Consider the following 142,866-nt stretch of genomic DNA (forward strand, 5'->3'; position numbering starts at 1 on the left):
AAAAAGTGGTACATGAATGTAATAGCTATTATTAAAAGAAAATATTGAGATGAGATTTGGAGGAAAGGAGGTACAAAAAATGGAAATGTTGGCAGAGTGCCTTAAGTGCTGGTGGATTTGTTCAATTTCCCCACACATGCACACCTTTACTAGAAGTTAGGGAGTGGGATTATAGTCAGAAATGATTGTGATATAAAAACAAAAGGGATCAGCACAATTTTTTAAAAGCACCTACAGTGTTCTTGGATTCTCCTCTTCTATTAATAAAATATACTCTAAGATGTGACAGTCAGCACACCTCTGACTGGGCCTAATGCCCTCTTGAGAATTGTTCTCTAGGTTCTGGGTCAGCTAGTTTTACTCTTGGTCAGGGATGCTGCTCAGGGACTTTCCTCATACACTTCCTGTCCATTTAGCCCACAAGGTGGCCTCTATCTCACACTAGCTGTTGCACCTAGGACTAATTCTCTCTTTCATCCCAGGGAGGCCTGAAATTTGCTGAAACCATGGATCTTAAGGGAGCCAGGAAAGAGGTAGGACAGTGGCCACAAAATGAGTCACAAGTCAAACTCCACCAGTTTATTTCTTCAGTGTCTTATGGAAAGCTGGGGAGGGGGCTGACATGTATCTTCCCTCTCCCCCACTTTTACAGTTAGAACCTGGTTGTGACCTCACCTATGGCCAGCCCATTTCATATTTCATAAGAATGGGAGTCCCAAGTTGCCCAGTCCCACAGGTCACCATGGCCCAGTCAGGGCTTGAACTTACATCTATGGTTTCCCTCTGAAAACTCCCCACCCTGTTGCCAAGGTCCTTCATGATTCAGGTCGGTCTTCATTCCAAATGCTTGCCTGCTGCCCATCACAGCATTCCTGTGCATAAGCTCCCGAACTGTCAAGGGGCCCTCATGGCTGGGTTGTAGCGTCCTGACACCTCGGGCAGGGCAGAGACATCGAGAAGCCAGACTGGGTCATCGGCGCTTGTACAGACATGGCCTCAAAGTCAGGCCTCGAAGGGGACCCTGAGCCTTGGGAGGCCCTATCTTGTGGAAGTTTAACAGGTAGAAGTAGCTGTTGCTCAGATCCTGGAAGGAGAGGAGCCACAGTTAGGGAACTAGGCATTAACTTCTTTGAGCTTCTATCCCCCTCTGCTGGGATGAGATGGAGGGGGACAGGATGGGAAAGGATCGCTATCGATCACTGCCATGAGGGACTGTCTTCCTTAGCTGCCAAATCTTCGGAGGCCAACATCTCATCTAATTTCTACAAAGGGGTTGGGCAACTGAGTCAGTGAATAATACTATCCTCTCACACACTTTCCTCATCAACAATTCTGTCTATCCCATGGGACAAGGGTTCAGGATGGACACGGACAAAACCCATCCCCAGTGCGTTTGCATAAGTTTGTGGGGGGCAAGAGGGAAGGGCTGAGATAAAGTGGGCACCCTTCTTACCTTGGAGACAAGCTTGAAGCCCAACTGAGCTAAAGCTCCCAAGAAACCCCTCATATCCACAAACCGGCTGGCTACCTCAGCCACTTTCAACAGACCTCTGTCGGGAAAAAGAAGAGAGGAGAGAGTCAAGACAGAGCTGGAAAGGGCAGATAAGGGAATATTCAAATGAACTAAATAGATGAGAGTCTGTGTGAATTATCCCTCTATACCCTCATGAAACCAAATCAAGAAATTGCATCAGAGAAGCATGTTGGAAAGCACCTGCATGAAGAATAACAAAGGAAGAAACAGAAACAATACTGTCATCAGAGCACTCGGGCAAAGAGTTTATGGGGCTGGCACGAGATATAATATAGCAATAGTATGGGATTTCAACTATCTGATTGATGATCTGCTGGAGCTTTTTCTCCACCAAAAAATCAAGCTAAAACACTACTGATTTATGTTAAGTATCACAGATTTAGAGCTGGATGAGAAGTACTTTCATCTTTTAAATGGAGACAACGAAGGCATCTACCACTCAGGATCCAATTCTCACCCATAAGAACTGGTTGCTTACGTAGGAAATAATCTCTCTTCAGACAACGCTGCCTTCATTTGGTCTTCTTGGCTTCTCCACCACAGCCCCATGCTATGTACCATCTCCCCTTCCTACCCCTCAGCTTTTCATGTTCCTTTGTGTGTTGTCTTTCCATGTTAGACTGTAAACTCCCTGAGGGCAAGGCCTGTTTTTTTTTGTATATGTGTCCCTAGTGCTGAGCATAATGCCTGGCACATAGCAGACACTTAAATGTTTATCGACTATTGATTATTATCGATGGGAACCCTGGAGAGAAGTGACCTGTTAATCTAAAGACACTAGAAGTTAAAGAACAGATTTCCAAACTGCATCTGGGCCTAAATGCTTATTTGAGGCTGCTAGGTGGCTTAATGGCTTAAGAGCCAGAATTGGAGATAGGAGGTCCTGGGTTCAAAGTTGAACACAAGACACTTCCTAGCTGTGTGACCTTGGGCAAATCATTTAACACCCAACTGTCTAGCCTATACACCTCTTCTGCCTTGGATCGATACTCAATATAAATTCTTTTTTTTTTTAACCAAATCCTTACTTCTGCCATAGAACCAATTGGTTCTAAGGCAGACGAGGGTAAGGTCTAGGCAACTGAGGTTAAGTGGCTTGCCCAGGGTCACACAGCTGGGAAGTGTCTGAGGCCAGATTTTAACCTAGGACCTCCCATCTCTAGGCCTGGCTCTCAATCCACTGAGTCACCCAGGCCCCCTTCATATTAATTCTAAGACAGAAGGTAAGGGTTTAATTAAATAAACTAAACCAAATAAATAAATAAATGCTTGTTGAATTGAACTGAAGGATAGTTGGGGTCCTATGACCTAGAGATTCTACAAGGAAAGTTGACAGGAAAGCATCAGGAGATACTAAAGAACAGAATTCTGATAACAAACACAAATGATTGCCCTGAAGAAGAAAAATAGGAAATAGTCTACCAAGACCAATGTGGATGCATAAGGAGTTAGTTCATCAGTCAATGTAGGTTTTAACAGTACAAGCAAAGATACAAGTTGGAAACCAGGGTAGATTCCTCTGAGATATTTCACACTTCTATTTTTTCATTCTCTTGACTTTTTTATTGTTTCTTGATATCTTGTGTAATCATCAGTTTCAACTTGGCCAATTCTAATTTTTAAGGAGTTATTTTCTGTAGTATTTTTTGTGCCTTTAACAAACTATTCTCTTTTCACAATTTTCTTGCATTACTCTCATTTCTTTTACCAATTTTTCCTCTCCTGCTTTTATATAATTTTTAAATTCAGCTTTTCACTTTTTAAAAATAATCTTTCTTTAACTCTTCTAAAAAATATTGTTGGGCTTGTGTCCACTGTTCATTTTCTTCAACACTTTGAAAATCATTTTCTTCTGAGTTTGTCTTAAACTTCTCTGCCATCATAGTGTAAAATGGAGATTTGAACCCTCGACTTCAATCCCCAGAAGTCCTTGGTACTTCCCAGAATTCCCTATAATCTCACCTGAGTCTCCACCTGGGCGAGATGACAAGGAGTATTTAACTGGCAGCAAAGCCTACTTTGCTCTCTTCCACTGAAATGATGTAGTGGATAAGCTAAGGGCAGGGGTTTTGAATGGGCTAATCGGCATGTGGTTTATTATTTTGTATCCTTGATTTCTAATAATCCTTAATAAACCTCATAAAATATGCTTTTATTTCTAGAGACTAATTTAATTTTTACAATAGCAACTCTTAAGAGGAATTCTTTTTTTGTTGTTTGCTCATTTTTCCAGCCTACTTTTTGACTTTAGATTCTGTGTTAGAGCTAAGCTTTGCTCACCTGTGGAGGGTATGACTGGCTTCAGGCTTTTATGCTTTTTTGCTGTAAGGCCCTTGCTCTCTCATGATTGTTGTAAAATGGAGATTTGAACCCCAGACTTCAATCCCCAGAAGTCCTTGGTAGTTCCCAGAATTCCCTATAATCTCACCCGAATCCCCACCTGGGCCGAGAACAAAATTTATATTTTAACTGACTGTACTGCCAACTTAGGCTCTCTGCTTCCGCTTCTAAGCACATGTGTCTCTCAAGATATAGAGTAAGTGGTTGTGAATGGGCTATTCAGCCCTAGACACGTGCTTCTCTTATTTTGTATTTTCTTATTTCCTTGATTTCTAATAATCTTTAATAAACCTCTAAAAATATAATACCTTTAGTAGAGAAACTAATTTTAACTGTTACATTGTGACTATTCCTTTTCACTCTAAAACTGTGACCTTAAACTGGGTAAGGGGCAGAACTGCCATATGGCACCCATTCTCCTAGGGCTAATATAGAGCCCCCTTGGACCTTTTTCTGACCAGGTGTTCAGTTTCCCTACTGTATATGTGTACCACTGCTATCCCATAGCCCTCAGCAGTTGTCACTTCTACCATGCCACAGTCTCACACATTTCCTATCCCAAGAACTGCAGGCCTCCCTTTTTGTCTTCCTAAGATGCCCTGGGGTGGAAAAAATGACTCACTGTGACTATTTCTTCAGGCTTTCCTGCTCAGAATTCTGTCTGATATTTTCTATGGTCATTTTGAGAAGTTTTGGGGGATGTTTGGCAGTTATGATTTTTCCCTCTGCCATCTTGACTCTGTCCTCCTTAAGCAAGGCAGATTCCTGAGTAGCATGATCCCATAAGAAAAAAATTAAGAAGTGCTAACGTCCAGTATAAGTTGAGGCTAATTATGAATGCTAGGGATGACAAAGTGCTTTTTAAACTATACTGGGAGCAAGAAGATCAAGGAATAGAATGCTTTTTAATAGTAACTGGGATGATGAAAATAGATGAGAGACTACATAGTGTAATGAAAAGAATGACTTTGAAGTCAGAGACTAGGGGATCTAATCCCAGTTCTTTCTGTATGATTTTAGACAGGTTACTTCTCCCGCTGAAACTGTTTCCCCAACTGTAAAATGAGGGAATTGGACTATTTGATAATTAACATCTTTCCCAAATCATGCCAGACTAACCACATTTTCTTTTTGAGAAGGTTGCTATACTGAAGAAAGCTATAGTTTTAGGATTTTAGAGTTGAAAGGTCCTTTAAAGATCACAAAGCCTAATGCCAGTCATTTTGTGGATGGAGAGATTGCGGCTCAGAAGTTATTTGACTTACCAAGGTCAAAATCCAAATCTAAATCCTAAATCAATCTTGATGCATCTGCCTCTCCCAATTTCACATGATTTTTAGCAATTTCTTTCATGATATTCTTATGGATAAATGGAAATCTTTAAGTTTGGTGATAGTGCCTAATTTGATGGATTCTAAATTGCTTAAACATCCCAAAATGTCCCTGTGAACTAAGGAAATTCTTATGTGGAATGCTTAAAGACCTGCCCTTTGGCCCTGTGCTAGTCACTGTTGTTTGTCAGTTTAGATAAAGGCATAGGCAGCACATTGATATGACATGAAAAAAGTAAAGATAGCCAACACACTAAATTACTAAATTAGAATCCCAAAAGACCTCAATCAAATAAAAGATGTTCTGAAACAAATAAGATTAGATTTAAAGAGAGAAATGTAGAGTAATGCATTCAAGAGTTCAAAAAAACCCACCATATAAATAGAGGAACAGCAAAATGTAGGTAAGAAAAAAGACTGGCATTTTAGTGATTTTTCTAGCTCAACATGAGTCAACACTAACATGGAGGGCAAGAAAGCTAATGTGATGGTAAGCTCCATTAAGAAAGTCATGGTAATTCCCTTCTCTATAAAAAAAGGAAAGGTTGAATTTGATCATCTCTACAATCCTTCTTGATTCTAAATCTGTTACTATGATAATGTCCAAATGGGCCCTAATCAGATCACAGCTTTAATAATGTGTTCATTTCTGGGTGACACAATATAGAAAGGACATTGATATGCTCACTGACATATGTCCAGAGGAGGGGGATCAGGATAATGAAGGAACTAGAAATAACATCATATATGGATCAGCGGAAAGAATCAGAAATGTTTAACTTGGAGAACAACATTATCCTTATTTTCAAATGTCTGAAGGATTATCAGGGAGAAGAGGGATCAGATTTGCTCTGTTTAGCCCCAAGTATGGCCTAGAAGCAATAAGTAGAAGCTAAAGCACCAGAGATTAGACTTCTTTCAGGGAATAAAGCATTTTCTAGAAACTAGCACTTTCTAAACATGTAAAGGACAGCCTCAAGGATGCATTTAAGAGGAAGCTGAATGATGGAGGAAATAGTAAAGAGGAGAATTCTGCTCAGGTACAGGGAGAACTAGATGCCAGGATGGTGTATGATGGAGGGAGCTGTGTCAGAGTCTGAAAGGCTAGGTGGGATGTAGTGGGAGCAGTAGACGGAGCAAAAGAGAGGTATTCTGCGTGCAGAACCACAGCTCCTAGTCAACCTCATACCCTGGTTTTAGCACTCGATTTGCCTCCTTCAGGAAGTCACTCAGGTTTGTTCCCATCAACGAAAGGCAGAAAACAGCAATGTCCACAGACTCATCTTTGAGGGGAACCTGGAGGGGAGAGATTGCAAGACTTAGGCCTTATTACCTCAAGCAGAAACATGAATCCCTCAAAAAAAAGAAATCTGGGCTCCCAAGAGATGAGATCATATATATGGAAGGGTTTCCAGGGAAACAAGAACAACTAAGGAAGGAACTGGTGCTTTCCAGAGATGGGTAAAGACTTCATGGGTGATATGAGAGTTTATGTAGGAAAGTCAAGAATTCCTGGGTTAAAATAAAGCCTTACATGACTCTCTGATGAGGTGAGGGTTTATAGGATGCAGTGAGGTATGACATGGGAAAGTAACACCTAATATGAAGCTGAAAATATTTATAGGAAAGTGAAGGTTTCTAAAGACAATTGAGGGCTTTTGGGGGGAGATGATCCCTTCTAGTAGAAGGTGAGCATATGGATGAGTAAAGATTCACAGCACTGGGATCTCACCTGGGCCATGTCACAGACTATGACACGGGGGTCAAGTGCAGCCAGGTCAAAGCAGTGAACAGTGTTCTTGACACTGGAGGCAAGGCGACAGTCCCCACAGCCAAAATCTGCCACAACTAGGGATGCTGGCCTGCAGAGAGGCAATATCCACAAGCCTAGCTGAGTATCAGTCCTAGCTACCTAGAGCTTGACCTGTTCCTGGACCACATCCCCTATCTAATATTAACCATGTGACAGGCCTGCTCTTTCCTCCCATTAACACCTCAGTTTCTTGCCATCATCTGCCACACCCTGTCTGTTCAGACCCCCTCCCGATCACAAGCCCCCGGCCATCTCTCTCCAACATTCCTTCCCCATCTGTGTCACCCTCCTTTGCCTCTTATTCGGGTCCCTCCCTTGCTCACCGCTGTTTCAAGTCCTTCACGATTCGGTCCACGGGCTTCAAGGGCCATCGCTTTAGCTGGTTCTGAAAGCCACGATGATAGAGCTCAAAGGCTTCTGGGTCTTCCTGAAAGATGTGGCTTGCCATGCTGCTTGTCACAGAGTATAGCCGCTCATTGAGAAAGCGGAAACGAGCTCCCTCAAGCCGCTGCTTCATCTTTGCTCGCAATACCCCACCGCGGTCCAAAGATGCCCCTGGCTCCCCTACTCCCAACTCTGGCTCACACTCCCCTGTCTGGGCAGGGGGGGTCTCTTCCTCCTCAGCAGCTGGAGAACTCTGTGGCTTTGAGGGCAGAAATTTATTCTTCTGCCTCCGTTTGTTTTTCTGACGGTTTCTCCATTGTTTTCGGCTTAGCCTTGGACCTGTGTCATTCCCATCTTCCACTGGGCTGAGGGTGGGTCTGTCAAGGCCTGAGTCCTTCTGGGGAAGTATAGGGGTCAGGTCACCACTCTTTGGGACTCCAGAGCCTGCAGGGGGTAAAATTTTGGAGGACTTTTTTGTTGGTAGAGGGCCAGGGAAATATCTCTGAGTCAAATTCTCCAGTTCAGAGACAGATTCTTTCCAGCAATGAGAAGTCAAAGTCCAGCCTGACAAGGGTAAGGTTGGCAGAAAAACGGAACAAGGTCCCACAGAAAGTATAACAGAGAGAAAAATATCAGTGAAGAGGCTGAGGAATTCCTAGGAAGTGGAGAGACATACACACTAATATCAGGAGTAGAGCTTTTTTAACAAGGAAAACCAAAGCTTGTAACTCGGGAAGGGAAAAAGCACCTCAAAACTATCCCTGGGACTTGCTGGGATGTCACTGATGCTTATATTGCTGCAAAGGAAGGAGTCCAAAAGGGCAAGAATGAGATGGAAAACATCTAGAAGATATTCACTTGTGCAGAATTCCCCCCAAAAGCAGAAAATGCGCTGTGGAATATTTGTGAGAACTGAAGGATGGAAAGAGACGGTGAGGGAGTGAATACCACAGACTGAACAGCCAGAAGGAGGAAACAGATGACAAATTTGAGAAGAGACCACAAGCCCAGCAAAGAAGTATGACAGAGGATGTGATGAGGCATAGCAGAGAGGAATAATATAGCAGTGAGGAGAAATTTTAATTCTCTGGACATGTACTGAAACTCTTTTTTGCCAAAAGCAGAGCACTCGCTGACAAAAAGAATATAAGATTCTTGAGGGCAGGCACTCATGGTGGCAGAAAGGAGGGCATTGTATTTTCTCCTTCTTGACATCAGCAATTCTATTTTAGAATACGGTTCCATCTTTTATTTTAAAAAATTATGACAAAGATCTGGATATCCTTGATGAAAACATGAAAAGAGATCATTGTCTAAAGGGGGAAGGCCATAGTTCAACTCCCTGACTTGTCTTTGGTCACAGAGGCAGTAAATAGTAAGGCTGGAAATAGAGCTCAGATCACCTAGTTCAATAGTCTTCACACCCTACCTCACTTCTCTACAGAAGAATACACAAAGTCACATAAATGACTGAAAAGAGTAGAAAATGTAGAAATATAAGATCTAACTCTTTATTGATTATACAAAAGCATTTTATTTAGTAGAGCAAAAAAGCAACCATAAAGGTTCTTATAAAACAGAGTACCTTTAGTACATGTTAAAATCACACACAATTCCAAGAGTCATTCCCCAACTGACAAATTTCCAAAGGTGATGACAGCAGTTTTCAGAGGAAAAAAATCCAAGTCATCAACAGCCTTATTACAAAATGCCCTAAATAATATTTAGAGAAATGCAAATTTTAAGATCTCCAAGGTTCTACCTCACACCTACTAAATTGGCATGGCAAAAAAAAAAAAGGAAAACTGGCAAAAGCTGGAGGGGCTATGGGAAAACAGGTACATTAATGCACTATTAGTGGGACTTCTGACCAGTTTGTTCATTCTGGAAAGTAATCTAGAACCATGGCCAAAAAGTTATTAAACTGTGCATACCCTCTGACTCAGCAATACTACTGAAACTAACGAGTTTTATTAAAAAAAGAGAAATTCAGAAATATTTATAGCAGCTCTTTTTATGGTGACAAAGAAATGGGGAATGACTAATAAATTACAGTACAGGAATGGGACTGTGATCTAAGAACTGATGATGAGAGAGTTTCACTGAAATTTGAGAGGACCAACATGAAGTGATGTAGAGTAAGGCGAAAAGGCGAACAGAACTAGGAGAATAATTTCTTCAGTAACAGTAATATTGTAAAGACAAATAACTTTGAAAGACTTGGGAACTCTTATTATTAACACAGTGACTAAATACAATTCTACAAGACTCATGATGAAACATGCTGCCTGCCTCCTGACAGAGAGGGTGAACTCAGAAATGTTTTTTGACCCGACCAATGAATCTGTTTTGCTTGATTATATATGTTTGTAACAGAGGTTATGGTTTTCTTGGAATCTCTATTATAGAGTAGGAGGGGGTGGAGAAAGGGAAATAGGCAGGAGAGAGGATCTGTTAGAAAATAAAATTTTATTTAAATTTTTCTTTAATTTTATTTAAAAAAAAAAAGATCATATCCAGTTCCTCAAGAGATACAACCAAGGAGATCAATATTAAATGTGGCATAAAATAAGATTTGTGCTCACCAAAGTCATTGGACATTGTCACAGCAGATATTTAATATGAAGACCAACTTGGAAGGGAATTTCCAATAGATGCTAGGATTTTCCAGATGATATTGTTTCCAAAGCTTGTTGCATGGAGGCTCAGAATACTACAGAACTTCCTTGATGCTAATGACACCCATACAGATGGGAGGTCCTAGGTTCAAATGTGGCCTCAGACACTTGCTGTGTGACCCTGGACAAGTCACTTAACCCCCATTGCCTAGCTCTTACTGCTCTTCTGCTTTGGCACCAATATACACTACTGATTCTAAGACAGAAGGTAAAAGTTAAAAAAAGAGAAAAAGAAAAAGAAAAAGGTCAGTCTAACAATCTATAAAGGAAGAACCAAGAGGATGAAAAATGTCTATTATCTACATCAGAGCCAAACTCGAATAGAAATGGATCCCTGTTGGTCACAAAATGACTTAGAAAACCAAAAATTAACATAATCTATGCTGTATTGTATATTTATTTTGTTAAGCATTTCCCAATTACATTTTAATCTGGTTCATAGGAGGGAGTTTTGCTTTTTGAACTGGATACCTGTGGTCTAGACTATGGCATGCAGCGGGTGGGCAGATCATTAAGTATTCCATCATCATTATGTATGTGTATAACAAAATCCACACTAGATACTGCAAATGCACAATAAGGTAGTCCTAGAATTTTAGGCTGAATTTCAAATTGTAAATCATGTATGTGATGATTCCTTACAGCTCTAGGAATCCAAATTCTATCTTTTTAACACCAATATTTTCTTAGAGAGGCTTTAAGGCTGTTATGGATTTAGAACACTATAACCTCTGAAGAAATTCTGACTGCCCCTAAGAGCAAAATGGGGAGAAGCACCATAAGCCTAAGTAGCTTATTATTACTATTACCAATGATGACATGTACAAGACATAGCATAAAATATATTCAGCAAATATTATATCAGACAATCTGAGTGCATTGGCACTCTGCCATTGGCACCCATGGAATGTTGAGACCTAGGGAATTATAAAATTTAAAGTAAGAAGGGGCTTCAGTCCTTTCATCTAATCCAGGGGTTCTTAATCTTTCTTTGGCATGAACTCTTTTGGCAGTCTGGTACATCCTTTGGAACCTTTCTTAGAATAATATTTTTAAATAATTAAAGGAAATTCTAAATTGTTAGAAGTTAAAAATAAAATAATTAAATAATTTATTTTTTCCCAATCCAAATTCATAGACACCCCAGAAATTGATACACACATTTTGTTAGTTTACGAGCCTCATTAAAAAATCCTGATCTAGAGTACAGCTAAAAGTGATTCAATGGATTGAAAGCCAGGCCAGAGATGTGAGGCCTTTGATTCAAATATAGACTCACTTCCTAGCTATGTGACCCCAAAAAGGTCACGTAACACCCTGCCCTTATCGCTTTTTTACCTTGGAAACAATTCCATTAAGATGGAAGAGATGGGATTAAATTAAAAAGAAAAGAAAAAGAAATCCTGATGTAATCCAACCCCATGTGAAAGGAATTCTCTTTATAATATACTTGAAATAAGTCATCTTGCCTTGGTGAGAAGATCGCCAGTGAGGCAGAACCCATTTGCTCTGGAAAAGGGAAAAGTCTATTCTATGTACAGCTCTAAGAATTAGGAAATTTTTCCTTCCTAATATCAAACCTAAATTTGTTTCTCAGCTTCTACCAAACCACTCCTGATTCTACCCGATGGGGTCAAGTGACAAATCTAACCACTCAGAAGACTACCAGGGTACCCTTCTTGGTTTTATCTTCTTCAGGATAAATATCTCCATTTCTTTCAAATGTATCCTCATCTGGCATGGTCTTAAAGCACTCCACTCTCCTGGTTGCTAGCTTTTTTCTGCCTTATGACTGCCCTTTTTACATTATGGTACCCAGACCTGATAATAATACTCTAAATGAAGTCTTATCAGGGCAGAGGCCAAAGACAGGATGACTTATTGTTTGATGCTATACCCCACTTAATGCCACTAGGATGAACTTTTGGAGAAAGGCCTCCAATGCACTGAGTAGATCCTCTCTGTAAGACTGATGAAAAGGCATACATGTGCATCATAAAGGATGAGAAGATATGAATGGATTGCAACCTGGAGAAAGTACTCATATTGATAAGGCCCCAAATCCATTATAGTACCATTGTATACATTGTATATAGTACTCTTGGAATGAAAAGGAAAGAATGAATATGATTAATTGGGAAATGCCCCCTTACCTTTGCTTTCTTCTTTCTTGGATTTTATTCCTTGGACTATTAACTTTGAGTTTTCCTCCATAAGTGGAGCCTGTTTGGGAGTCTTCTTCCTCTTTTTTCTCTTCTTCTCCCCAGAATCAGATTCTGAGTCAGAGCCATTGTCCCCTTGGTTAAGGAGCTGATATGAAAATGCCTCAGCCTGTAGTGACTGTAGTGTAGCTTGAAGACGCTGACGGTGAAGGCCCTGGGGGAAAGGCAAAGACTTCACTGACAGAAGGAAATCAGTTTCCCATTGTGTAATGGGGAGTCTCTATCCCCTGTGCCCATGTCTATCTCAGCTCCCATTGAGAAAAGCAGGAGCCCATGAAACTGGGGACCATACTTGTTGATTCAGGTTGACAAGAATTTAGCAAACACCTTCTATATACAGGGCCCTGCAGTCATCAAAAGAGATACAAAGACAAAAAAGAAATGATCACCTGCCATCAAGAAGGTTATATCCTTTTAGAGAGGGGAATGGGACAAGGATACAACATACAAGGAAAGTAAGTATGTACAAAGCAAATACAAAGTTATCTTTTTCGTGGAAGCACTAACAACTGGGAAGGGGGGAGGCTAGATCTAGAAAAGCGTTAGGTAGGAGCTGGCACTTAAGAGGAGTCTCTAAAAATGGAGGGGGGGGGGGACATCTGAGGCACTCAAGCAGGCAGACTGTGCCAAGGCTGAGGTAGGAGGTAGGAGGTAGGAAATGGAATGCTAGGCATAAGTAATAGAAAGCAGGTCAGTTTGGCCAGAATATACAATGTGTGAGGGGAAATCATATGAAACTTGTCTGGGGAGATATGCTCAGAATCAATGAAACATTAAAAACACTGAATATATAACATTAAAAAGAACTATACTTAAGTTTGTAGTTTCATATACATTTCTCATTGTTTATTAAAATGGTTCTTTTTGTTAGATGACAAATGCTTAATAAAGTTATTTAAAAAGCCCTTAATTAAAAAAAAAAGTAAGTGGGCTAGAGTTGATGACATTGTCCATACATGAGTATAGTTCTGAGATATGAAGGGATGAGTCCTTCCTCTTCCCTAACTCAGGCACAGAATCACGGTTCAAAAGCTACAGTCCTTGGAGATGACCTAATCATAGGATGGTAAATTTGGAGTTGAAAAGGATCTCAGGCCATCTAGTCCTCTGACTTTAAAGATAGGGAAACTAAGACTTAAAGAAGTTTAGTGACTTGCCTGAGGTCATAAACTTAAGAGACAAGCAGTATTTGAACTAAGGTTCTATGCCCACTGTCCTTATTTTACAGAAGAGAAACTGTGGCTCACTGAGAGGATGCATCCTGGCCCACATTACATAATGGCAAGAAATTCCAAAGCTGAGATTCAAACTCAGATGCTTTGGCTTCAAACTCACTGTTCACACTCCACCAGGTTGCCTTCCTTTTGAGTTTGTTTCCTTATCTATAAAATGAGGAAAGGCTTGCTTGTAAGGGAATGAAATGCCTGTTTGTCATAACCATTCTTTTTTTTAAAATATATTTTATTTGATCATTTCCAAGCATTATTCGTTAAAGACATAGATCATTTTCTTTTCCTCCCCCCCACCCCCCACCCCCCATAGCCGACGCGTAAGTCCACTGGGCATTAGACGTTTTCTTGATTTGAACCCATTGCTTTGTTGATAGTATTTGCATTAGAGTGTTCATTTAGAGTCTCTCCTCTGTCATGTCCCCTCAACCGCTGTATTCAGGCAGTTGCTTTTCCTCGGTGTCTCCACTCCCATAGTTTATCCTTTGCTTATGAATGGTGTTTTTTTCTCCTGGATCCCTGCAAGTTGTTCAGGGACATTACACCACCATTTATGGAGAAGTCCATTACGTTCGATTATACCACAGTGTATTAGTCTCTGTGTACAATGTTTTCCTGGTTCTGCTCCTCTCGCTCTGCATCACTTCCTGGAGGTTGTTCCAGTCTCCATGGAATTCCTCCACTTTATTATTCCTTTTAGCACAATAGTATTCCACCACCAACATATACCACAGTTTGTTCAGCATTCCCCAATTGATGGGCATCCCCTCGTTTTCCAGTTTTTGGCCACCACAAAGAGCGCAGCTATAAATATTTTTGTACAAGTCTTTTTGTCTATTATCTCTTTGGGGTACAGACCCAGCAGTGCTATGTCATAACCATTCTTCCCAGGAAACTGTTACCTGCTGGTATCCTAGTCATTCTTCAAAGCCAAGTTCAAGTACCTGCATCCTCTTCCAGGAAGCTTTTCCCCATCTTTCCAAGCTGTCCTTCCCCCTATAGCCCCACTGCAGATCTTTTAGTACTAATTTGCCCCTTTCCTTGGGCCTGATGTAATCTTGCCAGTCTTGGAGTTTTGCATCTTCATATGAGATCTCCTAATCTACTTTTGCACAATCTCCAGAACTTCTATCCCTCTGGTTTTTTGTTTGTTTTTGTTTTTCTGGACCATTCCTACTTTTATTGGCCTCATTTCCCTTCCTTCATAATCATGACTCTAGAGCCCAAGTCCATTCTAGGAATCATGGTCTTCTACTTTTGGACCCCGTCTTTCTACTATTCCTGCAAATTTGAGAAATCTCTACAACCCACCCTCTGCCCTTCTATTCCTGAGCTGTTAAAATGATGGTGGAGATCTCACCTCTAATGGGCATGGCAATGTTTTACTGTGAGAGACAGCAGGCAGAATGAATAGAGAGCAAGCCTGGAAGCCAAGGGAGACCTAGGTTCAATTCCTACCTCTGAGACATAGTGGTTTGGTGATCCTGGGCAAATTCTAACCTTTCAATACTCTAGGAAACTTTCTAAAATTGCAGCAAGGAAGGTACAATATGCATCGGTGGAAGGAGTTTCTTTCCCTTGGAGTTCCCCATTCTAATGATATTGCCAGGCTAGTTTCTATTCCTTTCCCCAATTGACTTTTTTGTCATGCCATCCACAGTGGCCATTCCAAACCTTTCCAGGCTCCTAATTTCCACCCCTTCAGGACACGACCTTGATGACTACTTTACTATTACTGAATCTATAACTCATGTGCTTCTTCAGCTTCTTTTCTCCAAAGCCAACCCCTTTACCTAAGCCTGGGAAATTCTTTAATTTCCCCAGCCCTCTTTCTCCTGGAGCCTTGCCCTTAATCAGCAACTTTATTCCAGTCTCCTTCCATCTTTAAAATAAAACCTTGATTTAAAATGAATGCCTTCTCTATATCTCTTCAATGTCACTATATTGGATAGTATTCATTAATTTCCTTCTGGCTAGTATTCATTAATTTCCTCTTACTAATCAGTCCTCCTGAGACCCCCAAGATCCTGGTCCTGCCCCCTAACCATGAGTGCCCCCAAAATCGTTCTTTCTACACTTTCTCCCTAGACAACCTCGTCAGTCCCATGGTTATAATTGTCCCCTTTAGTCCTAGTTCCACTTCTCTTTTCTCTTTATTCTGTCATAGTGAAGAACTTTCAAATAGGCCAAATACTCCATACACCATGATGTCATTTGATTTAAAAATGAATCCGCATTTCTTGAAATGAAAAGTAACAGTTTTCAAACTCAAAAATAGAAAAAGGATGTTGACACTCTAGGTGATTTCATCATATTCCACGACTATTAACTGTCATGTCTGCTCTGAGGACCACTACGTAATTCAGGTTCTCATCACGGCTCCCTTGGACTACTGTAAAACCTCACAAATATGCCTTCAAGTCTCTCTTTTCTCCTTCATTTTTCACGCAGCTGGCAAAATATTTCCTGTCTCTCACTTTGGGCAAAAATTTCGGTTCTCTATTGCCTCTAGAATAAAATTCAAACATCTCAGCATGGCATCTGAAGTCACCACTAATCGGACTCCAATCTATCTTAACAGCCTTATTTCACCCCACATCACACACCCTGCATTTCGGCCAAATTGGCGTTCTGGTTAAATCTGTCGTCTGTTTCCTGCTTCAGTAAATTAACACATAGCATAAGCTCTACCCCAGAGTAAGAATGTACTCCTTCCTCCCACTGAACTCTAGGGAATCTTCCTTCTCTTACCTTAAGGCTTAGCTCACATAATACGTCCTTTAGGATGCTAGGCTCGTTTCACCCCTCCCCCTTCCAGTAAAATGTAAATTTCGGGCAGGAGCAGTCACTTTAACTCCCCACATATCCAACGACCCTTCCTGGCTAAGGCTTCGGGGAACCTCGGCCAATGCTTAACCTCTAGGTTAGAGATGTATGGCAAAGCCCAAACCCAGATTGAAGAGATCCTATCCTCCTCCATCTATCTCGGGCCGAGAACCCCAGGACAGGCCCCGGCAGCCAGGGGACACGGAATAGACGTAGGCGGAGATGAACTAGATAGAGCAGCCCCCAGGGAACGCGTTCCATACTCTGGTCTAACACCTGAGTCTCCGATAAAGTGAGGCAGGTCATTCGGACTCACGTACACGAGAGTCCTGTGAACTCTGGGGCCCACGACAGCCAGGTGGGGTGTCAAGCCAACACAGGGCGCAAGTCACATGCACATGGGGTCCTGCGAACCCCGGGGCACAGAGAGGGGAGGGTGTCACGCTATAGCTTCACGCAAACGCTCACCTTGGCGCGTGGCGCTGGCCCATTCCGGGCGCGCGGGATAGGGGGTGGGCGGGTGGCTAGGGACTGGGGCTCCTCGGCCCACTCCGGCTCCTCGAACATTGGGGCTCCTGGACCACGTGCGTCGTAACAGCAACTTCTGCGGACCAGGGACCAGCGAGAGGACGTTTTGTGCGCCCAGAGCGGCTGCTCCGCCCCTCTCGGGACCAGCGAGAGGAGGCTATGTATGCCCAGAGCGGCGGCGCGGCAAAGCGAAAGGCGGGGCTAGGCCGAGGCCGGGCTCCGAGGCGGGTGTGGCTGGGCTGGCGGTGGAGGCAGCTGCTTCCCGGAGCCGGCGGCGACAGAGACTGTACCTGGCGCCTGGAGCACCGGTAAGGAGTTCTGCTGACCTGGACTCTTCGTTGGGGGTGGGCGGGGCCATAAGCCCATTTTATGGAGTTGGAAACTGAGACCAGAAGGTGGAAGAGAGCCGCCCAAATCTGTTCTTGCTCCCCGGGCCTGAAGAGAGGGCGGAGCCCTGGGTCTAGTCCCCGTGCTGCCGCCCGGGAGTTTTGTGATCCCGGGCGGGTCTCGACCCTCCCTGGGCTCCGGACCCCTCTACTGTCCACCGAGACCCCGGGCAGTCTGCAGCCGATGGTTTCCCCGCTCCTCCCCGCCCCGCCTGCCTGGGAGGAGGGGATTGGGGTGGGAGAAGAGGTATATCCACTCCCGGGCCTGGCCCTGCTGTTTTTTGGCTTCTGTTTTTGCTGCTGGTGGGCTTCCTCCTCCCCCGAATATGGATGAAGTAGTGGTTTTTCCTGTGTGGGTACTGCCCACGCAGAGAGCTTAGCTTCTTAGTTAACTGTTGGGTGAGTTGCTGTGGCAGAAGAGAATTTATCCCCTGGGGGCAAACTTCTTGTGTGGAACCTCCTTGCCTTAACCCGGCGGACCTCCATCGACCGACACTCCGAGTCTTGCTCCGCTGGCGGAGCCCGGGAGGACTTGGAGGAGAGTTTTAGGGTTTAGCTTTGCACGGGTGGTGGGGGGGGGGGGGGGTAGGGGGAGACATATAAAAGTGTTCCCTCTGGAGCTCACAAGCTTTCTTTACCTCGAATCCAGGTTCTTATAGTTGGAAGGGGGGCTGGCAGAAAAGGGGGAATGTCTGTGTGGAGGATGAGGAGGGGGAAGGAGAATTATCAACCAGTATGCAATATCCAAGAGAAGGGTGACTAACCAGTTCGTGGTTCTCTGTAACATTCACTCTCTCCATCTGCTGCTGGGGGAGGGGGGGGGTGAACAAGGAAGATGATCCACAGCATAGAGTAGAGGACTTAGGTGAGGGGGATAACCAACCTGGACAGAATGTGGGAGGAAAGATTAGGAGGATAACTAGCCCTTCTCTTTTGGGGTGAACCCTGATAACTTTTGCCCATGTTGATTAGTGTCTTTCTCCTTGTGTTCTTGATGTGTAGGGCCCCAAGGAGCTGCCGTCATGGATGATATTTTCACCCAGTGTCGAGAGGGCAATGCTGTGGCTGTGCGTTTGTGGCTGGACAACACAGAAAATGACTTGAATCAAGGGTGAGGTGATTTGAGGAGAAAGCAGGAGAGGTGTAGGTGGGCAGGGCAAGGCTCAAGGAAACCTTGTCATAATAATGGGTATCTAGTCCTCAGCCCTTTTGTCTCTTTGCCTGTGTGTAGGTTCTAGCTTCTGTGACCATACCATCTCCTAAGTCTGGGGCATAAGGAGGGGACTGATGATGTTAGATGGAGTTTTTTGTTCTGCAGAAAAAAGAGATAGGACAGCCACAAGTGGGCTATAGAGTACAGACACTGGAGGTAGAGTATGTTTGGTAAGAACATTGGGATAGAGTTTTGGAACCTGGGTTCCTAATACAGCTAAATAAGCTAAGGGTCCTAATTTTGCTGGGTGGGTAAGGGAGATGAGCCCCCTGTATGTAGGACTTTGAAAAGCAGAATATGAATGTGCTAGGGAATTCAGAAGAGATCATATACATATCAGTGGACTAGGTGTTCATGTCTAAGATCTTATAGCTATGATTCGATATATCCCTTTTGGCCAGAATTACTATAGTGCTAAATTAGTACAAATGGATTTCAGTATAGCTCATGACAATTTCTCTTGCTGTCTATAAGATACCAAATTGTGAATGAGAGGCTGGGAGAAATGTCGTTGTCAGCTTGGAGGCAAGCCTCCAGTAGAATGACCTAGCATGTCTTTGACTTATGCTGCTTGACATTTTCATCACTGATTTGAGTAGATGCCCAGGTAGCATGTCTATCCTATTTGCAGATGACAACTGCAAACTAGAAGTGGTAGCTAGAACCCTAGACAACAGAGTCAGGATCCAAAATCATCCTTTGCGGCTCTGTTTGGCCAAATCTAATATGATGAAATTTCATAGGAATCATCAAGCATCTAGTCTTGATTTTTGACTAAAAATTGCACAAGTATGGGATTGTGAATGGGCAACTAAACAATCCCTTTGGACAAAATCTGTAGGTTTTATTGGATTACCTGTCAAATGTGTGTTAATGTGACAATGAAGCCAAAAATGCTAATGGCTTCCCAGGTTTCCTTCAGAGACATTCATTCAACATACATTGTATTAAGTAGTTTACCCTGTGCCAAGCAGTGACTGTACAGTGATAAAAATCAAACAATCCCTCCTTTCAAGGAGCTTATGTTCTGGGGGGAAGAGAGGGGGAGGAACTACAACATATATACATGCTAATCCAAAGTAAATATAAAAGTTACTGACACCAATAACTAGAGAGTAATCAAGAAAAGCTTCTTTTACCCAGTAGCACTTGAGCTAAGCCTGAAAAGAAGCCAGGAGTTCTAGGAGGCCTAGGTGAGGAGGAAGTTCATCTCAGTACTGAGAAGACAAACCTATGTGCAAAGTCAGGAGATCATATGCCAAATTTAGAGAATAAAAAACAGTATAGTTTGCCTGAAAATAAAGTACTCAAGGGAGAGTAATAGGAAATCAGACTGGATAGACTGGAACATCATTGACAAGGATTTTAATAACCAATTAAAGAGTTTTATATAGTAGAGATGACAGAATCACTAAGGCTTCTTGAGCAAAGGAGTGATAGAATCACACCACAGTTTTAGAAATAAGGTTTGGCAGCTGTGGAATGAAAGAGGACCTAAAGGAGGAGGATGGTTGTGTGAATGGAAAGAAGGGGTCAATTGTGAGAGATTTTGTGGATGTAGAATCTATTGTAGATGAGGGAGAGAGAAGAATCAAGAACAATTCCAGAATGTTTGAACTAAATGACTAAGAGTATGGTAGATCCTGAACAGAAATAAGTCAGAGTAAATGAGTTTGGGGGGAGAGAGAGTTCCATTTTGGACATGTTTAGGTTGAGATTCCTATGGAACATCTTAGAAGTATCTAATAAATGGTTGGTGATGTAGGATTGAATTTAACTCAGGAGAGAGTTTAAGCCTGGATATAATGATCTTGGAATCATCTGCATAAAGATGATAATTGAACATGTGAGACATGATGATGCCACCAAGAAAGGATCTAGAGAAAGAAAAGAGGGTCAAAGCCAAAGCCATGGGGAATAAGTTGAGGTTAGGCAGCCAAACCTGGGTGATGATTCAGCAAAGGAGACTGAGAAATAATGGCACTACATACTGGCACAGAACCAAGAGAGAAATGTCAAGAAACTAGAGAGGAGAAAATATAAAGGAGGAAGGAGGTGGTCAGCAGCATCATTTTTTGAGTGATCAAAGATGATGACTGCAGAAGGACCACTGAATTGAGTAAGAGATTTCTAGTAACTTTGGAGAGAACATTTTCAGTCTAGTTGTGGGATCAGAAGCCAATTTGGAATGAGTTGAAGAAAGAAATTAGAGGAAATGAGTATAGATGGCTTTTTAATTTAGTGTTTTATGATGAAAAGGAGGAAAAAGAAATGATTGCTCAAGCCAGTGCCATAGCTGAATGTTTATTTAGGTAAGGAGAGTTTTTGTAGATACTTGGAAAGAATGAACCAGATAGGAAGAGATTAAAGAGTAGAGATAGGGTAATGGGGGGGGGGGGGGTTGGAGGATAGAGAAAGAACAAACTAGAAGGTTAACCTAGAACAAAAGGATGAATAGGGGATGGTGTTAAGGGGTTTCCAAGTTGTAGAACAAGGGGAAATGATGGAACTCACACAAATGACCTCATTTTCTCAGAGACTAGGTCACCAGCTGGGGAAATAGAGGACTTAAGGAAAATAAATTTGGAGCAGAGCAAAAAGAAGTTAAGTAGAGTCAGTTAGACCCAATTGGGATAATATAAAAAATTAATATTAAGCAGCCGTTACAGGACTTCTTCCTTAACCATTCAGCAGCACAATGATTAGAAGTTCACTTTGATAAATTAAAGGCACAGAGAATATAGGATAGGGTGAGATAGAGGAATTTCAGTGTTCTGAATTATAGAAGTGAATTTTATTGGGTGATGATGAGATCAAGGGTATGACCTTGCAGATTGATGAATAGGGAAGCTGAGCCTGGTCCTCTGCCTTAGTCTAGTTGGACCATATCTTGAATACTTGTAGGGTTTGTCTGGGTAGGTGAGAGGTTTGGAAAAGTGGTCTTGTGAAAAAGAGATTAAGTTTAATGTAAGGAAAAGCAATTAGAGTTGCTTAGAATATGCAACAGGAAGTGGTAAGTTCTTTATCTTTGACATTGTGAAGCCCAAGCTAAAAAGCTGGTTGTTTAGGCTCTTTTAAAGATATGGATAGGCTGCCACTCTTAGAACCTCCAGGTTCATTAACTTGTATTTGTAGTTGCAAGAAGCTGGGGGGGGGGGGGGGGGGGCTGGACTTCCTGAGAAACTTACTAACCCCAGCCTTTGCTTCCCCCCCACCCCCCCAAAAGACCGAAACCCATTAGTCCCAACCACACCTCTCCTCTACATACTGGCCAGTCCCCAGGCCTTCCAGAGCCCTTGCTCCACCCCAGGCCTGCCTCCTCACTCTGTTTGGGTAGCCTTCCTAAGCCCAGACCTTGTGGGAATTTCCTTTTATGGCCATTTGACCAGAGGCCCACTGCTGGAGGCAGGCCCCACCCCCATCAGCTTCAGACTTCCCCTCAGTCCCTAGAGTTTTGTCAGAACTGGCAGGATTCTCCAGTTCTAGTGACAATGGCCCTTTTTCTAGCCAACAGATCCCGATATCCGATTTCTGCTAGTTTTCTGTTCTGTCACTAAACTTCATCCCCATTTAAAGAAACCCTCATATTTATGCAGAATTTTAGTTTCACAAAGTGTTTTTCTGTGTGCAAATCATTATCTTCCCCATATTATACATTTTATACAGTAAACAGGCTCGGGTTAGATGACTTGTCCAGGGTTATATATTCCAGTGTCAGCAAGAAATGGACATTTTATCACTCTAGGCCAATTTTCCATTGTCACACCATAATTATCCCATCCCTCAACCCCTGACTCTGCTGTGACCTTAAATCAATGAACTTCTGTGCCCTTTCATCTGGAGCAAGGGAATGATTCAACTTCTACAATCCACTTCACAGGGTAGGAGCTCAAAGGACTTCAGAAAGCTGAAGAGCTCAAAGCACTTCAGAAAGCTGAAGACTATAGAAATCTGAGTTTATGATCTTTTTTTCACCTTCTAGGGATGACCATGGTTTCTCTCCTTTACACTGGGCCTGCCGTGAAGGCCGAACAGCAGTGGTTGAAATGCTGATCATGAGAGGGGCCCGAATCAATGTAATGAACAGGGGTGATGATACCCCCCTCCACCTAGCAGCCAGCCATGGGCACCGGGACATTGTGCAGAAAGTAAGCAGTCTTTCTCCTCTCTTTCCTTTTATCATCTAGATGACATGTATTTTTTTTAAACCCTTACCTTCCGTCTTGGAGTCAATACTGTATATTGGTTCTAAGGCAGAAGAGTGGTAAGGGGTAGGTAATAGGGGTTAAGTGACTTACAGGTTCACACAGCTGGGACATGTCTGAGTCCACATTTGAACCCAGGACCTCCCATCTCTGGGCCTGGCTCTCAATCCACTGAGCCACCCAGCTGCCCCCTAGACATGTATTGTTAGCAGTTCTCAACCTCTCAATTTGTAGCAATGAGAATACATAATGCATATGAGGTATTTACATTCCGAATCATAACTGTAGCAAAATTACAGTTTTGAAGTAGCCACCAAAATAATTTTTTGGTTTGGGGTCACCAAAACATGAGGAACTGTATTTCGGGGGTCACGGCATTAGAAAGGTTGAGAATCACTGGTTTAGAGGGATGGGAGAAAAGGAAAGAGTAGGAATACTGGGTTTGGCGTTGGCACAGCTACCTGCCAGTACATAAAAATTAAGAACTCCCTCTCATTATTCAGATGACAGATGTCCCTTTTCTTTATTCCCAGTTGCTTCAATATAAGGCTGACATAAATGCGGTGAACGAGCATGGGAATGTTCCCCTTCATTATGCCTGCTTCTGGGGTCAGGATCAAGTGGCAGAGGTGAGTGCTCCTCCAGTCCTTTTTCTGGGAACCAGATATCTAATCTCCAAATGGAGTTATAGGAGAAAGCAAACTCTTAGATTGCCATTTATAGAGGCAGGAATGGCCCACTATGGTCACTCCTTCCTTCCCTTCCCCAGGACCTTGTAGCTGGTGGAGCACTTGTCAGCATTTGTAACAAGTATGGGGAGATGCCAGTGGACAAGGCCAAAGCCCCACTTCGAGAGAGCCTGCGAGGTGAGCCTCAAGTCCTCTAACCCCCAAGAGCTTCCTCTCTATGATATTCTATATTGGGGGAGGGAGATTCAGGTTCAGTTTTCCTAATCACCATGGGACTGTGCCATTCATTACTTTTCTCAGAACGGGCAGAGAAACTGGGCCAGCCAATGGGCCGTATCCCATACAAAGACACATTCTGGAAAGGGACGACACGCACACGGCCCCGTGAGTTTGCAATAGCTAATTCTTTTATACCCAACTCTTACTTACATGCCTCCCATAACATTTTACTTCTTGGTGGACAACCCTGAAAACACTTCCACTGTCAAAAGCCTTCTCCATACCTCCCTCAAATCCATTATCCTCTAAGGGGTTGCCCCTGGACACCTCCCCCCACTCCTATTTCCCTTCAGGGAACAGACCCTCCATACATCCCCGTCTAACGCCCCACTCCTCTCAGGGAACGGCACCCTGAATAAACACTCAGGCATCGACTTCAAGCAGCTCAACCTGGTGGTGAAACTCAACGAGAACCAGTCAGGAGAGGTGACCTGTAGATCCTTAAGAACCCCCTAGTTCCAAGCCCAGATCCCCTAACTGCCTTTGCCTTGGCCTCCTAACCCTGTCCTGCCTACCCTAAACCTCCCAGCCATGCCAGTAATCCTTAGTGTATCACTCTCGCCCCTCTAATCATTCCTCTACTTAGCTCACTATATAGTGGGGGGGGGGGGGGGGGAGCACTGATTTTGAAGAGAACCTGGGTTTGAGTCCAGCTTTGCTACTTATTATTTGCTGTATGAGTAAGTTTCTTGATCTCTCTAGGTCTTAGTTTTATCCGTAAAGTCAAAGGGGTTAGATTAGGTGATATGAGGTCCCGTCCAGCTCCAAATTCTGTTGTTTTATCCTACCTGGACCCAATCCCTAATCTGATCCTGCCTGTCCCAACCCAGCTGTGGAAGGGTCGATGGCAGGGGAATGATATCGTCATCAAGATGTTGAAGATCCGTGACTGGAGTACAAGGAAGAGCAGAGACTTTAATGAGGAGTATCCCAAGCTAAGGTGGGGAACTTGGGTACATGGGGAGGTTGAGGATCTTAAAAGGACAGAGCAGCATGCAAGTTCTGTCTTATCTTTACAGGATCTTCTCCCACCCTAATGTGCTGCCTGTGTTGGGAGCCTGCCAAGCACCCCCTGCCCCTCACCCTGTTCTCATCACCCACTGGATGCCTTATGGCTCCCTCTACAATGTACTTCATGAAGGGACCAGTGAGTTGTGTCTTCATGCCCAGAAAAGGCTGGGACTAGTTTTTGGACATCAGAGGGTGGGGGAAGGAATAGAAGCCTTAAAACAACTCTGGCCTAAGGCAGAAGGGCTCCTGGGATTACACATAGGATAACTCCTTCCCCCTTCTCTGCACTTTCTTTCCCCTAGATTTTGTTGTTGATCAGACCCAAGCTGTCAAGTTTGCTCTGGACATGGCACGGGGCATGGCTTTCCTGCATACACTAGAGCCCCTCATACCTCGGCATGCCCTCAACAGCCGAAGTGTCATGGTGAGGCTCGAGTCTGGAATGCACCCAAGGTGGCTAATCCAACTGTCACTTGAACAGATCCCCGCTACAACCAGCCTTCTTTCCCCCACAGATTGATGAGGATATGACTGCCCGTATCAGCATGGCTGATGTGAAATTCTCCTTCCAGTGTCCAGGGCGCATGTATGCCCCTGCCTGGGTGGCTCCTGAGGGTAGGGAATGATGAAGGCAGAAAAGAGATTTGTTTGGGGGGGAGGGGGAGGGCAGAGAAACAATCAGTTTTCATCTCAATCCTCTCCCCTGACCCAGCCCTGCAGAAGAAGCCAGAGGAAATTAATCGTCGTTCTGCAGACATGTGGAGTTTTGCAGTACTGTTGTGGGAACTAGTGACAAGAGAAGTACCATTTGCCGACCTCTCCAACATGGAAATTGGCATGAAGGTCTGAAGGATACAGGGGACATATGGGGGTTGGGGGAAGGGTGGAGTCAGCTTTAAGGGTTGAAGAGGGGTCCTGAACCTGGGGATTCTTGCTTGTAGGTTGCCCTGGAAGGCCTTCGGCCCACTATTCCTCCAGGTATCTCCCCACATGTGTGTAAACTCATGAAGATCTGCATGAATGAAGACCCAGCCAAGAGGCCCAAGTTTGATATGATTGTGCCCATCCTGGAAAAGATGCAGGACAAATAGAGCCTTATGGGGATGATGAAAGGGGAACCTATACCCCTTCCCATCAGCAGCAGAACCCAGGGCCTTTCCCTCCCCTGGCAACGGTACAGCCAATTCAGCCCCACCCAGCTTCAGGGGCTACTCCCTCCTCCCCCAGCCCATCTGTCAACCTTGGAGGTGGGGTGGGAGTAGGCTCAGCTTTGTCTCACACCATGCCAAGCCCCACCACTGTCTCCCCAATGTGGGAGGAGCAGCCGCCTGCCTCAGTCACAATAAAGGTTTATTATGAAAACAGGCTGGTGTGGGGGTGGGTGGAGAGGCAAGAAATGGGACAAATTTGTACAAACCCACACATCCCGGCCAGCCGGGGAAGAGGTGGGCTTAGGTGAAATAATGTGGCTTCTTGACATTAATGCCATACTCGCTGAGTGCAGGGGTCAGGTCTTCCATGGTCAGGGTATACTTGCGGTCCTAGGAAAGAAAATTGAAAAAGCCAGTGTGAGCCAGGGAGCTAGTCTTGGTTTTTGCACTAACATTAACATATCCTGGGGCAAGTCACTTAACCAATTTGGACTGAGTTTCTGTGTATATAAAATGGGGCTCATAATCCCTGCAGCTTTCACATGACTAAGGAGGCTCTATCAGTTAGTTTTTTTAAGTTCGTTTATCACACCACCAGCCTAGGACTAATATACTCACTTTGCTCTTGCTCCTGGAACTGCCTGAGGCTGTGCCCTTCATCTTGCAGTGCTGTAGGGCATCATTGGCAATGTCAGAGATAAACTTCTGGGCTGCCAGGGAGATGAGCCGGACACTGGGAAGGTAGAAGGAGTTGGCATGTGGAGATAAAACTAGCCCTCCCTCTAAAAGAAGATTGTACTTGATATAAAAGAAGGAGCCAGAGATGCCCACTAGATGTTGGGCACTGGTTTTCCTATCCCAAATCACTTACATTCTGGGATCAGAAGCTTCAAAACCAGCACGATTCAGGTAGTAGCCAGTAACAGCATCTGGAATCTGAGAATGCAACAAATCTTTAATCATCAAACATACTATTATCAGGCATTATGCTAGGCACTTGGGATATGCAGACAAAAACAAAATTACTCCCCACTTGAAAGAGTTTATGATCTAAGGGAGGGATGTATGCACAGATACACATATCTACAGATTTTTTTAAAAAAGACATTTTTGGGAGCAGTGGGATAATAATCAGGAAAAGTTTCATGTAGAAGGTATTGCGTGTAAAATGAACCTTAAAGGAAACTATCGATTCTGGGAGAACCTGGCTTTGCTATATATAGGTAATGGCCCATTTGAAATGTAGAGGAAGACAATTTTTGCTCTGGTCATCAAATACGGTATAGGCAGAAATGCTATTCTAGCTAAATAAAAATTAACTGGCAAGTGGCAGAATGATAATACATACGGTAGGTGTGTAGTCTTCCAACTGCATGAGAAAGTCCACCAGGGGTGTACTAGACACAACAGGCTTGACCTCTCCATTGGCAGCACCAGGTAGCACATAAACTCCATTAGACATGGCACCTTCGGGAGGGGCCGTACCCCCAGCTGCAGATACTGGGACTAGCCAAGGACAGAGAACAGGAATTTCAAATGTAGATTGGGGGTTGGAGGGATTTGGAAAGGCCGGCATGGAGTCCAAATGTAGGCCCTGCTACCACCTAACGATGTGGTCTGGGTAGATGCCCAAGCCCTTAAAGCTCGGTCCTCTCCAGCTCCTCACCCTCTATTCCCTTGTTCCCACTGCCCCACCCACCCCGCCTCTGGAAGATCTTTCAGAGACTCAAGGGCTCCAAGACACCTCGGTCGCTATCCACTCAGTCCCCTCTGAGCAAGCATCTCTTCTACGACGGCTCGTGGTCATCCAGCTTCCCTTTGTGGACCCCCAGGGAGGGGAATCCCTCCATCCTAGGGCAGTTTTGCTTCTGTCTGGACGATTTTTCAAGATGCCGATGCCTCAAGCTGTGCCTCCCACGTGAGAGCCCCAGTTCCCTCCAGAGCTCCTCATCCCGTACGGGCCCTGGTTCGCTCCCCCCGCGCTCCCTGCTCACCCGAGGCCCGGCGGTCGGATGTGTCCCCCCGGCCAGGGCCGGCGCCTCCTGCGGGACTGGCCTTGCTTTCGGCTGGGGTGGGAGCGGGAGCCGGTGCTGGGGTCGGGGCTGGAGCAGGGGTTGGGGTGGGAGCCGGGGCCGGGCCCGGCGGGGCAGGGGCAGGGGCCGGGACCGCCTCGGGGTCCGCGCCGCTGCCACTCATGGCGCCGGGCAGGAGGCGGGGAACGGGGAAGGGACCCGGGGCTGAGAACTAGGAGGACAGAGCCGCTTCCGCTTCCGCTCACGGTTTTTCCGCTCCCTTCAAGAGATTTCCGCCTACTTCCGGCTCAAGCCACACCCTCCCATCCCACCCGCGCAATATCGACGCTGTAACCACTGGCCTGTTCTAGTTTCCCACTAGCTCTTACTAGGCGCGTCTCTCTTTTCGCTCCGCCCACCCAGAGCATAGAGAGGCCTGAGGCTAGAGGGTTCATTAAAAAAAAAAAAAGTCTGGATTGCTATGGAAACCATACAGTTTGCATTCAGTTGACGGAACTTTTCTAGGTGCTTCAATTCCTCTGAGGATTGAGAGCCCGGCTTGAGCCTTCCCCTCATATCCCTTTGGGATACCAGACCACCGCAAGGCCCCAAGGGTGCTGTTTCGAGTCCGAGTTCGTACTTACTGGGTAGAGGACTGTGTAATTAACCTCAGCGGGCCTTGGTTTGGGCTAGATGACCTCCTCTTAGGCCTCTTGCTGCAGTAAGCCAATGACTGAACTCTGGGAGAAGGGAGGTCCGTCAGCATTTCCCTCCTCCTTTCACAGCCGAAGACGCTTAGAAGTTCATAGCCTTTGGAGTCTGAAAGGACTATAGATGAATTGGGGATCCCTAGCCCTAGGAATTCCCCTTCCAAATATAATGTTCAATCTCGTGCCCTTAACTGGTATGTGCTCTGCCAGTCTGTGTGTTAAAAAAATTTTTAAATGACAAATGGCTGCTAAATTCATTTTAAATTTATTGATCATCTACATTTTTACAAAACGGTAACACGTGTATGTTAGACATTCGTTCAGTAGGCAGAAATTTCCAATTCCCTCTACTTTAGTCATCTCTCCAAGAACCTTTTACCTTCTTTAAACTCACTGGCTTGCCCACCCAATTATTACACCTCTATCTGGGCAATGTGCCCCCTCCATCTTTGCTTTTTCTTTCATGGATTTCTCAGTAGATCTCTTTTTAAGTGGCCAAACTTCCTATCTTCTAGAGGTGGCTTTCTACCTCTGAAGTTAGAGGCATTTTTTTCTCCCTCATTTATGCCTGGGTGTGACATTTTCCCTGAGAATATCTTCTCCTCAGACCTAGTCCTTATTTCCCCTCACACACTGACTGAAGCAGCTTCCTTCAGTAGTTGTGAGTACCTCTTCCCTGGAGGTCTTCCAGTGAAAACTGGAAGCAGTGGAAAAGTGGACTTGCAATCAGGAGAAATGGCTCTAATCCCAGTTCCAACATTAACTAGCTATTTGACCTAGAAAAACCAAGTTCTGTTTAAGTCTATTTGTAAAATACTACTACCTACCTTACAGTGTTATTGTAAAGTGCTGTAAAATTGTGAATTATTTAAGATGGATGACTTGTCACAGATGATGTAGAGACTTAAAGATTCTAATGCTCTTGTCACATAAGTGGATATTATAATTAGCTATATTTGTCTAATTCCATTATTATCCCTATACAGCTAGGGATCATCTCTCATTTAAACTTGTATATTGTTCTTGCTAGTATACTTCCCTCCAGTGCTCTAGGGTTCTGCACAGATAATAAAAATTCCAAATTATATACTATTCACAGGGAGAAAGATGATTGCATTGGTGACACTCATTCCATTTCCTTGCAACCAAGCCTAGCTCCAGGTTGCCCTAGTCAAAAGTTTTCTAAAAGCAAGATAAAAGATTCACAGCATCTAATGCCTTCCCCATTTATGCTCTTTTCTTTCCTGAGGTTACAAGCAATAAAAATTTATTTGATGGTCTCAAGGACTCATTCTGACCCAGCAAATGGCAAGGAAGTAAGGATCAGCAACCACTGATCTACCCTGTAATGTCATCATGGGAATGAGTTAAATGAAAGGGAGGTTCTAGAGTGAATGGATCTTAACTCACATCCCTGAGAGTTTGATGGGACATAGGGTCTTATCTGACAGAGTGCCTTTATGATAGCATGTTTTGGTAAGTATATGCTAGAGTACATATATGACTTTGAGAAGGACTTGGGCAAATCCTTTCCCCTTTTTAAGTCTCAATTTTCTTCTCTGAAATAAGACAACTGAGTCTTTCAGATATTTAACTAATTAACCCTTAGGGTATTAGGTCCATGGGTCAGGGCCCATAGCCTTGGTCTCTGAAAACTAGAGAAACCATGTCCCCCTCTGGCTCTCAAGCAACTCAGAAGGTGGGAGGGAACAAGAACATGGGCTTTATTTTTGTACAAATAGACAGTGGTTAGCAGAGTGTAAGTGTAAATGAGGGAAAGGGAACACTCAATGGATGAGGATATCTATTCTGCCTCTGATTAAAGCAGATTTGGCTTCAACAGTTTTGCAGGGGATATTGAAGAAATAGGAACTATTAGGGGGGAGAATTAAGTCCTGAAAATACTGGGTGAGGAAGTTATAGGATTATTGTTGCAGAAGGCAATCACTGGTGTCAATAGTAAGGATGAGAGATTGGAAAATGACAACTGTGTCTGGGGGCAAGGTTAAAAAAATACAACAGCAGGGTAGGGTCAGGGGGTCATACAGGGTGTCATCTTTCCAGAACAAGGTAAGGTCAAGTTTCAAGGGTCTAGCAGTGCTTTCAACAGGGCAGGGTAGTTGGGAGTTCCCCAACCTGTGACTGGATCCCAGCCAGTCTTGGAACAAAAGCCTCGACCCCCTACTACATCATCTAAGCAAGCCAGATGGCAGCCTTGAGTCACCTGTGGGTAAAAGGGAAGGGGTCAGATCTTAGGATCCATCCAAAACTCCTAAATGCCTAACAACCGTCCCATATTCCCTACAAACATTAGCTTTTCTGCCTCACCCATTTCCAACTTCACTTTTATCCTTCTTTCCTCCTCTAAAAAAAAAAATACTCACATCAAATAGGCCACTGCCCTGCATTGAATAGAGTCGAGGATTGAGAAAGCCAAGAGGGGGGCGACCATTCAGAAGTCGATGCTCATTCACTAGGGACAGGAGCCCCCCAAATACAGGGGTTGATGCCTGTGGAAGGGGAAAGGATACATGTGACCTAGAGAATAAGGAGCAGGGGGAAAGTAATATGCCTTTCTACTTGGCAGGATGAATAGTAGGGAAAGTGTGTGACCTAAAGAAAAAAAGCATGTCATAGGATTAGCAATCAGGGGACAGAGAAGGCCATGGGATCTCAGTGAGGTACCGGACACTTACAGGGTAAGAATTGGGATAGGGGAAGGTTTGGAGAAAGACAGAGACTAAGGGTCTCACCGAAGTGCCAGACACCCAGGGGATGGGCATGTGGTTGCTAACCACCCAGTAGCCATCAGATAGTGCAGCCACATCAGGATAGGCCCGGCCACTTGCATTGTAGTATTGGGATGGAGGCAGGTGGGTGGAAGAGCCCAAAAAGTGGGACACAGCTTCATCCTGAAGAGGAAGAAGGAAGAGTTGTGTGAACCCTAGAGGCCAGCCTCTCTCTCCCAGGCCCAGATCAAATTATCTCTCCGACCAGGAATACCAGGAAGGGACATGTCCTTCCTCAGGGTTTAGGAATGTGCTCTCCTGGGGCCTAGGAGGGGCTACTTCACTCTCCCACCTGGTACTGAGGCCTTGGGAAGATGTTACTGAAGCCACCACCACTGATGTAGTCCACGATCTCCTCTGTAACCTTGAAGGGATTCTGGAAGGAGGTCCCACCCACTGTTGTAACGTAGGGGCTATAGACAGAGGGCACAGGATTAGCATTTGGGGACTGGGTCAGCAGAAGCACTCAGGGCCCCAAGGTTAGCCAGTCCCACCAGTCCCAAGCCATAGGTTAGTCATAGGGGTCTCAAAAGTCACCATTAAGAATGTGTTACAGGGGGCAGCTGGCTAGCTCAGTGGATTGAGAGCCAGACCTAGGTTAAAATCTGGCCTCAGACACTTCCCAGCTGTGTGACCCTGGGCAAGTCACTTGACCCCCATTGCCTAGCCCTTACCACTCTTCTGCCTTGGAGCCAATACACAGTATTGACTCCAAGATGGAAGGTAAGGGTTTAAAAAAAAAAAAGGAGAATGTGTTACAGTTTGAAGCTTTAGGCTTGGGAGAGAAGTAGCTAAATGAAGAGGGAAGGAAAGTCACTGTTACCTGGAAGCTGGGAAGCTGGGACGGAATGTGTGGCCCTTTGGGCCTGAGAAACACCCGGCACCACTGTCCCCTGATAGAAGGAACAGGAATAGGTCAGGGATCGGTCTCTGAAGTCAGGAGTTTTGAGAAGGGAGGAAAAATGAGGGATTCCCTAAAGAAGAGACTTGAAGACAGGGAGCTTAGGGAAAAGGACTGAAAGGTCATGTATGGGGTTGGTATTGGATGGGAAATCCTGGCTTGGGGTAGGAAGCTCCTACAGGAAGAGATCAGGGTTAGGAATCCATTGTCCTGGATCATAGTTAATGGGTCTGGGGTGCAGGGGGAAGGGTCTTCTCTCAGGAAGAGAGGTCTTGAGAATAGTACCAGAAGCGAAGAGCAGAGTGAGGCCTCGAGCAGCAGCCTTCATGAGCTCAGCGTTGACACGGTTGAGGTAGGCGGCACTGAGTGAGTCCTCGTCATCCCCATAGCTCACGGTATGTACCAAAGGTAATGAAGACTCGTTGCTGAGCAGGAGAAGCCACTGCAAGAAAGGCTCCTGGGCCTCATGCCTGCCTGGAGGTCAGGGATACTCTGGTCACCTTCCCCTCTACGCCACGTCGGGAAGCCAGATATAGAGGGTCACCTTTTTCTCCCCTAACCCCACCCTGGGGGGCCAACCACACGGGTTACCTTTCATGCCCCAAAGAAGGAAGGTTTCCTTAGGGTTGGAGGGGTTTCTGGAAGAAATCTCTTTAATCTTTTTTGGAGGGTTCTTAGGACTCTCAGGTTTTGGATCTCCAGGAGAGGGAGGAATTTGAGAATGCTCGGGTTTGGGGGGTTCTTGGGAGGAGGGGCATACCAGGGCTGCTGTACACCCAGGTGGAGATGTTGGCTCCAGCACTCATGAGGTACTGCACATCCAGACTGGCTTCCAGGCCAGCTCGGCCATGCCCCTGCTGCCCAACGACTCGGCTGACAGAAACTTTGTGAGGGAAGCTTTTCCCAAAGAGCTTCATGAACTCTTCCAGGTCAGCGTCATGGAAGTATTGCTCCAGGAACTAGAGGGAAAAGGGGGACCGAACAATAGGGGGGAAAGGTCAGGCTCAGCCTGATGACATAAGGAGAAAGAGGTCAGTTTCTCTTCTCAATGGAGTGGGTATTCTATGTCATAGAGGAGGAAGGGCTTCACCTGGGCACAGGCCTGGCTGTTGTTGGAAGACCCAGAGCCCACATCTTGTGCGGTTAGATTGTATCTCTCACGAATCACAGATGGAGTGACCCCCAGGTGCAGGCCCAGGGAGTCCTCTACATCCAGCTTTGGCCCCGGCCGTTGCTGTAGGGAAGAAGCTTGAGGGAACCGGTGAAGACCACCCACTATGTAATGGAAGAAAAAGGAATGAGTTTCTAGGCAGGACCTTATTTCCCTCCCTTCCCAATTTGCAGTCTCCCTCAAACCATTTACCAAAATCCACATGGGCAGCCAGGGCCCCAGGGAGGCTGTATGGACGTGGGGACCTCACAACACGGCCTCCCCCCAGTCTCCCAACAAAGCGATGGAACTCTGCCCCAGGAAGGAGCTGCTCTGCTTGCCTGGGGGCCAGAAGTCATAGAGCCGAGAGTCAGAGATTATTAGAAGCAGGAGTGCGAGGGAGAATCTTTTTAGCCCCTTATCCCTCCTTCATCCCAGGCTCCCACTCACTGGACAGTCATCTGGCAGGTAAGGAAGTCCTCTGTGATCACTGTTTGGCAATCTTGGGCTCCAGCTGCTAGAAGCCATTTATGTACAGTGCTAAGAGTGAGTGCGGATGGTCGGACCAGTGCAGCAACATCTTCCAGAGTCAGGTACTTCCCTGGTGGGAAGAGGGGCAGAGTGGGTTGAAAGAACCCATTGTCATTTTTCAGTAAATCTCTTTGGAGGCTAGCTCTAGCTTTCAAGTGAGAACACTGAGGTTTGAAAGTGTCCAGGCTCCTGGAGGAAGCAAGCTTATCACAGACCTCCTTGTTGGGCCGATAATTTTGACGATTTCCATTCATTAAGCTTTGCCAACACAATTTTTAAAAAAAAATCCCTTCTGGGAGCAGCTGGGTAGCTCAGTGGATTGAGAGCCAGGCCTAGAGATGGGAGGTCCTGGGTTCAAATCTGCCTCAGACACTTCCCAGCTGTGGGACCCTGGGCAAGTCATTTATCTCCCATTGCCTAGCCCTTACCACTCTTCTGCCTTGGAACCAATACACAGTATTGATTCCAAGATGGAAGGTAAGGATTAAAAAAAAAATCCCTTCTGTCTTATAATCAAGCAAAGCTCTCTTTTTAAAAATTCTTTACCTTCTGTCTTAGAATTGATATTAAATATAGGTTCACACAGGGTCACACAGCTAGGAAGTCTCTGAATTCAGGACTTCCCTACTCCACACTTGGCACTGTACTCCCTGAGCCACCTAGCTGCCCCATCAAGGCAATTCTTTTTTAGGCCCCCTACAGATATTTGGGCACCAAATCCAGTGTACTTTCCATGATACCACAGTCTCATCCAGCCAAGCCCAACGATGGGATCATGCACATTTTTGTGCCTTTGCTCACGATGTGCTTTTTTCTGGGATTTGTAACTATCCTTTCTCATACCCTCAAATTGCTAGCTGTCAAAATCCTACCCATTCTTTATCTCAAATACCACCTCCTTCACAAAGTTTTCACTCCACCAGAGTATGAAAATGTGGGACTGGTCCTCGCAGAGGCTGGATGCATAAGCTTGGAAATCAGCTGCATATAGGGAGAACACATCATTTAAGAGGCTGGTCAGAGGGTTTAAAATAAAGGAAGGAGTGGTCCAGAGAGACAGGTAAAGAACCAAGGGCCAAGTTTCACTAAAACCAAAGGAGCAGGGGATTATCCAGGAGAAAAGTCTGTTTACCAGATTCAAAGACTTCATCAGTCAACAAAGACTCAAAGGAAAGACTGAAATAAGCCCATAGGTTTAGTAATTAAGTCTTCAGAAGCGTGGTGTAAGGTGTGTGGGAGGGTGGGTGAGGGAGTAGCTGAGAACCCGAAAGAAGGGTTAATTAATACAGAGCCTGCACTACCGGCGGGGCCCTTCTTCCACTCCATATAATCACCCCCAGGGCACTGGAGAGCTTTCCTGCGCCCGCCAATGGCACTTCGCATCGTCCCCACCTCCCCCAACACCCACCGTAACGGGGAGAGCCAGGGTCCGATACATCCTGCACCAGTTGTTGCAGTTGTTGCAGGTTCTGCTGTTTCAGGGCGAAAGTCAGGCTCAGCAATTCATTCGGACCCACACGGCCAAGGGACACCCAGCCCGGCGGCGGCCTGGGGGAGGGGGAAGGGCGAGTGAAAGTGTGGCTCCCCTTCGGATTTAGAGGTTGGCTTTAGACTGGATTTAGACACCGGGGCTGGCGTGATGTGAGAAAGGAACCTACGGTTGTTGGGGTTCGGGGCTCCAAAAGACCTGGCAGTCAGGGATTCGAACCAAGGACTATGGGGGAAGGGGAGGAGGGAGAAGGCAGTGGAAGAGCTCTAGAAGGGCTGATGGGGGCAATTCTAGGGGTGAATGAAGGGTTGGAGCTTGGGAAAAAGCTATTGCTGGCTGGGAGAAGAAGGGGTCAGGCACTCGCGGTAATAACAATTAATTATCCCTAAAGCACTTTCCTCAAACCAGCCACTAGAAAGAAAGAAGCTGGTCGTCTAAGAGCTGGTCTCGGGGGACCAGGGGGAGTAGGGAGGCTGGACGAAGCTAGGGGTGGGCACTCACAGGAAAAGCTGATCGGGTTCCGGGCCGAGGCCTCGGGCACAGGCACACAAGGCGACGAGCAGCAGGAGGAAGGGCCCGGGCACGCTGCGGAACAGGGGAGTTGGTGGAGTGAGTGGGGTTGGGGGTATGGAGAGGGGCGATCCTCCCTACCCCCTGACCCAGCCCGGTCCCTGGCCCCATTCTCACCAAACCTCCAGCCCCATGACCGGCACCTGAGAACTGGATGAACCTCCCACCTTCTCAGCCCCGCCTGGAGTAGACACCTCCCCAGAAGGGGGGCGGGACTAGGGGGACCCCGCCCCTCCCTACAAACACCCGCCAACCCCGTGCCTCGGCTGGTCTCCACAAATAGCAACAAATAGCACCCACCCCCACCCTCCGTGCGTACACTATCCTCCCCTCCCCCCAGCTCTGCACGCGCACCGACAGGCACAACACCCCCCAAACAAAGGGAGGCAGCTCCAGGTACAAACGTCTCTTTATTAAGGCTCCGGAGTGAGAGTATTTGGCACTTTGGGTCTGGGTCCGAGGGCAGCTGGCGCTCCCCCCACCCAATAAATAAGGGTCCGGGGCCTTGGGAGGGGGAATTCTGGGAGCTGCTGGGCCCCCAGGGCAGAGATCTCACAGTCTTACCCCGGCAGAGTCTTCCCCTCTCTGAGCCCCCAGGACAGAACTCCTTCTCTGAGCCCCTTTCAGGTCGGAATGAACCTTCAGCCCCCGACCAAGGCGAGGGCAGCGCTCCTACTCTCGATGACCCTTCCAGGAAAGGGTCCCCTCGTAGTACCTCTTCCCTGGAGAGGCCGCCCCATCCCGCCCGCACTTCTGAGCCCTCCTTTTCACCTGCCCCAGAACTTCGGACCCCGGGAGACCCAGCCTGCCCTGCGCTTTCCTCTCTGGGGTCCGGGAGACCACAGAGCTCCAAGAAGCAGGACGGGGAGTGGAAGGACAGTGGGGATGCTGGCAGGACCCGGGGCCAAGGGAAGAGGGCCATCAGGGGCAGATGGTCGGAAGTCTATTGCCCTGCTCAGTTCTGGGGTGTGGAGTATGGTAGGATGGGAAAAGCAGCCCAGAGCTGGTTGTGGCGGATGTCAGCCAGGCAGAGGAAGGGAAGGGAAGGGCCTTTGGAGATCCCTAGGTGAAGCCCAGTGCCGCCCCTGGGCCAGTTCTGAGAGGGGAGAGGATGGTGGCCCGGTTTTGGGAAGGATTTTGAAGGCTTTCTGGTAGGAAGAGACTCCAGGCCAGTGGGAGGGAGGGGTGTCTGACCATTTGGGAAGAGGTTAGTGACCAGGTGAAGGCTGGGCAGATTCCTGGCCGAGGATGCCTGGTGCCAGATCTCAGGGAGTTGGAGGACAGATCTGGGGACTGCGTGTCTGTGTCGGGCTTCAGAGTGAGCAGGAGAGGTCTAAGAGAAGGGGGTGGTCACGAAGGTTACATACTGGCATAAACTTTGGGCTCTGGGGGGTATATAGGATAGGCCCAGGTCTGGAGAAGAAAGGTGGCCCCGGGGGGACCTGGGATGTGCATATACTGATTCCTGGACACCTGGGGATGGAGGCTGGGCCTCTGTATATGCTGGGCCTCGAGAGCTGTATACACTAGGGCCGATGGGCAGGGTGGATATAGGCTGGGCCCTGGGCCCCAAGGGATATATATGCCGAGCCCTGGGGGGATCTAGGCTGGGCCTGGTAGGGCCCCTCTGTCAGGGTTGTGACTGCATTGTTGTCTAGGATGGGGTACCTCTGGGGAGCCAGGCATTGTCCCCGCCAGGGGGAAATCAGTGGACCCTGGAGTAGTTCTTTGCCCCAACCTAGGGATGGGATGAGATGGAAGAGGCCTCTAGGAGGCCTGTGTCCTTTTGCCTCTGCAGGGGCCCTGGGAGCTTTCCAGTCTAGATATGGAGCTCTGCTTCATCAGGAGCCTCCAGGCCAGGTTCTGCACTCAGGGCTGAGGCAGAGGGTCCTTGTGCCACCCCAAAGGGGGAGACAACAGGGGAGCGGGCGGCCAGCGGTGACAGCGAAGGGGAAAAACTGGGGGACATGGCAGCGGAGGAGAGCGATCCCTCGTGGCTAATGGGGGAGCGGTGGGTGGGCAGGAAGGGACCCCGGACTCCTGGGCCTGAAGAGGAGCTAGCTGGCTTAGGGGGTACAGACTTGGCCCCGGGATGGGCCACAGCGGTAATGAGGGGGGGTGGGTCAATGCGGGGTGCAGGCGGGCAAGGCCGTGCCTCGTCCTTGAGCCGGGCAATCTCAGTGAAGACGCTGGCCAGTGGCTGGAATTGGGGACACCAGCTCAGCAGGTAGTCCCAGTTGTAGCTGCCCCGGAGCTCCTCTTCACCAGCCACGATAGCTGTTAGTGCCCCTGCTACACAGGGTTTGCCATCCGCAGGGAAGCCATAGTCTCCAGGGGGGGCAGGACTCAGACCACAGCCCCCGAGGAAGGCCCCAGCAGTGCTGGCGGCTGGTGGACCCTCCTCACGATAGAGCCCCGGACCAGGGCCCGGAAGCAGCAGCCCAGCCTTCCGGCCCTTGTACCAGGTATCGGGCGGAGGAGGCTCGCAGGACGTGTCGCTCAGACCGTCGGCATCGGCGTCCTGTTGGATGCCAGAGTCGGGGCCTCGGGCAGCCAACGAAGAAGCAACGCTGGCCACTCTGGGGAACTCATTGATCATCCGGATCTCGTCATCTTCGGCCGCCTCTGCGGAACCACGCCCGCTGGAGTGGGAAGGGTCCAGGGAGCCACCACGGGGGTAGGGGCCCCCCGTGCTGGGCCCCCCATATCCAGGCAGCGTCTGGTGGTAAAGGTGTTCGGAGTGCGGCGGGCTGGGGGCATCCCGGGCCGGTTTTTGCAAGGAGCTGGTGCTCAGGGGGGTCGGTGGAAGAGTGGGCATGGGGGCTGCCTCCCCCTTGTGAGCACGGGCCCGCACCAGCCCCAACACCAAGGCTGCTAGTGCCAGCACCACCACCACACCCAGGGAGGCTGCCACAGCTCCCACTAGCAATAGGTTGAGGTCCGGGGCCAAGCCTAACGCCGTGTGGGTTATGTCCACAGTCACAGGTACTGCAGCACTCCGGGCTCCAGGCAAGGGCCCCCGGGCCACCACCTCCAGCTGTAATTCACGGGGTGCCTCCCGCCGCGCTCGGCCTCCTCCGCCAGCTTCGCTGGACCCCGCGCCCGGTGCCTGGCTGTCTACCCGAAGGTACAGAGCGCCTGTAGTCTGGTTGATCCCAAAATATGGGGAGGGAGCAGAAAGAGAGTACAAGATCACGCCATCGGCGCCTCCATCCTCATCTGTGGCCCGGACGTGGCCCAGACTGTGGCCCCGACGGGCACCCTCGGGCACCTGGAAGTGGAACGAAGGCGCCAGGAAGACGGGATCGTACTCGTCCTCACCAGTTACCAGGACAGACAGGGTGACGGAGGCTGAGAGGTTCCCCGCGTCTGCTGCACCCACAAGCAAGCGGAAGCTACGCGTGTGCTCATAGTCAAAAGGCACCCGTGCCCGCAGCTCCCCTGAGGAGCCATTCAACGCAAACATGTCCCAGTGTTTGGCTCCCAGGCCTGGCCCTAATCCCGGCTCCAGCAGCGAGTAGTGGAGCCGCCCAAAGGCTCCAGTGTCTTTGTCAAGGGCATGCAGGGTGGTGACCAGGGTTCCTGGAGGCTGGTTCTCGGGCAGGCTGGCGCTCAGGGTAAGCAGGGGAAAGGCAGGCCCGTGCTCATTGACGTCTTGTACTTCCACGGTAACCGGCACCAGGGCAAAGTGGGCTCCGGGGGGGTCGGCCGCCTTGACCACCAGTTGATGCTGCGCCTGGGCCTCTCGGTCCAGCTGCCGGGCCAACCGGAGGACGCCTGAACCTTCATCTAGCTCAAAGAGGCGGGCAGGGTCCCCGGAGCTGATGGTGAAGCGCACCAGCCCGTGGGGGCCAGGATCAGGATCAGAGGCTACGACACGCACCAGCTCCGTGCCCACAGGGGTGTCCTCCGGCACAGCCACACGGTAATGGGGCTGGGCAAACACGGGGGGATTGTCGTTGACGTCTTGTACAGTGATGACAACAAGGACAGTGGTGCTTCGTGGAGGCGTCCCCCTGTCCGCTGCACATACCGTTAGGTTATACTCAGTGACGCTCTCAAAGTCCAGTGGCTCAAGCAACACGAGATAGCCCAGGGCCTGTGGGCCAGAGCCACCTTCTGCCAAGTGCCTTTCCAGCTGGAAGGCATGTCCGCGGTTGCCACTGATGATGGTATAGTCCAATGAGGCGTGGAGTCGGCTTTGGTCAGCATCTGTAGCTTCTAGGACTAAAACTGTGGAGCCTGGGGGCAAGTCCTCGGCAACGACGATGTGGTAGTGGGGCTGGACAAAGCTTGGAGTGTAGTCATTCTCATCCAGAAGCTGAATATGCACTATGGCCTGCGCTGTCCTTCCTGGGATGCCATGATCTCGGGCTTCCAGCACCATGTCCATTGTGCCCAAGCCTCCTGGACTCAGGGAGGCTGCCTCCATCATGAACAGGGTCCCTGAAGTGGAGGAAATGGGGATTAGTGGGAGGAAGGGGAAATAGGTGGGGGCAACCTAGATCAGGAACGGAGGGCGGCCAGTGGAAGTATTAGTGGGAGGTAGGGGAAAACAGGTGTTAAAACCCCAGATTGGGGGTGAAGGGAGGCCAGTGATCAGGACACAGCTAGGGGGAAGGACATGGGTGAGGGAGAAACAGATTGAAAAGATGAGGGTGAGGGGTGAAGGCTGGAAGCCAACAAGGGCACAAACAATGTTGTCGTTATTAATGTTATATTCCCAGTAGACTGAGTTCCACAAGGGTGGGAATCGACTTTGTATCATCCCTAATATACACAATAGTTGCTTAGTGCTTTATGAATGAATGCATGCATGAATGAATGAATGAATGAATGAATGAATGAATGAAAAAAATGGGGCACGGGTGGGGGCAGCTAAGTGGCTCAGTGAATTGAGAGCCAGGTCTAGAGACAGGAGGTCCTGGGTTCAAATCTGGATTCAGACACTCCTAGCTCTGTGACTCTAGGCAAATCACTTAATCCTCATCACCTAGCCTTTACTGTTCATCTGTCTTGGAACTAATACACTGTATTGATTCGAAGACAGAAAGTAAGGGTTTAAAAAAAAATGTGGCAACTGGAGAAGAGATAGGAGTCCATTGAGAAGAGGGAGGGGACAAGAGGGAACTAGGAAAGGTGGGAGGAAGGAGAGTGGCACCATTGCTGGGGTCGATGTCAAAGCCCTCTGCAGTAGACACCAGGTGGTAGGAGATACGGCCGTTGTCCCCAGAATCAAGGTCAGTGGCAGAGATGGTGAGGATGGCACTGCCTGGGGTTGTGTGCTCTGGCAAAGTCACCTGGGGGGAAAGGATGGGTATGAGCTTGCTTGGGACTCTTTCAGGCCCTGGGCTACTCCCTAGGTTCCCACCTGTCCTAGGCTGGAAGCCATGACTAAAGCTCCCTCAGTGGAGTAAGACAGGACTAGAGCAAGCCACCTGCTTGTTAGCGGAGTGACAGGGGCCGCTGTAAGGTTTGACAAATGCATTATTTAAGAAGGTGACCACCACATCTTTGGGACAGTTGCTGCTAATATTCCAAGGGGCCACAGGATTTTGCCCAGGACACTAGCACCTTCTTCCCAATCCTTGCATCTCCTAGTCTTGTGTGGGACTTTGTGCTCAAAAAAAGGCACCAAAAGGGTCCTGCTCTCTTCTGGACCCTAGCTTTCACCCTAGTCCTTTCCTGATTATTTGCCTTCTCAGGCTTCCTGGTACAGCTGTCACCATGAGGGTTCTCTTCCTAAGGATGAGTCAGTGTTCTTGTGCTGAGCCCAACCAGGCTCAGGCTTGGTACAAAGTGGTATGGCATACCCACAGACATGCACGTGACTCTTATGGTTCTAGAGACACAATGGATGCCACCACATTTCCCCAAGTAGATGAACAGTATGCAAAATACACATCGGAGTGCCGTTGCCGAGACGGAGTCCCAAGGAGGAGACTCAATCTTGATGAACTCTAGAGTATCCTCTTCTGTACGAACTGGAGAAGCAGAGAGGGAATTCCACTGATACAATGCAATTTGGAGGACAAAGTTAACAAGGAATTTGTGCAAAGGTGGAATAGTAAGCAAGAACATTCTACTTGTGAAAGAAGACTGAGAGAACAAAGGTCACAATAGTTGGTTGCAAGTGCACCCCCAGCACAGTAAAAAAGCACAGGAATGGACAAAATAGAAGTTCTGATTTTTATGTTTTAACTGTAACTTGGGTGAATCACATGAGTGATTAATGTACCCAAAAAGAGGAAGGCGGGGTTGGTTTGTGAGAGAGGCCAAATGCCAAAGAATCAGCATCAGGAAATGAAGTCAGGCACCAAAGATGGAGGTTGTCACAGAACCTAGTAAAATTAAAAATGACCTCATCCTCAGTTAGCTGACAACAATCTGATAAACAAGTATCAGTATCGAGATACAATCACACAGTGTTGGGGAGAGTGAGAAAATTCAGAATGGACAAAACGACTGAATTTTAAAAAGATCTAACCCAAGAGGCAAAATTGCCTTCTGTTATACATGTGGATTAGATGGCCACAAATATGTCAAACAACGAGAGAGGGGAATTTCCATTTGGTTCAGAGCAATGCACCCAAACCAACATCAAGCAACAAATGGTAGCATAAAGCCTGCATGTTCTTATCAACAACTGAAGCAAGATGATAAGGTTAAGTGGAAAAACTCAGGCATCAGAGACCATTGGAGAAACTTAATGCTAACTAGTATTTTACAGCACTTTAAAGTTTCCAAAGTGCTTTACCTATGTTATCTCATGTGATCCTCACAATAATCCTGGGAAGCAGGGTTTATAACATTTATATTTTATATAAATTATATAATATGTAATACATAAATTCTGAAATTTAGAAAATTCCCATTTAATAAAAAAGGAAACCAGAAAACAGCTAGAAAAGCTTCAATGTGTGCTATTGAGGCTGAACAAGAAATGAGAGCATGAGATAAAGCAAAGGCTCAAATTTCTAAGAATTTTATATAGTCATGCTTCAGATAAAAAGAGATATTTAAGTCCTCAAGAGATTAGCATGAAGCCATCTATTAAAAAGTGTTAGAAGAAAACAGCTCCTCAAAAATGTTGAAACCAAACTTGTTTCTCCATCAGCTCAGAAAGCTCATGAAAAAAGGCACAATTTAATTAACATAAGTGCACAGAGGAACCAAGTGATTCTGCCCAAAATTAAAGAGAACTCTGGTTCAGACAAGGGGGTGGGCTGAAGCAAGGTAGTACCTTTACTAGCTTAGAACCTTAGCTATAGAATCTCACCTAGGGTAAAAAAGATAAATCAAAGAGCTTAGAAGTAAAGGTAGTGAGCCCCTAACATCAACTGAACTAAGTTGTAGACTCTCCGCTTTAGAAGACTTGAGAGACAACTGAGTCTAACCCTCTCCTTTTAAAGATGAGGAAACTGAGAAAGGGTAGAAGGAACGTGCTCAAAGTCATACACTGAATCAGGGAAAGAGTTGGGAGTTGGTGGCAATGAGACCATCAGGGATCCTTACTCCCAGATGTTTCTGTTTGGGGGATTCTGGGGCAGAGGAGAGGCTTTAAAGAAGCAGAAGGCGTGAAGGGAAGACCCTCAGCATCCTTGTAGAAGCTATGGAGGAGAGGTGAATGAAAACATACCTGATAGAGACTTTGAGAGAAGGTGGGCGCATTGTCGTTGACATCTTCTACCTGTACGGTGAGGTTGGCACTACCCTCGTGCTGCCCATCACGGGCTAGCAGGTGGAGCTGATAACAGTCCATGTGCTCAAAGTCAAGGGGCTCCGTGAGTGAGATGCGGCCTCCATAGCGCCCCACACTGAAAGGGCCCTGGATCCCAGGCGGGTTCAGCACGTACCACAGGGCAGGTCCCGAGTCCACATCGTTCCCCGTCACCCGAGCAATCTCTGAGCCCAACAGTGCATCTACAGCATTCATGAGACAGAGGACATAGATGTGGACACCCACATGGATGCTAACACGGACAAAAGACACAGGCCACAGGTAGAGATACTCACCCTCCGGATAAGGACACTATCCCCAGAATGTAGGCCATACTTACCCTCTGACACTCGAACCTCCCAGGGCTGGGGGATGGTTGGCCGGTTGTCATTGGCATCAATGACCAGCACAGTCAACGTGGCTGAGCCCACTAGGGGTGGGGAGCCTCTGTCTGTGGCCATCACCACCAGGCTGGAGGCATAGAAGCAGAGAGCAACAGGTCAAGAATCACAAGACTTTGGAAATAGAAAAGGTGAGAGCACTTAGGGGAACTGGAACTTAAGGAAACCGGAGGATCCTAGAAAGGCATTGGGATGGGGAGACATTCAGGAAGGATACCAGGGGGGATACTAAGGGACGTGTAATTACACAATAATATCAGAGGGCACAGTGGTGGGATGGTGGTTGGGGGCAAGTGATTGGGTAAGGTAGAAGGGGTATAGAGAGTCTGTGGATTGGGAAAGAGAACTGAGTCCTCACCGAGTCTCTGCCCAGATCTCTCGGTCCAAGATGGCGGTGGTAGTAATAGTACCCATAGCTGGGTCTATATGGAACAGCCCACGAGTGGGCTGGGATGGAGCAAGGCTATAGGTGACTTGTCCTCCTGGGCCCTGGTCCAAGTCATCTGCCTCTACCTGGGGATGGAAGGAGAACAGAATAGGGCCTTGGTCTCATCTCAGGCCCTGTCCCTAACCTGTGAGTCTGAAGTGAAAACTGTGGAAAACAAAGGAAACTCTTGACTACCCCCATCTGTGATCTGTGGAGGACAGTGATGAAGGGCCCTCCTCTTTCTTTTCCTCCATTTTTCTCCACCTCAAGCCCTTCCCTCCTCCCCAGCCCTGCCTCCCACCTTCAGGAGAGGCCCAGACAGAGGTCGAGACTCAGGTACAAAGGCCGCATAGTGTGGTTTCAGGAATCGTGGAGCATTGTCATTAGCATCCTGTAGGCTTAGTGTCAGCACTGTGAAGCCAAAGGAACCACCACTCTCTGCTTGCAGAACTAGCCGAAGTCTTGGGCTTGTCTCAAAGTCCAGTCCACCTGCTGCCTTCACCGAGAGTGCCCCTGATGGATCAGGAGAACTTTAGATGTTAGGGAGGCCTCCCAACGTTCATTCTCCTAATGATAGCCCTTGTGATCTAAGAGGAACCCCCCCTCCACCCACTACACACTCCCACAGACCTCAAAGGGACACGTAGAGTTTAAGGAGACACCCCATACAACCACCTACCCAGTCTCAGAGACCCCTTACCACTTCCCAGATCTTGGACCCCTCCTGACCTCAGGGAATTACTTGCTGATTTCAGAATAATCCCTCCGATCTCAGACACAACCCTTTAGGTACCTCCCCCAAACCCAACCAGCCTGTACTCTACCTGTGCTGGGTTCAATGGAGAAAAGATCATGTTCATTGCCACTGAGGATACTGTAAGTGATGGCGCCTGTGGAGCCCCCAGCATGGGTGGCCTGGGGGGACACAATGAGGGTCCCTAGGAAGAGGGGGGTAAGGGCTCGTGGGTGGAGCTCAGGGGTCAGGGTCAGCTCCCAGGGAAGACGTTTTGAGGGATCAGAGAGTGAAGCAGCATAAGCTAGATTCAGGCAAGGAACTGAGTGGTTGGGGAGTGCATGGGGGAATGAAATATCTCCTGTGCCCCTCTTACCCCAAAAACGTGCATGCATGCCCTGGGGGTGTTTAATGGTCCCTGTTCCCACCTCCATTCCACAGCCCCTCTCCGCACCTGGTGGAGCATCCTCAGGCAGAGCAGCCTCACTGCTGGGCCGGGGAAATCGAGGGCCTCGTTCAGTTTCCCCTTGTAACCCCACAACCACCACACCAGTGGCAGAGCGAGCTGGGCGGCCCAGGTCAGTGGCCACGATGAAGAGTACACGGTCACGGGGGCCCAAGGCAGCAGGGGGATGTGCCAAGCGGATCTCACCGGTGTAGGAGTCCACAGAGGCACCAGGAGGGGCAGGCCCCGCTAGCCGGTACAAGATCGAGGCATTGGCACCAGCATCACGGTCCTCCGCTCTCAGGATGGCTAAAGCATGAGGACCAGAGGAACCCTGCCCCAGGGCCGTGCGGGCAGAGCGTAGTCGGAGTCTGAGGGGGCTGGCTGGAAAGGCAGGCGCGTGGTCGTTGACATCACGCACAGTAACGGTGACAGACACGCTGGCACTGAGTGGCCCAGCCGCAGCTCCATCTACAGCATGGACCACAAAGCCATAGCGTGCCTCCCGCTCACGGTCCAATGGCACGGCTGTGCGCAGTTCCCCTGAGCCAGGCTCCAGCAAGAAGGCACCAGCTGCACCTTCCCCCAAATAGTAGGCCACACGTCCATTGGCCCCATCGTCAGGATCACGAGCTTCCAGCTGCAGCAACAGGGTCCCTATGGGTGCGTCCTCGGGCACCTCTACTGCATAGGATGGTGCTGTGAAGGTGGGCGCGTGATCGTTGGCATCTAGTACCGTCACGGTCACCAGCACTGTGGCACTCCGCACAGGCTGGCCTCCATCCCTGGCTACCACCAGTAGCTGGAATGACGGTTCTGTCTCCCGGTCTAATGATCGTGCTGTGCCCAGGGTCCCCGATACTGCATCCAGGATAAAGGCTCCTGAGGGGTCGCCATCTGCTAGGCCAATCCACATAGAGAGAGAGACCGGAAAGGAGCGAGTTCAAGACAACAACAGCCAGAGAAATGAAGATCGAGGGCCGTAGAGAGACAACAAATACAAGGAGAGACAAAGACAGAAAAACAGACATGGAAAAGAGAGGCAGAGATAGGAGAAGAGAAGATAGAGGGGAAGCTGGGGGTGGAAGAGCTAAGAAGAGTGGAATGTAGTTTGCTTTGTGTGAGGGGAACTGTAGGGATGGGGAGGGAGTAAAGGACTCTAATGGAGGGAGAAGGTCTATGGCAATGGGGATATGGCAGGGAGTGAGCAAGAGGAAAACAGTCGGAAGGTCCCAAGGATGCCCTGTTGTGGGGAGGGCTGAAGGCTCCAAGTTTTGATGTGACTTACTCAGAATTTGATAGTTAATCTGCCCATTGGGGCCAGCGTCGGGGTCTGAAGCCCGAAGCACGGTCAGCGTCTGGGGGTCCTGGCCCTCGGGAACCTCCAGGGAGAGGTGGGAGCTCCCAAAGGCCGGCGCGTGGTCATTTTCATCCTCCACGGTCACATGCACTGACACATGGCTCAGCAGGGGTGGTGAGCCCCCATCTTGGGCATACACTGCAGATATATACTGTACTCAGCACAGATCCTGTTTAAACTAGAGCAGGATTCCCCAGGTATAGACATGCGCACAAAGCAAGTGCCCCGCTACACAACATACAGGCAGATGCAGCCAAGTGCTCGTCCCATACAGGTGTAGGCTCTACTCATACAGATCTTAATCTGGGAACTAGAATTGGTACTAGGACATCCCTGGGTTAAGCACGCACCTGAACACATGTACATGCATAGACAGACGCCTGGAAGAGAAGAGTGGGTGAATCCCCATCACAAGAGTATATTCAGTAACTACACTTCCGTACATGTAAGAATGTACCTCCCTTGGATGCATGTATAATGAGAAAATTTTGTGCCCCTGAACTACATCTCCCAGCATCCCTTTCCTCTTTATCCCCTTTATCTGCGTTTGTTACGTGTGTATAGAGTTCTGTCACTCCTCCCTAGCTCGCTCTCTTTTCCTGCGTGCAAGGCTGGGTGACCTCTCTCTTTTTCTCTAGCTTCAAGTTTTTACTAATAAATTTTATTAAATATAATACTTGGAGTATTTTTGATATTAATGCTTAATCAATTTTACATGCACAAAAGTGCCCAGGCATGCACCTGGATATGTGTATATACCATGCTTAGTAACATTCCATCCTCACCAGGCTTGAAAAACCCTCCACCCCCAAATCACTAATATGGACACACATAAACATGCAAGTGTGTCTAGCCATTCACACACACGTATGTGTGGCTATAACATGCTCAACATCAATTATAAATTATACTGCTGTTCCTTGAGTTGTGATACAGTTCCACACCGAGCCCATAATACGTACACACATACAGAAAACCACACAATCTCAAGCCTAATAGCTAGGTGGCACATTTGACCTGCTGTCAGTTATGAGCTTGAGTCTGACCCCAGACACTTACTAGATACGTGACCCAGATCAAGTCACATTTTAACCCTTGTCTGCTTCAGTTTCCTCATCTAAAAAATGGGGATAATAATGGACCAGTGTGGTTGTGAGGATAAAATAAGATCCTATTTCCAGTACTTAGCATAATGCCTGGCAAATATCGAGTGTTTAATAAATGCTCATTGTGGGGCTGGATGGATAGTATATCTTTAAGAGAAGGAATAAGCTTTCTAGGAGTCAGAGGAGCTAAAATCTGTTACTGACTCCATCAATGAATTGTGTGACTTTAGGCAAAATCATTGCTCTCTCTGGTCATCATTCTGCATATTCAAAATGGGAATGATCATTTTTGTCCTCGTCTTCCTTACAAGATGCTTTTGTGGATCAAATGAGACCATGAGACAAGTTATCTAACAAAATTTGTTTCATTTCTTAAATGAAACAGACTTAACTATCAAAAGGGGTAAGGGGGATGCTTTGGTAAGAAGGAAGTTCCTTTCGCATTACTGCCAGCCTTTAAACAGGCTCACTGTCAACTTGTCAAGGAGACAAGAGGGGGATTTTCTATTTAGGTACAGGCTGAACTTGATGACTGCTAAAGTCCCTTTTAACTCTAAGATTCTGTGATTTTAATGAATGTATTAGACTCTGGGAATGCCCAACTTGAAAGGCAAACAACACTGAAACACAAACGGGATATGCAGCTACCTGTAGCTAGTAATTACCTCCTTGAAGCTATAATGGAATTTGAACATATCTAGTTAATAATCAATGGAAAGAAATATCATTAGAAAATAGCTGTGGGAAAAAAAGTTCAGAGAATGAAGTATGGATGGAGGATTATTTTGTCTTGGGGTGCTAAGGTGGAGAGTGATTAATGACATGCCTTGGAAGCTTGAAAGTTTTGAGTCAGCATGTATGTTTGTGGGTACCTATGTGTAAATCCCCAATAGTTCATTGGTTTATGGATTGGAAGCATATCTCTGGCAATTTGTGGGTGATATGGGTGTAGACTTCTACAAAGTCTCACTCAGATGTCTCACTATTGTGTGGAGGTAGCCCTGGGCTCCGGAAGGCTATGCCAGCATAATGCAAACTCTGACAAGTTCTACCATGCAAGACAATCCCAGCACTAGACTATATTGACTTTCCAAGGATCAACCATTTTCCAAGGAAAAACTCATCCCCAACAGAAGGACCACTTGGCGATTAACTTTTTGGTCATGAAATAAAAAAAAATTAGAAATTCTGTAATGAAATTGAAATAGTAGCAGAAAAAGAAGGCTGAAGGTTTAAATAATCACAGTTTTTGAACCCTCTGTTAACATAAACTTAGCTGATGACACTCTGAATATGATATTCCTGGCCAGTAACTGACAAGAAAATATAATGCTAGAGCAAGTGAATTATATCGATTTGGGTATTCTCCCTAAGAAAGCAACTAGAAGATCAAAGGATGTTGCAGATAAGAGAAGAGTGCCCTACTAGTGAGACAAATAAAGGAGTTGATTGAGTTGGTTTTATTGTGTGTTCAAGAGCAACAAAAGCAGAATTTTATGGAATGTTTATTATCTCTACTATCTGAAAGAAAACCCTTTCTGATTTGATAGGAAGAAACATTGGGTGAAATAGAAGCTTTGTGTCTGCTTTACTGTGAGCAAAGATGAAACTCTGCTGAAAAGTATTGGAGCAAAGGAAAATACCCTCCTATTTGTAGAGCTGTCAGAGAAAAGGCCACAAAGGCCTGCTGCTTTCTGTAGCTAAAGGGAGAGGAAGAAATTGTTCAGAGGCCCAGAGCAGATCTAAAAGAGTTTAATAGTTCTCTGGCTTAAGGGAACTGCTGGTTACTGAAAAAGCATAACACTTTTTAGTAACCTGTCAAGGATGGGCTTTGTCTTAAAAAAAAGAAAAAACCCTTTAAAGCTTAAAAAAAAAACTTACTTCAATGGCTCAAGAATAACAGAGAAGCAGCTTCACTTTTCCTCACTCGTGTGTCTCCCTGCTGGGTTTCTATATGTGTACATATTTTCATTCTATCCCCCCAGACACTGTGTACACTGCTGGAAGAATGTGACCCTGGTTTATGGGTGGATGGCTATATTTTGATTATTCCTGTTTTTACTTTCTATAAATATTTTGATCATTCTTGCTTTTGCCTTATTGTTTTATGTTTCAAGTTTAAGAATCAATGGTGTCATTGTAACTAAAATGATTTTTTATAAATGGAAAACATGCCAGCGAGGGTCCAGGAACTATAGTGGTGATTTATAGTGGTTTATCACTTTCTTCATCATGGATTTCCCTAAGACCTTGAGAGAAAATTTGAATTGTAACCATGTGGCCACTCTTTTGGAGATACCATGTGACCTGTCAAAAATTGATGCAAGGGGATAAGTAAGTCAGTCCCAGGTCAGGGAGAGATAGAGCCTGGATAAAAATTTGGGGTGTCACATTTAGGCCACACAAAATCTAGAGTTCTGTGCTAGAGGCAATAAAATTTTAAAGGCATGGGAAGAAACATTCTCAAGGTATCTGAAAGTGGATAAGATACCAAAGTCTTCGAAAAAATCTTAGACTTTCTTGTTGTTTTAAAAAGTGACCAAGGGGGCACCTGGGTAGCTCAGTGGATTGAGAACCCAGCCTAGAGATGGGAGGTCCTAGGTTCAAATCTGGCCTCAGACACTTCCCAGTTGTGTGACCCTGGGCAAGTCACTTAATCCCCATTGCCTAGCCCTTACCACTCTTCTGCCTTGGAGCCAATACACAGTATTGACTCCAAGACGGAAGGTAAGGGTTTAAAAAAAAAAGTGACCAAAAGAGAATTAATAACTATCGCCCCATATTCCTAATTTAACATCTCTCTAAATTTATTTTGAGAATAACCTGAAATTGCATTTAGTGTTTCCTTGATAAAAAATGTGAAAAGGGAATAGGTGGGCTTCTGCAAATAACTTTTTCACAGCAGATCATATCTTAACAGTCACATCTGACTAAAATGTATAAAGAAAAAAAAAGGAGTCCACTATACTTTTTGGTAGACTATTTTTAAAAAGCACTCGATTTTGTTTAAAAAATACTGCCATAAGGGAACCTTACCAAAAAGGGTCTCATAGATGATTGAAAATCTTACAAGACTCCTTCAAAGATGTAATAGCAAAGATAATCTTGTTTGACATTACAAATATTGATCAAGGCATCAAACAGGAACATAGGTCTTTGATGAAAGTTTTTGCATTGTCACAGAGGATGTTCCAGCATGACTTCTTAGTTATGTTACACTGTATACTCCTTTTGGGGGTATGGGTTAAGGTAGATGGCTGCTAAGGTCTCTTCTGACTCTGATTTTGAGTATGACTTAGAAAAGGGCCCATAATCAGAGCTTTGGGTTGTGCCAGCAGAGCATGCCTTGTGGAGGTGGGGGCAGGAGTAAAGTGCGAACCAGAAGCACATGTGTGTCTCAGTATGCTAGTTTAGGAGGCAGTAATTAATTAATGGGTGTTTGGAAGGTGGAAGTAGGGATAATATTTCAGGGAAATTTCACTGTTTTTTTCAGACTGGCCCCATAATTCAGAGTGGGAAGTTACAAGGGGCTGTGATCGGGAATCCTCAAAAGAGTCTTTTCTTCCCATGTATTTTCTCCAAAACTGTGCTAAATTTCTGACCAGACCAAGAAACTTAGACCTGCCTTCCACTTGACATCCCAAATTGGTTCCAAACGAGTCAAAAACTTTTAAAACTAGAAGGGGCCTTAGAGATGGTTCAACCACCTCATTTGACAAAGGGTCAAGCTGAGAACCAGAGCAGGAGATAACGGCATACCCAAGGCTTGAACCTTGGTTTTTTGGCCAGGGCTATTTTCTATATAGCCTCAGGCCTCTTGCCATTATAAGAAATCTCTCCTTAATGCCCCTTTCAGATCAGAGTCCTGGCCCAACAGGGACAAGTGCTACACACTCTGTGAAGTCCTTACAGGAGAAAACCAGACACAGTGTGAGTCTTGTCTCACGTGAAGGAAGTGATACTCACTATCCCAAAGGGTCATTGTCAAGCCCAGCCTCAGTGCCACACAACTGCACCTCGTGCTCATCATGCAAGCCTCCAGCATCCCTCTCAATTTTCATACCAGTCAGGTTGATCTCCTGCTGCTCTTCTCGGTCCAGGACCTGCCGAGTAGTGAGGACTCCTGAGTTGGGGTCCAGGGAGAAGGTGTCACCAGAGACACCGCCGTAAGTCACTTGTCCATTAACACCTTGGTAGGGAGGAAATCAATCAGTGTATGTTTGGGGAGGGAAATGAGAGGATGTTTCTCATCTCCAGCTTTCAAAACAGAGGTCCAAAACCCGGGGGTCCAATTTCCTCCATCTCCGCCTTATCATCGCCCCCCAGTTCTCCATCCTCTGCTCTTGCATCCCCTCCATTTCTCACTGCTCCCTGGCTGGCATCCTCCACCCCCCCCCCCCGATTCTGACTGCCCCCGTGTGCCGTACCCAAGTCGGGGTCGGTGGCTCGCAAAGTGAGCACGGTGGTGCCTGGCGGGCGGTTCTCAGACACACGGACATGGTACGCTGCCTGCGGGAAGGTGGGAGCCTCATCGTTGATGTCAACCACGCTGACCGTCAGCAATTGAGTGGCGGATCGAGGAGGGGAGCCGTGGTCAGAGGCCACCACAGTCAGGGTGTGTTCTGCCCGCTGCTCGCGGTCCAGGGGCCGGGTGACAGACAGGGCACCTGAGAGGGAGAGCAGGTTTTCAGGGCGAGGGCCTCGTGCCCGTCCCCAGCCTCCCGTTCCCACCTCACCCACACTCACCGCTGCTCGGGTGCAAGTGAAAGTGGCCGTCGCCGCTGCCCCCTGCCAGCTGGTAAGAGAGGCGGGCAGCTTCCCCCAGGTCTGGATCACGGGCCACCACGTAGAGGGCCACAGAGCCCGCCGGGTGGTCCTCAGGAAGCAGGGCGGTCGGGGGTGAGACAAAGATCGGCGTGTTGTCGTTCTCGTCCGTCACGAAAACCCTCGCCGAGACCCTGGTACTGCGGCGCAGGCTGCTATTGCGGGCCTGATCCGTGGCCTCCACCAGCAAGAGCAGGGCAGGGGTGGTCTCGCGGTCTAGGCCTCTGGGGGCACTGAGCGCTCCCGTGCGGGGATCCAGGTGCAGGGCAGGGGCTGGGGGGGACTGTCGCAGCAGGCGATAGCGCACGTCGCTGTTGGGGCCAGGCCCGTCTGCATCCGTAGCTTGGAATGTGTAGATCGCAGCCCCCGGGGGTGGGTTCTCAGGGAGCGCTAGGGTTAACGGGTCACGGGAAAAGGCGGGTGCGTGCTCGTTCTCATCCTCTACACGCAGCTCCACACGCAGCAGCCGAGGCCCGGCAGGGTAAGCTGGAGCGCCCCCCTCCGCCTCCTCAGCCCTCACAGTCAGGGCCCTCCACGCTGGCCCTGCTTCAAAGTCCAGGGGTCTGGCCAGGTACAGCTGACCCGTGGCTGCATCCAATGCGAATGTGCCCTCAGGGTCACCTCCGCCCACCAAGGTGTAGGTAAGCACCCCTTGGGGGGCCCCTGGCAGTGCCACCGATCCCAGCAGGGAGCCTGGCTGAAGCCCCTCTCCTGCTGTTAGTGTCAGCACGGCTGGGGCTGCGGAGGCATCGGGGGCTACGGGGGATCTGGTCCGGGGCAGCACCTGCCAAGAGAAGTTATTTTGGGCTGAGTGTTTGGGGATGGAGGGATACAAGGCTGGGGAGAGAGATGGTGATTTAAGTGTAGATGGGCCCGAGGGGTCTCAAGATAGAGGGACACAAAAGTGTGGGACGCTGAGTTTGGAGTGGTTTGGGAAGATCTGGAGTTGAGATAAGGTAGGTACGAGGTTAAGAATGACAGATTTGGAGGGCACAGTTGGGTGGCTCAGTGGATGGAGAGCCAGGCCTAGAGACGGGAGGTCCTAGGTTCAAATCTGGCCTCAGACACTTCCTAGCTGTGTGACCCTGGGCAAGTCACTTAACCCCCATTGCCTAGCCCTGACCACTCTTCTGCCTTGGAACCGATACCCAGTATTGACTCCAAGATGGAAGGTGAGGGCTTAAAAAAAAAAAGAATGACAGGTTTGGGAAGTTAAGAGGAACTAGAAATGATGAAATTAAATTGGGGAACAGAAGACTGGAGGTTGGCAAAGGGGATTTGGAATTGGGAAAATGGAAGCTTTGAGGTCTGAGGAACTCTAGTGGCTCAGGTACCTGCAGGAGCAGCTGGAGACTGGTGCTTCTGGGAGGGCTGCCCTGGTCCTGAGCATTCACTGTCAGCACATAGTGGGGCCTCTCCAAACGGCTCAGGGGTCCGGCGGTGCTCAGTTCTCCAGAGTGAGGGTGTAGCAAGAAGAGCTCTGAGCCAGGGCCTGGGAGAAAAGGGAGAAGGAGAGACCTAGGCCTAAGCCCCAGAGTCAGGCAAGTGGCCCGAGTCAGAACTTTACCCCACAGAGCTCACGTCCCAAATCAGTCAGCATATGCTCAGTCATTATGTGTTAAATCAGCCTTCACACTTTGGTTAATACAAGGCTAGGACAGCATTTTTACATTGGTCTGTTCTCATGGGTTCTTCTAGAACTCTAAAATCTGGAGTGTCACAAAGATAATGAAGTACTGGAAATCCCCACGGGGCTCTACCATAAATGTCTGATTCAGACTCAGTGCCTTGGACTTTCTCAGACTCAAAGAGGTTTCCTGTCCACATATCAGGAGACCCGAAGGAAGCTAACCTCACCGGAAGCACAAGAGATCTCTGGACCCAGCCAGCTGCATTAATGGACAACTAGATTCATCTGGCAGGCAGTTAGAAGTCAGTCAATTATCACCACTGGCCATGCACTCTAAGTCATTCTCCCTGGTATAAACAATACTGTCCACATGGGACCTAAATTGTCCAATGTGTGCTGCTAGGATGGCCCTTAAAGACCAGTATATATGTATATACATATATACATGTATATATATGTAAAAATATATGTACACACATGGATAATATATGTGTATATACATGTATGTATATACTCATATGTGTGTGTGTGTGTATATATATACATACATATATATTCAATTATCTTACAATTCATTCTCCAACAGAAAAGGAGAATGAGCTCTTGAGAAAACTGGATATTTTATGGTACTGCTGGAGACTGTCTCACTTTTGCATTTGTACCCTTACCACTTAGTGAGTGCTTCACAAATTTCTGTTACTTGTTTCATGATGGAGACATCAGGGAAGTATTTCCCTTGTATCAGGGAGAAAGGTTTTGGTTTTTTTAGCATCCTCTGGCATGCCTAGGAACAACACTGGTGCCGCCTTCTCAGAGTGAGAGGGACCAGAAGAGAAACCAAGGCGGAAGGGCTGTCTGCCTGGTACTCAGCTAATGTAATGTAATACTACTTTCCTGTAAGAAATGACAAAAGGGATGTTTCAGAGAAATCTAGGAAGACTTCAATGAACTGATATAGAACCAAAGAATGTCTGATACAGAAACAACACTGTAAAGAAACACACTTTTGAAGGGCGTAAGAACCCTGAGCAATGAAACGACCAACCACATAATCCAGAAAACTCATGATGAAGACTATGACAGAGAGGTGATGGGACCAAACTGCAGGCACATACATTTTTGTACAATGGAAATGTCCAAGTTTTGCTTGACCATGCATATTTGCTATATGGAAAAGAAAATTAATATACTGACACCATATCTTTCTGTAAGCTTAGTTGGCTCAAGAGCAGGATGCTTTTTTACCACAATGTCTCAAGTATCACATGGGTCACATTCCAAGTGTTATTTGAAGCCTACACTTACATTATATTTCATCCCTTTGTTTGTTCACTAAAATAGGATGATAACAATTTGGAATTATGCCCCCAAAGTCACTAAATTGTGTACTTTCTTTGTCTTAATGCTACCATTATTAAGCCTGTACTAAAGAGTTCAAAAAGGAAAAGATTCACATTTACTTTCCAAGAGCTACTTTTCTCCTTCCTGTTTTTCTTAAGCTGGAAAAGTACTTTCTATTCAACAAGAAATGCTAGGGGGAAAAAATTGGATAGATGTCTGACAGGAAAATGGATTTAGCAGAACAGTCTATACTATATACCATAGAAATTCCCATTGGGTGAATGAAATAAATATTAAAAAGACACAAAATGAAAAAATCAGGGCACATCTCTCACAACTCTGGATAGCAAATTTACTCACCAGTTGTGACATGAAAAAATACTATGAGATAAAATAGACTACTTACATCCTACAAGTACAAAATTTTTGCACAAATAAGTAAGTGCAGCCACAAGAAAGATGTTACTTGAGAGAAAAAACTGAATAAGCATTTCTAATAAAACATCTGACACCCAAAATACACTGGAAGTGAAAGCAATGACTAAGACTGAAGTTATCTTCAATAAATGTCATCAAAAGATGTGAAGAAAGTTCTCCAAAGAAGAAATATGAATTAATGTTCATCTCCTATATTAGGCTTTTTTTTCTGATGCAGGCAATTGTGAAGTCTCATCTTAAATAAAACTTTATTGTGTAACATTGTGAATTGAATGTCTCAATATATTGGGTAACAGTAGCACGTACACATTATGACAGGTTTCCAAGACTGGGTTTAAATACCAAGGGAGAAAGAAAAGCTTCCAATACTTTTATGTCACAAAAATCTTAAAAGGCTGTCAGGACCATCAGGAACCACCTGGTTGGGGGTCCTGAAAGGTAAGAATGGCATGGACTCAGGAGGGCTGATGGCAAGCAAGTAACAAGTTTATTGATTTCAGTTAGATACTTATAGAGGTTATATACAGTTATATATATACAGTTATATACTTATAGAGGGTTGAATCAGGCAGAAGGATTAGATCACTCACAATGGAAGTCAATGATTAACAGGATGGAAACAACAGATTTAAATTATCTAGGTGGCTCTGAACAGAGTTTTCTATTGGTGATGATTCAACTTGTCAATGTGTGACCCAGCTTCTCACAGAAGTATGTTCTCACAGAATTTGTACATCAGTAGTTTCTTCAAAGGATATGTAGTTTCTACAAAGTACAGCAGGGAGGGGTGGAAAGGAGGGCTTTGGGGGGAGCCTCACATGAGGAGTGAGCTATCTGTTTGGCTTTATCTAGACTATGACTTTGATTTTACTGGGTTCCACTCTCACTACTAGGGGCTATAAGAGGTAAGGGCTAGGAGGCCACGAGACTGGCACCAGAACATTGAGCCATGTAAGACATTGGAAGCTGGTACATTCTTCCAAAGGATCATTCCCCTTTGGATTTGGCAATTATATTCCTGGGGGTTGTCTTTTGAGGATTTAGTGCAGAGTGTTGCAATGTCTATTTTGCTTCCTTGTTCAAGAACATCAGGGCAGTTTTCTTGGATAATTTCTTATAGTATGATGTCAAGATTTCTATTTATTTCTGGGTTTTCAGGTAGATCAAGGATTCTCAAATTGTCTCTTCAAGACTGGTTTTGCTGATCTGTCATCTTGTCAGTGAGATATTTTATGTTTTCTTCTATCTTGTCAGTCTTTTGACTTTGCTTTATTAATTCTTGCTGTTTTGCAAGATCATTGGCTTCCAATTGCCTAATTCTGGTATTTAAGGACTGGTTTTCCACTCTAATCTTTTGATTTTCCTTTTCGGTTTGGTCTATCCTGCTTTTCATGGCTTCCAGCTGTTTCTCCAATTGGGAGTTCCTGTCTTTTAAACTGTTATTTTCTTTTTGAACTATTTCCCATTTCTCTTGCCAAAATCCTTCCATCTTTTTGATAGGTTCAGATTTAAATTCTTCAAGAGCTTGTGGCCAATTTCCATTTTTTTGAAGGTTTGATTCATTTATTTGTATGCCCTCTTCTGCGATTTCCTCTGTAGTCTGGATTTTTCCTCCATAAAAATTATCTAGGGTCAATGCCTTCTTTTTCTTGATGTTGGGAAGTTGTTTCTCCTGGGTGTTGTTTGCCATCACTATGGTGGTTTTTCCTTCCTTTTTGAGGCGGAAGTCTGAATGAGGAGGGCAGGCTCTCTGTGTATGGAACTATGGAGCATGGTTTTTGCCTGAGGTCACTTCTTGAGTCTCTGCAGCTTTTACTGTTTACTGCCCTTCTCTGTGCTATCTCCTTGTGGGCACCCAAAGTCTGTGCTCTTCAGACTGCTGGAGTCTCAGGTCTAACTGCTCTCAGGACTAGGTCTTTGGTGGTCTTAGTCAGCTGTCGAAGACCAAGAGGTTCCCTTCGCTCGTGCTAGAGGTGCCCCTCGCTTACTCACTGATTCTAGTGCATTGGTTCTGACTCTGGCTCCATAGGTGGGGTGGGGGAGGGTTGATCAGCTCACATTTTGGTGGAAGCTATTTCACCCCTGTATAGTGTGGAAATGCCCAAATCCCATGTACCTTCAATTCTGTGCCCTACTGTAGACTTCCTTTGTTCATATGAATTTGTATTTTTGGCCTTTTGAGGGAGTATATATCGGTAGGTGGTGAGGAGAAGAAGAGTCCTGGGTCTACATTGCCGCCATGTTTACCTGGAGGTTGATCATTCCCCTTTGGACCTCACATAGAAGTTGTGTTTTGCACCTTTTTGTACTATAGTTAGCCCTTGAACAAAGTTATACTATTAAACTTTTCTTTGAAATTGAGGCTCATTATTTGGTATTAGTTTTTTGGCTGCAAATCATGGAATACCATATTTTTTTTTCAAAGAATTAAATTTGAGGATCTCCGAAAGGGCAATGGAGAAGCATGTCCTAGGTAAATATCAGAGGCTTGTAACACATTACAAATTTAGAATTGTACAACAGGAGTGGCATAAAAGGTGTTATCTGAGAAACATCACTAGGAAAAAAAAGTGGGTCAGTCACGTAGTTAGATGAAGACCAGTCAACAGTCATGGAAAGATCTAGGGCTATGATCCCAACATTGGGTAGATGCCAAGTAGAGGATTTATGGAAGGGTGTGGATAAAAGCCACATGGGATAGGCAAATATGGAAGGATCACACTCTGCATCATTACAGAAGGGTATTTATATGTAACTTTAGATTTTAAAGCTGGAAAAAACTTCAGAGTTCATCTAGTCTAGCCCTCTTATTTTACAACTGAGGACTCAGATCTATCTATCAGAGTTAAATATCATTCTTGGTACTTATCAAAGAAACCAACTCTTTGCTGAGAGATGATTTCTGGGCTCTTTGTGTTGTTACTCTGGCAACTGTGTTTCCATTTGTTAAACTTCTCTACAAAATGGTTACAATTGGCATGTAAATCTTTTATGTTATCCATTTCTTCATTTTTAGTCTTTTCAGGCTGAATTTGAACTGTTACATTTCCTCACCTTCTTATCATTAATCATTTTTCAAATTTGGTGTTTATTTTTATCTTTGACCAGTTTATGATATCATGTTCCCTCTGAGACTGCACTCAATTTATTTTGTATATCTCTTGTTTGCACATTGTTGATTGTATGTTGTCTTCCTCATTATATTGTGAACTATTGGAGATCAATGGCTGTTTTCTTTTTCCTTGCCTTTTGGGGTGTGTGTGTGCAGTACGCTCAGCAGTTACCACAGTGCCGGACACATAGTAGGTGCTTAATAAATGCTCACTGAGTGCCCAACTCCCTGCCCTGAATCCGTTTTTTCTTGGACTGTCCCCTGAAGCCTGGAATTCTCTCCCTATTCAGCTCTGTTTCCTGGTTTTCTTCAAAGCTCATCTCAAATCCACCAGCCACAAGAGGTCTCCTTCAGTGCTAGTATCTTCTCTCTGAAATGACCCCCAATTTAACCTGGCTTTATTTCATATGAACATACTTGTCTGAATGTTATCTCTTCCATTAGAATATAAGCTACTTGAGGGCAACACTTTGTTTTTTGCCTCTCTCAGTACACCCAGTGCTTAACACAATGTCTAGCACATAGTAAGTACTTCATGCTTATTGTCTTGACTTAACAAAGAGAGCTCATTTCAAAATAAATGCTCAATTGGCAACCAGTCATTTCCTCTCTTATAACAGCCCATTTTATTTTTTTTTTATATTTTATTCTTACCATGTCCAACATCTTGCAATAATTTTTGAAGAAAGTTTTTATGATATGGAGGAAGTTAAGTGGTACAGTGGGCAGAGAGCCAAGCTAGGAGTCAGGAAAACCTGAGTTCAAATACTACCTATGGGATCCTGGGCAGTCTCTTAACCTCTTTTTGTCTCAGTTTCCTCATCTATTAAATGGTACCTATGTAGGTAACAGTACCTACCTCTCAGGCCTGTTGGGAGGATACAATGAGATAGTGCCTCAAAGCTTCACATAAAGTATAAATGTTATCTATTATTATTATAATATACAAGTGCAAAAAACTACTTCTGCATAGTGCTTTAGTGTATATAGCATGTTGTCTTAAATCTAGTAGGTATTTGAGAGATCTTTATTTAATTGATTTGAATACAAAAAGTTGGCTTCTCCTATTTCTTGTCCCTAAATGAACCATTTTCAAAACATTTTCCCCATCATTTTCTCCTGTGTTCTTCCTCATATTGAAGTCACCAAATATCAAAGCATACATTGACTTAGTTTAGACAATCTTGTCAAGCTCTTTTTTTCATAGATTTTTCTATTTCTTCATCCATTAAAACCTACAACTGTCTTCATGGTGATTTGTTGGTTTATGCTTATAAAGAACACTGACAAGTTAGCCATGAAATGTTCTTTCTTGTTGCCTCTGGGTGCATGATGATGAAACCAGCTTGAGCAATAACATTATTCACTTTTTTGAAGAGAACCTGCAAGACATCCTTCAATCTAAAATATACATTCTTCTTAAATGCATAGCATGATTAAAAGATATAAAAGTGTCAGAGGCCAGAAAAAATAGTGTCAAAAACATTGAAGCCAAGAACAATCCAAGGCTGGTGGTAAATGCTAAGGATGATAAAAATTTTTTTTCTAATTACGTTGAATGCAAAAAGAAGATACAAGAGAGGAAAGAAGTCAGGATGAATGACAGTCATTACTTGACACACATTCTTTCTCTGGCTCTGAGCCTATTCATATGTCATGCTGGGTGGTTCTCTTTACCCTTGAAAGGGTTCCAAATGGTGCCAATCAGATATCAGAATTTTAGCCTCAGAGGTTCCTTCCAAATACTGGAATAATGCCATGGGGATTCTCAGAGGCTGGACACAGCCTGGTAATGCTCACCTTTATATCCCTTACTTATTAATGACTCTTATGTTCCCAGAATGGAGGTTTGCTCAAAGTGGCAGCTTGACCCCTGTAAGAATCCCCACTCATAGGCCTGAAATGTATTCCGAAATTGCCCAGGCATTCACACCCAAATGACATGCCTGCTCACTTACAACACACACTCACACCCAGTTATAGCACAAACTCACAGCCCCACTATTTGCATATACTATTAACTAGATAATTGCTAGCTATCTTCCCACACACTTTCCTTCCTCCAGTACTGAGGATTCAAATTCTATTTAGAATATACTTTACCAAAAAAAACCCCAACTCCAAATGTTTGACTTCTTCAACTCCATTCTACTGATTTCTACTGTCAATAAAATATTCTGATGTGTTTAGGAGTCCAATCAATCATTTCTAAAGGCAGCTTTTGAAAGACAACTAGCTGCCTTTTTGCTTTGCCTGCCCTTACATTAATACTGCAAAAAAGAGAAAGACAAAGCTAATCAATAATTTTAATTATTTTCTCTATCAATGAAAATTATCTCCTATCTAGAAAGGACAGAATAGAATAATTCACGGAGAACTGAAACCTAAGATAATTGAGGATACTGTAAGAGGGCATCTAAGCATCTTCGATAAATTCACATCTCCTAGAACAAAAATATATTCAGGATACTGAAAGAGCTGGTGTATGTGATTGTAGTTGCTAGACAGTTGTAAGTGGTCTCTGAAAAATCACTGAGAAGGAGAGAAGTGCCTCTGGCCTGGTTAGGGGGGGCATATATTCATTCACCTGAATTTTTAAAAGGAGAATAAGGTGAAGTCAGTTTGATATCAACTCTTTGCAACTTTTTTGAGGGTATTATTTAAAGTTTTTTTGTGAACATTTAGAAAGTGAAAAGGAAATTCATAATTGTCAAGCATAATATAATTAAGATCAGGTTATGCCAGGCTAACTCCATTTATTTTTTTCATAAGCCTTCTGCACTGAAAGATAAGGGGAATGCTATGGACATCGTGTTTTTGACTTTCAACAAGGCACCTGGAAACTTCTGTCATGACATCTTTGTAGACAAAATGGAGATGTGGCTTAGCTAATAGCATTGTTAAAAAGATAAGGAACTGGTTGAACAACCAATTCCAAAGAGTAGTTATTAATGAAGAGATATGGGGGCAATTAAGTGACTCAGTAGACAGAGAGCCAGGCCTGGAGACAGGAGGTCCTAGGTTCAAATCTGGTCTTAGGTACTTCCTAGTTATGCAAATCACTTAACCCCTATTGCCTAACCCTTACTGCTTTTCTGCCTTAAAAGTGATATACAGTATTGATTCTAAGATGAAAAGTACTTGTTTAAAAAAAGTGAAGAGATATTAGCCCTCTACAGAAGTCTCTAGGAGAATGCCCTAGGAACCTGTGCTATTTAATCTTTTATCACTGACCTATCTAAAGACATCAATAGTGTGCTTATCAAATTTGCAAATTACACCAAAAATGAAGAGGCATAGCTAATATATGGATGGCAGTGAGGATCCAAAAAGATCTTAAGAGGTACAACACAGTATTTAATTGATCAAAAGATTACACTGCAGGGGTAAGGTCTCACAAATCAACAAAAACTTAATGGGAAAATTAGAATTCAATCTAATAGAAACCAAATAGAAAACAAATATAGACCATAATCTCAAACCACATACCAAAATAAGCTCCAAATATATCTATGTGAAAGGAAGATATCATAAATGAATTAGTAAAGCAAGAACGAAATTATCTGCCAAATCTGTGGATAAGGGGAAAAGTTCATGACCAAAAAAGGATATAAAAGAATTGAAGAAGACAAAATGGACAATTTTGATTACATAAATTTAAAAGATTTTGCATAAATAAAAAGAACGCAGTCATAATGGAAGAGAAAGAGTAGTTGGGGTGGGGGGTTGTCTTTGCATTATCTGTCTGTTAAGGGCCTTATTTCCAAGATAATATAAGGAACTGATTCAAATTTATACAAGTCATTCCCTATTTAATAAATGACCAAAGGATATGAACGTGTAGGAAAGAATCCAAGCTATCAATGGAAAAACAATACTCCAAAACACTGATAATTAGAGAAATGCAACTTACAGCAATTCTGAGGTTCCACTTTGGATCCATCAGACTGGTAAAATGGATGAAAAAGGAAAATGATAAATGTTAGAGAGAACTTTGGGAAAATAGGCACATTAATTTATTGATAGTTGTGATAATTGATAAAAAAAAACTGCAGTGAGCAAATTGGCAATGATAAGAGATGGAAATTAGTCAATATTAGAAGGGTTGTGCAATTCGGAACTATGCTCAATGGGCTAAAAACTGTACATACCCTTTAATCTAGCAATACTAACACTAGGTCTATATCCCAAACAGATTTTTTTAAAAAACAGGGTGGGACTTCTGGGTGGCTCAGTGAATAAAAAACCAGGCCTAGAGACAGGAGGTCCTGGATTCAAATCTGGCCTCTGACACTTCTCATCTGTGTAACCCTGGGCAAGTCACTTAATCCCCACTCTTGTGCCTTAGAATTAATACACAATATTGGAAAGTAAGGGTTTATAATAAGCAAGGTGGGGCAAGGACCTATTTGTATAAAAATATTCATAGGAGTTCTTTTTGTGGTGGCAAAGAATTGGAAATTGATATGATCATAATAGAATGCTATTGTGCTATAAGAAATGATGAGCAAGATGATTTCAGAAAAACCTGGAAATACTTAAATGAACTGATGCAAAGTGAAGTGAGCAGAACCAGAAGAACATTGTACACAATAACAGCAATATTGTATAATGATCAACTATGAATCAACTTAGCTATTCTCAGCAATACAAGGATCCAAGACCGTTCCAAAGAACTTATGATGAGAAATGCTCTTCACTTCCAGAAAACAAACAAATAAACAAACAAATCTGGTAAGCGTCTGAATACAGACCAAAGCATACTACTCTACTACTCTTTTCACTTTATTTTCTTTGTGGGGATTTTTTTGGATATGCATCTTCTTCCACAACATGATATGGAACCAATATGGAAACATAGTTTGCATAATCACACATATAACTTATATCAAATTGCTTACTGTCTCAGGAAGAGGAGAGGGGAAGGAGGGAGGAAAAGATTTTGAAGCTCAATTTTTAAAAAATGAACATTAAAACTGTTTTTTTACATTTAATTGGGAGAAAACAAATTTATGAAAAGAGAAAGACTATAAGAATATAAGAACATTAATATTTATTGGGGGAACTGTTAATTAGCCCAACCATTCTGGAAAAAAATTGGAATCCTTTCAGAAAAATCCTAAACTGTTCATACCCAGGAATCATATTATTGGGCATCTGGGGCAGGAAAATCAAAGACAGAAAGACCTAATGCAGGATATATCAAAACATTAATAGCATCATTTTTGTGGTAGGAAAAATCTGGTAACAAATTGGGTGTCCATCAAGGGCATGGTTGAAAAAATTCATCTGTGAAATATAATATTCCACCATAAAAATAATATAGAACTGGAATTCAGAGAAATAGATTTATATGAGCTGATGGAGAATGAAGGAGCAATATACATAATGACTACAATAATGAAACATTTTTAAAAGCACTAAAATGAAGTCAGCACTGAGTAATTGTAAAGACCAATTTTGAATCTAGGAAGGAGATAAGGAAACAAGTCTTTCTTTTCAGTAGAAGGCAGGAGGGGGCCTATGGTCACTGTGTCAATTGGTTTGTGGCTTTTTCCTTTCTTAATAAGGGAAAACCCATAGTAGGAGGTATATCTGGAAATGACTCTGATATAAAAACAAAAATAAACAACAATTCCTATTAAAAATAACTAGCATGAATAGTAGTATCATGGACATGTATATTATAATATTTCAGTGGATCTGTGATCAGATCTCAGCTTATTTTCATTATATGTCATTTTCTTTAAATATTCAGTCATAGATCATCCATCATTGATACACAATTCACTGGGAAAAATTTTTCTTTAAAAATTTTTTTTTTTACATCTCATGGGTATTGGTGCAGCACCCATAATACATCTATTGTCTTTTGCCCTTTATATGACTGGGTACCTCTTTTCTCATCATATATTTCTTCTAATACTCTTTATGCTGCTTCTTTTTTATAAGGTCACCACTGAAAATATGATGAACTTAAGATACCTCTTATTGGTTCTAAGATTTTCAATTATACAAACATGTCTCCAAAATGAGTCAGACCCATCCCCTAGTGTTGGGGCAGTGGGATTGGGATGGGGGGGGGGTGTTGGTGGGGGAGGAGTTAGTGGTATGACTCCAAGAGTTGCATGATTAGCTAATTAGAGAGCAAAAAGATGAATTCCATTCCACTCTCCCCTAGAGCCAATCATGAGGTTTGTTTCCAACATAATCACACTCCCTCAATATGCTCCCTCCTGAAGTTGTGCTAGCTTCAACCTTTCACTGTCTCTCTGGCACGGGATATTCACAGCATTTATAATGATACCTTCACCAGTAGCTAAACAAGTACCACTGGGAATTTTTCCCTTCTCCACTCCCATCCCCAATTACTTGCTTCCTCATACTCTATCCCTCAGAGCAGCTAATAGTTGTAAGAGGTGCCCTTCAGCTGGTTATTTGTCCCTTGGCTGGCTTTATGCACTGAAGCAGTGGCTAGAGAGATCTATTCCTTCTCTCCTTGCATTTTTGGTGGGACAAGAGCAAATCTCAAAGGATCAGCAGGCATGGATAGATTGCAAACTGCAAATGAAATCTTATGTTATCTTTTTCTTAACATTTTCTCTATTATTGGAAATTGAGGGGATGCCCTCCAATTGGAGAATGGCTAAACAAACTGTGGTATATGCTGGTGATAACAAACTGTGGTATATGCTGGTGATGGAATATCAATGTGCTACAAGAAATGATAAGCAAATTGGTTTCTGAAAAAGCTGGAAAGATATACATGAACTGATGCACAGTGAAATAAGCAGAACTGGGAGAACATTGTACATAGTAATAGCAATATTGTAACTATGATAAATTGTGAAAACTTGGCTACTGTCAGCAATGCAATGATCTGAGACAATTCTAAAAGACTTATGATGGGGAATCCTAGCCACCTCCAGAGAAAGAATTCAGCTGGAAGTTAACTATTTGAACTGGAGTTGGAAGGAGGTGAATCAAAGCACATTATATTTCACATCAGTGTGTCTACAGTTTTATTTTGGGGTTTTGGTTTTGTATGACTATGCTCTTACAATGACCAATATGGAATGTGTTTTGCATGATAATACATGTATAGCCAAGATCAAATTGTTTACCATCTCTGAGAAAAGAGAGGGAAGGAGACAATTTGGATCTTATAATTTTGGAAAACATGTTGAAAATTATTACATATAAAATAAAAATAACTTCTCTATTACTGCCAAGGGCTGAATCAACTTTCCAGGCACCCAGGTTTACTACCTCTTTGTTATTTTCAACTCCTTAATCTCAATTATCCCATATTCCCAGTTACCAAATCTTGTCAGTGGAGCCTCCATGATATCTTTCATGATTGTCTTCTCTCTACTCACACAGGACCACCCTAGTTCTGGCTCTCATCATATTTTGACTAGATTATTGCAATGGACTACTAATTGGTTTCCATGTCTTAGATTCTTCTGACTCCAATCCATCCTTTGGACAGTTGCCAAAGTGATTTCCTAATGTGCAAATATTACCACACCAATCCCTTGCTTAGTAATCTGAAGTGTCTACCCATTGATTCAAGGATCAAATGTTATTTTTCATTTTCATCCTATCTTTTCAAACTTTATATTTTTGTCCATGTTTTATAATATACATAATTATTAGGATAGTGGTACATGTATACAACTTATAAGTAAGTAAATATACTTATAGTAGAAGACGGTACTCAAGATTTTTTTTTATTTTTTTACTGATGTGTGTTCATGGTCAAAAAAGTTTGGATACCAATGTGATACAGCCTCCCAGGGAGAACATTTGTTAATTAAAAGATGGATTTTTGTTGGACTAATTTGGGCTCATTGAAAGCCCTGTGCAATTTCTTGTATGTAACCTGAGTCACAATGTTCCTCTTAATTCCAAGCCAACTCCCTGGGCAGCACAATACTAAGAAGATTGTTCATGCAAAAAATCATATAAACAACATTGCCAAGAATGTGTACTACTAAACAATGAGTTGGCTCAGACTTGCAACAAGAAAGAGGGATAACAAGCTAGAAAACCTAAGTCTAGTACCATTATCCATGACATATTAACAGAATCAGTGGAAATCCTCCAGCATATAGGGTCAATGCTGGATTCTGGAGAGACACAGCCAGGAACCTCCTAGGATTAGGAGGGTGGAATGCAGATCTATGAGAAAATCTAAAACCCTACCTCTATTATCTCATTTGTTTGGGAAGTGGGTGAGGGGTGGTGTCATCCCCACAAAGATTCCTTCCTATAAGTCACTCACAATGCCAGAGGGTTTACTCAATAATTTGAGGACCTTTCTCTGAATCTTTTAATATTTTATGGAAACTAGTATAAAACCAAGACTATTTGTTATCCTTACTACATAGTATCCTTATATAAGACCCCGTTTGATTTTTCTAGGCATATGTGCCCCAAAAATGTCTTTTAAATAATTTCTTTGCACGTAAATTATTGATAAAATAACACTTAACACATGTTCTGGTCAATGGCAATTTTGATTCTTTTAAGATCATGGTATTTCATGATTGATAGGCTTAAAGAATCATGGGCAGAATATTTATGTTAAAAAATGAGGGAGGGAATTTGTAAGACCCAGAAGCAATTAAACATAGTAGTTCAATGTCTCATAAACCCAATAACACAAACCACTAGGGGAAAAAAAAAAGATTCCCTTTGACTTCTTCTCATTCCTCCTTTGTATTCCCATGCAAAAAAAATGTTAAATAGTATAGTAGAAAACAGGTCTGGAATGGCATCTTCTATCAAAAACCTCAAAAGGTGAGTCTCTAAATATAAAAAAGGATGATCTTTAAAAGGAAAATAGGAGGAGATACTTTTCAAATCTATGGCTAAGGCTAGAATTCCTAACCAGACCCAAGGATAGAGGAGCTCATAAAAGAAAAAATAGACAATTTTAATTGCTTAAAAAACTTTTTACACAAACAAATGGACAAATTCAGTGCAGGTAGGATAAGAAAGCAAGATGTCAATGGGGGGGGGGGAGAAGTCTCATATTTAAGAGATGTGGCATAATGAAGTTGAAAAAAATAGCTCAGGAGTCAGAAAGACCTGGGGGGTTCAAATGCCCCCTCTGCCATGTACTAGTTTTGTGACCTTTTAGTGTTCCAGACAACTCTAAAACTTATGTTGACCTAGCGAGATAAAGGGAATTCCTCACCTGTGTTGAGGACATTGCAGATTCAGTATTAAAAAAAAAGCCTAGCAAGCTACTTAAATAATGAACATAGAATATGTGCATCAATCACAATAGAGAAGCAACTAAAAAATATAGGAAGTTTCCAAAAGAATGTCAAACCATCAGCAACCATCCGAAAATGTATAAGATCATATTACCAAGAAAAATTAAAATGAAAGCAACTCTTTGCCACTTCCCATTTCTCAGAGTTGACAGTCTATTTAAATAAGCGTGACCAGAAACATTTCAATTGCACAATTGCACATTCCTCTAATTCCTACCCTTTTTATTAGTAGGCATTAATTTTAGCTCCTACTCCACCAGTCAATAATTTGTACACTGACAAGTAAGTCCAAAATGATTTCTAAATTACAACCAGTTATTTCCATTTACTCAGATAAAGTCACTCTCCCATTTTTTTTCCCTTTGGTTGTTTATTACCATGCCCATGCCTTTCCAATTCATGCCTCTTTGTTAATTTTTTGACAGAAAACTCAAACTTAGAACATTTAGTTGTTTTTCAGTAGTTTATGACCCTTAGTTACCCCATATGGGGTTTTCATGGCAAAGATACTGGAGTGATTTCCCATTTTCATTTTACAGATGAGGAAACTGAGGCAAAAAGGTTTAAGTGACTAATCTAGTATCACACAGCTAGTGTTTGAGGCCATATTTGAATTCATAAAGATGAGTCTCCCTGGTTCCAGGCCCAGCACTCTCTCCACTGTACCTCCCAGCTGCTTGAAAATTTAGAATATCACAAGTTAAATTAATGATTATATAGAGACTGAAACACATGCTTCTTGGTAGCCTCTGGCAAGATGGTGTAATGAAAGGTTTATTTCCAGCGGCTACTTGTGTGACCTGTGACAAGTAATTTTACCTTTCTAGGTCTGTTTTCTCCTCTGTAAAAGGAAAAAGATTAGACTGGTTGACTTTTGAGAGATCTCTTCCAGCTCTGAAGCTATGGTCCTATTATCTCCTTTTTTAACCAACCTACCATCATCAATGTGGAAACAGAAAAGAATCAGGCATAATAATTTCTGCTACTAGGGATGCTAAGATGGATGGATTGCTTGAGCTCTGGAGTTCTGAGCTAGAGTAGGACTAAAAGCCCATCCAGTGTTGGCACTAAATTCAGCACCAATATAATGGGTCCTAGGAGCAGGGGCTACCAGGGCTCACATTAGAAACCAAGGAGGTTAAAGGTCTTACACCAATTAATGGTATTATTGGGCTTGTAAGTGGCTGTTGTACTTCTAGACGGAGTGAGATAGGATGATCCAGACTACAAAAAGAGAAAGAGAGAAAGATAAAAGGAGGGAGAAAGGGAAGGAAGGAAGGAACAAAGGAATGAAGGAAGAAGGGAGGGAAGGAATTATTTAATACTGAGAACTGTTTTGTATTGTCATCTGTTTCATGGATGGCCATGACCAAAGAATTTATCCTTTATGACTAAATGGTTGGTTATTAGCTTCTCTGTACTTAGCTATTCAGGTTAGGACCATTCTCAAAGCTTCTCTTGCTTGGTAAAACTTGCCAGAGTTTGTGCTCTTCTAGCATGGTGTGAAAATTGAATCACTTCCATGCCATAATGAGCCTCTGAGACAGAACATTCATTCTACGGGAACTTTTCTAGATACTCTGGCTGCTAGAGTTTTTTCCTTCTGTATCACCTTCCATCTTCTCTACATAGATCTTGTGTTATGTTGTTATTTACACGTGGTTGCCTCCATTACATAATGAGCAACTTGAGCCAGGGGACAGTTTCTGAACTTCTTTGAACCCTCAGTACTTAGTACACATGGTAAATGTTTAATAAATACTTAAAAGTGTGTCAGCTGCTAGGTCATTGGTGAAGACTGCATTTTTAGTTTTAAACCGATTCTTATACTTAGGTTAGAAAAAAGCTACACAAATATAAGACGGGGAGGCATGACTGTGTGGTAGGGTTGGACTACATGCCTTCAGAAGTCCTTAGAAGCTTTGAGGTTTGTGAGTCTGTGAAAAGGACCAGGCACACTTGAAATTTTGTTCCTCAGGAGCTTATGGGTTCATGTTGACTATGTTTGTTGCACCAAGTCTTAACCTTTTTTGTTTATTTACAAATTTCATTCAATTTTATTGCAGGAATTCATTGTCAAGGCAGAAAAAGTTAATATTGTATGTAATATAATATTATACGTAAAGAATGATTTTTACATTAGAGGGCCAAAATAGAACTACAGATGCCTGGGCACAGAGGCCTTCAGTAGGTTACATATTTCTCTGATACCACATGCTTATTATCTATGGTCATAATTTGGTTTTTAAGTGGATGGATTTACATTTATAAACACTTTAGAGGCTATAAAATGACCCAAAAAGTGCCCTGAATATTGCTGAAAAAAATAAATGTAGCTAATGGAAACATTAATATGCTGTCAATAGGGGCAGGTAGGTAGCACAGTGGCTAAAAGCACCAGTCTTGGAATCAGGAGAATCTGGGTTCAAATCTGGCCTCTGACACTTCCCAGCTATGTGACCCTGGATAAGTCACTGAACTCCAATTGCTATTGTTGCTCTTCTATCTTAGAACAGTACTGATTCTAAGATAGAAGGTAAGGGTTTTAAAAAAATGTTCTCAACCAAAAAAAAAAGTCTATGAGAATACAATGGCCATTTACTGGTGAGATGAAATAGTTGTACACATAATTCACTAACAAATGAACAAAGGCAGTACACTGCCATGAGAGGGGCTGGACAAAGCTAATCTACATTAGATTTCCCCATGTCACAACATTACTTTCTAATGTGGTATAGAAAGCCTGAAAATCACTGAAGTTCAATAGATACTTTGCTACTCTGGGTCATGTAAATCCAATAAATTAATAGATTAAATAGTTATATGAATCTGGATCACAAACTAAAACGGCTAACAATCAGGGCATCCCTCAAAGTATTCCTCAACCTTCTGTTTAAGTATTATATAAAGTGGGTAGTATTTCAAATTAATAGACTCAAGGGGAGAAAAAAAATCTTTTGCAGTTTAAGAAATGACTATATATTAAAATAGTTTTCATTACACATGTGCAGTTATTAGCAAGATGATCAATCCTTAGGAGAAAATTCTTGGAGCCAGGAATGCTGGACAAGGTTCCAATCATGCACTGACCTTTCTTGGTATATGATAAGGGTGGCAGAAGTCAGATGCTGTTGGAAAACTGGTAGATGTTCTACCATGGGAGCAGGGGCAGGGGGAAAAAGGGAGCTCCTTGAAAACTGTTCTTCCTACCTTCGTCCTCAACCTCCCAACAGCGGATCAGGACCCTTGACTAATATGTGCTCTTATTTCAAACCCAGCTTGCTTGGTTTCCTTGTAATCTAATGCCCCCCCCCCATTTTTGAAAACTACAATTCTGGAGCAGGTGATGATTGGTCATAACTGTGTAGGTACCTGTTTGTGTATATTCAGGGACTCTATAACTGATGAACAGATATCCTGTCACAAAAACTAGAAGTTGAACACTCAGCTGATCTGTGTCCCCTCCTCCAGCAAGTATTCCCACAGCCCACAAATTCTACAGCTGCCCAGCCAAGACTGGACCTCCTGGATCTGTTCTGTCAGCATCTGGGCTTCGCTATCTGTGCTCCACATTACCGTGCCCTTTTTGCACCTAAAAAGTCAGTCTCAGTTGACTCCTACATCTGCATTCACATCTGTACATCTCACCCAAAAATGCCTGATGGATAATGCTATGTGAGAGCTGAGGGTCAGGCATGAGGGCCATTTCAAAACCTTACAGGCTGATGGCAGTCTGATCCATTGGCATCAGTCCTTTTCTCGGGTTGCATCACAGACTCATCCCCAAAGAGTTCTCACTCCCATGCACCCTGGAAGCTCACTCCACTCCTGAACTACTTCTCCCTGGAAGAATCCTTGCCCCTGTAGCCTCTCTGTCTGCATGGCTGGTTCCTCCCAGAGCCTCTGTTTTTCAGGAGGTGGGCCAGGCCAACCATGTCTTCATTCCTCTTCGGGGTGCCCTGATAATTTATGAGCTTCACTCTAGGTTGCCTCTGGATCTAGTATCTTAACCCTCACTCCTTTTCTCAGCTCCCTTTAATATATTGTCTTCCCCATTAAAAATGTAAGCTCCTTGGGGGGAGGTGGCTGCCTTTCTTCCTGCATGCATTTGTATTTTCAGCACTTAGCTCAGGGCTCTGCACTGCATCAGAGCTGAATAAGTGCTTGTTGAATTGGCTTGATTTGACTCCAAGCCTCCCCAAAGGCTGTTGCCTTCTATGCCTGAGATTCTCTCCCTTCTTGACTCCTCTTCCAAGAATTCCTCATTTCCTTCCAGACCTACATCAAGCAACATCTGCTAGAGGAAGCTTTTTCTGATCTTCCCCAAGTACCAGTAATTACTTGCATTTATTCCATATAGATGCATGTGTGTATATATGTGTGTATGTGCATATGTATACGCACATGCAAACATATATATGTATACATATGAAAGTTCCCGCTCATCCCCAATAGTTGTAAGCTGCTCAAAAGCCAGAATTATTTCATTTTTGTGTTTGGCCCCCCAGTTCGCATCGGCATGCCTAGCCCATTAATAAATGCTCACTGCTTGCCTCCTGGCTGACCTCTTGTTAGCTCACAGCTGGTCCTGACCCTCACATGCTTAGGTCCAGAGTGGCTCAGCCTCTCCTGGGCCAGGAACCATAGAGCTTACAGACCCAGAATTCATACAGCCCAGACCCCAGCCTGGATTAAGACTTCTCAGACTCAGGCACCCAGCTCAATCCCCTGCAGCTGAGTGAACAGACACCTCCAGCTTCACACTGTTCAGTCCCCACAAGCTCTCCCCTCATACCTGTCACACTGTACAGGATCGTCCCGTTCTCTCCTTCATCTGGGTCCTTTGCCTGTAGGCGTGTGACAAGGGTTCCAGGAGCGATGCCTTCCAACACCTGATGAGACACGGACACGAGCTCAGCCCTGACCATGGCAAGGACTCTAGGTCCCAGCAAGAACCAAACAGGGACCCCTCATCTCCTGACACTGAGCACCTGGAGCCCATCCTTCTTAGCTCATTGAGCGATTCCCCTTTTTCCTTGACCCAGCATAAGTACCTTCCTTAGCCTAATGAGGATCCTTCCTCATACCCTCAAAGAAGAACCCCATCCCTCTTCCCCTCAGAGGAAGCGCCTCTCCTCCCCTCTATCTCACCTGCACAGGAAGCCCCCCACCAGCTGCTCCCAGGGTATGTAGGAATGTTGGGCTATTGTCATTGAGGTCCAGAACCATGATGTGCACTGTGCCTGTGGTGCTTCGAGGAGGGACACCACCATCTTGCACTTGTACCAGGAGCTGGTAGCTGCTCTGCTGTTCACGATCTAGGCTTCGGCGTGTGGTCACTTCCCCTAGGGAAAGCAAGAGAGAAGAGAAGTGAGGGGCTGTAGGGAATTGGAGAGCCTAGGCCCAGGGAATTGAGTGGGGTAGAGTTGAGAGAACTAGTGGGGCTGGGACCAATGTATTTGACAGAGGTAGCATTCAGAGTGCTGAAGGGTCCTCTTCCTTTGGAAGAGGAAAAGTCCAAGGGATTAGGGAATTGGGAAACAGAGTTTTGAAAGTCTGGGGGGATCCAGAAAGCCAGAGAACTGAAGGGTTAGGGCTCAGGGCTCTTATAATTTGGTTCAGAAAGCTAGGGGCCTAAGACTCAGAATGATGGGGGAGTGCTATTTGTTTATGATTATTCAGCATGTTGACTGAGCTATCTAAGGAGAACAATGAAGAACAGGAAACTCATTTCCCAATTTAGATTTTTTTAAAAAGATATTACCTCCCAATGAAAACAAAAGCAGTCACTTGGGATGAATATAAGAATAGAATAACCCATAACAATGCCATTGGGGCACTGATGTGCAGCATGAGCTAAGGTTGGTAATAAATGCCGGGAAAAAGTAAAACTGTATTTGTTTTATTTAGGCAACATTCAGTGAAAAAAGTTCAAAAATAGGACTGGATCACTTTCTTGAGTAGCTAAAACTTTGGTGATGAAAGAAACAGGAGGCAAAACATTTTGCTTCTGTTTTTTCTTACAGTGATACTGATTTTTGAACTGGGAAAGAGAAGAAAAATGGTTAATGGGGAGTTGAAAAGCCAGAAGATATGAAAGTGGCTAGCTATCCTTAATGAGTACAAACTACCAGGCCAAGACATCCTTGGAGGCTGAGAGAACTTATAAACATAACTGCTGAGTCATTGTCCTGGTTTATGAAAATAGGAAGATGTCAAGTTGTTGAAATGCTAGTCCTGAGGGTTTGAATTTGATCCCTAGTAAATTTCTAGAAGAAATACAAGGAATGGCTTATAATAATTTGGAAAGCAAGCACTTATATAAGAATCAGTATGGATTAATCTAAAATTGGTCATGGCAGGTTAATATAATTTCATTTTTTTGACAGGGTTACTAAATAGGTAAAGTGGGGAAGACCATTTAGACATACTACAACTGGATTTTGGCAAAGCATTCTATAAGTATCTCATCATACAAAACATTTTGTTATAAATATTATTAAATTATTAATTTTATATTAATATTAAATATAGACAATATGTAGAAATATAGAATAGATGACAGAGTGATTAAGTGGACTTAAAGGGAAGAATGCTAGGCAGGGAGTCAGAATACCAGGGTTTAAACCTTACAGAGCTACCTGTGTGAGCCTGGACAAGTCAATTAATCCCCCAGGGCTTCAGTTTCCTCATCTATGAAATAAGGAGGCTGGGGTAGATGGTCTCTAAGGTACCTTCTACATCGAAATCTTATGATCTTATGAACGAATGAATCCAAAGAGTAGCAATTAATAGGTCTGTCAGGCTGGAGGAAAGTCTTTCTTTGAATGCCACAAGGATTAGTCTTTTGCTCTTTAGCAGTGACTGAAAGGAAGATAGAGATGGCATGCAGAGACAAATTTGTAGATGGCACAAAACTAGAAGAGATGGCAAACATATTACGTGATAGAATCAAAACCCAATCATATTTGGGCAGAATCTAATAAGATTACATTTAATAAAGATAAATATATAAAGTTCTAACCTTGGGTTAAAAAAAATTGCATTAGTATAGAATTTGGGAAGATACTGTAAAAAAAAAACAGGGCATGTGAAAAAAAAATCTGTGGATTTTAATTGAATGAAAGCTCAAATTAAATCAAAAGTGAACATGATCTTGGGTTGTATGAAGAAAGACTTGGTGGCAAGGTCCAGAGAAGTAATAGCCCCGTTCTATGTATTCTGGTCTACTCACACCACATCTAGAGCACTGTATTCGGTTTAATGCATTTTAATGAAGATGTGAAGAGTCTGGGGGTGGTCCAGGAGAGAGCAATCAGAATTGTGAGAGGACTAGAGACCAAAACATATGAGGACCTGTCAAAGGAACTGTGGATGTGGAGGAAGACTTGGGAAGGAGACATTAAAGCTTTTCAATTAAAATCCTGCAATAGTACTCAAATGAAGGGGGAACCAGCTGGACTTCTAAAGGCTTGAACTAGAAACAGCGGTGGAAGGAGAGGGAGGATGGATCGGAGAAACTCAGATTTCATCTCAACATAGGAAAATTCCCTATTGATTAGAGCTGTCTAAAAGTGAAAAGGAGTTCCTTAGGGGTGAGGGAATTTACAGAATCATATAATATTAGAATGGGAAGGGACTTGCCAATGCATAACTGAAAAGAAATTTTTTCTACAACATTTCTGAGAACTGGTTATTCAGCTTTCATTTAAAGACGTCCACTAAGTGGGATACACTATTCTTTGTGACTTATTTCCTATTTCTAAACATCTTCAAGTCAAAGCAAGATCTCAAAGATGGTTGCAAGGAGGATTGGATGAGTGCTTAGGCTCCTTTGAGCTCAGAGGATTCTACGATGAGGGCTGGTCAGGGTTAAAATCTCAGTGATGGAAGTGGCCAGGGGCAGAGGGAAGGGGGCATGGCCCACTGGGTGCTGTACGGATGTGGAATGATTTGAACTGGATTCAATATGGAGTCAGACAAGGGATCCTGAGGGTTTCGCCTGCCCTTGGGGGTATGTGGAAGGGTCCAAGTTGTGATGAGAAGCTCCTGGGGCCTGACAGGTCTTCAGATCACTGTCTTGGGATCTGCAGGTGGCAATGGAAGGCTTAGGATTGCAGACTGGGCCAGAGACCGCAGGAATCTTACCTGTCTGTGGGTGGATGTGAAAGGCCCCGCTCTCGTCTGGCGGCTGTAGTAGGTGGTAGGTGAGGTGCCCGTTGGGGCCCGAGTCTCGATCCGTGGCTGTGATGTGGCCCGCGGTGGTTCCTGGTGGCTGGTTCTCCGCCACAGCCAGGAAGGTGGGCTCTTCGGTGAGGCGAGGACCATGGTCGTTCCTGTCTCGGATGCTCACTCGCACGGTGGCCGTGGCCGTGAGACTTCCCTGAGCATCCCCAGCCACGGCCAGGACTGGTAATGTGTATACCTCCCAGGCCTCCCGGTCCAGGGCCGTCCGGACCCAGAGCCACCCAGTACGGGACTCCACGCCAAAGGCGGTGCCCGCCCTGTCTGACTGCAGGTGGTAGGAGATGGGAGGCCCTCCCTTAGGGCCCTGTGCCCGCACCTGCAGGAACTTGGTGCCCGGGGCCGTGCTCTCAGACAGCTCCACGTTATAGGAAGGCTGATCAAACTTGGGAAGCCCTCCTCCAGCCCCTCCGTTGGTCCCTGCACCAGCCCTGGAGCCTGCCTCTTGCACAGCCACCCGGAGCAGGAAGCGGCTGGTCAGGGGGGGTGAGCCGCCGTCGCGTGCCTCTAGCTCTAGCTCGTGAGCCAGACCACCCAGCGGCCTCACCAGATGCACGTGGCCGGTGGCGGGGTCCACAGCAAAGGTTCCTTTCCCCCCGGCCACTAAGGCGAAGGTGACGTGGCCATTGGTTCCAGTGTCGGGATCAGCTGCCCGCAGTGTGTACACAGGTGTGCCCGGGCCAGCATCCGGAGGCAGCCACACAGTGTCCGCAGGGGAAGGGAAGGAGGGCGCGTTGTCATTCACATCCTCCAGCAACACTCGAACCCGGGCCAGGGCAAAAGCTGGGGGAGCCCCACTGCCTGCACGCACCTCCAGCTCCAGCACTGGTCCCAGGCGCTCTCTGTCCAGCAGCCGCCGTGTCCGCAGCAGTCCTGACGCTCCATCCAGGGAGAAGAGGCCCTGTGGGTCTCCCCCAGACAGGGTGAGGGCCACGGAACCTGGGCGGCCTACCAGAGGGAGGAAGCAGCTGTCAGAGGGAGACACACGGCAAGGGGCATGGCCAGGGGCAAATCTGAGCGACTCATTCCAGACCGGAGCATGGTTCTGGCAAGAAATGGGGGAACCACAACTCCAATCTGGGCGAAAAAGTAAGTGTGAGTCCGTGTGGCCGTGTGAATGTGTCTGGAATCTCAAGAGGTGCAAGTGTGCATAAATGTGCTAGAGAAATGTGTGTGTGACCCGGGGAGGCCGGGGGCATGTGGGAATGTGTGTCTGCATGTGCTGGGCTGGCAGGGAGAGGGAGCAAGGCTGGGACTCAGAAGACGGTGAGTGTCTCCCCATTACTCCCCACATCTGCTTCCAGTGCCACAGCATCTCTTAGATCTGTCCCCTTTTCTTCTTCCGCCCAGTCACCACCCGGGTTCAGGTCTCTATGACCACTGGATCTTTCTCCCTGCCTCCTCTCCTCTCCCCAACGTCATCTCCAAACCTAGCCACCAAAGTGATATCCTTAAAGCACAGGCTGGCCGTTGTCCCTCCTTTGCTGAAGAGGAAGATCTAGTGGCCTGCCAAGGCTCCTTACTTCTGGGATAAAATACAAACACTTTTGATGGTCATTAAAAACCCTTCATGATCTCGTTCCAGCATTTCTTACCAGGCTGATACAGATGACTACTTCACCCACTCTTTAGTTCAGCCCAGCAGTCGGCTCTCTGTTCCTCCCTTCTCCCATCTCCAAGTCTTTGCCCAGACTATGTGTCCCCAGTGCCTGGCTTGTGTAAAAAATAGACTCGAATCCAGGACTTCAATCCCCAGAATTCCTTGCTCCACTTCCCCAGAATGCTTTGTAATATCACTGAATTCTCACCTGGGCCGAAAGCAAGATGGGGTATTTAAACTTGGTTGTGAATAGGCTCGGCCTTTTTTGGGACTTCCGTTTTGGAGCAGACGTGTCTCTTCCATGATGTGAGGTTATCCTGTCTAGGCCTCTCTGGCCTAGACACATATTTTCTTATCCTGTATTTTCTTTAATCCTTAATCTTTAATAAACCTCATAAAAATATAATACTCCTTGCAGAGAGAAACTAATTTCTACCTGCCTCAGTCTCCCCCAAATTTTAATTTTTACACTTGTAAGTCCTTCTCATCTGCACCTCCTCTAGAGTCCTTATCTCCCTTCCAAACCCAGCTTACTTGCCACCTCCTCCACGAAGCCTCTTCTGATCTTTCTTAGTTAAAAGTACCCTCTCCAAACTGCTTTGTATTTACTTGGTTGATGTCCTGTATTTGCTCACAGGGAATGTGTTGTTTTCCTTGATAGAATGCAGGGTCTTTGAGGACAGGGACTGTTTTATTTTTGTCTTTAACTCTCCGGTGCTTAGCTGTAAGGAATTTAATTAAGCATTTGACTAAAATATATGAGAATTATAAGATAATATTGTGGTTGCTGATTTTAAAATTAATACAGTCCAAGTCAAAATGACTTTTAGCAGTTTTTATTTATAGACCTGTGGCTAGAGTTCAGTGAAATGCTGCCACAGAGCACAGAGTGCTGGGTCTGAAGTTAGGAAGACTTGATTTCAAATTCAGCTTCAAACACCTATGGGACAGAGGGCAAGTCACCTAATCTCTCCCTGCTTTGGTTCCCTCATCTGTGAAGTGGGGATGATATTAGCACCTGTCCCTCCACCCAAGGTGGTTTTAAGTTTCAAGGAAAGTAATTGCTGTAAAATATTTTGCAAATCTCAAAGCCCTACATAAATGTTAGCTATTATTATAGCTATTACAGACACTTCAATGCTTGTGGACTTGACTGGCGCAGGATAAATGTGAGTGTGTGTATGAGTAGGTAACTAGATTACTGTAATGGGGGAAGGTAAGTACATATGTCTAAGTGTATGAGGGTGGCATCAAAGGGGTGAGTATGTCTTACCTGGGGGGTGGCGTGCCCGTATGGTGCCCACATTGGTTCCCAGAGGCACATCCTCAAGCACGGAGAAGACATATTGCACTTGCTCAAAGACCGGAGGTGCAAGAGGCCCAGAGATGATGCTGATGTTGACGTGGGCGTTGGGCTCAGCTCGAAGGCCACCAGCATCCTGAACCCCAATCTCCAGCTGCTGCACTGAGTCAGCCCGTCCAGTAAGAGGCCAGGCCACAGACAGCAGCCCTGGAAAGAGAGAGGGAGAACAACAGGGATAGAGAGAACACCACATACAACATAATGCCCAGAGCACAAGATTAGGAGGCAAAGGACAAAGATCATGTACCATTTCACAGAGGACACAGCACAGGGGGCATGGCACAGGACATAAGAAAAAGCATAAGGTATGAGGCCAAAGACTTGGGGCACAGGACATAAACCCAGAACAAAAATAGAGTATAAATAAGAGAAAGCATAAGGCATAGGACAAAGGATATTGCTTGTGCCAGGGATGGTAAATGAAGCTGGGAGTGGGGTGGACAGGGCAGGTCCTGGAGAAGTAAGGAAAGGGCCTTAGGGGTGTCCTGGAGGAATCCCAATAACAGGAGGTGGTCCCAAAGAGATCAAGTGGATGGGAGGATCATAGGCAGCAACCTAGGAAGTCTCCAGAACTGGGGAGTTAAGGAAGTTTTGGGGTGCCAGGGTGCTGGGGTATATTCTGGTCTCTTACCTGAGTCCTTGTCCAGGGCAAAGAGTGGGGGGCTGTTCCCAGCCAGGATGCGGTAGGTGAGGGTACCATGGGGACCCTGGTCAGGGTCATGCGCACTGACCCTCAGCACAGCCGTGCCTGGTGGGCTTTGGGTGCTCACACTGGCTGCATATATCCTTGGGTAGAACTCAGGCCGGTTGTCATTCTCATCGGACACAAATACCTTGACATACACAAGTGACTTCAAGCCACCCTGGAAAGAATTGGAGTGAGAAAGTGAGCTGAAGGTATGCTCAGAGCAGCTTTGGTCCCCTGCCAGGGAAAATGACCCTCCCTGCCTTTCCTACTTACCCCATCCACAGCAGTGACAGTGAAGTCGAAGCTGGGGGGTCCTTGATCACGGTCGAGGCTTCGGGATGTGCACACCTCTCCAGTGAGGGAATCAATTTGGAATGGCGGAGGGCCTATGGAGCTAAGCCCAGCTCCCAACATGTAGGACAGGAGTCCGAAGGGGCCACTGTCTGCATCTGTAGCAGTTACCTGTGGGGGGAGGGAGTGTGACTTTTCCTGAAGGTTTTTCTGTTGTCTTGTCTCCTCCAATGCCCGTGCCCAACCACCAGCACCCCTAAAGAGAGCTAGGGCATCTGAAGCCATGACAACACATGTCCTTCTTCATCTGATCTGTACCCTGACCCCAAAAAACCTTCTCCCTTCATCTCATTCCCCCTAACTTCTAAGAGAAGGACAAACTGCTCAGATGAAAACAGACACGGACTAGAAAGATGGTACCACCCCACGCCCACATGATCAGGAATCTTAAGGGCTGCACATTTCTTAATTTGTTAGACTCTTTCCCTTAATTATTCAATGGAGTTATTTTAACCCCAACTTTGAATGAATTAAGGATACAAAGGTTAGGGTTTCTTGATTCCCTGGCCCAGAAGTAGAGGGACTGGACAAAATTCTCAAGTCTTAAGATTAGGGAAATTGCCACTTGAAAGAACAGAGGAATCAAAATCTCAGGGATAGAAGGAGTCTCAGAGCATCAAGTCAAGTTTGTATCTAAGAAGCAATTCTCTCTAAAATGCCATTCCTCCCAAAACAGAACACTTGAGTGAAGAGAGCAGAACCAGGAGAACAACTTATACATTAACAACATTGTAAATAAAAACAACTGATTTAAGAAAACTCTGATCAATACATTGACCAACCACGATTCATCTCATGATGAAGCATGCAAATGCTTGTTGATTTTGGACATTGGAGAGATGATGGCTTAAGGGAGTATTTTAAGATATGTTTTTTAAATACAGTCCAATGTGAGAATTTGCTTTTGCTTGTCTAAATATATCTGTTACAACTATTTTATATTTCTTTCTTCTTTAATGATGGGGAGAGGTGGCAAGAAACAAAATTAGTTTTTTGTTGGCTAAAAAAATTTTAATTTAAAAAATGTAGATAATGATGACAATGACAATAAATACCCCCCAATAAATGGTCCTTCAGATTCCACACGAAGACCTCTAATGAGGGAGAGCTTGTTCCCTCTTAAGGCAACCATTTTCACTTTTGGATATTCATAATAAGTAGGAAAATTTTCCTTACATTTAAACTTAAATCTTTTTCTTTGAAACTTCTACCTATTCCTTAGTTCCAGGACTGATGAGAATAAATTCAATTCTGCCTTTTGTATCAGTCCTTCAAATCTTAAAGACAGCTATTTCTTCCTCTCTTTCTCTCCTCAACCCCTAGCCTTCTCTCTCTAGCTCCTTCTGCCAGTCCTTATGTGACATAGGTTCCAAACCTCTTACCATCTTGGTTGCTCTCTTTTGGACCATGCTTTAGCTTGTCAATACTTTCCGAAAGGGCAGTGCCCAAACCTGAACAAAGATGTGTGCTTAGCACAGTGCCAGCACATAATAGGTGCTTAATAAATGCTTATTCTCTTCCCCTTCTGACCAAGAAAGAAGACAGCAGTGTTTTCACCTTCCAGGTTCTGTACATTATGCCTCACAATACAACCTAGGATCTTAGGTTATTGAACCACATGGAGTCTGAAGTCCACTCAGATCTTCAGGTCTTTTATGTGAATTCCTTTGCCCATGACTACCCTATCTGTAATTTATTCAGTTAATATTTTGAACCTGAATGCATGTCTTTCAGCGGTGTGCTAAAGGCAGCTCTAACTAGAGCCAATGGTTAAATTTTATTGTGAGCATTTCCAGCTACAAATCAAGGCTTGATTTATTGTTTTTATGATTACTTAGGCTTAATAAAGTGTTAATAATGCATATTAAATTTAGAATGTGTGTGTGTGTGTGTGTGTGTGTGTGTGTGTGTGTGTGTGTGTAGACCTCAGTTATTAAACATTTACTCTACAACCCTGTATTGTTCTATAAACACTGCTTGACCTCAGCAGGAGTGCAGTAGAAGGCTCAGGAAATGAAGTTATTACCAGGCTGGAGGCTTGGTTATGTAGGCTAATAATAATAAAGTTACCAGGGGTGTTCCTATAGCACTTTAAGGTTTGCAAAATGCTTTAAATCCAGTACCTCATTTGTTCCCCTGCTATCCCTCAGAGCTTTGCTTCATTCCCAAATATGATTAAACTTTCTTCCTATCCATGATGTCATCTAGATGTTGAAGAGAATAGGGCTATAGATGAACCTTTGTGGCACTCCACTAAAGACTTCTCTTTCGGAGTTGATATTTTATTCTTTGGGCTAAGACATTAAGTTTTAAACCCATTTAACTATGCCATCACCTAGAAATGTTCCATCTCTATCCCTTGGACATTCGTTTCAGGACATTTGCTAGAAATTATTCCCAGTTTCCTGGATAAAGGTGAAGGTGGGGGTAAGGTCAACATATTCTCTAAGAGTGGAAGAAAGCACTGTGCTACAGATCAGTAGGTTGAATCAGAAGGGAAGCTTCTAATGGAGGTCCAAGATTTCCCAGGCTCTGGGGGGCATTGGCCTCTCCTCAGAAACCATTTTTTTTTGGATCAATCTGCTAAAGCACAGTGTGATTCCTAGGACACATTAGTATCTACAGGGGGAGTAATGACTTAATCCATAGAGTTATTAATAGACAGATGTCAACCTAGTGCAAGGTTTCTAATAGAATACTCAGTACACCAGGGATGTGACTTTGGAACCATAGTCTTCCTGATAGTTTTATCAATGACTTAGGCACAAATGTAATGTTCATTAACTAGTCAAGTGACTCATAGTTGGAAAGCAGAGCTAACATGTTTGATGATAGTCAAGGTCTAAAAAGCCCTCCATAGGTTAGAAAGATGGACTGGATCTCATTAAATAAAATTTGATAACTATAAATATAGCTAGAATTTATATATTGCCTTAAGTTTGCAAAGCACTTTACAACTAGGAGGTAGATGCTATCATTATCCTCATTTTACAGGTGAGGAAACTGAGGTAGACAAATTATGTGACTTGCCCAGAATGTCACACAGCAAAGGTCCTGGATTCCATGTCCAACTCTTTCTATCACACCACTTAGCTGCTTCTAATAGATTTAAATGTAAAGACTTTCATTCAGATAAAAATTCAACCATGCAAGTATGGAAGGGAAAGGCATGGCTAGACAACAGTTAATATGGAAAATACTATAGATATTTTAGTTGACTAAAAATCTACCTATGTCCCAGGGTTGTTGTGAGTATCAAATAAGGTACTATTTATAAAAAGTTTAGCACAGTGCCTGGAATATAGTAGGTACTCAAAAAAATTCTTGCTTTCTTCCTTCCTTCCTTCCTTCCTTCCTTCCTTCCTTCCTTCCTTCCTTCCTTCCTTCCTTCCTTCCTTCCTTCCTTCCTTCTTTCCTTCCTTCCTTCCTTCCTTCCTTCCTTCCTTCCTTCCTTCCTTCCTTCCTTCCTTCCTTCCTTCCTTAGACAAACAGAGTTTAAGGAGAGGTTGAAAGACATAAGGTTTTTTAGTGTACAGAAGGCAGGGAGAAGGGCAGTTCTCAAAAACTGCCTTCAAATATTTGAAGACCTGTCACATGGAAAAAGTATCATAATTGTTTTGTTTGGTCCCAGAGGAAAGAACTAGAATCACTGAATGGAACTGCAAAGAAGCCAAATGTATATTTAACTTAAAGAAAAGCTTCCTAACAATCACACGGATTCCAAAGTGAAATTGTTTGCCTCAGATTCCTTGCCTGCCCACTATAGACTTTTATTTTTTCAACCCTAACTTTCTATCTTATAATTAATACCATATAATTAATATATTATATAATTAATACCATATAATATAATAATACCATATAATTAATACAGTGTGTATTGGTTCCAAGAAAAAAGAGTGGTAAGGACCAGGCAATGGGGGTTAAGTGACTTGTTCAGGGTCACACAGATAATAAGTGCCTGAGATCAAACTTAAACCCAGGACCTCCCAGTCTAGGACTGGCTCTCAATCCATTGAACCACCTTGCTGTCCCCCACTTTAGGCTGTTCAGCAGAGGCCAGATGATTCCTTTTGTGGAATGCCAATTTGCAAAGGATGGAGGAGCTAGACTAGATGACTAAGTCTAAGATAACTAAGTTCCTTTTTTCAATCTAAAATGAATTCTATTATAAAAGGGAAAAGAAAGTTTTAAAAAATCAAGTAGAAATAAACAAGTTTTCAGAACTGATATTACATTCAAAGCCCCATTGCTGGATCTGGGGATATCATGTGGCATTTGCTTTTGAAGACTTCTCTTTTCTACTATATGCTCTTTCAGTTTCTAAACTCGACAATGTCAGTTGAGGACTAGAAATGCAAGAGGAATTACCCAGAATGGTGAGCCTGACAAGTCTGTCTCAAGGAGTCATTAATGGTCTTATGGTTAGTCAAGAAACTAGACTCCTTTTTGTTACCATGTTGCAGAGAAACCAACACACAACATATGCTTGAGCCAGGGATATACAGGGCAGGAGTTGCTCTGCCTGTGACAGTGAAGTAAGAAATCAGCCCCTAACTCCAAGCATCTGGGGGTCAGAGGCCACAGCCAGATGTGCACATAAGACAAGAGTAAAACTTGCCAGAGTTCAGCTGGAAAAGAAGGTAGAGGATGTATAGCTGGGAGCTGAGCAGAGGTTTGGGGAGGGAGGAGGGATGGTAAGCAGTCATCCATGAGAGAAGAGTGAGTGAGACGCCTCTGACCTTGACTTGTCTGATGGAATGCTAGCCCAGTAAACTAGAAAAGCAGATACTGGTGAGGCTATTTATTCCTTTTCCCCATTTAGGACCTGACTGTCATCTAATCCCTCCCAAATAGTGTCATCCACTAATTTGACTAAGCATTCCTTTAGTCTATTTAAAAAAAAAACAAAAAACCTTTACCTTCTATAGCATAAATTTTAAGACAGAAGAGCAGCAAGGATGAGACTTGCCCAAAGTATGAAGTATCTGAGGTTGAATTTGAACCCAGGTCCTCCTAATTCCAGGCATGTTACTCTATCCACTGTGCTATTCCTTTATTCCTAATCATATCTTCATTCAAGTCACTGATGTAAATGTTTATCAGAATAGGACAAAGGACAAACCTCTAAGAAGACCTCTCCCTAAGTGGCTATTTGGTCCATTTCACATGACTCTTTGGATTGGGTCATCCAGCTAGTTTTGAACCCATCTATCATCTGTTATTGTCTTAGAAAACAAAATATAGGACTGGGCTTCCTTAAAAGTACCCTCAAGCACTCTGGGAATCCTTGGCTGAAGACTGGGAATGGAGAGAGTGCTGATTATTCAGATATTGACCAAAACAAGGAGAAGCTAGGAACATAGTAGTAACTTATTATTATTATTCAATATCATTCTCAATCCAAAATTGGGAAGAGGATTAGAATTGTAACTTTAGATTAGAATTGTGGGAAAATATGAATGCTTCCTGATATTAGCCCAAAGATCCAAAGTGGCAGCTTAAACCTTCAATAAATGAAAGGAAGAGGCAGCCTAGTACAGCCTGGCAACTACTGGTTCCAAAAACAGAGGAATTAGATCTGGTGTCACATCCAACTTGTTAACCTTTGGACAAGTAATTTCACTTCCTCGGGCCTCAGGTTCTTCATTTATAAAATGTGGAGTCTGGATCAGGTGGCTCCTGTGGTCTCTTCTAGTTCTTGAGCTCTGATCCTATGGCAGCCCAAGCTTGGAGTGCCCCATGGTGGCCTATGCTATGATGGTTCTTTAGCTATTCCAGAGCATTCCTTCCTAGAAAGCAGACAGATACCAATGCTTACCCATCTGTGTTTGCTTCTCCAGTATCCATGTAAGGGGAATACTACCTTCAGCCATCTCATAGGCCCTAACCACTCTCTACACAATGATGAAAAACAACATCACGTCTTCCATCAGAGAGCTTGCATTCTACTGAAATATATGACATGTAAACAGTAAAGTAAATACATCATATTTTGAAGAGGGAGAAAGAAAAGGAGAATCAGAGATCTAGTGGTGGTACCAAGATTTAAATTATTATAATGTTGTATATTTGGCCAGGAGTATACTCTGTGGAATCTTGCAAACATAGTCAAACAGACTTTAAATTGGAAAAAAAAAAGAAGGAAATTGCCTATCTACATTTACAAAACTCAGTAACAAAAAGAGTGCCTACAGTGAAGGAAGAAGAGCAATGGAGATGCCCAGAAGACAGGAGAAAAAAAACCAAGAAGGTAGCTGGCAGTAAAAGCCCTATCTTCATATGTACAGACACAAATGCAGAGGATATGGGTAGCAAGCAAGAGGAATAAGACATTCTACAAAAGGAGGAAATTTAACTACACAGGACTTGATGGGATGGAACCCATGAATGAAATATGACTGGAAGGACATACTTGCAGGGAGTGCAAAAGACCACCTAGACAGAAAAGGGAAACAGATGGAGGAGTTTGGAAAATAGATTATAAGACTTTCATGGATGTATAATAAAGTAATCATAGAGAACTTCAGATATTTAGACATCTGCTGGGTTCTCTCTCTCTCTGACAAAACCAAAACAGCTAATCATTTTTTGGCTTGCCCTAATGATAGCCTTCCACTTCAAAAGGAAGAGGAAACAATGAGGGGAACTGCCATTCTGGCTCTTATCCTCAGCAACAGGGAGGAACTAGTTAGTTATTGGAGTGGAAATGATGAAAACCTCAGAGGGAAGTGACTACAACAGTTTAGAATTTTTTATCTAAAAGAGGAAAATGAGACATAGTTTGACATGCAGCCTAAATTCAAGGAGGGCAGATTTCAAGAGATTCAAAATAAGGATAGGTAGGATACAATGACCTAAAATTCCATTGGGTGGGAGCAGGGAATAAGGAGGCATCCCAGGAGAGAGGTGGGGGCTAGAGGTCAGGAGAAAGATTAGTTAGGGCAAAATTTAAAAATGTAGAAACCTTTGGAATTTAAAGATGCTGATGAGATCACAAAAGGTGTGGAAAGAGATCTCCACCTTCAACAATATATCAGCACATCAATTAGGATGCATACAGCTTGCATCTGGGAGGTGGTGACTTTCTCCCAAATTAAAATCCCTATACTTGATTTACTCAGAGACATAGAGCTTCTATGACTATCACCTGCCTCTAGGTCAATGTAGGTGACTCCCAGGGCTCTTTTCTTCTCTAAGTTCTTTCCCTTGCCAAATCACTAACTTAACACTTTCTTCCAACTGTGTTTGTTTTCTAACATTGTTTCCTCTTTCTAGAAAGTCCATCCTTTTTCTTTTCACTTGGAATTCCTAAAAATCTTTTCAAGTTCAACTCAAAAGCCATTTCCATTTACCTGATGGCTCTGATCTCATTGGTGCTTCCTCTACTGCCACCCATTCACTCCTCCATCTGTACCCTTCGGGCCTACCCTAAATCTTTCATGGGAGGTCCACCCAATGTGCTGAAGACCTTTCTCTAGACTTCCTGTGTGTGAACACCAGTGGAGTGTATAGATGTCTATTAGTTTCACCTTTCACTCATTTCCTACTTGGTCCACCTTCTTTTCTGATTATACATCTCTCTTTTAATTCTTTTTTTTATTAAATATTTTGTTGATGTTCTCTCTTCCTCTCCCTCCTCTCTCTCTCTCCCTTTAAAAAATACATCTGTAGCATACCAGGCATGTTGGCATCTGATAAACATAAGGGCTCATGAAACTTTACAGTAATAACAATGCCTCATTTCATACTTGTCATACATCAAGGGGCAATGTCATATAATAGTAAAGGCATAGGACTTAGAGTCAGGAAACCCTGCAGTTAAATCTTGCCTCAGATACTTACCAACTGGTGATCCTGAGTAAGTCACTTAACCTCTATGCTTCAATTCCCTAATCTGTAAAATGAGAGGGTTGTACCCTAACATTTAAGATCCCTTTCAGATCTAAATATATGATCCTATAAGCAATCTGATACTCTTTTTTACACCATTTCTTTTGAATAACTCTTCAATCATCCATCCACACAAGGAAAAACAAGTTGACAAAGAATGTCTATATCTGAAAAAAATGGGTATACTCTATAGCAGACTATTGTCCACCTCAAGGAGGAGATGAGGGGAGAGAGGGAGAGAATCCAAATTTTAAAATGTCAAAAAACAATTGTCAAAAATTGTCTCTACATGTATAACTGAAAAAAATTTTAAATGGAAAAAATGACTATGACTGACAAATACTGATTTAATGTCTGACTATATACTGAGGCATTGTGCTAGGCTGAGGATTTAAAGACAAAATATGTAAACTGCCCTCCAAGGGTTTACAATCTAACATTGGTAATAAGTGGTAGTCTCTTCTGGTCCAATATGTGTCTTCTCCATTGTCCTCTGAATGACCTGAGGCTTTAATTCTTTGGAGAATGTAGTCTTCATTGACTCAAGCCCACATACCATCAACAGAACAGTTATTTCAAAGACAGGCCTTTGTTTCAGAGAGAAGTTTAAGGCCATTCAAAGTACTTCCCAAAGATAATCCTGTTCCCCTCTTCCTGCTCAATTTTGGGTTCATTTAGTGTCTGACCAAGATTCTTGTACTACCTGCTAGTTGAATGATTCTAGGGACAGTTCATAGAACTGCATGTCATAGTCTGGACATTGGGTATTCTTTATCAACTAATTTTTTTCCCTTGTGTTAGGTTAGGCCAAATTCTGATTTCACTTAGGAGGTTTCAAGACAGTACAGGACTTGATGTATCCAGCATGTGAGCAGTTGCAAACAGGAGCGCCACTAAGAAACCCTTCTTTCATGCTTTTCCTTTCAGATGATGACAAACAACTCTGAAAAGCATATTTCTCCCCATTTTCTGCCTGGTTTGTTATTAAGAATTAGAAGGCTGATGAACAAAAGTTATTTCAGTTGTTAGATCTTTCAAGGAATCAAGTATTTGATATACCTGTTTGATAAGGCTGACCCCTTGGAGGAAACCCTTTAAGTCCAGTTTTTTGTTCTCTCAAATCAAACACTGTTGTTTTTTCATAGTCAACGTACAGTAGGTACAATGTAATGTTGAATTCTTTAGGTGTTCTATTCATTAAATGCCTATGTGTATGTGTTTTATTCTAGAATATCCTCTGTGAAAACCTGGCTGTTCTCTTCTAATACCTTCATCAATTATACACATTATTGCATGTGTAGATGTATCATATAGATTTGATGTGATGCATCATATAGATTTTGTAAGGATAGGTGAGTCAAAAGTTACTGATGTTTCCTTACACACACACAACATTTGGTATTCTTTTCCTTTTCAGATATCTTGAAGATTAATCTTTCAACCCTCTTAAAATTTTGTCCAACATAGACTTCCTTTGTGCATACTTGGTCTAAGGCAGTTATTTTCTCATCTTTGTACTTTTCAGTACCATTTTTACAGCCTCACACACTAGACTGTGAGAGATTAAATGTGATGGCTCCATTCTTTTTAATTCTGTAGATCAGTATAGAACTCTTGACAAATGCTTTCCACTTTTCATCTGTTTGTTGTGCTCCTTCCAGTTTCATCCTTAAATGCTCTTGGGATGATCTGGTTTAATTTCTCCCCTTTCCTTACTCACCCACGGGCCTCAATTTCTCATCTCCATACCTGGTAAATGGCCATCTTCTACACTTAGATTTCTTCCTCATCTCTCCCTCATATAATTCCTCTTTTCTTCCAAATGTGGCTTAAACACCAACATTTTCATGAAGATTTTCCTGCTTATCACAACTGGTAGTGCTCTCCCTCCTACATTATATTGTATTCCAATACTTTGTGCTTATTAATATTTGCTTTTTGTATTCCTGTACATGTAATTACTGTTTCTCTGTTAGAATAAATGCTCCTTGAAAATAAGGACTGTTTTATTCTTTGTTTATAATAATACCAATATATATAATACAATATAATTAATACCAAGGCTTAAGACAATGCCTGGCACATGATAGGTGCTAAATAAATGTCTGTTGACTTGACAATGCTAAAAGGAAGAACTAGATGCATCAAATGCCACAAGTAAGTTTTTAAAAATAACTTAATTTTCCCTCTCTGTGCAAATGCACTTTAAATATATAATTATAGACAGATATTATCATTTTATTTTCATCCTATTTTCTCTATTTTCTTGCCAAAAAAAATCTCACTGCATGAATTGACACCACTTGGCCCTTTGAGGTATCCTAAAATTCCTTTTTACAAATACTGGTTTGGATCTCTTGTTGAGCTTTCTGTAGACTTGTTTTTTCTTTCCCCATCTTTTTGATGGTTTGGGTGATGACACTGCTCATAATCAGAAATACAAAATCTCTGAGTTGGAAGAGACAACCAAGGCCTCTTAGTCCAATCCATACCTCAACAGAAATATCTTTTGTGGCACACCTGCCTCTGCCTGAAGACATCTAGAGAGGGATAATGCACCAAATCCTGCATCAGTCCATTTTCCTTTGCAAATAATTTTTCTAATTGTGAGGAAGTTTTTCCTGACATTAGGCCTAAATCTGCCTCTGTAACTTCTACCCCTTGCCCCTGGTTTTGATCTCTGAAGCTGAGCAGAATGGGTCAGAATCACAGAAGTGTGGAATTTGGAAATTGGAAGGGACTTCAGCAGCCATCTGGCCTAAATCATACATGAAAAGCACCCCCACTTTAAGCATCGGAGGCAGTTATTCAACCTCTGCTTGAAGACTTCCAGTATGAGGGAACCTATCACTTCTCTGAGCAACATATATGCCAGCTGAATTCCTTTTCCATATGATAGTCTTTCCAACATTTGAAGACAGAATTGTGTGAGCCCCCTCCAGTTTTCTCTTCTTCAGGCTGATCATCCCCAGAGTTTTCTTTTTTTTTTTAATCCGTTACTTTCTGTCTTAGAATCAGTACTGTGTATTTGTTCCAAGGGAGAAGAGAGGCAAGGGTTGGGCAAAGTGACTTGCCATGGGTCACACATCAAAGCCAGATTTTTCTGTCTGTGTCCAGATTGGGATCCAGGATCTCCTGTCTCTAAGCCTGGCTCCTAATCCACTGAACCACCTAGCTGCCCCTTTATCCCCAGATTTTTACTGAGTTCTTTCTATCTCCTTATCTTTTTTGTATTTATCTACATTTTTTACATATTGTCTTCCTTTATAAAATGTAAGCTTATGGAGGGTAGAGAAGGGAGAAAGAACACACTTTTGTTTATGTATACCCAACATCTAGCACAATGCTTGGTACATAAGATTCAATTACCTTCCTGCTGATCTAAAACAATGCTCATTATAAGCTCTGCAATATGAGATGAAAATGTCTCATTAAATGCTGTTTTGGGGTTTTTTTGAACCCACAGAAAAAAATCAACATTTTTAGTCCTTTTATTTATCATCTCAAGGAAAACCTATAGGTTATCCTTCCCTTTCACTATGACTTCCTTTTGTCTTTTGGTTTCATTCATAGTGCAAATGTCAAAACAAGCATGATGAATTTCCTCCAATTGTGTGTCACTGGACCAGGATCTCACATTTAGAATAACAATTGCTGAATTAATACTTACAGAGAGATCAAACCAGGGGTTTGTAACTTGAGGGATGTGAACTTGTTTTTAAAATAGTTAAATAGCTAGATCTATACATCCATGGATAGATATAGATAGATAGATATGTGGATAGATATAGATAGGTAGACAGGTAGGTAGGTAGGTAAATAGATAGATAGATAGATGGACATATAAATGGATAGATGGATGGATAGATGGATAAGTAGACAGACAGATCATTTTGGAGGGGTCTGGCTTCACCAGACTGCTCAAGAAGTCCATGACACCAAAGAAATGTTAAGAAATTCTGGTCAAAACTGTGATTCTTAGCAAAATCTATCACCTTTTCCCCTCATGCAGTGTTCTTCATCTAGTAGATGCTTAATAACATTTTGTTGAATTGAAGAAGACAAACACAAGAGTTAGTAGACACTGAACTCAGATTTTCCTCTGAATCTGGCCTCAGGATTATATTCCCAAAGGCTCCTTGTTACCACTGAGCACCAGCCTCTCCTTTTCAGATTAGGAAGTAGGGAGATGGAGGTATGATAGAACTTTCTTTAGCAGTGGGACAAGGAACTCGGAGAAAAGAAAAGGGGTAGGATAGAGAGCTGAATGAGGCAGAAAAGAATGAAGTAGAGGATGCAACTAGAAAGCCTGGAGGAGCTCAAAGAGATCAGGCCTGGCTATATTGACGTCACAAGAAGCACTAGAGAGAACTTTAACCTAAAGGTAAGTGCAACTAAAGAATCAACAGAGCTTGAAAACCAACTGGCTATAAGGATCAAGGGGGAGTCAGTCACTTGAGGAGATGATGTAGCTGAGAAGGGGTACAGGTAGCCAGGAGGAGAGTTAAGAAAAAAGTGACTAGAAAGTGAATCCAGGAATGAAAAATAGATTTTGGACTCACCTCAGCAAAAAAACTCATTGCCCTTATCAACCTTCTCCCCCAGATTAGGAGCCTCCCTATTCTATGTCAGTAGATAGTGAACCAATATTTAGTAAGCTTTTTTACTGTATACAAGGCATGTTGCTAAATGTTAGGGAAAAAAGGAAAAATATTACCTGCCCAAAAGAAACATGAATTTAGATGCCTAGTTACATACAGGGTTGAAGTAACAATTTCAGAGGGAAAGATATTAGCAGTTGGAGGAACTGGGAAAGGTCTCTTTCAGAAGGTGGGGTTTGAACTAACTCTTCAAGGAAGGTAAAGAAGCTGATCTCAGTGATCTTTCTTTAAAGCTTCCGCCTCAAAACTGCTGGGTATTTTTTTTACAGTATAAAATTATATATGCATATATATAAATATACATATAAACACATATGTACATATATTATTCAATCGTGTCTAGCTCTTTATGAACTAATTTGGGGTTTATGATCATCCAGCAAAGTATATACTACAGTATCCTCCTTTAAAGAATCCTTTTATACCCTAATACTATACTTGGCAAAGCTTGCCATTTCCTTCCTCAGCTCAGTTTTCAGATGAGGAAACTGTGGCAAACAGGGTTAAGGGATCTGCCTAGGGTCACATAGTTATTAAGTATCAAGTCCAGCACGCTATCCACTGTGCCACCTAAAGCACGCTCTCTCTCTCTCTCTCTCTCTCTCTCTCTCTCTCTCTCTCTCTCTCTCTCTCTCTCTCTCTCTCCTCCCTCTCTCTCTCTCTCTCTCTCTCTCTCTCTCTCCTCCCTCTCTCTCTCTCTCTCTCTGTCTCTGTCTCTTTGTCTCTCTGTCTCTGTCTCTGTCTCTGTCTGCCTCTCTCTCTCTCTCTCTCTCTCTCTCTCTCTCTCTCTCTCTCTCTCTCTCTCTCTCTCTCTTTTTCTCCCCCCCCCCCATATATGTACAAGTTTCCTAGGAAAACATGTAAGCTCCTTGAGGACAAAGACTATTTCATTTTCATCTCTGAATCTCCAGCATCTACAATAGCAGCTGGCATCTAGAAGGCATTGGATAAAGGTTCTCAGACTGACTGATGGATTGATTGGCGCCTTTTTTTCCTTCTCTACACTCCTAACTGTGACTTTGGGGTCCTCAAAGCTCAATACTAGATAAGCAGATAATAGGTTCCCTTTGGGGACAAATGCCTTCTTTAGGGATTAGATAAGACTTCTTAGATTGCTTAGGCATCAAAATACCAGAAGCCCAACCCTTGATGGAGTAAAGAGAGCATCAAGCCTGTAGTTTGGGAAGACTTGCATTCAAATCCCACCTCAAGTACTTACCAAATACGTGATCCTGGATAAATTACTTAACGTTTGGTTGTTTCAGTTTCCCCATCTGTAAAATGGGGACAGTAATAGTATCTACATCCTGGGATTGTTTTGAGGGGAAAAAATAAGTTGATATTTGTGGATCACTTTGCAAACTTTAAATAGCCATATAAATGTTAGATATTATTATTATTGTTGTTGGCAGGCAGGGCCAGTGAGATGAGATATGCTTTTTGTGTTCTAGAAAGTTACCAGATGGGCTTCAAGGAGACCAAAGAAATGAGCATTCCTGTCTGAATCTCTCCTATTAAGGAAAATTACCTATGGGAGAAGATAAAGACATCACTTCCAGCAAGGGTACCAGCTATAGAATATGAATTCTCTCTCAGCTCCTTATAATCTGGGTAATGTTGGGCAAGTAAGTGCCTTAATGTCTCTGTACTCTGGATATAAAATGAGGAAGATGATCTCTGACATCCCTTCTGGTTTCAGTATTAGGTTCTGTGTTTAAAAGGTCATGCCCTCTAGTAGACAGAATTCTGGATTGGCAGAAGATCCTGTTCTTTAACCCATTTAAACCTCAATTTCCTCATTTATAAAATGGAGATTATAATACTTGCTGTTGCTGCCTTACAGTTATGACCCTCAAATGAGATTATCTACACAAAGTGCTTTACAAACTTTGTTGTTGTTCAGCTGTTTCAGTGTCTGGCTCTTCATGAACCCATTTGGGATTTTTGGGGCAAAGATATTGGGGTGGTTTGCCGTTTCTTTCTCCAGATCATTTTACAGATGAGAAACTGGGACAAACAGGGTTAAGGGACCTGCCCATGGTCACACAGTATGAGGCCACGTTTGAACTCAGAAAAATGAGTCTTCCTGGCTGCCCTTGCAAATTTTAAAGCCCTAATGAATGTACACATTAGACTAGATATTTTCTGAGGTTCCTCCCATCCCAGAGGCACAGGGATCCTGATTTAGTTAAAAGATTATTACAATTCAAGAGATGACAACTGACATAGGACTTTAAGGTTTGCAAAGTGTTTTCCACAAGTCACCTCATTTGATACTCTTAGTGACCTTAGGAGGTGCTATTATTTTCATTTTGCAGATGAGGAAAACAAGACTACTCGAGCTGCCCAAGGTCATATAACTAGGAAACATCTGAGATGGGATTCAAATCATGCCTTGGTTTAGCTAGGTGGCTCAACGGATAAAGCACCAGGTTTGGAGGTCCTGGGTTCAAGTCTGACCTCAGGTACTTCCTAGATGTGTGACCCTGGGCAAGCCCTAATTGCCTAGCCCTTACAGCTCTACAGCCTTAGAACTGATGCTTGTATTAATGCTAAAGCAGAAGGTAAGGGTTTGAAAAAAGAAAGAAATCATTCCTTTCTGACTCCCAATTCTATAGTCTTTCCACAGCGCCACCTAGAGCCCTACTATATGTGCCAGTAGCTATTATGATTGCTTACCATGGTGATTTATGTAAGGCATGGAAATCACCAGGTCTTGGAAGCCCTTAGCTCCACATCTAGTGGAGCTCCAACGCTTCTATTTGAATGTTCTGCCAAGACCCAATGAGAACCAATCCTTTTCTCCATCAGCCTCTCCACCTTCCCTGTTTCTTTCAAAGGCATCATCATCTTCCCAGAGTCCCCTCCTCCCCCATCTTTGTTCCTCACACCCAACCAGTCTCCAAGCCCATCTGATTCATTGTCTGCAATATGTCTAGCATCAGCTAGAGGTTAGAGAGGTAGGTAGTGGGGAATGTGCTAGACTTAGAGTCAAAAAGGACCTGAATTTAAACCCTGCCTCAGCCACTTATTGGCTGTGTCTGTGTTGGTGAACCTATGGTGCACTCACTAGAGCATATCGGAGGGGGCTGCTCCCTTCCCCTTCTCCACACACACCCCAGGACATTTTTCACATCACCCACCCCTCTGCCAGTAGCCCAGTGGGAGAGCTTCTTCCCTCCCCTGTCTAGGGGGCTCAAATGTGGCACTCAGGCTCTAAAAGGTACAACATCACTGAGCTATGTGATTCTAGGAACATTGGTTAAACTTCTCTTGGCCTCAGTTTCCTCATCTGTGAAATGGGTATATTTATCAGTACCTATCTCCCAGGGTTGTCCTGAGGATCATTTGAGGCAATGTTTATAAAGTGCTTTGCAAACTTTAAAGTGCTACATAAATGCTGGATACTACCAACCCCTTTCCATAGGTGCCACTCTAGTTGTCTTTCATTATCTCTTGAATTGTAATAATCTTTTAATGAAATCAGGATCTCAGTGCCTCCAAGAAAGATGGAACTTCAGATAATATCTAGTCTAATGTGTACTGGAACAAGATTTTTTTTCTCTAATATTACTAATAGGAGGTTGACCAGCCTTTGCTTCAAGATCTCTAGGGATGCAGAGCTCACTATCCCGAGACAGCCAATTCCACCTTTGGAAAGCTCTAGTAGGAAGGTTTTCTTTAATGCCAATTGAGATCTACAATATTACCTGTGCTCTGCCTCCCTGACCTCAGTCTCTACTTCACATTCTCATTCGTGTTTTTGACTTTGAAACTGCTTAATTATAACCCCTTATCTACTAAATCTCATGGCTTCTTCTACTTGACCTAACTTCTGCTTTTGACACTATCAATAATCTTCTCCTGAACATGATCATGGGATCAAAGGATTTAGGGTTGAAAGGAGCCTAGAGGTCATCTAGTCCAAACATTTCATTTTACAGATGGGGTAAACAAGGCCAGAGGTCAAGAGACTTCCTCAAGGTAACACAGGTCATAGATGACAGAGCTTGGATTAAAAATTCAGATCCTTTGACTCCAAGCCCAACACTTTTTTCCATCATACCACACTTCCTTCCTAGAATAACACAACTCCCCTCTCTCCTGGTTCTCCTTTTACTTATCTAACTACTCAAATGCTCTTATTCTGTCCTGGAATCCCTTCTCTTTCTCTGCCCAAACTGCACCTTCAAGCTGCCTGTGAATTCCCCTGCATTACCCCAGGGAGCGGAAGGAGGAAGTGCTCACTTTGGGTGGCTGGACAGAGGAGTGGAGCATGTGAAAAATATCCTCAGGTGCTGGAAAGAGGGATAATGGAGCAACTCCCTCGTGCCAGCTCGGCACATGTGCCAATACTTCATCAATGTAGTCCTGGTGTGTCACCTCTTGTCTGGGCACAACCTCCTTATTAGACTTCCTGCTCCCTTTTTCCTCTCCAAACCACCCTCATCACCACTGACAAAACCTTCCTAAGGGAGAGTTCCTGCCTTGTTACTCTCTTGCTCAAATACCTTTAGTCAATCCTATTGCTTCTAGGATTCCATACACAATCCTTAGCATTGCATTTAAAAGCCATGACAATTTTGGCTCCCAACGACCCTTCCAAACAGTTCAAATTACTCCCCTTTAAGTACTCTACCCGCCAGCCAACAAAATGAGTCTACTAGGTGCTCTCTCAACTTGGTATTTCCTCTCCTGTTTTGAGCCTTCTCAGAATTCTTACCTTTCTCCATGGCTCAGCCCACGGTTCTACCTTTTCCTTCCGTGAAGTCTTCCCCAAGTCTACACCACCTACCCCAGGTCTGTCTCCCTTCTCAAATAACCCTATATTTATTGATAAGAAACAATGACCCATTTGATTTTTTCTTTGTATCACCAGCATATCACAGAGTATCTAGCTCACAGGATAAACTTACATTTTTTTCCAACCCTAAGTAGCAATTCTAAGGCAGAAGAGTCATCAGGACTAAGCAACTAGGGTTAAGTGATTTGCCCAGGGTTGCACAGCTAGGAAGTATCTGAAGCTAAATTTGAACCCAGGTCCTCCTGACTCCAGACTACCTAACTACCGCTAGGATATGCTTAATGAATGGTTATGGAATTGACTTGAAGTAGGAGGTAGAAGGAAGGGGGTCCTGACGCGGGCCAAAGATGCAGAAAGAATTATTTTCTACTCTTCCCCCAGGCAATTGTGAACTTGGTTCCATCATTGCCCACCCCCTTTTGACCTTCAGGTCTACTCCACTTTACTCCTACAACTCCTCCCCTCCTGCCACTCATCCCTCCTTGGGATTCCCCATGTGCCTCCCCAAGTTTCCAGGGCCCCACCTGTAGGAAGCAAGTGCCAGGGGCTGTGCCCTCAGGGAGGGAGGCGTTGTAAAAGGTCCTCTTGAACACGGGCTCATTGTCGTTGACATCTTGCAGGACCACACTGACCACAGCTGTGGAGGACAAGGCAGGCTGTCCCCCGTCAGTGGCCAGCACCGTGAGCTGCGGCCGTGGCTCCAGCTCGTAGTCCAGTGGGGCCGCTGTGGTGATGACTCCCGTCACGGCATCGATGGCGAACCACTGAGCATGGGTTCCAGGCATTATGCTGTAGGTCACGTGGCCATTGGGGCCCTGGTCAGGGTCCCGGGCAGTGACCCGGGCCACAAAGCTGCCAGGGAGCACCACTTCAGGGAGAGGCTCGGGCTGGTAGAGCAGCCGCTCAAAGACGGGCGCGTTGTCATTGACGTCCGTGACGTGCAGGACGAAGGCGGCCTCTGCGCGCAGCGGAGGGGTCCCAGCGTCGGTGGCCGTGACCCGGAGCTCATAGGCATCTCGCTCCTCTCGGTCTAGCCGCCGGGCCACACACACCAGATAGATCACGCTGTCCTGAGTGGTCAGTGCGAACTTCCCATCGCCACCCTCCAGAGAGACGTTGACGTGCGCGTAGTCGCCGTCATCCGGGTCCGACACGGAGATCCGAGCCACAAGCTGCCCGGGCTGGGCACCCTCAGACACGCGGGGGGAGCCGTCCTCGCTGAGGAAGATGATGGTCATGGTGGGCTGGTTGTCATTGGAGTCGCGCACGTGCACGGTGACAAAAGCCGAGCCCACCTCAGGATGGGCGCCGCCGTCCCGCGCCTGCACCACCAGCTCGTGCACCCGCCTCTGCTCAAAGTCCAGGGGCCGCTCGAGCCGCAGCAGCCCGGTGCGGGCGTCGATGGAGAAGGGGCCGTCGCCGTCGCTCTGCCGCCGGTTGATCTCGTAGGTCACGGCTCCGTTGGCCCCGGCGTCGGCATCGGCGGCAAACACCTGCAGGACGGGGCTCCCCGGGGCCAGGCTTTCCGACACCACGGCCCGGTAGCGGCTCTGGTTGAAGGCAGGTGCATGGTCGTTGATGTCCACCAGAGTCACGTCCAGCAGCGCCTGGGCCCGCCGCGGGGGAGCCCCGCCGTCATACGCTTCCAGCCGCAGTGTGTAATGCGAGCGGTTCTCCCGGTCCAGATCCCCGCTGACCACCAGCTCAGGCACGGGGGACCCGTCAGGACTGGGACGGGTTTCCAAGCGGAAGGCCTGGCCAGCCCCTTCCCCAGACAGCGCGTAGCCCTGGGTACCCAGGTGCCCGGCATCGGCATCCTGGGCAGGCTCCAGGGGGTAGCGCGTGCCGGGGGCCGTGTGCTCTGGCACCTGCAGGCTGGCGCGGGCCTTCGGGAAGGCGGGCGCGTGGTCGTTGATGTCGGCCACACGCACGGTCACCTCCACGGTGGCGCCGTCTGGGGTGACGGCGGTGAATTGGTAGTGGTCGCGGCGTTCTCGGTCCAGGACGCGGGCAGTCCGCACCACGCCACTCTGCTCATCTATGGCCAGGTCTGTGCCCACGCCACTGCCCTCCTGGGCGGAGATGAAGTACATGTGGGGAGTGGCCGTGTCTGCGGGCAGCCCCGCGCTGATGTCCCCAATGAGGGTGCCCGCCGGCTGCTCCTCATCGATCTGCAGGTCCAGGCTGCCCGCCTGGCCCCGGGCCCCGGGGGCCTGCGTCCCCAGAAGCAGCAGCAGCAGGGGCAGCAGCGGGAAAGGCCGGGCGGGTCTTGGGCCCAGCGAGGGGTGGGGAGCAGCCAGCTCAGCCTCCTGCTCCGACTCCAGCTCCATGTCAGCAATGGCTCCAGGCCTGACTCTAGCGCCTGCTCCTGCTCCAGCTCTGGCCCTGCCTCTGGCTCCCTGATCCTGTAAGGAATGCAGGGGAAGAGGTCAGGCAGGACTTGGGGGGGCGGCCTAGCAAGGCTTTAGGGTCAAGTTACTGGACGTCAGGGCCTAGCAGCACCAGGGCATCACCAAGGACCACAGGCATGCTTGTACAGAGGCGCCTACACAACACACACACACACACACACACACACACACACACACACACACACACACACACACACACACACACACGAGTCAGTCGCTCAGTGGCTCTAGCCCTGCCCTCTGTGTCCCTCAGCCTGGCTCTGGGCCGGCCCTCATCACTCAGGGCAGTGGCCTCTCCTATGGTCATTCCAATTTCCCCAACTTCTTCCCCACCTTCCCCCAGGTGGGAACGTGGCTTCCTCATTTCCTTGGATAGACAGTGACACCCCACCCCCTTCTTCCTGAGACTGTCCCCAATCTGCTCCATCCCCCAATCTGTCCTCCTGACTCACCACCAGTTGGTTCTTTCCTCCCTCCCCCCTCCCCCTGCACCAGTTTTGGGGCCACAGCTGGTTCTCATTAGGAAGAGGGGGACCAGGGCTGCTCTTTAGGGCTTGTAACTCGATCCCCCTTTCCCCTCCCCCCAAACCAAAAGTCTCCCCCCACCCACCCCCAGCCCCAGCCCACAGACTCAGCCTTCGCCCATTTTCATCAGTAAAACTCAGCTGGGGATTCATCGTCTAGGGGAAATTTTGGAGGGGGAGGGGAACTGTTACTGCGAAGGGGAGTATGTGTATTTGTGTGAAGGAAGTATGGATGGCCAGTGTATGAGGAGAGAATTATGAGACAGGAGTGTGTATGAAGTAAATGTAGGAAAGAAGTGCATGAGAAGGCCACTGTGTGAGGGGAGAATCTGTGTCAGGAGAGTGTGTGTGAGAAAGGAAAATGTGTGCAAGAGCAGTTAGGGAGAGGAAGCATGTGTGAGAAAGGAGTGTCCTCTTCTCCTGGATAGTCTCCTCTCTGGAGGTTGCCATTCCACTCTCCTGGTTCTCCCTTGACTGGTCTGACAGTTCCTTCTCAATCGCCTTTATTGGATCTTTGTCTAGATTATATCTACTAATGGTTAGTGTTCCCCAGAGTTCTGTTCTGGGCCCTTTTCTCTTCTCCTTCTGTACGATTTTACTTGGTGATTTCATCAACTCCCATGGATTCAATTATCTATGTTGATGATTCTCAGATATATTTATCCAACCCTTACCTCTCTCCTAAAATCTCAACTCAAATCTCCAGCTGCCTATTGGAAATCTCAAAATAGATGTCCTAGGGACCTCTTAAACTCAACAGATTCAAAAACTGAATTCATTCTCTTTCCCTCCAAGCCTTCCTCTCTTTGGAATTTACTATTCAGGGTACTGATTATCCTCCCACTTACCCAAGCTCACAATCTCCTTACCCTCCCTCCTTTCCTCTCTCCCTCCCTCTCTCTCTCTTCCATCACTCCAGGCTTGCCTTTCCTCCCTTCCTCTCTCTCTTTCCTTTTCTCCTCCCTTTCCCTCCCTCCCTCCATCTTCCTCTCTCTCCTTCTCTCTCTCCCTCCTTCCCTCACTCCCCACTTTCCTTTCCTCCCTCCCTCTCTCTCTTTCCTTTTCTCCTCCCTCCCTCCATCTTCCTCTCCTTCTCTCTCTATTTCTCTCTCTCCCTCTCCCTCCTTCCCTCACTCCCCACTTTCCTTTCCTCCCTCTCTCTCTGTCCTTTTCTCCTCCCTCCCCCTCCTTCCCTCCATCTTCCTCTTTCCCTTCCCCTCTCTCTCTATTTCTCTCTCTCCCCCTCCCTCTTTCTCCCCCCCCCCACATTTATCCATTCTATTGCCAAGGCCTATAGATTATACCTTCAAATCATTCTTCATATACTAGCCCTTTTCTTCTCTCATCCTGTAGCCACTCTGGTACAGAGACCCTCATCACCTAAAATTCTATCTTGTACAGGTAACCTCTCCTGATCCCCCTTAATTCTAAGGTTATATGTAGCTAGTTTGCACATAGTGGTTTTTCTGTTGTCTCCTTCCATTAGATTGTGTGCTCCTTAAAAGCAGAGATTATCTTTGGCCTTTGTATCCCCAGCACTTACTACAGTGCTTGGCATGCAGTAGGTATATAATAAATGATAAGTGCTTAAGGGACTTATCAGGGGTTACACAGTGGGTGCATGCCTGAGGCAGGATTTGAACCCTACTCTATCTATGGTTCTGAGGCCAGCTCTCTAGTCAGTATACCACACTGCTTATAAATAAGGTACTTATGAGTGTTTGGAGAATTAAACTGAAGTTCTGCCTTGATCAAATGCGGAAATTTTTCCAATGATTAGAGCTGTCCCAAAATGAAATGGGCTGCCTTGGGATGTACCTCCATTAATCACTGAAGGTCTTTAAGTAGTGGCTATACAACCACCTGCCCGGGATTCCTGCTGAAGGATGGGGTAGATTAGCTATTTTCTTAAGTCTCTTCTAACTCTGAGAAATAATGACTTGGAATATGGATGAAAGAGGGATGAGGAGGTGGCATGTTTGAAGATTGTGGAGTTACATAGAAAGTGTGTGTATATAAGTGTGAGAGGAGGTATGTGGGAATTATGAGAGAGAGCCTGGAACAACATGTGTTGGGTTATGTGGAGTATATTTGGGGAACTGTCTGGGGAAATGTGTTTCTTGGCAAAGTCACTCTGAAGGGCTGTGAGGGTCTAGTGGACAGAAAGGCACACTAGAGCTGGGTGTAAGTGGTTTGATGGCACTAAGGAGAGATATGTACAATCAAAAACTAGCTACTCAATAAAGGCTAAAAGACCTAGAGAACAGGAAATGATGAGAAATACAGGAAGCAGAGCCTGGGCACACACAGAACTAAAGGAGATGATAAGAAACCTACTAGCAGGGTCTAGGTGGACACCGAGTGATGGGAGAGATCAGATGGCAAATCAGTAGGGGTGGGCAAAAATAAAGAATAAGAAAAGAAAGTAAGCCAGCACAAGCCAAACAGGCAATAAACCTTAGGGAAAGCACAGGGGTTAGTCCAACATCTAAGCATACTATGAGAAAGATTAAGAGAAAGAATTTTAGGGCTCAAGTGGGCATGGAGCTTTGGGAGAGAAGGTGTGTGTGTGTGGGGGGGGGGGGGATATTGCTTAGGCCCAGGCAAATACAAGGTGATAAAAGAGATCAAAAGGACACTGGGAGAAAGAAACTGAGAGAGAAAAAAGAATAGCAGTACCTGGGCAGGCAGAGGGCTAAAGGAGAGGACAGAAAGCAGATCAGTAGGGCCAAAATAAGCACAGGGTAATGGGAAGAAATAAAAGGAGCTATGGAGGCTATGGGGTATAGGGAAAATTTGGATGGGAGTGACAAAGAGAGTTGTGGATTTGGGAGGAAGAATTAATGTAGGAAAGAGACAAAGAAAAAATTCTGCTTAAGCTGTGAACAAGAGCCTGGGCAACCCCAATGATTAGTCCCAGCCAGGGTAAATGAAAAGAGCAGACACTGAGACAAAGAGAAAGACAAAGACATTCAGATAAACACAGAAATTCAGAGAGAGACACAAAAGATTCAAGAACTGAGAGAAAAGCAGATATTGAGTCAGCAGTAGGAAGGAATGAGCTTGAGAAAGAAGAGAGCCAGGTAGAAAGTTGAAAGCCAGATACAAAGAGAGAAGAAGAGGCAGAAAGAAAGCAAAACACGGAGGAAGAGGGGCAGAATGAACAAAAGTAAACTGGCAGGGGAAGTGGGGTGGGAGAGTGAAGAATTGACCCAGATATGGTTGAGCTGGAATCCTAGGCGCCTTGATTTGGAGGTGGTGCCGGACACAGACCAGGCCTCCTCCCTCAGTTTCCTGTCTTGTTCCTGAGGCTTGGAGGGCAGGAGATAGGAGAGAACAAGAGCAAGGGAAAGATACAGAGAGGCAGGGGCATAGACAAAAGACAGACTAAGGGCAAAGGTGAAAACAGAGAAATGGGGCAAAGGATAGAGGAATTTGGGGGAGAGAATGTAGGACTCAAAAGACAGAAAAAGGTGAGAAATGTGGAAAGGAGGCAACATTTGAGGGTAGGGGCTACTGAGGGGAGAAACAAAGAGCCAGCAGGTAAAGGGAGGCCAAGGGGCAACAGAAGAGACTGAGGCAGAGAGAGACTCAGGGGAGAAAAACAGGGTAAGTTGCTGGTAGAGAGGGGTAGGAAAGACCGACAGAAACAGGTAGAAAAGCTGACAGAACAGAGACAGAGAATAAGTAGTGTGGGGGGCTTCAGGGTAGGGAAGATATAGAGATGGAGGTGATGCCAAAGACCAGTAGAAATAAACAGATAAGGGACAACTCAGAGAGGCAAAAACAAGCAGAGGGTGGGGAGAGACAGAGGGACAAGGAAAGGGGTGTAAGAAGGTGTAAGAGACAAGGAAGGGGAAAGAATAGGAGAAGAGATTGGGACAGAAATAGTTAAGACAGCAGAAAAATAAGGAAGAGTAATTGATCAGGGAATAAAGAGGAAAGAGTGATGGAAGGAAAGAAGGAAAAGCATGCCCCTGCCGTAGCAGAACTTGTGAGCTAAGAGAGAAGGCACTGATGGTTTAAAAGGAATCTCCTTAAAGCAGACTCAAAGACAGAAATTGGGGGCCAGGAAGGTGAGAGGACAGGAAGAGGCAGAGGGAAATGAAATAGACACAGAGAAAGGAATTTGAATAAATCCAATAAATATTTATTAAGTGCCTACTATGTGTATAGCACGGTAGAAGAATTATAGATATGCAAAGTGCAAAGAACTGAAAGAGCATAAAAGGGAAAGAGGAAGAAAAGAGAAAGGAGACAGAAATGGAGACAGAGTAGGGAACAAGGGGAAAGAAAAGGGAGGGAGAGAGGCAGCAGAGTGGAGCTGGGCAGAGGGAGGAGGGGGGAGAGCAGGGAGAGAGCCAGGATGGAGCTCCGGGAGGACAAAGAGGAGTCTAAGCAGGAGGGGAAGGAGGAGCCACGGATAAGGCAGCCCCCTACCCAGCAGGCAAGGAGATCAAGCCAATGGAATAGAGAGGAAGACCAGAGCAATTCACCCTCCTCTGCTCCCAAGGGAAGATTCTAGGTAGACACCCTAAAGAGACTGAGGAGAGGAAGAGGGATGAGGGGAGGAGGGGAGAAGGAAAAGTGTGTGTATTGGGGAAGGGGAACAAAAGGGAGAGAGGAGGGGGCAGAGTGGATAGAGGGAAGAGAGAGAGAAGAAAAGACCAGGGAGATTAGGCAGAAGTTGTCCAGAGTATAGAGTGAATGACAGGAGACAGGAGAGATAGGAGAAGAAAGGAAAGAGAGAAGAGATAGAAGAAAGGAGGGCACAAAGAATATCCAGAAGAGGGAGAGATCAAAGAAAAAAAGGAAATAAAAGGATGATAAGACAGAAAGAAGGAGACAGAGGGAGAGAGAAGAGAGGTAGAAAGGGGGAATGGTAGGAGAGAGGAAGGGGGATACAAGGAAACCACCCAGGGAAATGGACAGACAAAACTGAGAAAAGGCAAGACAATAATGAAAGAGTAGAGGGCTGAGGGGAGAAAAAAGGGTAGGACAGTGAGAAAAAAGACAGAGAGAAAGGGAAACCAGGAGGGAGAGGGGGGCATGGAGGATGTCAAAGAGAGGTACAGGGCAGAGGGGATGGCCGACACGGAGAAAGTAAGGCATACAGAGAGAAATGAGAGGAAGGAGACAAGGCACAGAGAAGAGAAAGAAAGGAGAGAAAAGGAAAACAGGCAGGATAAAGAAGAGACATGGGAAGGTGAGACAAAGAAGACAAAAGGCAGAGAAAAACATGGAAGAGATGTGGGGGCAAAGGGAGGGGAAGTGCAGAGAATGGGGGACAAGGGAGCAGAGGGAAGGGAGAAAGGGGACACAGGGAGGGGAAATGCAGAGATAGTGGGGGACAAAAGGAGGGGAAATAGAGTGGTGAAGAGAGAAGGGAGAAAAGGGGCAAAGAGGGGAAGAGAATGAAGAGAGTGAAAGATGGAAACAGAAGGAAAAAAGGGGCAAAGGGAAGGGAAGTGGAAGAGGGAAAGAAAAGAGCAGAAATGAGAGGAGGGGACACAGGGAAGGAAAGTGGAGGGGGTATAAAGGGAGTAGAAGTGGAAGGAGTGAAAGGTAGGGGAGCAGAGGGAGGGCAAAGAGGGGAAGAGGAGGGGACAAGAGAGCAGAGAGAAGAAAGTAAGGGACAAAGGGAGGAGAAAAGGAAAGTAAAGAGTTATTTAAATATTGAATCAATTTAAGTTGCCAGAAGGAGGACAAAAAAGAGAAAAGGTAGAACAGAGGGGAGAGAGAAGTAGTACTAAGGAAAGTGATAAGAGAAAAGGAAACAAGGTTAGGGTGTGATGAAACAGTGGGGAAAGAAAAGGAACAGAGGGAAGGGAGGGGGCAGAAAGGATAGCAGGAAAAGAAAAGGGATTGATCATAAGAGAGAAAGGAAGGCAATGAGAAGGGAAAGGTGGACAGAACACACACAGGGAAGACCTGGAAGGAGGAAAGAGAAAAAAGAGAGAAGGGAAAGAGAGGAAGGAGACTAAGGAAACAGTGAAAAGAGGTAAAGAGAACAGTAACAGAAGAGAAAGGAAACAGAAGAAAGTGTTGATAAGGCAGAAGGAAAAGGAACTGAGAAGAGAAAGGAGCGGAAGTGGATGGAGCAGACAGACAGTGAGAAAAGAAAAGAGTGGAAGGATCACAGAATATTAGTTTTAAAAGACGTTAAAGGCCATCTAGTACAACTAATTCTAATAAAAGAATAGCCTCTCCGACATCCCCAGAGGTTATCTGGGTAGCAAATCTCTGCTTGAGATCCTCTCCACAGAAAGGTGGTGAACAACAGATGGAGAATGGGGCCTACATTTTCAGAAATGAAATGGCAAATGTGTAATTTGTGTTGCCCTCCTCTACTTATTTGTTACAAGGATGGATTCTACTAGGGAAAGGGCTGAGGCTTGTCAATGAAAAGTTATAAAGAAAGGGAAGAAAAAAAACAGTAATAATAAAAATAATTAAGGGGGTGGAGAGATCCTTGGCTTGAAAACCACTTTTTGACAGGAGTAATCAATGAGAACTTTTGCCTTTCTGCAACTTCACTCCATTGTTCCTATTTCTGCCTTCTGGAGCTGAGCAGAACAAGGCTAACCCCTCCTCTCCATGACAGCCCTTCAAATACTTGTGGACTGCTATCATGCTCCACTAAGTCTTCTCTTCTCTAGGCTAAACATCTTCAATCCCCTCCACTGAGCCTAACATCCTTGTATGGCATATTCTTCAGTCCTCACAGGATATGAATTGTCTTCTTCTGGATCCACTCCAGCTTTTCTAAGACCTTCCTAAAAAATGTGACGCACAGAACTGGATGCAATGTGGTCTCACCAGAACAGAATACAGAACCATAACCTCTGGGCCATTGTGTCTCTTTTAATGCAACTTAAAACCGCATCTGATTTTTTGGTGGTCATGATAAGCTTTTGAGAAGTTAACAAGTATTTATTAAATGCCTAACACATACCAAGCACTGTGCCTGGCACTGGGAATACAAGGACAAAAATGAAAATAGTCCCTGCCCTCAAGTAGCTTACATCCACATGTACATAGATAAGTAAAAACACAAAGTATAAACAAAGTAATATGGGAGGCCACTAATAACTGGAGGAACAGAAAGGGCTTCCTGTGAGAACTGGCACTTGAACTTATCCTTGAGTGGGATGAGGCTCTGCAAGAGCTGGAGACAAAGAGGGAGAACATTTCGGGAATGCTATACACAACCTGTGAAAAAGTAAGGAACGGAACACTGTGTATGAGAAACAGTAAGTAGATGGATTTGGCTGGAATATAGAATTCATGAGGAGTAGTAATATGAAATCAATCTGAAAAGATAGGTTGGAGTTAGACTGTGAACGGCTTTAAATGCCAAACACTTTATCACAGAGTTAAAAGGGAGTCACTGAAGCTTTCTAAACAGAGGAATGACATCGTCAACCTGTGTTGTAGGAATATCAACTTGGCAGCTATGTGCAGAATGGATTGGAGAAGAGAAAGACTTAACTGGGGAGTCTTGACTCAGTCATCCAATTGGGATGCTGTTCAGGGGTCCAGATGAGAGGTCCTGAGGTCCTGAACTAGAGTGGTGGTTGGGTCAGTGGAGAAAAGTGGACAGAGAAGAGCAACAGCATAGAGGTAGAATTGATAAATCTTCATAACTGACTGGATATGAAGGTAAAGGAAAGTTAAAGGTTAAGGATGACTCTGAATTTGTGAACCTGGTTGACTAGAAGAATTTCTGTTTCAATAGAAACAGGAAACTTAAGAAAAAGAGGTGAGTTTACAGGGGAAGGCAAGGAGATCTGTTTGGGGCATTTGAGATGCCCATGAAAAAGTTTAAGATGTCTATGGAACACCTAAATGGAGATATCTAACAGGAAGTTGATATGGGACCAGGTCTCCAAAAAGAGACTAGGACTAGATATGTAGAGTTGGGAGTCATCTGCATAAAAAAGATAATCAGATCAAGGGGACCAGATGAAATCAACATTGGAGTGTAGATAGAATGGAGCATAAGGATGCAGGACATAGCCCTGGGGTATGTACAAACAGAGGGTCAGAAATGGATGATGATCCAATAGAGGAGAATGAAGAAGGAAGAGTCAGAGACACAGAAGTACCAGGTTAAAACAAGGTCACAAAAAACAAGGGAAGGGTGGGCAATAGTGTCAAACATCGTAGAGAAGGAAGAATAGAAGAGAAATGAGAAAAGACTATTGGGTTTAATAACTTAAAAGATCACTGGTAATACTGAAGAAAATAGTGATGTATGAATTATATAAGTAATAATTTTTATATAATTTCATCTTGTGCCAGAAATGGTCATGAGTTCGTGCTTCTTCTGACACTAAACCTGAATCAAAATATCTGATCTTGACAAGAGGAAAATGGATTGATTTGGTTTCACTACTTAAATTAGTACTGTAAGTTGAAAGCAATATTACATGCCATATATTTTATTGCTCTCTTTTGTTGTATTTTTAATTTTGTTTTTAGAATCTCCATTATTTCAAGGTTGCATGCAAAAGTTATAGTTTTTAAAGAATACACTTCAATGAATGTTAGAGATACTGTAGTACCTGCTAGTGCAGGTGAGATCAAGCATTCCACAGATCAGTTAGGATCATGGTGAAACAGGATTAGTTGCACTAGAATACAAATGAAATTATGGCTGAAAGCAAAAACAGCTCCAAGAACTGACAAATTATTGCTGAAATACAGTCTAATTAACCCCCAGAAAACAAGCAAAGACCCTCAGCTAGAGGAGTTGTTACTCATTTCTCTACAATTCAGCCTCGTGAAATTGGAAGGAAATAGAGAAAACCAACGAAAAAGAAATACTAACCGTTGTTACGAAAAGAAAAGTGTTTGTCATGGGCATGACAATAAATATAGAGACTAGAGTACTTAGTCATTCTCAGTCACCGAGAGACTACCACTACTATTAGAGTACTGAAGATTGGGAAAAAGTTAATTTTTATTTATGAAACTCACCTCTTCACATCTTTGACTATACCAAAACCTTTGTTGAAAGTCCTGGTGAGTCTATAAGATCTGAGTATCTTCAACAGATTGTACATCTAATGGGTCAAGGTTTGTTTGTTTTTTTAACTTCCAGTGGGCCTGGAAGTCTTGCCCCCATTAGGGGAACAAATCTGATTATGGTAAATATTAACTCACTAAGAAAAATAACTGTTCCAATTTACAAAAATTCCCAAATAGCAATGGAATACTACAATATAACTTTGTACCATGTCCTATGTCACTAAAGGTTAAGCAATATATTTGAGAGTTAAAGATAAATGTGCCTCAATGATACTGGAACTCATCTGAATTAAACTTCCATTGAAAATCCTTGAGTTATAATTAAGGTTAGACTTGGGGAAATGGAGTGTTTATATCCAATTTGATGAAAGACTGGTTTCATAATGAAAAATCAAAGATTGATACCAAAAACTTGTAAATGAATGTCAAATCACGTAAAACAAATGAACAAATGATTATACCCCCAAAATGACATGTTACCTAGTAAGTTTTGTTTAGTTTTGGTTTTGTAGATTATATTGGATTGAACTGGTAGGGATATTAGAGGCTGTGTAAACCAACCTCCTCAATATTACAGATGAAAAAATTGAGACCCAAAGAAATCACGTGATTATCTCAAGGTAATAAAGATAGTGAGCAACAAAGGCAGTATCTGAATAAATGTCTGACATGTAAAAAATTATAAAATTGATTGTTCTGCTTTGGTCCAAATAATTCATACACCATTGTAGATTTCAAGGAGTTCAGAAGTATGAGGGAGGTGAGGAAGTTAAGGCAACTATAGAACTTAAGAGCTGGAAAGGATCTTAAAGATCAACTGGTCTGGTTCTCCCATTTTACAGTTCAGGAAACAAAAGCCCAGAGAGTTTCCTAAAGTAACATAAGTAATAAGGACCAGGATTAGAATTTGAACCCTGGCCCTCCAATTCCAAATACAATGTTATTTCTACTATACCACAATTTCTTTATATGTAAATATTTCAATTGCTCTGTGAGATGACTAATGCAATCTTGGGCTAAAGTAAATATAAAATACTAGAGCAGGGAAGCAATAGTCTATATTCTGTCTTCATCAGACCACACCTGTAATACTGTTTTCAGTTCTAGGCACCATGTTTTAAAGAGGACTTGTATAAATTAAAATGTCCAGAGGATGGTAACCAGGATAATAAGGAATTTCCTGTTCATACCATTTAGATATCTGCTGAAGAAACTGAGGCTATTTAGCTTGCAGACAAGAAAACTTAGGAAAACATCTTTAAGATTTAAAGGGCTGCCACTTGGAAGAGGTTTCAAACTTGTTCTGCTTTGCAGCAATGGGTATAACTCAGAGAAACGAGTGATAATTGCAGGGAAGAAGTGTCAGCCTTGATTTATTAAAGGAAATATATCTCTTTTTTCTTTAAACCCTTACCTTGCATCTTAAAATTAATACTGTGTATTGGTTCCAAGGCAGAAGAGCAATAAGGAGTAGGCAATGGGGTTAAGTGACTTGTCCAGGGTCACACAGCTAGGCTGTGTCTCATGCCACATCTGAACCCAGGACCTCTCATCTCTAGAGCTGATTCTGAATCCATTAAGTCAACTACCTGTCCACAAAGGAGATTTCTTAAGGATCATAGTTTCCCCAAAATGGAAAAGGCTGCCTTGAGACATGATGGGTTCCCCTCTGCTAGATACATTTAAGCGCAGGGTAGATGACCACTTGATAGCAATACTACAGAGAGGATTCCTGTTTAGGTATGTGTGGAACTAGATTACTTCTGAGGTCTTTTCTTCCAGACTTTGAGATGGAAAAAAACAAAACAAACAAACATGAAGGAAGTGATAGGAAAAGAGAAGAGACCTGTGTAAGGGTAAAAAAAAGGCAAATATAGGAAAGTAAAGAGAAAGAGTGAAGAGAATGAAAGAGAAAGGCAACAGGAGATGTAAAAAAAAGAAATATTGAGGAGACAGGAAAGGTAAAGGGAGAGAGAGGATGGAGAGAATGGGTAAAATAAGACCTTTCAGAAGAAAAGTGAGGAGAGAGGTAGCAGTTCAATATTGCATTGGCTTGACTAGAATTTAATTTAATGAAAAGAGAGATGGAGATGCAAAGGAAAGAGACACAGGGAAGACAGAAGGGATATAAAAAAAAAGACTAATGGGGGAAAGAAAAGTCAAAGGAGAGATAGGAGGGGGTACAGAGAGGAAAGATAAGGGAGACCAGATAGTATAACAGGAACAGAGGAGAAAGTGGAGGGGAGGAGAAAAGAAACAGGAGACAAAGGGGAGAATCCCAAAATGTGTGAGAGGGACAAGACCTTAGAGAGATCACAGAATCACAGGTATCAGATCTGTAAGAGACCTCAGAGGTTATGTAGCACAGCTGTCTCATTCTACAGATGTGGAAACTGAGGCTCAGGGAAGTTAGTTTCTGGAAGGCCTTGAATTCTGGTCTTCTGACTCCAACTTTAATAATACTCCTTTGAGAGGAAAAGAATCAGGTTAGAAGAGGAGAAAGACTAACAGAGAAGCTCTGAAGGAATGTCTGTTGGACTGAATGGCAAGAGAGAATTGGATTTTGGGGAAAGTACTAATAAACTGAAGTATGTCTAGAGGAAGGCAACCTCTCCATGCTTTGGGGAACCAGAGGGATCACTCAAGGAACTCAGGATGTTTTACCACCTAAAGGGAAGACCTGGAAATAGGAGAGCTATTGGGAATTATTCCAAAGGCTTTCTGTAGTAGGCTTGGCCAAGCTGAAACAGTTTGAAGCTTGGGTCTAATATCTGGCTATTGACTGAGGACCACCTCCAAAGTTTGGAGAAGCTTATCACCAGGTTGACTACTGTGGGATGAAATTGTCAGTCACAGAAACTTTCAATCTATCTCCAGAACTACTTACCACTTGTTTGTGGTCTATCATTAGCAGATTTTCCTTCTAACCTCTCAGATTTTCCCATTGTCTTTAGATCATACAAAGTGCACTTCTAACAGTCTCAACAGAAGTTACTGTTCATGGGTCTGTACTGTTGTAAATAAGGATAATTCCTTATATTTGCATAGTCTTTACCATACACAAAGCACTTCTATAGACAGTTTCTCTGTGGTAGGAAGGGCAGTTTATCCCCATTATGAATGATAAAACTGAGGCCCAGAAACTGGCAACATTTTACCTATAGTTGCTCAGCAAAACCTCTATATATCAGAGCTCAGCCTTCTGGTTTCTGAAACGAAGTCATGTCCTTTACACTCTATCTTTTACATCAGGATCATTTTCCTTGTTTTCTCTTTGAAGGTTCCCTATTACAAGTCATGCAGTAATCTTTTTTTTTTATAGTTTCCTTTCCTTCTGCATCTTTTGCCCTTATCTACTTGTAAATGTATCTTTCCTCTGCTAAACTTCCAATTCGATTTTTTTCCCTGGACTTCCAAAGCTTTAACTAGGCTAAAAGTTGTGCCTTTATTCATTGGCCCAATAGAAGATCTTTCTTGCTCCGTGAATAGTGGAGAATAACTACTAGCACTCTCTTTAAATTACTTTATATTTATTTTCTATTCACTTGTGCATAGTTATATTGACTCCCAACCCCACACCCCACACCTCAGCCCACACTGAATGTAAGGTTCTTGGGGAGAGTGATTTTCCACTTTTATATCTCCATCACCCAACATAGTGTATGGCAGCATAGTAGATGATTAGAACATATTTGTTTAATTGTTGAATTGCTTGTTTTGCTTGGCCACATAGAGCTGAACTAGGACAAATGGGTGGAAGTTAGAGAGAGGCAGCTTTAGACTTGATGTAAGGAAATATTTCCTAACAATGGGCTGTCAAAATGGAATGAGTTGCCTTGGAAGGCAGCAGGCTCCCTCCACTAGAATTCATAAGATCATACCTCTGGACATGAAAGATCCTACAGATCCAACCTCTTCATTTTATAGATGAGGAAACTAAGAAGTTATGAGACTTTGCTAAAGTCACACAGATAGTAAGTGGCAGGGCCAGGATAGGATCCAAATTCAAGTCTGGTATCCTTGAGAATTGGGCACTCTTTCCCTTGACTCACACTGCCTCTCAATATTCAAATACCGGTTGGAAGATGACAATTCAGGTTAATTATAAAAGGGATTCTTATTTAGGTATTTCTGTGGGGTCCCTTCTAAATTTGAGATTCTGTTGCTCCATTGAAATAGAGGAGAGAGGAGAAAAAGAGGAGAAAAAAGAAAAGACTGAAGGGGCTAAATAGTGAAGAGAATAAAGGGAAAAGAGGAGACATAAGGTAAAGGAAGAGGGGAAAGAGATGGAGAAAGAAAAAAACTATAGATTGGGAAAAGGACAACAGAATGAAAGAGGGTGAAAGAATAACAAAGCAAAAAGGAGAAAGATTAAGGAAAGAGAGGCACAGGTAAAAGACAAAGGGGAAAGAGGAGGGGATCAGAGGGGAGAGAGAAAGAAGAGGAGAGATAAAGGAGATTTAACAAAGGACAGAGAAGAGAGAGAAGGTGCCCCCCCCCAAATTACCCTTTTCTTTAGTTTTACTACAATAGAGCAGAAGTAGTCACTTTTTATGTCCTTGAAGAGATCGGTAGTGGACACAAATGAGGTCTTTCCCACTGTGGGAAGCCTTGGAACTGAGATTGTAGTCTCAGCATCAGGAAAAGAAAAAAAAAACCTGCCTATGTGCTGTAAAAGACAAACTGTACACATACAGGGGAATGGGGAGGTCAAAAACCCAAGCTCCAAACATAGGCTGAGTCACAGCCACTGAGGATGGATGCTAGTGACATGCAGGTGTGAATGTGGGTGGATGCACATGCTAGGAATAACTGGCCTCAGGGAGTGGCTGCTTCTCCTTTGGGGTGTGAGGGCAGCTGATACTAGAGGTGTGGGGGTGGCTGTGTTGATGTCTGAGGTGTTTAGACAGCTGTTAAAGTGTGTATATGTGTGTATGTCATGTTTGGGCAACTGTGACAGGGTCTTCTCTGGTCTCCACTAGGAAGATCTGCTGTGGAATTGGTGGGCAGCTGTGATAGTGTCTCCTGTGGTGTGCTCAATCAGCTGTTCTGGTAGAGTTTGGTTTTAGAGGAGGAGCTATGAGTGTTTCTTGTTTGTGTTTCCATCCCCATTACCTGGCATAGTGCCTGACACATAGTAGGTATTTAATAAATATTTGTCAATTAAGTGGCTGAGATAGTGTTTTTTCTGGGATACTCAAATGGCTATGAGTGTCCGGGGCATGTGGGCAGTTGTGACAATGTCCGGGAGTTTGCGGGTGACCACAAGGCACAATATTATCCCAGCCCTTGACCCTGTGGTTTCCAGTCCAGCCTACTCCACACTACATTCATTGTGCCATTCAGTTCCTCCCCTCCTCCACAACAGAGACTACCGTATCTAGCCCCCTTCCCTATAGTAAGTATTCAAGTTCAGTGAAATTCAAAACACTTTTCCAGTTCTAGTTTCTGCATCTCCAAAGAGTCACACCTCAGCTCATTCCCTCAATAGGATCTATGCTGACCCACCTGAACTCCCAGGTATGGGGTGTCTTAGACCCAAGAGACCTGGGTGATGATCTGATCCAGTTCTCTCATTTTAGAGCAGGAAAAGAAAAGGTCCAGATGTGGGGAGTGATATGCCCAAGGTCACACAGCAAGTTAGTTAAACAGTTGGGATTAGAAAGCAAGACGACTCCCAGGCCAACACTCATTCCCCTTTCCATATGCCTCTTCATGTCTCGCTTTCCCTGTATCTCTTGTCTGTTTCTCTTCTCTGTCTCTCTCCATCTTGATCTCTTTGTCTCTGTTTCTGCTCCACACTCCACATGCAAGACGTCCTGACATATACATATGGGTGCACATACACACACTCATACGAGGAAAGTCACTCCCCCACTCCCCCGAAGCCACATGCTCACATACACAAGCTGACCCACGGACACGCAGGCACACTCAGAGACCCACACGTCCTCTCACAACCAAACACACTCCAATATGCCCGGCCCATCAAGACACTCCGCACTCACATACTCGCAAGCACACGCAGGCCCCCCGACCCTCATCTCGCCCCCCCAGCCCCGCCAGTCCCTCCCCTCATCCTCAGCCCCCCCCCCCCCCCGCCCCATTGTCTCTCGACTCAGAACAAAGCCCCAGCTCCGCAGCCTGGGCCGGGTAGGGGGGAGGACCCCAAGAGATGGGGTGGGAAGGGGCCGGGGGCCTCGGGCTAGAGGGAGGGGGCAGAGGGGCCGGGCAGGCACTGACCTCACCGCCGCCTCCACCGGCGCCTCGTCTCCCGGCCGCCTAAGCGGCCCGCTCCGAGCTCCGCTATCCGCCCCCCGGGGCCGCGCCCGAACGGGGCCCCAAGCTGCTCATCCTCCGGCGCCTTCGCCTCCTTCTCGAGCTCTGCCTTCGCTGCTCCGCCTGGGTCGCCCGTCAGGTCCCCACACACTCCCGCAGTTCGGCCGTCAGTCCCTCCGCCCGTCTGTTCGGGCGCCGCCTCCCGCTGCCGCCGCCGCAGCCGCCGCCGCCGCCGCCGCCACCGAGGAGTCGAGATCCCCCCGCCCCTCGGGCCCCCCCAGCCCCCCGAGCCTCCCCCCCAACCCAGCCGCCTGTAACCCGAGCCCCCGCCCCCCTCTCAGCGCGCCCTCCCTCTCTCCCTCCCCCGCCCCCGCCCCCTCCCTTCCTACGTCCCGGCCCCACTGTCTTCTCCCCAACCCTCCCGCCCTGGTTCGGACCTCCTTTCCTAGACTCAGTCTCTGAGTGCGCCCAAACCTCCCGGATTTGGTCCAGGTCGACCTTCTCCATCCCCATGTCTCCCAGTCTCCCATCTCCTTCCCTTTGTACTTCTCCAAGAGGAGTTTGAACTAGATGAACGCTAAAGTCTATTTCAGCTTGAAATCCATAATCCTATGATTTCTCTCTCAACCTCTTGGCATTTTTCTTCTTAACCCTTTCTTTCTCCTTAATTCCTAGCTCTCTTATTCCTCTCCTTCTCAACTCCTTTCTCTCTCCTTTATTCCATTCCCTCACTTTCCTAGTCTCGATCTGTTTCTTCCTATTTCCCCTTCTTGTTTTCTTTCCCATTTCCTTCTCTTGCTCCCATCCCCCCTTTTCTCTTCCTCTCCCCCTTTTTCCATTTTCCCTCATCTTTCTTTGCACGCTGTCTTTGATTTATCTCTTCCTATCTTCATTATATCCTTTCTTCCCCACCATCCTCTTTTTTCTCCAGATACATTTTCATTTCCCTCCAGTTTCTTCCTCCTGACACTTTTTTCTCCATTCATTTTCTTTAATCTCTCTTCTCCCCAAATATCCTTTTTGTACTTTCTCCCATTCGCACTCTTTCCCCCCATCCCTTCCCTTTCCATCATCCCTTCCTCTCTCTCACCTTCTTTTCCCCCTTCTTTCCTTGCTCCTTATTCCAGAATGAAAGAATTCAGAGATAGGAAAGTCTAATACAATTCATACATGGAAAAGAATATACATACCCAACAAACTGGCTTTCCTGCCTTTGGTTCGTGGGATTATAGATTTCACTTGGAAGGGATCTTGAATCATCTTGACCTACTTCATGTTTTGCAGTTTAGATAAAATGAGACTCAAAGAGTTTGTGACCTGACCCAGGTAACACAAATAAAGTTGTGATTTGAGAGTTTTAATCTATGTCATTTAATGGAAAGTCTAGCCCTCTTTTTACTGAGTCATGTTGTTTGGAAATCTAGTTAAAGGGAATCCAAAAACTCTTAAGGGAACTCATCCTACTATGGGACAGCCCTAATTTTTAGGAAAAATTTCCTGATGTTAAGCCTAAATTTGCCTCATCCACTACTTTATTTTGCTATGGGGATCAAGAACAAGTTTTGTTCCTCCTCCCTGCAATAATACCCTTGAATAGAGTGGTCATATATCCCTTCTGACCCCTTCCCCCCAACACCCTGGAGGCTAATCATCCATAGTTCTATCAGGTGGTCCTAAAATGGCATAGTTTCCATGCTCTTCACTATACTAATCACTCCCCTCCATCCCCAATTTGCTCTGATTCCCATTTCTTTTTCTGTCTACTACTTTACCACATTCTTTTCTCTCTCCCCATTTTCTTTTCTTGATCCAGTCCCCTTCTTCCTCTTATATCGATTCTTTTTCATTTCTTCTCTTCCTCTTTCCTTTATTTCTCTCTCCTTTAATCTCCTTGATTCCTTTCTCTCCACTAACCCAATCTCGTCTTTCTCTTTCCACCATTTTTCTCCATATCTTTTTCTGTCTAAATCCTCTTCTTTCTCCCTATTTCCATGTCCCCCAAATTTTCTTCATTCCTTCCCAATTTCTCTTCTCTTTTTCTTTTCCCAGTTTATCCTCTTTTCTGCCTCCACCCACCTCCCTCTATTATATTCTTTCCTCTCTTAATCCCCTTCTTTTACCCTTTTCTTTATCCTATGTCTCCTTTCTCCCCTAATCCATTCTCTTTCAATGAAAATCTCTCATCCCTCCCTCCATTTGCCCCTTTCATCCTTTTCTTTCCTCTTTCTCTTCTCTTTTGGATCACTACTTCATCAATTTCTTCCATCACTTTCTGATCATAGTATGCTTAGATTTCGGTAATTATATATTTGACTATGTTTATGGATAAATTGTAGAAATATGGGCTAGATGATAGGTTAAGTGGATTTTGAATGGATGGAAAAACTGATGTTAACAAATAAAGTTCAGGAAGGACACTGGCAAACTTGTACATGAATAAAAGATGATCAATCTGTTGAGGAGACCAGAAACCATATCATATGAAGACTGATAGAAGAAAGTGAAGATGTTTCTAGGGAAGAAAAAGGAAAATGTAGTAGTTGTCTTAGAATATTTGAAGGGTTGTCATGAAGAAGAGGGATTGTTCTGTTGGGCCAAAGAGGGGTGGGCTGGGACAAACATTTATTAAGCACAAACTAAGTGTGGGGTGCTATGCTAAGTGCTTTAGAACTATTATCTCATTAGATCCTTACCACAAACCTGTAAGGTAGGAGTTAGTTGATCCTCATTTAACAGTTAAGAAAACCGAGGCAGACAGAAAATAAATGACTTGCCCAGGGTCATATAGCTAGCAAATAATTGTCTAAGCTGTATTTGAATCATTTTCCAAATGCTAGACCCAGAAGAGAGACTAAGATGGAGTAAAGTCTCTAGTAAAGTGCTTACGGGATCTGTCCTCAGCACTGTTAACTTTTTATCAATGGCTTAAAGCAGGGGTCCCCAAACTTTTCACACAGGGGACCAGTTCACTGTCCCTGTGTCCCTGTGAGATTTAAAATGGTTGAAGTCTTAAACTGTAGTGATTAAAATAGTGGAAGATATAAATTGTGATAGATATAAGAGAGGGTGAGTAAATTTGACCTCAGAAATATGTTTCACTACAGTGTCTTGGGTTTTAAAATCAAATATAAGGTGGTCGCCAGGGAAATATTCCCAATTATTCAAATACCCAAGTCAATTGGGTTTTATAGAGATTTTAATTAACAATACAATGAATAATCAAAGAAAGAGAGAGAGAGAGTAAGAAAGGAATAAGTATGAAGGGCCTCAAGCCAATATGGCCTAGACCTAAAAAGTCCTAAAAGTCCTAAAAGAGAAATCAGTCAGTTTTTTTAGTACTCACCACAAGGTCTGACTAAACAAGGATTCCAGTGACACCAGGCCAGCATCCTTCCTCAAAGAGTCTTCCAGCCAGAGACTACTTCAAAGGGCCTCTCTCAAGAGTCTCCAGAGCTCCTACCCCAGAGGGACAGAGCCCCTCGGAGGAGCTCCTCAAAGAACTCTCCTTCAGAATGAGAGTCAGAAGTCAAGATCCTCAGAATGAATCTTCTCAAAATGAGCTCCCTCAGAATCAGAATCCAGCTTTTCTCTGAGCTCTTATTTTTAAGGACAAAATCTCCTATGTCACCTCCCCTAAGTCCTTACATCTACCAATCACCGTAGATGTTTCTAAAGGACTGCCCATTTTGAATTCACAGCTGAGTAGTTTTAATCTCTTTAGTAAGTCAGAAAAAAATGCTGCTGTGTCGACAAATTTCATTAAGAAAAAACCTCTGAATAAGTTATCACCCTTTTAGGTTTAAGTAGTTTACAACTTGCCCCATCTTTATAGGTACTTAGTATCCCATTGTATCGATTCTAAAATAGTCATGACTCAAAGAACTTCCTGTCCTTTCCAAAAGTCAAAGCACTTTTCATTGTTCTCAAGGAGCTCTCTGTCCTAAAGCAGTCCTAAGTAGGGTGGAGTAGGGATATTCCCAAGGCAAGGAGCCCTCACATTCAAGTAGAATTCTCACTATCTGCTAGGGAATTTTTTTAAGTAGAAGATTCCCCAATGGGGGAAACCCCTAACATTCATAAGTCTGAGAAATTTTGAGGTTTACATCCCTCAGAGTGTTGGAGGGCCGGACTATTAAAAAAACAAAACTATTAACAAATCCCTATGCACACTGCACATATCTTATTTTGAAGTAAAAAAATGGGAACAAATACAATATTTAAAATAAAAAACAAGTAAATTTAAATCAACAAACTGACTAGTATTCCGATAGGAACTATGGGCCTGCTTTTGGCTAATGAGATGGTCAATGTCCGGTTCTATATTTGTCACTGCTAGCCATAATAAGTGATGCAAGTGCACATCAATTAGTCTAGATCTGGTTGGAGATTTCAGATGTTTCATTCTGGAAAAAGTCTGTTCTCAAACATAAGTACTGCCAAAGATGGTTGCCATTTTGAGTTCATGGTTCCTGAGATTAGGATATGTCTCAGAGGGGAGAGATGCATAGAACTTAGGCAAGCTTCTTGACTTGAATGCATCTTTCAGAGTCACAATTCTGTAGTTCAGCCAGTTCCATTTGGTAAATTGTATCCACATTTTCAATGTCAATAGAAAACGAGTTACGGAAAAGATGTAGATCTTGTTCATGGAGATGAAGCTCTTTAAATCTGAACTGGAACTCCTTTTGCAACTTTTCCAGTCAATCCACACATTTCTTTTGGGAATGTAATCAAGGGTTTTTCCGCTAACAGATTTTGAGTTAAGGGGAGATGGCAGAAATTTTCCTCTTTCACTTGTTTGATAAGGAGGTCTAATTTTACTTCAAATGCTTTCACATGTGATTGCATATCACAGATGAGCTTCCCTTTTCCTTGAAGTTGCACATTGAAACTCTTGAGTAGCTCTGTTACATCTGTCAGAATGGCGAGGTGCCATTTCCATTCTGTATCATTGAGCTTTGGTACTTGTTTTTTGAAAGCATAAAAGCTGTGATCTGTGGAAGTAAGTCATAGAAATGTCTCAAAACTCTCCCTTGACTCAGCCAACAGACTTCTGTGTGGTACAGAACATCTTCATAGGCAACATTTAGCTCAGACAGAAATGCCTGAAATTGTCTGTGGTTTAGTGCATTAGCTCTAATGAAGTTAACACAAAATACCACAATTTTCATAGCAGAGTCCTACTTCAGTGATTTACTACATAGTAGTGCTTGTTGTGGTGGATGAGGTGTATGGCTATTGGATGAGAATAGTTACATTTGTCCATCTCTTGGTTAATGCGAGCAATTTCTTCTTTCTTAGAACCCACCATGCTAGGAGCACCATCAGTTGTCACACTGGCTAGTTTATCCCAGTCCAGCTCCAAATCCTTCACAGTTTGAGAAACCTTTTCATAAATATCCTCTCTTGTAGTTGTTCCTTTGATGCTTTGCAGTGCAGCTACCTCTTCTGTGACTTCGAAATTGCCATTCGTCCCACAAATAAAAATTAGAAGTTGTGCATAATCATGAACATTGTTGCTCTCATCAAGTGCCAAGGAAAAATAAGAAAGTTTTCTTGTGGAGTTTTGCAAATGCTGATGCAAATTGTCTCCCATTTCTTCAATTCTTCTTGTAATTGTAGATCCTGAAAGACTAACTGTACTAAATAAGTCTGCCTTTTCTGGATACATCTCTTTGGCAACAGAAAGAAGGCACTCTTTAACAAATTCTCCCTCCACGAATGGTCTGCCAGTGCATGCTCTTAGCTTGGCAACTTGAGAACTTGCTTGCAATGATGAAATATTTAGCTGCTTCTGCTTTACAAAAAGTATTTTGCTGAGTTGTCAATGTATTTTTTAGTTTTAATATTTTATCTTTTCTCACATCTCAGACCAAACAATCATATTTATCTTTATGTTGAGTTTGATAGTGTCGATGCAAATTGTATTCTTTGAATACAGACACTATATTGTGGCATATCACAAAACTCTTTCCTTGTACTGTATGAAAAAGTAATCATAAGTCCATTGTTCTTTGAATATCTTTCATTCTGAGTCAATTTTTCTCTTTCTTGACTTCATTATTTCCTAGGGATTCCAAATTGTTATTAGTAAAATACATATATGCATATATATATGTGTATATATATATATATATATATATATATATATATATATATATATATATATATATATATATATATATATATACACACAGTTCTACAAAAACAACATACCAACAATAATTTTGCCCACACGAAGGCATGCAGACTGCACTGACCATCAATGCAGTCTGATCTGTGTCCATCAATGCAGCCTTTCCAGTCCACATCATTTCAGCCTCACCAGTGACCATATTGGTGGAACTCTACTTTTACCTAAGGCTCACACTGGTGCAGTGTGGGAACCAGCATGATTACAGAGCCAGTTCTTCTACCACCTTTCCAGTTCACACTATCTTGTGTGAACCTCACTGTGATCTTTGAACTCACACAGGAATCTGATCACATGGGTAAAACCCATGGCAGGAAAAAAGAAGGCATGACACTAGTATGTGTCCTCTTGCGGTCCATATTTATGGATCTGTAATTAAAGACTGTAATACGAAAAACACATGCCTCACTTCCCCCACATAGTACAATGGCCCCCATGTTCCCCCAGATATACAACATAATGGCCCCTATTATACACTGTCTTATATTAATTGACCCTCCCTAAACAGGGGGTGTCTTATAAAACACCCAGTGGCAGTGGTGGGCTTCTCACAGTAGAGGCCCACCACTGATGTCACAGACCAGACCTCCACTATCTGATGCCTGTATACAGTACTGGAGGTGGTGCTGGGCTTGTGACACTGTATCCCGCTGTCTGGGATAGCGGAGGCTGCAGTGCTGACTGTGATGGGCCTGTCACACCTTGAACAGGCTCATCACTGCCACCAGTATACCGGGCAGCAGTATACACAGTGCGGAATCCCCTCCCCCAGATCCCCGCTCTCCATTGATGTCTTCCATTGTGCAGCCACATAATCCTTTGCATGGTGCCTCGTTCTTGTTCAGTTAATCTCAGAACAAGGCATCACGCAAAGGATTATGTCACCAGAATTTAGGGTTTGGGTTAGGATTAGGGTTACTGGAAGTTGTACTGTATGTGAGTGGCACTGTGCTTTGCAGTCTACCACATACAGTACTCCAGGCTCCTCTCACTGACCACCAATGAAAGAGGTGCCCCTTCCAGAAGTGTGGTGGGGGCTGGATAAATGGCCTCAGGGGACCACATGTGACCAGCCGGCTGTAGTTTGGGGACCCCTGGGAAAGTAAAGACCATAGTATATTTGTTAGATTTTGCACATGACTTGAAGCTTAGCTGGACAGCTAATGTGTAGAATGATAGGATCCAAAAGGACACTGACAAGCTAACATAATGTGCTTAAGTGAAGTATGAAATTTTTAAAAATACATATAATGTTCTATACTTGGGTTCTAAAAATCAACTTTGCAAACACAGGATTGGGGAGAATGTCCAGAAAAACCATAAGTAAAATCGAGGGTTTTGTGAGCTAGACTTTCATTATACAGCTGCTGAAAAAGCAAATATGAATTAAAGCTTTCTTATTAGAGAGATGGTTAGGGTTAGACTAGATGGCTTTTAAGGTTCGGTCTAGCACTTAAGATTCTGTAATTCTATGTAAACAATTGAATTTAAATAAATTTTATAAATTTAGTAAGAACCTCCTATGTCCCAGACATTGTATGATGAATCAATGAATGAAAAAGGCATTTATAAAAGGTTACTAGTGCTAAGTACTAGGGACACAAACACAAAAGACAATCCTTACCCAAAAGGAGCTTACAGACAATGTATATGGAAGTGGTGCTTAGCAGCAGAATAAATCTCTGAAGAATTAAAAGTATAACTCTGAGGGAGAAGGGCATGATAAGCATAAACAGGCTGCAACACAGAATATATAATGTTTGAATTATGGGGGAAATAAGTAAAGATTTAAGTAGTGAATGTATGATTGAAAAAGATGGCCAGGTCACATGTTATAGGATCATCAATATAGAGCTGGAAGACATCCCAGAAGACATCTTGTCAAGTCCCTTCATTTTACAGTTAAAAGAACAGTCTCAAGGGGATTAAGTGACTTGCTCAAGGTCACATGGGTAGTAAATAATAGAAGTAGGGTAGGAAAATCCAAGTTCTCTGAGTCTAGAGTTCTACTATCATCTTTATGTTAAGAAAAAAGTGAAGAAGGTCCCCAGGATATCAAGTGGCCCTCCAATTGGAGAACTTAGGAGAAAGACAAGAGTTGAAAAAGATATGTAGGAACTGATGGGTTGTGATCGTTCTACATATATCCATTTGAGGATGTCCATGGCACTATGCTAGTTGATAGAGATACAAAGACAAAAACAAAGTATCATTTACTCTCAGTGAGCTTATATTTTATTGGGAGGGTGGTGAAGAGGGAAAAAGAACTGAGAGCAAATTAAAACATCCAAAGATTCCTAAATATTTACCCATGACTCTGACCTCTCATTTGTGTCTCAGGTCAGTATATTAAGTTTCTGAAACCACACCCTCATCAAGGTGTGCTACTGCCAATTCAATCTCAACAGGTTCAAACCAAGGTAGTATTCTCCCCACTCCCCACCGTCAAATTTGTTCCTTCTTCTAACTTCACTGTTTTGTGGCACCACCATTCATCTAGTCTGCAGTATTCTAAGATTTGATGGTATGTTTGACTCTTTTTTCCTCAAGTCTCACTTTTCACATCATCTTGTGCTCTCATCCCATTCATTTCCTCCTTTCTATTTCCACTGATATAGCTCTAGTTCAGGCTCTCATCACCCTTTTGTATTACTGAAATAAGCTCCTACCTGGTCTTTCTGAAGACTTCCCAACTTTAGTCTATCCTGTATGCCATTTATGACTTACCTTATATTACCTTTGGCTATAGTAGCTCTCTGATTTTAAAATGTTCAATGATTCCTTATTACCTTATAGGGAAAAAATGAGCCCAAATTCATCTAGTTGTTATTCAAGACTCTTTACTATGTCACATCACTCTATGACTACAACTTTATCTTATGACTCCCTCCACATAGTCTATATTTCATCAGAACTGGACTATTCTATATCTCCCAGGTGTGTTCTATGTTTTTCTACCTTGGTACCTTTATATACATTTGCTCTCTCTGTGCTGAGAATGGCTTCCCTATTTGTTTATATTACTACTCCTGCTTTGAAAGTCAACTGGGACACCATCTTCTGCAAGAAACTTTTCTTGATTGTTCCTATTTGGGAATGACTCCTTTCCTTGGACCTCATATAAAACTGTTTTTATTTCCCTTACAAGCCTATATTATTTTGTATTCTAATTATTGTGTACATGCAAAGCCCTACTCATCATTAGACTATAAGTTTCATGAAGATAAAGACTGGACAAGACAAAGTCTGTGGCATCTCAATTTTGTATCTTCTTGGAACCTATATTTTGTATACAGTACACACTTAATAAATGTGTGTTCAATTTTAATAGAGCATGCAGATGTGTTAGAAATAGCTTTGGTAAGTTGGGATATGTCCAGAGGAGGGCAACTAGGATGCTGAAGAAAATGGATTTCTTGCTGGATAAAGATTAAAGGAACTGAAGAAGAGTTAACGGGGAGGGAGAGGTACTTCTATCTTAAATATTTGAAAGTTTGTTGTATTGAAAAGATATTAAATTTGTTTTACTTGATCTCAGAAAAGAGAGTTAGAAGTAATGGGTAGAGACTAGAGAAAGTTAGATTTCAACTAAATGAAAGTGTGTGTGAACTTACTTTCTAATCAGACCTATCAACAAGTGAAATAGGCTGGCTCAGGAAGTGGTTGTTTCAATGGAGGTTTTCTAGTGGTGTCTGGAAAAATCACTTTATAGAATGCTATATAGGGAATTTATGCTTAGTTATATAGGTTGGACCTAGGAGATCTCTTCCAAATCCTCAGTCTTTGAAAACAGGAAGTAATTGTGCAAAAATGGTTTGACCAATGATGTAGCATGCTACCCCACCTCTTGACAGCGAGGTGATAGACTGAATATTTGAATAAGACCCATATTTTTTGGACCTGACCAATATGGAAATTTATGTTTCCTGGACTACATCTATTTGTTATAGAGTTGTTGGGGTTTTTTTTAATAGAGTGAAGGTGTTGGGGATAAAAACACATATTTTTGTTAATTTTTTAAAATTAAGGAAAAAACCTAAATATGGTCTGAGCTATACCATACCATATTATTGCCATACCATGCTTCTTTAATGACCTATTTTACTACTAAAAATCTTCTCTGATACTGACATGGACACTGTACCCCCAGAAGCTCAGGCAAACTATTATTAGGAAAATTCCTTTGCTCCCTTACATCCTCATGACTCCTAGCCTAAAGCATCTAATGACCCCCATAGGACCCTGACATGATTGTCCTTCTTTGATCCTCCTTTAGATTTAAGATGGACAGAGAGATGCACCACCAGACTACACCTCAATTCTATCAGACTGTATCTCAGACATCTGTCTGTTCCCTAAAACTAAAGACTCTTTTGAGGATCATCTACTATGTCTCCAGACCCCAGTCAGATAACCAAACCCCTGATGGAATGCCTGAGGGTTTACTACTCTAGAGTCATGTCCACACTATGACAAAGCATGTTGTAAAGAGTATAAAATCCCCAGAATTTATGTCATCTGGGTGACAGCCTTTCCATCCATGCTGTCTTCCCAAGGAACAGCCTTTCCATCTTGCTGTTCCACCTTGCTATTCTCCTGGCCATTTTCAACATTATTTTCTAAATTAATAAATTTCTCTTTTTATTTTTAAGCTAAGTTTTGGAGTCTTGCATTCTTGCAGAAAGGTATTCTTCTCGAACCCCAGGGGTGCACCTCTTTACCCCCACAACAATACCTTGACATGGTATGGCACACACCCTGGATTCCAAAAGGCTATTTCAATGCAACATGAGCTTAAATAGGTTTTACTAATCTGGAAATGCTTAAGAGCACAGGCTCATACTGAGTCATTCAAAGTATTTGAGAGGCAGACTAATACGTGTCAAAAAGCCTAGTCCCAAAGCTTGACCACTATTGAAGAATGATGAGTGACCAATGAGAAAGATGCTTGAGCCACTTCATAAAGTTATTTTAAAAATTAATTTTATTTTTCCATGTAACCATATTCTGTCTTCTTTCTTTCCATTCCCCTCTTCTCCAACTGAAAAAGAAAAGTAGTCATTCATAACAAATACATATAGTTCAACAAAACAAATTCTCATTTTGGCCATGTTATTTATATATCTCAGTCTGTTTTCTGAGGTCATCACCTCCATGTAAGGATATTTGAACACTGTTTTTTTCTTGAGCAATCTTGGTCAGTCACAGCTGAAGTTGTAGACATGAAGGCATTGGAATCTTCATCAGAGGAAAGAGTAATCAGAATAATGAAATGGACCTTTGTAGTTGATGTCGACTGCAACAAAGCAAGATCAAAGATAGAGATGAAAGAGAACATAAGACATTTTCTAGTTTAACTTCCTCATATAGATGAAGAAAATGAGACCTAGAAAAAGGTACTGATTTATCAAAAGTTACACAGAAGGTAAAGAGTAGAACTGGGATTTTTAAATCTAAGCCTAATCTAAATTAAATTCATATAAGATGGAACCTAAACTATAAATTCAATTATCTTTATTTTTTTCCTATTGCCCCATGCTGCTGGGAATATAGTCTTAGTCATATAGTCAGAATGTAGATTGTAGGACTTGGTCAGGATTTATACTAAATTTATGAATAACTAACACAGGGAACAACTTCCTGTCACCTGGGTAAGGATTTCCCCCACCCTCCATCATATCATCTATTGATGATAAGTACATGTCCACAAAGGGGCAAATGGGTTTTCCTCTTAGAAAAGATAAAATTATTTTCTAGATTATTAGAGAAAATGGATTCTTCCTTGAAAAAAATGGGTAACGTTTTTTGAGAAAAACAGGATTCAAAGATGCAGAGGAGAAACCTAACGTGTCAGGAGAAAGAAGGAAAGAAGGATCATAGAACATTTGAGACTGTCATTGTGAGAAGTTTCTTCCTATAAAGGAAGGAGTAGAGTAAGTTCCAGGGGTAGGGTAGCTTCTCAAGGAATTATGCTGTTTAGAGGTGGGAGGTGGGGTAGGGAGAGAGAGAGAGAGACAGAGAGAGACAGAGAGACAGAGAGAGGGACAGGAAAGAGAGAGGGAGGGAGGAGAGACAGAGACAGAGAAAGGGGGGGGAGGGAGGGAGAGAGAGAGAGAGAGAGAGAGAGAGAGAGAGAGAGAGAGAGAAGAGAGAGAGAGAGAGAGAGAGAGAGAGAGAGAGAGAGAGAGAGAGAGAAGGGAGAAAAAGAGGGGGAGGAGGAGAGACAGTGAGGGAAGGGGAGAGAGAGGGAGACAGAAAGGGGGAAAGGGAGAGACAGTAATAGAGAGAGGAAGGGATGGAGGGAAGGGAAGAGGGAAAGACAAGAGATAGAGGAAGAACAGTGGTGGTTGGTGGCTCACTGCTGAGAGGTACCAAGGTAAATATTTGTTGACTTGGCATCCACAGTGGAGGGGTCTGCCATTTTATTGGAGCATGAATATAGGGCATTACTGGAGAACTTCCCTAGGCTTGTCACCACTATCCATTCCTGGTGAGAGTCACAAAAGGAAATATGAATAGAAGAGACTCTGTAAGTGCCACATATAAATTTGAGTGGTCTCAATCAGATATTTGTATGCATAAATGAACAAGTTACAAGTAGTAAAAAAAAGATGAACTAGAACATATGTTCTTGATTCTTTAGTTGTCTCATCTATAAAATGGAGTGTAATAGAGATTTTCTCATTTTGCTTTTGTTATGATGTCTGGAAAGTTAAATGAATCGTCATTTTAATTTTACTTCAAGAAATAAACAATCTATCCTCCAGGTAACAATTAACAATTCCTTGTAGGATAGGGAGCTGGGTGCAAATGCAGAGGACAAACATCCATGCATGAAAGTGGCACCACAAGATGACCATTACACGTTGTATACATGTATGTGTCGCAAAGAGTAGACGGCCAGACTGTTAAGCTTTCTGGGATTCTGGCAGATAGTGGATTTCCACTTTCTTGTAAAAATCGTCTTGCTTGTTTACTCCGCATTACTTTGACTCATCTCCAGCACGAAGCTTTCACTTGTGATCGAAGCCATGTGGCTGGGGGAGGGGAGGGCATTCTCTGGAACAAGGACTGCTCACTAGGGCTTGGGAAGATGAACCTCAGGATCAGGACTGGGTCATGGAAGGATATTGATTTTTTAAAAGTCGGAGCTGTACGTTCCACTGTTCGGACTCTATGCTGTATTTTCATTAGGCATTTAATTAGTGATTAATTTTGGAGTACTGCTTGGGAGGGCTGAGCTCAGGAACTTCAAGGCAGCCTCCCACTTGGGGCTTTCTTCTCCTCTTCTCCCCCATGTGCCCATGTGGCCCGCTCCTCATGGAAGGGTGTGCTTTGTTCTAAACAAACAGAACGCATAAAAAAGGGCTTCAAAGGAACACTGTATTAGCCCATACTCATATACAACCTGGTTCATCAAACGCAGGCCATGCCAAACGCGTTTCACAGTGAGTAGGCTGGGAGGAGAGAATGCCATACACGTGCAGTGTGTTGTGGGCTGGCTGGGCCTGCCTCGGGCCTGTCTGGGAAGCTAAATGTAATCAGACACTCATGGGTCACTGAACAGTTAAAAGGAACGTACGGCATGGGAAGGGTATGTAGTAAGGATACAGCACGGATTCAGCGGGGTACAACTTCCTTGCCCCTTCATGAGGCCAATAGGTGGTACAGTGGGTAGAGCCAAGGGCAAGTCAGGAAACCCATTTCCTCATCTGTCAAATGGATACCTCCTAGTAAGTAGTGAAAATCAAATGAGATGCTTGTAGTGTGCTTTGCATAGTACCTGGCATGTAGTGGGCACCTAATAATTGCTTGTTCCCTTTTCTTACTCCTCCTTTGGCAAGGTGGCACACTGGTATCAAGGGAAGAGCCCTGTAGTTTTTGTAATTAGGCTACTGTAAAGCTTTATCTATGGTTCACATCTTAGTTCCCTGGGCCAATCAAGTATCCAGGATAGTCCCAATCTCTTTTACAGGAAACTGCCTAACCTGAGTTGCAGTGACCTAGGACAGTGATGACGAACCTTTTAGAGACCACATGCTGAAATGGTACCTTCATATTTCATGTGAGCCCCTGCCTTACTCCAGACAGGGGAGGAGGAAGAGCTCCCACTGGCTGCTGGGCAGAGGGGCAGGCCATGGAATTAATGTCCTCAGGCACCTATGGAGAGTGGGAGTGGAGCGGCCCCTCCAGCATGCGTGCCATAGGTTTGCCTACACTGGCCTGGGACTTTAGGAAAAGTCAGCCCAGCCTACATAGCGGGGACCATATTAGTTATTGCTCCTATCACAGAGTAAACTTGCAATTCACAAGTATGAAACCTTGAATGCTATCTTTTTTTAACAAAAAAAAAAATGAATCCTGAAATAGTATAGTGAAGCAGATTGGGAACTGGTTGAATAACTGAACTGAGAGTAGCTATTAATAGTTTGTTGGTAACTTGGAGGGGGCTCTCTAATGATGTACCCCAAAGATCTACTTCCTTAATATTTTACTCAAAGACATGAATAATACCTCACTAAATATTAGGTTCTTAGTATTTGTTGAACTGAAAGAATGTAATTTAACACATACTATATTTACTTATCAAATTTATGGATGTCATGAGTTGGTTAATATGATGATAGTAAAATCCAAGAAGATAATTAAAACAAAGGATCGACTTTAATAGGATTAAAGTTAGTAGGGATTGACTTAGGACATTTTCTGTGTCATCCTTAGCAAGTTACTTAAACCTATTTATTGCCTCTCCTTTATTGCTTTCCTGCCTTAGAAGCAATATATAGTACTGATTTTAAGACTGAAGGAAAAGTTTTTTTTAAAAAAAAATATTGGGTTTAGAATCAACTATACAAATAAGGGGAGGCAGGTTTATTTATATAGCTAGAAAACAGTTTCAAGGGAAAAAAATTAGCTTAGTGGACTATAAGCATAGAATGAGCCAATAGTGGATAGGTTTCTTTTTGCCTCTTAGATGATGCCCCAAAGTGACCCACAACCAGGATTCCACCATTATCAAAAGAATGACCATGATCTGGATTGTATAAATGGAGATTTTGAGTCTTTGGACTTTGTTCCCCAGAAGTCCCTTAGTATTTCCCAAAATTTCCCTTTTCCTGCATCCCTGCATTTTGCATGATTGCATTTAAAGTGGCTGTAACTCTTCCCTCTCTTTTCATACCTGTGGTGGGGATGAATTCAGGCAGTTCTTTTGCCCTAGTTATTAATAAAACTTAAAAAATATAATAGTTACTGAAGACTAATTTTAAAACACAAGATTCTCATTGTCTTAGGAAGCGACAAATGTCTGGATTACCTCTTTCTTGTTCCAGGAAATGACCAATAGAATATGAATTCCTTAAAGATAGGGAGTATTTCATTTTTGTATTTGTTGCCTGACCAATCTGGCACATAGTAGGTCCGTATTAAATGCATGTTGACTGACCACAGCCAGAATTTCCTCATAGTTTGTGGTGACTCCAGCCAGGATTTGCACATCAGTGTACCACAAATTTATCAGGGTAAATCAGGTATTCCCCATCATTAAATCTCTACTGTTGCAAAGAATTTCTATGGTAAGGAATTATCCACTGAAGTTCTATAATTGCATTAAGGCCAAGATTCCTTTCCCTTCCCACCTCTCCCATCCTTGAGAATTATTAGGGCCCATATTCCCTTTCATTTCCTAGTGATCAGGGTCAGGAATCACCTAGCACTATCTCAAAGGGACTAAGTCCAGGATTACGCTATTATTGTATAGTGTGCCCACAGTCCAGTGGAATATAAACACTTCAATAGCAGGAAAATCCCACTCTCCTCCTCCCTCTCCACTTCATTTCCTTTATTTTTAGTTTCTAATATAGTTTACCTAAGTGACTTTTAAGGGCTTATTTTATCAACAGGTTTTTCTTTCCCTTTGCCTCAGTAACAGCAAGGAATCCTAATTTCAGGAAAGTCTGGGCCTCCCATATGCTCTGATTCCAACATGTTATGTGCCTGAAAAAGAAACTAAGAATGGAAGCTCACTATAAACTTTTGCAGTTTTCTCCCAATTAATGATTTTTTCTAATAAATATTCAACAATCTTTTCTGCCAACTGGACTGATTCTTATTCTGTAACACAGATGATTAATAAATGTTGAACACCCTCAGTTTGTGTATCTGGTCCTACTCATCCCATCTCTCTCCTTTTGTGGATAATCCCCTAGAGATGGCCATCTATTAAGTGTCGTCACTTCCTCTCATCTCATTCTCTAAATATGCAGTCTGGCTTCCAAAATCATCCAACTGAAATGACTGTCCAAAATTACCAATGATCTTTTAATTGCCAAATATTATGGCCTTTTTAAAATCCTTCTTGATCTCTGCAGCCTCTGACATCATCCATTGTTCAGATTTCCATAACACTGCTCTCTCTCCTGCTCACTACCTAGTTCTCTAGGTAATAATGTTCACTAAACATAATTGTCCAAGACTGTCCTGGGCTCTCTTTATTACTTCACCCGGTGATCCATCACCATGGATTCTAGTATCATTTCTATGATGATGATTCTCAGAACTACTTATCTAGCCCTAATCTATTAATCTCTAGACTCAAATCTTCCAACTGCCTTTTGAGACATCTCAAAGTAGATGTTTTAAACTCAGCATGCATAAAACTGATTTTCCCCTCTAAAGCCTCTCTTAATTGTCCTATTATTATCCAGTGCACCACCATTCTCCTGGTCACTCAGGCTCAAAACATGGGTGTCATCCTTCACTCTTTCAACCCCCATATACAATCTTTTCACCTTTCTTTGCGTCCCTAGTGCTGGCATAAAGTGCTTGATGACTTGATTTGAATACCCACCACTGTCCCAAAATGTCTTGAGCCAAGATTTCCCTATCATCATTAAGGAATCACCAGTGCTGGGATGGATTTTCCTACTTCTACATTACTGTCTAGGGTTTGGATTCTCTCATCACTGTCACAAAGAATAAACAGGGCCACGATTTCTCTGTCAGTCCTACATATGAGTAGGGCTAGAGTTCCTTATCATAGGTCCACAGGATGACCCCAGTCAGGACCACAATTTATCATCACTGTTCCACTGTGTGACTAGGGACAAGATTATTTTTCCATTATTCCTGAAAGTAATCATGGTCAGAATTTCCTATCATTGTACTACAGAGTGAAAAGGATCGATTAATCAACATTTATTAAGGATGAGGATTTTAACTTTCCCAGAATAATGAAGGCCTGGATTCCCCATCATCATATGCAAAAATGACCAGGGCAAGTTTACATCACTAAGACCAAAGAAAAGGTTCCCCATTATTTTGTCATAAGGTAACCAGGGCTAGAATTTTTAACTATACCCAGAAATGGGTAGATCTAGATTCCCCACCAGTGTCCCTAAATGGCCTCAACATTGTCTCACAGATAAAAACCTATTGCTAGTTTTTCATTACTATATCAGCAAGTGACAAAAGTTCAGAACTGACCAGCATCCCAATCTCTTTTCTTGAGATCCAAGCCAAGACTTCACAAATTCTCCCTGAGGGTTACCACATTTTGAAATGCCATCCAAATGAATAGCTAGAGTCAATATTTCCTTATCATTTTACTGCAGAATGAGATCAGGATTCCCTTAAAATATTATTTCTAAAAGTACCCAAGACTGTTATTTCCCATTATTCCAAAATAACCAGGATAGAGAATTTAGTTCTTCCTATCTCCCCAGGGAGTAACCATAGTCTGGGGATTCTATACCTGTTGACTCCTACTTAGTTTCCAAAAGGTAATTCCTTGTGTATATTTAAATCTTATATGTGTGCTAATCTTGTGATAGTTGTGGGGCATATATTTAGGGACAGAGAAAAGGGTGTTGACTTCGGATTTCCTTTAGTTCTGTGGCACCTAAAGCAAGGCTACCCATATGAATGAATCTCATTGCTCTGCAGCACCGGATTTCCTCCCTCCCCAGAAAGTAGACTGAGAGTCAGTACATGGGAAATATTTCCAGGAAATTCTCAGCAGGATCTACATCCTGATTCCCACCCTAGGCTGACCTTACTGAAGCTGGTTTTGGGATTCCCCCTCATCACATCTACTTACATAGGTTAGCCTATGTGTATGTTACGGGACATTGGGATGGTCCTCCTCAACACTGTATGCATCTTCTTCATCCCAATCCTGCAAAGCCTTCAAAGACTTAGGGTTTAACAATAATCCAAAGCTAAAGTATATAAGTTGGGGAGAAAAGAGGGTACAGAGAATATACTTAGCCTACTCAAGGCTACTATAGATGGTTGGGGTAGAAGTTGTGAATGCCCCTGCCTTGGATACAGAAGGACAGCTATAATGTCTTCTGGAGCTTCTGGCTTAGGGAAGAGACTCAGTAGAGTTCTGTCTAGAGCCAGGCCTTCTAGAGAGAATAGTCTCACCCTAGAGGCCAGGGAGAGAAATGGATAAAAACAGTACTCAAATTACACACAACTGAATAGAAACCATCTATTGTACAAAGTGAAGCCTATCAGCCTGTTTTTTTCCTTCCTTCCTCAAGGCCCAGAAAATGATGGCTCCAAGGGCACTGGCTTGCCCCACAAATACACATTTATCTCTTGCTCTATTCCTGTGCTCACATAGTGTGGACTGAGATTTCCTAGTAACAAGGGAAGACAATAACTGTGAAGTTCCAGGAAATCCAGAGAGAGGAAGGCAATATAAGTTGTCTGCCCTCATAAAGTACCAGGCCAGAATACCCAACAAGAACTCAGTCTTCTGGGCTGTGTTGCTTTGAACTACATTCTCATGGCCTTTATGCAGTAGATCTTGGGGGTCTCTGTTCCAGATCCTTTTGAAGGCCCAAAATTAATTGATTGAGGAGTGTACGATTGTTGTCCCGATGTGGCACCATCAGTGGAGGGAGGGGGTTCCCCCTGTATTCAATCACTGCCATCTTGGCCCGGTCCACACCTTCACGGTTCGGGATCTGAAACATCCTTGTGTAGCCCCCATTTTGGTTGCTGAAGCGAGGGGCCAGTGTCTGGAACAATTTTGGGATCAAGTCCTTTTCCTGTGGGATGAGAGTGAGGGAAAGAAAGGCAGAAAATTATTTTGATCATAAGAATGTATCATGGAGAATCTCTCTGCCCAAGTAATGAGAATTCCTTCATCTGATAAAAGGGTACAGGTTAACACTTAGTGTTTGTCTGTCTCTCTCTGACACACACATAGAGGATTTAGAGGGAACAGGTGACATCAACTCTAAGGGACTAATTTTACAGAAGAGGAAACAGACCCAAAAGAAAATTTGTTGCCACAGGTCTAGTAAGTAGCAGAGTTAAGATTTATGTTTATATAGCCCAGTGCCTTGTATGCTGTAAGCACTTAATGTTTACTGACTTTATAAAAGAGTCTTCTAAACCACTTGTTTCCCATCAACCTGTGAAGTATGGTGAATGTTCTATTTTTTCACTTTATGGACTAAAAAACTGGGTTCAGAGAGGCTGAGAAATTTACCTTGGACTACACAGTTATACAATATCTGAGCTACACCTTTGATTAGGTTTGTAATGCTAAGATCAGTGTTCTTTCAACTATATATCACAGTCTCTCTCAATGATTTAATCATCTCTTTCAAATAGCCAAAGAGAAAGAGGAGATAATGATGGCATTTACATAGGATTTTAAAGTCTGCAAAATTCTCCTACATACATTCTCATTTGACTCTCATAACTCTAAGGGGTAGGATATATCACATATATCATCTCCATTTTATAGATGAGGAAACTGAAGTTTAGAGATATTTAATGGTTTGCCTATGTTCCTACAGTGTCAGAAGTGGGATTTGAAACTTAAGGTCTTTCTGACTCCGAGATGATCACTCAACATTGTTCTGCCTCTTTAGGAGAAGTAGGTAATTAAGACTTAAGTAAAGCCTTCCTAGCAATTTAATTTCTGTTTGAGAGCTTCACACACAAAGGCAGCTATAGATGTCTACTATATCAAGACTTCACAAGCATCCTATCTTGAGAAAAGGTGGGAAGCCATGATTGAGCCTCATTATAGAACCAGTAGTGAAGGAATGGGCACAGAGAAAAGTTTCCCATGGCAGAGACTGGCATAAGATTTAGTCACAAAAGCTAAGAGCAGGGTCAACAGTGGGCTGAAACTTTTGTTTCCTGCAAATATACAGTACAATATATCAGGTATATATGAGCAAAGTACATGATAATCCCCTCCCCACTACCCCCCCCCCCCCACAAGGAGGTGAAAGGACTGGAGGAATGCCTCTCTACTCTTCAGGCTATGAGAAAGATCACATTCCTGGAATAAACAGAAGAAAAAGTAGCCAAAGAGGTAAAGGAGAATCCTATTACATGTCAGCATGTTGAATGGCAGAATGATGTGACACGGAAGAGAAGGACTAAATTAAGGAATAGGAATGAACCTCTGCCTGAAGATGGAGTAGCTAAAGTTCCTGGGTGTCAAGGAATGATGATGTAGATCCATGGGGAAGCCTGTTATTTGTTTTAGGACAGTTTTGAGGAACTGGTCTTCTTGTATTATTTCATGCATCATGGTATTCAGGTTTTTAAATTTTGATTTTTATGGGAAGATCTAAGATTTTTAAGTTGACTTTGCCTGCACATTCTTTCTTCAAGGTCAGTGGCTTTAGCTTACATAGAATTCACTTTTATTTTAACCTATGTCTTGCTTCTCTTTTGCCAGATTCTCCTCCACTTTGGTAACTTTTGCACTCCAAATTTGCTAATTTTTCACTTCTTTAGAGATTCTCCATTGTGGAGTCAACAGTTTCCAAATTATTTGTGTTTTAAATTCTACATTAAGAGAAAGTGCTATAGTGAGAACTGAGATCTACATTCTGACCCATGTTCATTCCTAATTTATTCTTTTATGGAATTAATTTCTTTTTTAAACCACTTTAGAGTTTATTGTTGTTCTGTGGTCTCCTGTGAGAACACTTCTATATTTCATCAAGCACTGGTTCACTTTCCATTGTCCTATGCAATTTGTTAAGAGATCTTTATATTCTCATAGAGAATTTACTTCCTTTTTTGGGTGGTGGTGGTGGTTGAAGAACCTCTTTGCTAACATTTCTACTTGTGTTCTGGGCTTAAGGATTTTTCCTCTTTAAATCTTTGATGTTAGACATAAAAAAAAAATCCATCATTTACTTTTTGGAGACTTCCCCTTTGCTGGTGGTTGATTTGGCCTCCTTGCATGAGGGCAGGGGGAGAAGAGGATAGGGTTTGCTGGCATGGGCTTCTAATCAGATTAGCACCATTTTGGGGAGCAGGACCAACTCCTGATGGGTTTTTTAATGTACTCTTCCTCAGGTTCAGAGTAACTGTCCATACTGTCACCTTGCTCCAGTTTCTTTCTCCTTAACTACATTAAATCAGTACCTGACACTGGGGAGAATCAATGTCTTCAGAGAGCTAGGGAATGAGAAGACATTACAGCAAAATCTTAGTTTGGGAGGAATCCCAAGATGGGGTCTTGCAGAAATCTGCAAGGAAACCTCTTCTCTTGATACTGGTTCATGGAGGCTGGTGAGAGAGGTACAGAGCAATCGGTTTAAAGATTAGTTCTCTGTTGTTAATCCTAAGGATTTTAGCTTATCAGAATTATGTCATCCTTCTAAGGAATTGGTTATATTTAACTTATATCATATATTTTTTTTGAGGTTTGGAAAGTTGGAAGTGGTATGGAGAAAATCATACTGGTCATGGGACCCTTTCCTGAGAACTGTAAAGACTGATAACTAATACCTACTCTGGGTAATTCATTAGGGACAAATGATACTACAGAAAGATTTGATCATTGTTAGAGATTATGAAGTCCTGAAAAAGAAGCTAACAATTGCAGGGGCAAGGATTTTTTTTTTTTAAATCAATGGGGCTGACTGAGAGGGGTGCTAAAGAAGAGAAAGCCAACTAGGGAAAACAATCAGTATTTGAGAAAGTGTTATCTGAGGATGGGATTTGGCTTTCTAGACCATGGTTTTGTGAAGATTGGATTTAGCTATTTCCTGATTGTAACAATGAAGGTACTTAGCTCTTCCTTTATAGTGAAGCTAGAATTGTAAGCTACAATCTATTTTTAGATTTTAACTACAAAAAGGGTTTAGTAGCTACATAAGGTGAACTTAACAAAAGAGGTGTTAAGTAACCCAAAAAGATATAATCTAACCAAAGAAGGTGAGAACTAAAGAGTGGGCAGTCCTGGAGAAAATCTAACCAGAGAAGGTGAGAACTAAAGAATGGGCAGTCCTGGAGAAAAGCATCTGCTGTGGTTGGTAGACATGAAATTTGGGGGAGGTGACACAAGAGAAAAAAATTTTTAAAAAGAGGACCAAAAGGCAGAAGAGAGTTTTGGTCGTTCGGATCTGGATCATGCATTCAGATAGCTGCTCCGAGATGCGGGCATTGACTTGGAGGAGTGGCTGGAAGACGGACCCTGGAGGAGCAACAGGAAAGCAGACACCCAGACTTTTTTCAGACTGTCATCGATGGTGAGTGAAAAGCTGACTTAGTGACCCCGCCTTTCTGGAGGCATGAAGCCTCCAGTGTAAAGGGTGAAATTATGGCTGAGACTGAACGTATAATTAATTTAGGTCGCCAAGGATTTTATTTATAAAATCCTAATGAAAAACCCAAGTCAGCTGGAAATTTTAGGTTGATTTTGATAGTGGAGGATATTAAGGAGGAGGAAGAAGGAAAGGAGTAGGCCTCCTACACCCCCCCCCCGCCCCCCATGGTACAGAGTGGGGAGATTAGGAGATAAGGCTTTGGAGTATGAAGGAGGAAAGAATCAGCCTGACCTCCAAAGAGGCTCAGCTAAGATGCCCGAACCTGAAATCAGCTCCAGGGCAAAACTCACCACCGAACTCAGACAATAGCCACCACACCAAGATGTTGGAATGCCTAGCATGCTGCCAGCCAGAGTCATCTCTCCGGGGAAAGAGAAGGAGAGAGGAAGTGATGTGCCTTATGTAGAGAGTTTTACATCACTTTCCTGCATCTCATCTGTACCAATGATGATTTAGCTTGACTTAGGACAGCCCAGAGGTCTGTCCCTTTTTTTGCATGTCTGTTGAAGGCCATTTCCAGATAATTAAATCTTGAGTTTGATGCAGACCTTCCTAATCTTGTTAAACTAAGAAGGATGGAGAATGTAGAGAGTTTCCAAGACCTGATTCTGTTACTCCAAGTACCTCCATTGTTATTGATCAGGAAATAGCTAAATCAGATCTTCTAAAGAATGGTCTGATTAGGGTAGAATTGTTTTAAAGTTCACACCAGGTAAGGCCCATCTTCTTGAGACTCTCTTCCCCTGGCTGGGACTTAGAGATTCTAACTGGTATCAGAAGAAGCCAGAGTTTCTCTCTCTCTTAGTCCTTAATCTCTTCCTTCTATTATAAATATTATATTGTAAATAAACTACCATAAATTCCATTTACTTTAGTAATTCATTTTGGGATTTAGAAATTAAATTCCTGGTGACCACCTATTATATATTCAGAGTTCAACCGCAAATAAATTTATTAGTTTGAAGAAAGGAATGGTGGCCACAGATAGAATGTACATCCTGAAGACCGATAAAAATGTTTGGCAAGGGTTTTCAAATTTGATTAAATGGGATTTCAAGTGAAAAAGGAAAAGAAGGGAGAAAATAATTTCTCAGACAATAAAGTAGCAGATACAGCACAGGCAGAAAAAATAGTAGAGGACCAGTAATTCACAGGAAAAATATCTAAGAAGAGATCCAGAAAAAAATTATGTTTTTATATGTTGTTATGTAAATGGACAAAGTCTAAATGACAAAGAGGAACATTTTACCTCGTGTCATTGATATTGAATTGGATGGGACTTGTGATTGGAATAGTTACATTTTCCTAATTTGAAAGGAAAAAAAGAAAAGGGCTATGGAATAGTATTATCAGTCAAGATGTATTCACATGAAGAAATTCAGGAATCAAGATTGAGGAAGAGCAAGGTGGATGGTGTTTAGGTGAGGATCAATGGAAGAAGAAACAAAAATGATACTGTCACAGGAGTATTATTCTGCAGGTCACCTGGACAACTAATGGAAATAGATGAGGGATCTGGAAAAAAGGTCGGAAATCCAGTGTGAAAGGTATTATATAGTGCATATAATACACATGCAGCATTTTGCTTATATATAAACCTGCTATGACTTTGTCAAAAGCAAAACAGCTAACAAAATTTTTATTCATCTTAATAGTAATTTTATCCTCAAAAAGGTTGAAAAATAAGGAAGATGACTATTTATGACCTGATTCTGATGAATAAGGAACAAAACTATTGGGACAGAAACAATGGAATCTTAGGAGACTACCCAGACATAGAACTGGTGAAGGAGAGGAAAATCAGGCAAAGCCTGATGCATATCCTGATTTTAAAGGATTCAGGGAAAAGAAAGGTAGGATTCCATGGGCTAATATTTTTACAGGGTCTCAAAAGGGTGAAGAAAATATCAAGAATGAAAGTTCTAAGGATACAAACAACATTTATTTCAATGAGGAGAAAAAAAAAGGAGAGGTGTCTAAAAATACTAATATGGATGCTCAGGAAACTCTTCAACAAATACAGATTTAAAAAGACATATACAGAAACTGGAAGTGAGAACAAATCAGAAGATAAATGGAAAAAGAATTTTAAACTTCTATTGAGAATAGGGTCAGCAATACAAAGTTTAGAAGCAGCAAAATCCTGCAATGAACACTAAGGATAATCAGAGCTTTTACTGAGGAACTTTTACTGAGTAACACGGAGGAAAGAATAAGATCCCAGAAGGCACAGGACCACTTCCCAGATAATGACAACAGAAAACAAAGAAAATGTAGAAATACTAAACTCCTGTTTTGTTTTTCTTTCAGGAGGAATGAGCTTCTCATTGGGTAAGAAAAACAAAAATAGTTAAGAGTGAATTGAAGAATAAGTGAAGAGGGGGACAGGTAGGTGGTGCAATGGATTGAGAGCCAGGCCTAGAGATGGGAGGTCCTTCAACTGTGTGATCTCGGACAAGTCATTTAACCCGATTGCCTAACCCTTACCACTCTTCTGCCTTGGAAACAACACAGTGTTGATTCTAAGATGGAAGGTTAAGAGTTAAAAAAAAAAGACATTTACAAAAGAGTATCTTATTCCTGTACTCAGTGAGTTCAAGCAACTAAGATGAGATGAAATATATCCCAAGGTAATGAAAGAACCAGCAACTATAATTTCCAAACTGCTTGCTGTGATCTTTGAAAAAATAAAAGTGAGGGGGCAGCTGGGTGGCTCCGTAGATTGAGAGTCAGGCCTAGAGACGGGAGGTCCTAGGTTCAAATCTGGCCTCAGACACTTCCCAGCTGTGTGACTCTGGGCAAGTCACTTAACCCCCATTGCCTAGCCCTTACCGCTCTTCTGCCTTGGAGCCAATACACAGTATTAATTCCAAGACTGAAGGTAAGAGTTTAAAAAAAAAAAAGTGAATGGGAGATTTATCACATGATTAGAAAAGAGAAAATGTGTCCTGATTTTCAAAACATAGAAAGGTCAAAACTAAAAACTATAGATAGTAAGCTGGTTTTAATTCCTGACAAAAATGATAAAGAGATTATTAAAGAGATGATTTGGAAAGTGAAATGGTGATCATTGAAAAGCTTCTTAAAAGAATTCTTGGCATGCCAACCTTTTTGGGGTGGTATGGGGAACAAAGTTATCAAACTAGTAGATCAGGGGAATTTTTCAGAAATAACATAATTCAGTAAAGCATATAACAGTTTCACATGGCAGAGAAAAATGGAGAGTTGTGGCTTAAATAATAGTATAGTCAGTAGAATCAGAAATGACCAAATCCAAAGAGTAGTTATGAATCGGGAGGGAGTCTTCCAGTAGAAGGTCATAGGGATCTGTCTTTGACTTTGTGTTTAAAACAAAAAAAAAAATTTTTAAGCGACTTGCCCAACTTTTTTAAGTGACTTACACAACTAGGAAGTATCTAGGGCCAG

General features: G+C 43.6%; 6 protein-coding genes across 6 annotated transcripts in view; 1 reads left to right on the forward strand and 5 right to left on the reverse strand.

Moving 5' to 3' along the window:
- Positions 1-564: 564 nt before the first annotated feature.
- RRP8 (ribosomal RNA processing 8) lies at positions 565-17,025 on the reverse strand. The gene is made up of 7 exons (XM_007492744.3): positions 16,826-17,025; positions 12,234-12,456; positions 7,342-7,846; positions 6,938-7,067; positions 6,395-6,501; positions 1,454-1,550; positions 565-1,084 (listed from the first exon to the last, which is right to left on the reverse strand). The coding sequence occupies exons 1-7, from the start codon at positions 16,922-16,924 to the stop codon at positions 971-973; spliced, it is 1,275 nt and encodes a 424-aa protein (XP_007492806.2). The 5' UTR covers positions 16,925-17,025; the 3' UTR covers positions 565-970.
- Positions 17,026-17,052: 27 nt separating this feature from the next.
- Positions 17,053-26,030, forward strand: ILK (integrin linked kinase). The gene is made up of 13 exons (XM_056795114.1): positions 17,053-17,193; positions 18,274-18,382; positions 22,467-22,632; positions 23,223-23,318; positions 23,459-23,555; positions 23,679-23,762; positions 23,998-24,083; positions 24,488-24,597; positions 24,677-24,804; positions 24,971-25,092; positions 25,184-25,283; positions 25,381-25,511; positions 25,610-26,030. The coding sequence occupies exons 2-13, from the start codon at positions 18,294-18,296 to the stop codon at positions 25,757-25,759; spliced, it is 1,359 nt and encodes a 452-aa protein (XP_056651092.1). The 5' UTR covers positions 17,053-17,193; positions 18,274-18,293; the 3' UTR covers positions 25,760-26,030.
- On the reverse strand, positions 24,553-28,101 carry TAF10 (TATA-box binding protein associated factor 10). Its single transcript, XM_007492743.3, has 6 exons — positions 27,814-28,101; positions 27,168-27,325; positions 26,691-26,755; positions 26,438-26,552; positions 26,086-26,209; positions 24,553-25,735 (listed from the first exon to the last, which is right to left on the reverse strand). The coding sequence occupies exons 1-5, from the start codon at positions 28,013-28,015 to the stop codon at positions 26,120-26,122; spliced, it is 630 nt and encodes a 209-aa protein (XP_007492805.1). The 5' UTR covers positions 28,016-28,101; the 3' UTR covers positions 24,553-25,735; positions 26,086-26,119.
- Positions 28,102-28,790: 689 nt separating this feature from the next.
- On the reverse strand, positions 28,791-36,250 carry TPP1 (tripeptidyl peptidase 1). Its single transcript, XM_016422478.2, has 13 exons — positions 36,089-36,250; positions 35,903-35,986; positions 35,321-35,460; positions 33,832-33,982; positions 33,595-33,722; positions 33,322-33,506; positions 32,992-33,190; positions 32,517-32,705; positions 32,154-32,223; positions 31,623-31,743; positions 31,295-31,453; positions 30,926-31,051; positions 28,791-30,765 (listed from the first exon to the last, which is right to left on the reverse strand). The coding sequence occupies exons 1-13, from the start codon at positions 36,103-36,105 to the stop codon at positions 30,625-30,627; spliced, it is 1,710 nt and encodes a 569-aa protein (XP_016277964.1). The 5' UTR covers positions 36,106-36,250; the 3' UTR covers positions 28,791-30,624.
- A 112-nt stretch (positions 36,251-36,362) lies between these two features.
- DCHS1 (dachsous cadherin-related 1) lies at positions 36,363-116,892 on the reverse strand. The gene is made up of 21 exons (XM_056795115.1): positions 116,611-116,892; positions 98,924-100,804; positions 80,964-81,152; positions 80,634-80,865; positions 79,913-80,149; positions 76,944-77,987; positions 73,947-74,140; positions 73,591-73,687; positions 54,322-54,479; positions 52,910-53,771; positions 52,591-52,830; positions 52,227-52,352; positions 46,986-47,195; positions 45,707-46,594; positions 45,344-45,457; positions 44,821-45,032; positions 44,451-44,605; positions 44,032-44,162; positions 43,611-43,894; positions 41,133-41,271; positions 36,363-40,417 (listed from the first exon to the last, which is right to left on the reverse strand). Exons 2-21 carry the CDS (start codon positions 100,727-100,729, stop codon positions 37,791-37,793), a joined length of 9,945 nt encoding a protein of 3,314 aa, XP_056651093.1. The 5' UTR covers positions 100,730-100,804; positions 116,611-116,892; the 3' UTR covers positions 36,363-37,790.
- Positions 116,893-134,020: 17,128 nt separating this feature from the next.
- Positions 134,021-142,866, reverse strand: part of MRPL17 (mitochondrial ribosomal protein L17) — a 17,071-nt gene continuing 8,225 nt past the window's right edge. Inside the window, exon 3 of the mRNA XM_001380327.5 lies at positions 134,021-135,897. Within this exon, the coding sequence (XP_001380364.1) occupies positions 135,640-135,897 (258 nt within the window). The 3' untranslated portion in view covers positions 134,021-135,639. The remainder of the gene's footprint in view (positions 135,898-142,866) is intronic.

The sequence above is a fragment of the Monodelphis domestica genome, chromosome 4 (assembly GCF_027887165.1).
Source record: "Monodelphis domestica isolate mMonDom1 chromosome 4, mMonDom1.pri, whole genome shotgun sequence".
Classification (NCBI taxonomy): domain Eukaryota; kingdom Metazoa; phylum Chordata; class Mammalia; order Didelphimorphia; family Didelphidae; genus Monodelphis; species Monodelphis domestica.

Coding starts and splice junctions, on each gene's coding strand:
- DCHS1 (XM_056795115.1), bottom strand. CDS start 100,729: ATGGAGCTGGAGTCGGAGCAGGAGGCTGAGCTGGCTGCTCCCCACCCC. Junction 77,988..79,912: donor ACGGGCACGCCACCCCCCAG/GTAAGACATACT, acceptor TCCCTCTGGTAG/GCCGCCCAGGTTCCGTGGCC. Junction 52,831..52,909: donor TCACTTGCACCCGAGCAGCG/GTGAGTGTGGGT, acceptor TCTCCCTCTCAG/GTGCCCTGTCTGTCACCCGG.
- ILK (XM_056795114.1), top strand. CDS start 18,294: ATGGATGATATTTTCACCCAGTGTCGAGAGGGCAATGCTGTGGCTGTG. Junction 22,633..23,222: donor ACCGGGACATTGTGCAGAAA/GTAAGCAGTCTT, acceptor CTTTATTCCCAG/TTGCTTCAATATAAGGCTGA. Junction 24,598..24,676: donor GAGGAGTATCCCAAGCTAAG/GTGGGGAACTTG, acceptor TTATCTTTACAG/GATCTTCTCCCACCCTAATG.
- RRP8 (XM_007492744.3), bottom strand. CDS start 16,924: ATGTTCGAGGAGCCGGAGTGGGCCGAGGAGCCCCAGTCCCTAGCCACC. Junction 12,457..16,825: donor GGCCAGCGCCACGCGCCAAG/GTGAGCGTTTGC, acceptor CCTTTCCCCCAG/GGCCTTCACCGTCAGCGTCT. Junction 7,068..7,341: donor GTGAAGGACTTGAAACAGCG/GTGAGCAAGGGA, acceptor GCCTCTCTGCAG/GCCAGCATCCCTAGTTGTGG.
- TAF10 (XM_007492743.3), bottom strand. CDS start 28,015: ATGAGTGGCAGCGGCGCGGACCCCGAGGCGGTCCCGGCCCCTGCCCCT. Junction 26,553..26,690: donor GAAGCTTCTGATCCCAGAAT/GTAAGTGATTTG, acceptor CTACCTTCCCAG/TGTCCGGCTCATCTCCCTGG. Junction 26,210..26,437: donor GTTCCAGGAGCAAGAGCAAA/GTGAGTATATTA, acceptor TTTCTTTCCTAG/GACCGCAAGTATACCCTGAC.
- TPP1 (XM_016422478.2), bottom strand. Junction 31,744..32,153: donor CCCAGCTTCCCAGCTTCCAG/GTAACAGTGACT, acceptor CTCTGTCTATAG/CCCCTACGTTACAACAGTGG. Junction 31,052..31,294: donor CCTGGGTGTCTGGCACTTCG/GTGAGACCCTTA, acceptor CCCCTTCCACAG/GCATCAACCCCTGTATTTGG.